The 144,179-nt window shown below is 37.1% G+C and overlaps 6 protein-coding genes and 1 long non-coding RNA gene across 20 annotated transcripts in view; 4 read left to right on the top strand and 3 right to left on the bottom strand.

Moving 5' to 3' along the window:
* MMUT (methylmalonyl-CoA mutase) overlaps positions 1-22,892 on the bottom strand; it is a 32,237-nt gene extending 9,345 nt beyond the window's left edge. Inside the window, exons 1-11 of one of the 5 annotated variants that reach the window (XR_013383411.1) lie at positions 22,652-22,770; positions 20,053-20,478; positions 18,412-18,779; positions 14,771-14,928; positions 13,256-13,427; positions 12,016-12,264; positions 9,376-9,487; positions 8,227-8,342; positions 5,605-5,720; positions 2,481-2,612; positions 915-1,062 (exon numbers count right to left, since the gene is read on the bottom strand). Coding sequence is in view for 4 of the 5 variants with exons in the window: in XM_077903717.1 (XP_077759843.1) it covers positions 915-1,062; positions 2,481-2,612; positions 5,605-5,720; positions 8,227-8,342; positions 9,376-9,487; positions 12,016-12,264; positions 13,256-13,427; positions 14,771-14,928; positions 18,412-18,779; positions 20,053-20,437 (1,956 nt within the window). In the remaining variant the exon portion in view is untranslated. Of the gene's footprint in view, positions 1-914; positions 1,063-2,480; positions 2,613-5,604; positions 5,721-8,226; positions 8,343-9,375; positions 9,488-12,015; positions 12,265-13,255; positions 13,428-14,770; positions 14,929-18,411; positions 18,780-20,052; positions 20,479-22,450; positions 22,606-22,651 lie in introns of those variants that run through there. The other 4 variants (XM_077903717.1, XM_077903716.1, XM_077903715.1 and 1 more) reach the window with 4 other exon arrangements.
* On the top strand, positions 22,407-41,929 carry CENPQ (centromere protein Q). Of its 6 annotated transcripts, none has more exons than XM_077903720.1 (9): positions 22,407-22,999; positions 26,289-26,396; positions 27,368-27,416; positions 28,933-29,053; positions 30,088-30,156; positions 33,900-34,029; positions 36,310-36,429; positions 36,565-36,642; positions 37,728-39,126. In XM_077903720.1, exons 1-9 carry the CDS (start codon positions 22,940-22,942, stop codon positions 37,857-37,859), a joined length of 867 nt encoding a protein of 288 aa, XP_077759846.1. In that variant the 5' UTR covers positions 22,407-22,939; the 3' UTR covers positions 37,860-39,126. The 6 variants fall into 6 exon arrangements, with proteins under 6 accessions (XP_077759846.1, XP_077759851.1, XP_077759845.1 ...); XM_077903725.1 differs by lacking the exon at positions 37,728-39,126 and adding an exon at positions 41,865-41,929 and having other exon boundaries at positions 22,412-22,999; positions 28,927-29,053; XM_077903719.1 differs by having other exon boundaries at positions 22,416-22,999; positions 28,927-29,053.
* Positions 41,863-58,201, top strand: GLYATL3 (glycine-N-acyltransferase like 3). 4 transcript variants are annotated; one of them, XM_077903726.1, is made up of 6 exons: positions 41,863-41,954; positions 45,267-45,384; positions 49,492-49,599; positions 50,519-50,645; positions 54,748-54,874; positions 56,621-58,201. In XM_077903726.1, exons 2-6 carry the CDS (start codon positions 45,307-45,309, stop codon positions 57,033-57,035), a joined length of 855 nt encoding a protein of 284 aa, XP_077759852.1. In that variant the 5' UTR covers positions 41,863-41,954; positions 45,267-45,306; the 3' UTR covers positions 57,036-58,201. The 4 variants fall into 4 exon arrangements, with proteins under 4 accessions (XP_077759852.1, XP_077759855.1, XP_077759853.1 ...); XM_077903729.1 differs by lacking the exon at positions 45,267-45,384 and having other exon boundaries at positions 56,621-58,200; XM_077903727.1 differs by lacking the exon at positions 41,863-41,954 and having other exon boundaries at positions 44,491-45,384.
* A 14,319-nt stretch (positions 58,202-72,520) lies between these two features.
* C7H6orf141 (chromosome 7 C6orf141 homolog) lies at positions 72,521-74,162 on the top strand. Its single transcript, XM_077903713.1, has one exon. The coding sequence runs from the start codon at positions 72,564-72,566 to the stop codon at positions 73,104-73,106; it is 543 nt and encodes a 180-aa protein (XP_077759839.1). The 5' UTR covers positions 72,521-72,563; the 3' UTR covers positions 73,107-74,162.
* Positions 74,163-74,304: 142 nt separating this feature from the next.
* LOC144317407 (uncharacterized) lies at positions 74,305-125,666 on the top strand. Of its 2 annotated transcripts, none has more exons than XR_013383410.1 (7): positions 74,305-75,080; positions 110,752-110,827; positions 116,942-116,988; positions 119,245-119,316; positions 121,147-121,191; positions 121,468-121,592; positions 122,676-125,666. It is a non-coding gene; the product is annotated as an uncharacterized LOC144317407 (long non-coding RNA). The 2 variants fall into 2 exon arrangements; XR_013383409.1 differs by having other exon boundaries at positions 121,147-121,209.
* On the bottom strand, positions 83,107-93,777 carry LOC144317405 (cytochrome P450 2K6-like). The gene is made up of 7 exons (XM_077903712.1): positions 93,501-93,777; positions 91,838-91,998; positions 90,113-90,286; positions 89,321-89,462; positions 88,762-88,946; positions 86,789-86,930; positions 83,107-83,501 (listed from the first exon to the last, which is right to left on the bottom strand). The coding sequence occupies exons 1-7, from the start codon at positions 93,613-93,615 to the stop codon at positions 83,314-83,316; spliced, it is 1,107 nt and encodes a 368-aa protein (XP_077759838.1). The 5' UTR covers positions 93,616-93,777; the 3' UTR covers positions 83,107-83,313.
* RHAG (Rh associated glycoprotein) lies at positions 115,426-136,313 on the bottom strand. The gene is made up of 10 exons (XM_077903711.1): positions 136,095-136,313; positions 127,057-127,240; positions 126,288-126,438; positions 124,089-124,236; positions 123,818-123,984; positions 122,208-122,345; positions 121,535-121,656; positions 117,460-117,533; positions 117,052-117,125; positions 115,426-116,336 (listed from the first exon to the last, which is right to left on the bottom strand). Exons 1-10 carry the CDS (start codon positions 136,249-136,251, stop codon positions 116,304-116,306), a joined length of 1,248 nt encoding a protein of 415 aa, XP_077759837.1. The 5' UTR covers positions 136,252-136,313; the 3' UTR covers positions 115,426-116,303.
* Between the last annotated feature and the right edge of the window lie 7,866 nt (positions 136,314-144,179).

Here is a 144,179-nt window from a genome sequence, read left to right as displayed (position 1 = left end):
AACTGTACTAAACTTCTTACAGTTTCCTGAAGACATCATGCCTTCATGGTTCTGTACCTCTGCTCAAGCCAACTCTTCTTCTTAGCATGCCCTTCCCTGCCTTGCTCTCCAGGCTTCTGAAGGGCACAGCTCACCTATAAGTTCCAGGACACTTGGACAAGTTCCTTGTTCAAACTTCAATTACAGTGATTATTATTCTGCTATGATTACTGATAAGTAAATCTCTTTCTGTTCAGAGTCTGTAACCTCCCTGAAGACAAAAATCATATCTTACTCAACTCTGAACCTAGCATTTGATAGATGATCAATAGGTATATAGTGGATAAAGCTTTTTAATATAAAAGTTATTACAATGTACTCAACCAAAGATATTTTGTAAAGAATGACTGTTGTATCACTCTATAGAGGATTTCAGCTTCATTTACTTCCAACAAATTAACTTGCTGAATCAAATATTTTGTGATTAAATAAACTACTACTAGAGAATAACAAGAATAGAAATCTAATTATGAATTCCGCTCTCACTGTGATGTTTGATTTCCCTTTCAAAACACTTTCCACCAATCCATTATGGGCTATCTTTCCCATAAATTATTAGTCAAATCTCAATAAATGATACAATAAGACCTCTGAAAATAACCTACAGTTTCAGAAGCCTAGTAACAATTTTAGTTACTGATACTGATTTTACAAAGTTTTAGAAACACGTACATTAACATAAATTACATTACTTTCCTATTTCTGCCATAATTAACTGGATTATATGCATTTAAAAATAGATTGGGGAATTTTGCTGAACTCATCTTCTTTTATAACTTGAAAAATATTGTCACGGTTTATCATCTTAATATTATTTTTTTCTGAATTTAAGTGATTTATGACCCTCTTTTTGAAACTCCAACAATTTTCAGTACCTGAAAAAGAGGACCTATGTCCACATCAAAACCAAGATCAGCAAATCCTGTAGCAATAACTTTTGCTCCTCTGTCATGTCCATCTTGTCCCATTTTTGCCACAAGAAGACGAGGTCTGCGGCCTTCGCGTTCCATAAATTTATTAACCCTAAGAACATTTTAAAATAGAACAGCTACTAAAAAGTAGTAATACTAAAATACAATGGTTATATAGCAATTGTCCAAAGGTAAGACATAAAAACTATAATTTATTAACAGCAAATCTTTCAAGTTTATTTAAAAACACCTTTTTACATCTGTTTACTCATATTTTGTGAATATCTCTATTTCAAATTGAGAATTCCATTAAGGCCTGGATATGCTTACCACCTTTCCCTTAAAGGAAAGTCTGAAAGATGGCACAGCCAATAAGCTCGTAACAATTGAGAAAATCACGGTGAAACACGATGAGGAAATGACAACTTTTCACCTTCTTAAGCCAGTCTCCAGAGTATAAGATACATAAATATTTAAATATAAACTAAAAGGTGCCTTTCAGAGTTATTTATAAAAATGTGACTCACTAGTTGTTTTGAACTGTCCGTATCTCACTTACCCATCACAAGTGTGAACTCCTCCAAGCTGAAAGCAATGTGGTGCCTTCTAATGACAGTTAATCAGAGTATCTGCTAGCTTAAATCAATAAATTTACACCCCATGTGAAAAAGTACTACATTTGTTTTTTTTTAAGAGAAAAAAATTTCCATTTTGATGACTTTCACCTTGGATGTTTTGATATTTATAACTAGTGACATAAAAAGAGGGAAATTTATTACAAAGGTTGAGAAGAACAATCATCAGAAAGCTACATACCTGGGAAGTATGAAAAATTTATATTAATTTTAATGTCCTAATCATGTTTGACAGTGTTACCTACTGTCAGTCAAGAGAGTTTGATTTTAATTTATGTATAGATGGCACAAAATACTTATTTTCAAACAGGAAAATTATTTTATAATTATAATTATTTCAGCAATTAAACAATTTGAATAAACTTAGGAAATGTATACTGTAGTAAGGAAACTAAAATATAAGTACCCAGGGGATATGAAGCAGTATCAATGTTAATTAGACAAACATTTGTTTTATTTATATTTATATATATATATATATATATATATATATATATATATATATATATTTTTTTTTTTTTTTTTTTATTACATTTTATTTATTTATTTGCAAAAGAGAGAGCTCACAGAGGGAAAGGAAGAAACAGACTCTTGGCTGACCAGAGGGCTCCACATGAGGCTTGATCCCAGGACCTTGTGATCATGATCTGAGCAGAAGGCAGATGTTTAACCAACTGAGCCACCCAGGTGCCCACAAACATTTGTTTTAAATGAGAAATACCTAAAGGGAACTATGGTGAAAATTCAAAATATTACATTAGTAAAACTACAGACTAACAGGACAGTCGATTCAAATGTTTTCCAAATGGTGTGTGAGAAAATTAAGCCTGTAGCTGACTCATGGGTATTAAGTTAATAAAAAAGACATTCTGGTTAAAGAAATCTCACATATTACCTCTTGATAGCAAATGTTATTTCTTTACTTTCTCCAAATTCCTGGCGATAGGCTCCACTCACCATACGATCATTAGCTTTATGTTCACCAAACACCTTTTTCATAGCATCTGTGATTTCTCCAACTGTACATCTAAAATATTAAAATAATAAAGGCGCTATTAACATCATCATTGAGACAAAAGTACTTACTTTAATACTTAATATAATTAGACATATTTTATTACCTAAGTAAAAAATAGGCTATCAAAAATCTTATGCTATTTGTCTTTCTCTGATTGACTTATTTTGCTTAAATAAGAATGCTTTTTTACTGCATTGATAAAAGTCTCTCTCCTCAGAATACTTATGAAAAATAATTCTGGAAGCCTCTATACATAGCAATATCTTTTTAACAACTGTTAACTAAAAAATGACTAAATGATTTAAAAACTGTAAGTAGATAAGCATGTAAAGGTTACATGAATAATTCACCAAATACAATTTGGCAATACAAATAGGCAAAGAAAGCAAGATTCCCACTGATACTTTTTTTTTTTTTTTTTGAGAGAGAGAGAGAGAGAGCATGAGCAAGGGGAGGGGCAGAGGGGGAGAGAGGATCCTAAACAGACTCCAGGCCCAGTGCGGAGCCAAACTTGGGGCTTGATCTCACAACCCTAAGATCATGATAGGTCAGCTGAAATCAAGAGTTGGACACTTAACTATCTGAGCCACCCAGACACCCCTCCTGCTGATACATTTTGATAGGAAGTAGGTCTTTTAGCATATTCCATCCATTTGTTTATTCATTCAACATTGATTGAATGCCGAATATGGGCCAACCAAGGTAAGTGCTAGACATATGGTGATAAATGAGACTGGGGTTGATCTTATAGAACTTATCTTTTAATCAGGGGACACAGATAATACACAGGCACACAAATGAATTAATAAGAATTTCATATGATAATAAGCACTTTGAACACACTGAAACAGGTGAAAGAGGGTCTCTGGGGAAGCTATTCTAAAGATAATGAAGATATTAAGATACAACTTTTCAACTAAGACCTAAATGATTTGAGAAGGAGAAACTCAAGGGAACATAAGGGGGAAAACTATTTGAAAAAGAAAGTACTAAATGCAAAAATTCTGAGAGGTAGAAAAACATGTTCTTTGCTCTAAAACTAGAAAGAAGGACACTGGGAACACAGCATCATGAAGGAAATAGAATAAGATGAAATCACAGATACAGGTCAGAATCATATCTCACACAATCTTGCAGGCCGTGGTAAGATTAGATTTTAATTTTATTTATTTATTTATTTATTTTAGATTTTAATTCAAAAGCCATGGGAGACCATTGCAGGACTTTAGCAGAGAAGTCTTATTTCTTTTAAGAAATTAAAACTGGAAAAAAAAATACACACACACAAACCCAACCCATATACTATGTATTTACTCTATCCCTTAAGCACTTAAAACAACATGTTAAAAAAAAAAGTTCATTATATTAGGCAATACGTAACAAAAGCAAAAATAATTCATTTAGTGACATCATATACTGGAAGAAATTTTTCTGTGGTTTACTTGCTTTTCTGCATGTCCTATTAGGCAAAGCATTGACTGCCCTTTATTTTCGACTATCTATTCAAAGATAACTACACAGTGAAAAGCTTTGGAAGACAGAGAAACCTTGTCTACCTCTGAAAAGAGAGTAGGTTTACTGTTAAAAATAAAAATGTCTCCCTATACTTGAAAGTACATCAAACTTCTCAATCTACAAATGAGTGACATGAATTCATTACAATAGTTTCAAATATCCTGGGCCATGGGGAAATACACAGTATTAATATACTTCACCCACTCTGGTGAGTAGATGGTAAAGGAGGCTTAGCTGCCTCCGAAGGGCTTCAGTGAGTTTTTTTGTTTTCACTTGCTGCAACTCTTAAAAGGCTGGTTCATCTTTTCTCATCTTTGAATACTTTTGACCCTTTCCCAAACCTTGTTAGAAAGCTTTAGTAACTAGTGGCTAAACAAAATTTAGCTGGTTGCACAGATCTGTTAATGAACTCAAATACAGAATCTGTTCACGGATTTTAAATACACCTTCAATAGCTCCACATGCATACAGAATAGCTCCACATGCTTACAGAAGAGTGGACCCTAGAGTATCATGAATAATGCTTTATCTGCTCAAACCCTGGTAATGACCAAGTATTGTAAATGCATAAAATGTCTTCAGGAACCCCACTGTTTGGCTAGCTGGCCACCTGGCTGCACTGTCCTGCAGCACACTGTGGCACATGGATTCCTGGGGTGCTCAGCATGCTACCTTTCATCCAATGAAGGAAATGGGAGAGCTTAAGCATCTTTCTTGCTCAGAAAGGTTTCATGATACCCCTGGAACCTACATGAATTCACTTATAATTCATTACCATCAAGCTGCTAAAATGACCAACCTTCAGCTTTTTCCTAGAGATGGGAAATGAGCACATGCACCTGAACAGTTCTCACTACCTTATTTTGCCAGTAACTGAATATGACAAAATCAATCACTTTTGCCCTGTTTTGTTCATTCATTTGTAGAAATGTTTAGAACTAAATTAGCTAGTTAATAATGATCTGAAGGTATTTTCCTTTGTAAGATGGGCTTTCTCAAAACCTGAGGACTGCATGCTTGTATATTTTAAATGTTAATGTTTCATTTTTAAATTTTATTTAAGAGGATTAAATCCTCTTAATGTTTACATGTTTAAAAAAATATGAATGCTGTAAGCGCACAGATATTTAAAGAAAATAAGAACTAACTTCATTTGAGTTTCCAATACTTTCTTTTAGGCTCACATGGTTTTTATAATCAACTTTTTTAAGTAACTACACTTTAAAAAGCTAAACTGGTCCACTTCTATTATTTGGAAATCTCCAAATTTCTTTTTTTTTTTTTTTTAAGACTTTATCTATTTGTTCATGAGAGACATAAAGAGAGAGAGGCAGAGACACAGGCAGAGGGAGAAGTAGGCTCCATGCAGGGAGCCTGACGTGGGACTGGATTCCGAGTCTCCAGGATCATGCCCTGGGCTGAAGGCAACGCTAAACCACTGAGCCACCCAGGCTGCCTGGAAATCTCCAAATTTCAATATCCTCACCTTGCACGAGCTGCATCCACTGCAAGAGCCAGAATATTCCCATCTCCACTAGCAGCACATTCAGTCAGTGCAGAAAGACATCGTTCAGCCAAATCTTGATCTCTGATGGCTTTGACCTTATGAAAAAGTCAAGAAAAGGGACAATTTATGTGAATACCTAATAAAACAGAGATCAGGAAATTAGACATTGATATATATCACATAGAAATTGTTCCATAATCCTAAAACTCAAAAACAAAAGGAAAGACAAGGAGAGAATAAATGTATCCTAGGTCGGATACTCATTCAATTCATTCATTCATTCATTAAATAAACATTAAAGGGCTTCCTAAAATAATACTGAATTCTGGATAATTCTGATAAGTCAGAAACAAGCAGGGCAATAATAAAAAATAGATGGTGACTCTCCCATATAGTACATGCTACTTAGGCTTTACTAAGGTAACAGGACATTGAAAACAAGTAGATCTTTTATATGCATAATTTCAAAGGCACACTAAAGAATAAGAGTGACAAGGAAGAAAAAATAATAACAGGTTATAATTTAGAAAACATTTCAGTTACATGTTGTTTTCCTTAACTAATTAACAATATATTGGTAATAATATATCCGTGTATTGTTTTTCTTTATTCAAAAATAACCCAAAGAGGGGCACCTGGGGTTGGCTAAGTCAGTTATGTATCAGTCCTGTGATCTCAACTCAGGTCTTCATCTCTGAGTTTTGAGTTTAAGCCCTGTATTGGGTCTAAAAAATAATAAAGAAAGAAATCCAGAAGAGACAAGAGACAATGAAAAATAGCAAGAGAGTCAAAAAGACAATGAAAAGCATGGTCAAAAACTTTTCCTGTCAGGTCCTAGCTCTACTCTGCTTTACCAATAACCTGCCTAAACAAAGTTACATAAAATCCAATTTCTTACAAGTTTGCATCACCTATAAAAGACTAAAATATGATACTACTCAAGATGCTACTAAAATCTTGTATCTATACGCAGAAGTGGACCAGAAATCTTATATTAAGGGCAAGGAAAAACCCAACTCCATTATCATTATTGAATTTTTCTCTTGCTTGAAATAAAGTTTAACATCATTTATGGCAAATGAAACCCCTCAAATTATGAGGGTGCAGAGTTAACAAAAGCCTAAAGTATAAGAGAAGAGAAAAGGAGTTTTCCTAACATAATAAATATTCAGACTTTTGTGATGACTGAAAATAAAATGCTACATCCTAAATAGGACCTTTTAAAAAATGACAAAAATGTGAGAGAGGGGTCATTGTCTCCTGATTGAGGGTGAAAATGGAAATAATGTCATTAAACATCTGCCATTACTGGGCGCTATATTTTATGTTGGCAAATTGAATTTAAATTTTAAAAAATTAAATAAAAAAATAAATAACTGCCATTAACTATAATAGAAAAAAATAGAAGATGATAGTTGTGCATTCAGTTTCACTGAACAAACCCTATTAGATTCCTAAAGAATATCTAAACTGAGGAGGGGAAAAAGAAGTCAGATCTTAAATTTTCACAGGGAAATTAAACTGAGGAAAACCATTAAAGATCACTAAAGAATGTCAAGTCTCTTGCCTTAGAAATAAAAGTAAGTATAAAAGATAAAGAGCCCACCATAGCTTCATACAATAGAAATATATAGGTTGTTAACTGTAAGACCATGTTTTATCTTAGTATTTCATATACTTTGATTCATCTTGGCAAGAAATTGGAACTAAAGTAAGACAGAACTCTAGTTTCAATCAAAATAAATATATTTCATTTATAAACTGTATCTTACTTACAGCACCATCAAATATATTTGAATTAAAAAGAAACAGAAAGCAAATGATTCTTTCAGAGTAGTATCAGAAACCAGGGTCTGATCAGAAACAAATTATAGTGAGAAGTCCTGGGTTCAGATACTCTGAACTTAATTTGGTTTTGATTTTGAGTGAGTTACATAATCATTTAAGCCTTTGTTTTAATCTATAAATTATGGGAAGTATTATTATTATAGCAGTTTTTAATAGCAATATGTAAGTTTCACAGAGACAGCTGTCAAGATTTAAAACATGAGTGTTACAAATAAACCATGAAGTTCCAACAAATAAACCATGAAGGTCCAATTTTTCTAAAATAAATAAATAAATAAATAAATAAATAAATAAATAAATAAAACATGAGTGTTTAGTGTCAACAGACTTACATTTGAGTCTTGGTTGTTCAATTATTTATTCTGGTCAAGTTTCTCAAACTCAAACTTATCTTTAGTTTCCTTAACATTTTTTTTTTTAAGATTTCATTTATTTATTTGACAGAGAGAGAGAAAGCACAAGCAAGGGGTAGCACCAAGAAGAGGGAGAGAGAGAAGCAGACATCCCACCAAGCAGGGAGCCCAACAGGGGGCTCAATTCCAGGACACTGGGATCATGATCTGAGCCAAAGGCAGATGCTTAACCCATTGAGCCACCCAGGTGCCTTTAACTTTAAATTTCTTTAACTTTAAAATGTTGGGAAATAATGCCCACCTCATGTAGTTGTTATGAGGCTTAATAAGCACAACAATGTAGGGGCTTATACAGTGCCGAGAATATAGAAAGCACTCAAAAAACGATAGCTGTTATTACCTTCTTGAGTTTTTCAATTTGCTTGTTACGCACTGAAGTATTATCAATCGCCAGAACTTCCACAGATTCTTCTTTTTCCAATTGGTACTTATTTACTCCAACAATTATTTCAGAACCTATTAATTTCCCAGAGGAAAACAATATGTAGATAGTAATGCTCTGATCATCACTTACTTTCCCTATAAGCTTAATATTTTTACATAGTATTCTTAAATCCTAATAAAACTTCAATATAGATCAACAAATTATATCCCAATAAAATGAGAAGAGAGGGGAAAGAAAAGTTATGTATCAGAATCTCTGTAAGGGATTTTTGTTTTATTATTGTTATTTTATTATTCTCCCAAAGTTATTATTCTTCCCAGAGTTTCCTGATAAACACTTCTAACACTACAAAATTAAAATAATAATACCAGCAACATCAAGATTTAAAAGGGAGAAGATTAACATCCAATAGCATTTCTAATATATTCTTGAATTCTCTTATAACCCAATCACTTTTAACAAAAAATACTCTTAAAATTTAAAAGTAATAAAACAGAATTATAAAGATGTTTAGATGTTTCCTGAACATAGTAAGAATATATTTTGCCTCAAACTACCAGATTATTACTGTATCTAAAGACATCCTGCCACCCACCACTTCTCCTTATTTCCCTTATAGAACTCATCACAATCTATAATTATTTTGTTTACTTGGTCATTTTCTCTTACTAAAATGCAAGCTCTAAGGGTGCAGAGAGCATGTCTAACCTGTTCACAGGTGTATGCCCAGATATGGCATAGTGCCTCAAATACTAAATACTAAAAAAGTGTTGGCTGACTGAATAAATTAATACTCCAATGCAAGCATAATGACAATATCTTTAAAACGCTGAAGATATCCACCTACACACTATACACACACACACACACACACACACACACACAATGGCATACCTCCACTCATACTCTACATACGCTTACCCATGTGCATCCATGCAAAAATACAAAGAGACAGATAGAGAGATAACAGAGATGAAACATTTTATCCAAGTTTCATTTTTCCATTATTTTTGTCTTATTAACTACATATATTATCTTCAAACAGAAATTAATATCTCTTTTTAAATACTAGATTCACATATAAATGTTTTCATTTTATCTTACCAGAGTCTATCCTTGCCTGCCTTCGGGCAGCACATTCTTCAATTCGAAGTTTAGGTATTCCTTCTGCTACAGCTTTGGCCATTCCACCCATCTCTTCAATTTCATCAATGAGCTAATATGAAAAACAGATTAGTAAAACTGGAAAAGAATATAAAGATATTTCTATAAACTATACAATAGTTACACTATATAATTACTGATATTAATAAAGTCATAAACTATTTTAGTGGCAAGTTTAATGTTTCATAAGAAAAGAATTAAGTTAATATCAAGAGCACTGATTAGAAGTTCTACAGAGTTAGGGGCATCTGGCTGCCTTATTTGGAGGGAGCATCCAACTCCTGATCTTGGGTTGGTGAGTCTGAGGCCCAAGCTGGGTGTAGAGATTACTTAAATGAATAAATAGAAACTATAAAAAACAGAAAGAAAGAAAAAGAAATTCCATACAGTTAACAATACACTATTGTGTATTTGAAAGTTGCTAAGATAGTAGATCTTAAAAGTTCTTATCACAGGAAAAAATTTTATAACTGTGAAGTATGGATATTAATGAAACTTGTTCTGGTATTCACTTCACAATTCATAGATATATATACATATATGTATATCAAATCCTCATGTTGCATATCTTAACCTAACACAACATATGTCAATTACATCTCAACTAAAAGAAGAAATTATGTACTTAAAGTTACTGAAAAACAGAAAAACTAGGACGTAGAATATAGAAAACAGTCTTGTTAGTCTTGAGAGAAAACTAACATCAATTCTGTAATCTTATTTTTAGTTACACAAGTAAAATATTCATGATCACATGAATAAATACTCTTTAAAAATATATTCCAAAATGCAATTTTATTTTTGATTTGAGCAGCAGAGTAATGATATTACTCCATCTTTACCAATACTAGAAAATACCTAAACCTTTAATCACCGCCTCATACATACACAAGACAGTGGGAAAATAAATGCTGGAAGGGTATATGAGTTAGCAGAAAGGAACAAAGTTAAATTTGTTTTTTTTCCTGAAGAATTCAAGAAATAAGAATTTGTGTTGGATTCAAAAGAAGCCAAAGCTAAGATAGGAAGCTAAAAAGAGGGGAATACTTTAGAATTTGCAACTACCTCTTTCCCATTCTGTCAAGAGAAAATGCCTTGAGGAAGTTTACTACCCGCAGAAAATGGACCAAAATTTACTTCTGCAGAAAAGCAATGGGCTATTAAACACCAAGTACAGAAAGAGGCAAGGATAAGATGTCTTGGTGAAATAAAAAGCTGCATTCTGAATAATAAGACTAAAGACAAAAGGCACATAGAGGAAACAGACAATACGGGATACAGAAGAAAACTTTAAAAAATATAATTACTATCCTCAGAAAAGAAGATTAGGTTCTGTATTAATGAAGCAAGTAGGATTAATATACAAAGGAGAAATTCAGAAAACAAAAATGAGCTTTTGAAAATTAAAAAAATGATATATGAATTTTAATATATAAGTAGAAATTTAAAGTTGATGACTCTTCAAGAACAGAAAACAGAATCTCATGGATGAGTTATATAACAGATAAGAACATCAGAGTATCTTTTAAGAAGGTCCTTATCCAATAACTAGGAGTTCCAGAAAGAGAAACCACAGAAAAATGGCAGGGAGGAAATTATCAAAAAAAGTAATACAAGACAATTTCCCAGAGCTATGAGAACACGAAAGTGGGCGAGATTAAAAAATGCCCACTGAAGGTCCAGTGCAATGTAGGAAAAAAATACATACACCAAAGTCCAGCAACTCAAAAAATAAAGAGATCCTAAAACTGTTAGAAATTTCCTGAGAGTGAAAATAGCATGAGATTTCAAACAGAAATAGTTGGAAGTTAGAATAAAAAGCTAGGATAAAAAGTAGATCAATGCTTATACACTCCCAAATGAAAATAATTTCAAACACAGACTATCTATCAAATCCTGAGTAGAGTGAAGACATTTTCAAACATCCAAAGTTTCATATATGTCATCTCCCAGTTACCACTTTTAAAGGAGGTTCCTATGAAGTGTGCTTCAAAATAACAAGGGATAAATCAACAGAGGTGGACACAGGATTCTAGATACAAATTCAACATAGCGGACGTAAAAATAATTCCCAAGATAATGTCAAAGGGAAGTCAAAGGACTATAATGGTCAGCAGGTCTAGAGAGAAACTAGAGAGAAAAATCAAAGGAGAGCATTGGAGGACTTCAGAAGGATATATACATACTATTGAGATATAATTGTATTGGTAGTATTATAAGACAAGAGAAAGCAGAGGTAAGAATCAGCTAAAATACTACACTACCATACTACAAAGCAATAGATAATGAAGGACTTAGACCTAATAGATACGTGTAATTTTAAAATATGGAGATAAAAACAAACAAAAATGATGTATTTGATTCAAGGAAGCAGGAAAAAAGTAAGTAGAAGACAAAGGACTACTTTTTTACGTTCCACCCTTTTAACACTAGTAGGCTTTTCAATTCTTTGAACAAAATACTTTAATATGAATACACATGTATTTTTAAATTATGTTTCCACTTGTATACTATTAAAGTTGAATCTGAAATTCTTTTTCTCTCATTTTATAAATCTTGATATAAATAAGAGAAACTGACCTTCAAGGCAGCATCATAAACATCATTTGTGAGAGATTCCATCATATAGGAACCTCCCCACGGATCAGCCACTTTGGGAATCCCAGATTCTTCTTGAATAATGATTTGTGTATTCCTGGCAATTCGAGCACTTTTCACAGTTGGCAAACCCAAGGCTTCATCAAAAGAATTTGTGTGCAAAGACTGAGTGCCTCCAAACACTGCTGCCATTGCTTCTATTGTAGTACGAATAATGTTATTATAAGGATCCTAAAACATTTAGTGAAAAGCAAAAAGGCAAAACAAAACAACAGTTGATAAACGATGCTATGATTAAGCAGTGGCTGCTGTATACTTTCTTGCCAATGTCTATACTAGGCTTCAGAATATCCAATAAATTAGTAGACGCCAGACTTAACAGGCACTCAGCAAATGATTTATTAATAAATGATAAATGAAGCAGATAAACAATGTACTATGAGATAAAAAATCTGGATTTATTCTGTTCCTGACTGTGATCGGCAAATCACTGGACCTTTCTGAACTTTAGTTTCCTTAACCATAAAAATGAGGAGGTTAAGACAAATGATTATTAAGGTTTCTTCTAACCCTGAAACTGTATATCTTCATTTATAAGTACCTGAAGTCATATTTAATATGGATATATTAGTTTTTATGCACTTTTAAATGTGTAAGAACAATGTAACTTTAAAGTTATGAATTATTTTTAATGTATCAAAATAATTTAATATATAAAGAAAATGCATGAAAAAAGATCACCACACGATTTTCTAATAGAACGAAATTAAAACACTCACATGACAATAGCCTTTAAATGAGTCTGTGTGCATGCATACTTACTTAAACATAACTAAAATATTTTATGTGCACAAAATTTTAATTAGGCAATTTTATGTTATGAATTTGAGTTAAAATTACTTAGGACAATATTAACTAAGTCATGATTTTTACTTCCTCCTTATCATCACATTTTTTTTTTTTTTATTTTTAAAAAGGTAAAACAGCACTACAGTTAAGTGGATTTATATGATTTTATATTGTTAACCACTAGAGGGAGCCAGCCTTATTTATTATAATATGTGTAAAAATCTAAATGTGCATTATATTTCAGAATGATAATTTTCAAATATTAACAGCTGGTTTCTTAAATCTACTTCCTGATTGTGCTATGTTGCTTATAAGACAATATATGACTAAAACTTTACACTTTATATATATATATATATATATATATACATACCTGCTCAGTAAGTGACCATCCTGATGTCTGACAATGTGCTCTTAGAAGAAGAGATTTAGAGTTTTTAGGCTGAAACATTTTCTCTATTAAGTGAGCCCAGAGTCTTCTCCCAGCTCTCATTTTTGCTATTTCCATATAAAAGTTCATCCCAATTCCCCAGAAGAAAGACAACCTAAAATAGTAATGTTAAGTCCATTATTTGTTTATACATATTTGATTATACAACATAAAATGGAAAATAAAACTAATTGTATCACACACTAAAGAAAATAGTGTCCAGATTTTAATTTCAAACAATTTAATTTGAATTAGAATCAAAGAATATATATTAAAGTAGCTTTAAACCTAACAAAGTACAGTTTTAGGCACACAGAAGAAAGGGCTGTGATTATTTGCCTCACTAAGAAATTATTCACTTTACAATTGGTTTTCTTTATAAAAGAAGTTCCTCTTGCACCCTTAAATAAAGAATGAATAGTTATCCAAAAATAAAATACTTCAAGAATACCCAATATGTAATTCAGGGGTCACCTACACAGGGAATCAAACAACAAACTTGTTTTCTTCGGATAGCAAGAAGTTTTCCTGTTTTGGTTTTTTTTTTTTTTTTTTTTTAAGACTTTATTTATTTATTTGAGAGAGAGTGAGAGAGATCGTAAGAGAGAGCATGAGCAGGGAGGAGAGCACTACTGGGGAGAAGAGGGAGAAGCAGACTACTCCTGAGCAGGGAGCCCGAGGCCAGGATTCCCAGGACCCCTAGATCATGATCTCAGCCAAAGGCTGACGCTTAACCAATGGAGTTACCCAAGAGCCCTTGTTTTGTTTTGTTTTTAAAGAATAATGATATATTTGGTCTAAGCATACATTTCTCCAATTGCCCCCAAGCCCACTACTCCTTTTTATTTTATATTCTGCACCTAGTTACACATTTGGTTTACTTGCCTGTGCCTAAAGGCACAAAGGCTGTGTTTCTTTCTATAAAACTAGGTGAGTCTGAAATAAAGAAATTAAAAACTAATAAAAATTCTTGATACGCCTTTTGCTGTTCTCAGATATTTGTCTCAGGATACCTTTTCATTCTTAAAAATTACTGAAGATCCCCAAGGAATCTTTATTAGGATAATATCTATCAATGTTTTATATATTAATTCATTTAGAAACAAGAAACATAGGACACAAGTAACATAAATAATATTTTTATGAAAAATAATTATACTTTGTCAAAAATTGTAATAAAACAGTCACTGTTTTACATTTTTGCAAATCTAATGTGTGGCTTCAGGGAAGACAGCTAGAATCAATATCGTTACCAGAAAGAAGTCAAATTTAATTCTGAAATTTAATTATACACAGTATTGGCTTATTCTCTAATTAGTACTCCAATAAAACATAAGAGAATCTAGTGTGACATTTATATATACAAGTTAATTTTATCAATAGGTCTACTGTACACTCATAAATTGGTCCTAAAAACTTTCCTAATATTGAGACAATCTCTGTGGTCAATTTACTCACCTTGGTGCAAATTCATCAATTGTCAGACCAGCTTGGAGTCCAGTTCTACAGTATTCCAACCCATCAGCTATAGTATAGGCCAGTTCCAGGATGGCATCAGCCCCTGCTTCCTGCATATGGTATCCACTGATTGAAATTGAATTAAATTTTGGCATGTGCTATAAAAATAATAAAAAATATAGCAGTGAATAAAAATTTTTAAAGTTTCTATTAAACCCATTTTCTAAAAGACTATTATTTTTAAATGATGTTCAACTCAGTATACTCTTTAATATTAACTGAAAATATTTAGTGCTTACTTTGTTACATTTAATTCACTCAATTTAAGTGGTGATTCAATGAACCATCATAAAAACTGCACCTGTTTTATTTTCCTAGTGAAAAAGAATTTTCACTAACCATTCTTTTGAGTCAAAGTTTAAAATAAATTAGTTGAGATTAGAAATGCAACCAACCCTCAGTCTGAGAATTAAATAAGACATCTTTAATTCCAAAGCAACGACTATGACCTCTTACGAGGTTCTAAGATCTTGTAACTTTGGGTTAATTTGCTGAAGATATATAAATTTAAGTTTTACTAATTATCAATTTTATTATTTGAATGAAGTCATTAAACATGAACAAGTACATGGTAGGGGAGGAAAGAGAAAATGACTCAATCCTTAGTACTATATATTAAAACACAACAGGATAAATACATGGTTTAAAAATCTAAGATTTCAATTTGACTTAGTGTGACATTTAATGCTAAGCATACCCAACACAATTTCTAGCAAAATCACTACGAGAATGGCATTCCTTTCAGAGGGCACCTAGCTGGCTCAGTGGGTGGAACATGTGACTCTTGTGGGGTCGTGAGTTTGAGCCCCACATTGGGTGCAGGGATTACTTTTAAAAATAAATAAATAAAAAGATTAAAAAAAGAAAAGGTCATTTCTACCATTCCCCTAAATCTTTATATTAGGGAGGGTACATATCATACATATTCTGTAAAGCCTCCAAATTATTATCCTTCCCAAGAATTGGCCAAACATAAAATAATAAAAACTTAATCACTGAAATTCACTATGATAATTAAGAACATGGGCTCTTGAGTCAGAATGCTCAAAGTCTAGCTATGTTACTTAACTAGCCGTAAGACTTTAGGCAAGTTTCTCACCCTTGTTATTCCCTAGTTTCCTAAAGCATAAAATAGAGGTAATAATTATGCCTCCCTCGTGTAATTGTTATAGGATTAAATGAAATGATTCATCTAAACCATTTAGCATTATGCCAGTATGCAATAAGCATGCAAAAGGTGCTACTTGTTGCTGCTGTATGCTATTGATCTGCAACTTACCTTTTTTTGTTTTTAAAGATTTTGTTTATTTATTCATGAGACACAGAGAAAGAGGCAGAGACACAGGCAGAGGGAGAAGCAGGCTCCATGCAGGAAGCCTGATGTGGGACTCGATCCCGGGACTCCAGGATCACGCCCTGGGCTGAAGGCAGGCACTAAACCACTGAGCCACCCAGGGATCCCCTGCAACTTACATTTCTTAATATTTTATTTATAATTAACCAAAAGCAATTGAAAAATGTTCCATTGCAAAAACAGTAAGAGGACTGAATTACATGGAATTGAGAGATTGCCCAAATATATAGTTTATAAATAAGAAGCAATAAAACAAATAGGTTCTTCTCTACAAAGAGGAGTTTAGTAGTAGAATTTCTTTAAAAATAATAGAAATACTGGGATATTAGAATATTATTCAGCCTTAAAAAAGGTGGTTAATTCTCATACATGCTACAACAGAGATGAACCTTGAGGACACTGTGCTAAGTGAAATAAGGCAGTCACAAAAAGACAAATAGTATACGATTACATTTCTAGGAGGTAGCTAGAGTAGTCAAATTCACAGAGATAGGAAATGGAAAGATAGTTTCCAAGAGCTAGAGAGAAAAGAGGATAGGGAATTACTATTTAATAGGTACAGAGTTTTAGTTCTCCAAGATGCAAAAAGTTCTGGAGATGGATGGTGGTGATGGTTGCACAACAGTGTGAATGTACTTAATGCCACTTAACTGTACACTTCAAAACAGTGAAGATGGTAAATTCTATGTCATGTGAATTTTGCTACAATTAAACATTTTTTTTAATCAAGAAGTTGACAGTTTTCAACGTACTTCAATACAGCATTATTATGTCAGTATATGCAACCAGCACTTTCATCACTTATGTGAAGGATTATATAAAGCAATTTTGAACTTGAAGAGGATACTAGGAGCTTTACAAAGGTAAAATGCCCAACAACATAACAGCATAAACTGTACAAACTGCTACTAACTATTCATTTCTCCACTCTTCTCCTATAATACCTGAACCATAAATGCAGAATGCCAATTTACAAGAACTGTACTTCCAATCTTCTCTCATTACTGTGGGCATCCACTGGGATAAACGTGGTTGCACTGGCCAGGAAGTGAGTCCACTGGGATAAAAGTGGAACTGGGGATTCTTCCTTCTGGAAATTTACCTTAAATCAGAGGAGCTGAGTCCATCCCTCCCTTCAACAAACACATCCAGTGCACCCACCTCTTCAACCATGAGTGGCATAGTAACAAAAGAGGACAAGCAAGATTAAAGGAGACTGGAACCCTGGTGACTGTGGAGCTCCCATACAACCAAGCTCTTGACAGCCTACTTTCCAATTTCTTTCAGACAGAGGGTCCACTTCTATTTAGTTTAAGCTACTACTATTTGGGTGTGTGCGTCTGTCATATGCTGCTAAATGTATTCCTGTGCATATGTTCTTGAAATTGAAAAGGGGGATAGAAATATACAGTTCTATACAACACAGTTCACATGGGCAGAGATCTATGAAAAGAAATAAAATTGCCAAGCGTAAAGGCTAAATATTGATGAGACGAGGCAATGCTTGCAGGAGTTCTTAGACAACAGCAATTATAAGAAATAAAAAAGATTAAAAAAAAGTTTCATGGTGGAGGGGAGATGGGCCCTTTGCCATGAAATAACATAGTCTAACCTTAAGGTAGATTAAGAGAGCATTGCAAGCAAGAAGCAAAGTGTGAGTGATGGCAAAACTACTTATTAATTACTCAGAGGAAGATGAAAAAGCGTTATGTTTCCCTTACAGAGATTGCTACAAACACAGAACACTGTAAAACCCTTCTTTTCCCACCATTCTGATGGTGAAGACAACCTTATTCAGAGGTGAAATACCAGGAAACTCATTCTAGATGCAGATATAAGCAATATCTTATAAAGCTGTTGTTTTGATAGCCAAATGTCTGACCCCAGTGTATACTTCGAAACTAAATATGAACTCTGGAAAGAAATAAAGAAGTGTAAATTATGAGCCCTCCTTAATTCTAAAAATTATCAGATAATAAAAATTTTAATAAAGAAAATACGGTATGCATCTAATGCTCAGATTCCTATAGATAATAACAGACTATAAGATGAGTACATTAAAAGCAAAACATACAAATTAACAACACACATATACATAAAACTCATACTCTGACTTTACACTAAAACTATTATTTTGACTCATTTATTAAATTCAAATTAGGTGATATTTCATAAAAAGTCTTACATCTAAAGAAGTAAAGCAAATCTCATAAGTAGCAGGAAATACCTGTGCTGTATATTGGAAGATGTCAGCAATAATTCTCATGGATGGTTCTGGAGGAAAAATGTAAGTATTTCTGACCATAAACTCCTTTAGTATATCATTCTGGATTGTACCAGTAAGTTTCTCTTTAGGTACGCCTTGCTCTTCTCCAGTTACTATAAAAGTTGCAAGAACTGGAATAACTGCTCCATTCATGGTCATGGAAACTGACATTTTTTCTAAAGGAATTCCATCAAAAAGAATTTTGGTATCTTCCACGGTGTCAATAGCAACTCCAGCCATTCCAACATCACCACGAACTCGAGGGTTGTCTGAATCATATCCGCGATGTGTTGCCAGATCAAAGGCAACTGATAATCCCTGCTGACCAGCTGAGCACATAAAGAAAAACAATGTAGGATTTAAGGAGTCTGGCACCAAAGTAAACTCATTTACATTAACACTACTAAAGGAGTTGATTCACCTCATCATAATATATATTTTTTAACATTTTTATGCTCATACATGTCAAAACAAATTTAAATAAAGATAGTACATTTCCTAAGTTGTTTCCCATGTGGTAAAATGCACAACTTGAATTGCAGAACGGCAAGAATAAAACATCTCACCTCATGTCTGAGGATCTTTTTTATCTTAGCACTTTTTAAAAAATAACTGAAAGTATGTACCTCTTAATCTCCTTCACCTATTTTGTCTTTATCTTAACAATTTCAGATAGAAATATTTTTTAAGGTACACAAGAAGACCTATTTATAAATAGTTAACATAATTTAGTATCTGTATGCTTATATAATTAGTTCTTGTATTTAATAGGGTAGTAAACAAGATGTCCTGGCTATTCAAATATTCTGGAAAACAGAATTATGAACACTATGCAAAAAACAAAAAGTGTACACTGAATATAAGATCAGTCCTCTATGTGTAATATAAATTTACAAATCCTCAAATTTAGCAAATATGATTTTAATACAGATCAGATAGAAAAAATAGTAGTTAATATAATTTTCAGAGACATGAATGCCAGACTGCACTAAATATATTTGTACATTATCGTTGGCTTATTACTTTACCTGGGCATCTTTTAAATTGTTTTCCCCTTCAATTCCCATCTTGACAATGTTAATTAAAAGCTTTTCAAAGAGAAAGCCCATGTCTCCTTTCATCATACAATTTCACCTAATCTGTTTTACATAAAGTGCATGGTTTGTTTTTGTTTTGTTTTGTTTTTTAAGATTTATTTATTTATCTGAGGGGCAGGAGCCACAGAAGAACAAGGGGAGTCTTCTTTAAGTAGACTCTGTGCTGAGTGCAGAGCCTGACCCAGGGCTCGATCTCAAGACCCTGAGATCATGACCTGAGATGAAACCAAGAGTCAGATGCTCAACTAACAGCACCACCCAGGTGTCCCCATAATATGCAGGTTAACTGTTGTTAGCATTCAAGAATTTAGCAATTTAATTTGGTTCACCTATCCTTTGACTATGGAAGTTGAAAACATTCATCTTTTTCAGAGTATAGTCTTAACTACAAAATTACAAAGTGACTATCATCTTTACCAAGATTAACCAGTGTCCCTTCAAAAGAAGCCAAGAACAGGAAACCTATGTTTGATTATGAATATGATGTGCTGCATTAAAATCTCACCCTTAATATTGTCTTTATAGAACTTATTGCTTTCTTCCACAGTACTAAAACCAGCATACTGGCGGATGGTCCAGGGTCTAAAGGTGTACATGGTGGGATATGGTCCACGTGTGAATGGCTTCACTCCTGGAAGTTCTTCAGCTAAGTCCTTGGTATCCCTGCTGGAATACAAAGGCTTTATGGAGATCCCTTCTGGAGTGTGCCATATTAAGTCTTCTGGGTTTTTGCCTTTCAACTGCTTTTTAGCCAGGGCAGCCCATTCTGGGTGAAGGGGTTGTTGCTGATGCAGAAGTCGACGCCATATAAGCCTGGATCCTGGTGACTCTTTGAGCTGCTTCAGATGGTGCGGTGAAAGCAAAAGAAGCCGAGTCTTAGCCCTCAACATGATGGAGCATGAAAAACACTCAAAAAAACCCAAGAACTGGCCTAGAAAAAGAAGCAGAGTATACATGTATTCACAAAAGGCAAAATGGGAACTATTGGTGAAAAGATAACGAAGGCAGCATTTTAGTATTATTTCAGCTCTTCTCCTTTTCTGGTTCCAATAGTTTACATTTTGTTAACTTTGGCCCCTCTCCACAACTACTATCATTGTTCTAGTCTTCTTCTCAATACTTTCTTAGCTGGTTTTACTGGCCCGTCTTAGCCCCTCTAATCCATTCTACAAACTGACACCAATGCAACTATGATTATGTCACACTTCACTTAAGATTTCTCAAAGGTTCGGCATCATGTAGAGGATAAAATACAGCTCCTAATTTTTTCACTGAAAATATTTTTACAGCTACTTTATGACAGGCATTGTGTTGGGAGCTGGAAAAAAAAAAAAAGTGGTGAATAAGACAAGTAAGACAAATTCAAGGCCTCTATGACCTGATCTCTGCACACCTCTCAGACTCATCACTGCTTTTGTCCTCTACACCTTTTGTTCTAGAAATATTGGATAACCTAGAGCTCACTGCATATATCAAGTTCTGTGACTTTCTCTTGCTCTTTCATCTACCTAGAATGTTCTTTGGCTAATGTGGCTAAGGTATCCCAATACATAGGGCTTTCTATGTGCCAGGCACTGCTGTAAGAACTTTATAAGAAGTAGCAATTTTAATCCTTTATAAAGAGTAGCAACACCGAGACAGGTACTAATAATATCCCCATTTTACAGATGAGGAAACTAAGGCACAGAAGAGCCAACATTTAAACCGTAGGCAGCACTAGGTTTAAAAGTCCTTGTATTTATTTATTTATTTATTTATTTATTTATTTTTAATTTACGACAGTCACACAGAGAGAGAGAGAGAGAGAGAGAGGCAGAGACACAGGCAGAGGGAGAAGCAGGCTCCATGCACCGGGAGCCCGATGTGGGATTCGATCCCAGGTCTCCAGGATCGCGCCCTGGGCCAAAGGCAGGCGCCAAACCGCTGCGCCACCCAGGGATCCCAAGTCCTTGTATTTAAATAATACTCACAGCCTCTCCCTGAACTCAAAAGCTGGACTAAATGAGCTCTTAGGTAACTGTTTCTGTTACACATCAATCATCTTCCATAGCATATTAGAACACTTTTTTGTGTGTTTATATAAAATGTATTTAAGATGTATTTCATATTTATACAAATACATATATAAAATAAATACGTATTGCGTCAACATACAGAACCTAATATTCTAAAAGGCTTTGAGATGCAAAGTTTATTAATATATTCATCATGCCATATGATATATAAGGCAACAAGTAAAGTGAGCTTAAAATTATATTTTCCATACCGTCTCCTGTCAATTTAATGAGGCTTACAGAAAAGTAAGAATACCCAACATTTGTCAGGGGGCTGTGAAGCAAAGGGCAGTTCTGAATGAAACATCTTTCCAAATAATGTGCTTTCACATTAATATGGCAGGAAAGGCTAGCTACCCCCAATGTTCAGCTAATTTGGGTTGGAGATGACAACATACAGCATGCAAATTACACTTAATATTAGTGTAATATTAGTATAAACCTATCCTTAAATATAAGAAATTGTTGGGAGAAAAATCACCAAGTGATTTCAAGCTTTACACAAAAACACGTTTATCCAAGGTCGCGAGCTCTGAAAAACCGCTCTCTTTCAGGGTAAAAGAGAACAAGTGAGTAATTTACGGTTTTCTGTCTTTCCTAGTTCACCTCTTACCCTTCCCTCCACCTGTATACACAAAGTCACTTTCAGTCCTATCACCTCGTATCCGAAAAACCTCAGAGGAACAAGAGCCGCAGCCTGGAGGGGAGGCAGCTGTGGAGGCAGATCACCCTCCCCCCCCCATAATCCTGCAAGCGCCCCCTGCCTAGCGGAGTCTCGGGGTGCTGGCGCGGCCGGGGAGGATGACGCCGCGCCTCGGGGGCGAACAAGCACCTTCTCTGCAGCATTACCTCCTCATTCCCACGTGCGACGCTGGCAGTGAGAGGTCGGTCGGGAAACTAGAGCCAAGGAGAAGGTAGAGGAGAGCGGGGTGCCGTCACCGTGGGAAGAGGAAAAGGACAGGCTCAGGGGACAGAGGGAAGTGGGGAGAGAGGAGCCAGAGGAAAGGAGGGAGCTGAGAGGCTGACGCATCTCGAGGCGCACAGTCTTACTCACTGGCTGGCCTGTCTCGGACCTCGGCTGTGACAAAGGGCGGCTGGACTTCGGAACCCCAAGCCCCGCGACCCAGAAACACACAGCCGAGCTCCTCACTGACCTTGCGCAAAAGCCAGCTGGAGGGGTCAGGGGGCGTAGGCCGACACCGCCCTCCCCGCCGCCAATCTCCTCGCGCTTCCGTGGGCGCGCTTCTGATGACGTTAGAGCTGTGACCCGAGGCCCGCCTCTCCCGACAGGCGTTTCCGGTTTCTGCCCGCCCACTTCCGGGCTTCGTCGGTTTTTCAATGGTTTGGGCGCGAATTGCTGTGACGTTGACTCGCTGGAGGGCTGAAGAGGCTTCTTTGGTGAGTCGTGGAAGCTCTTAACCTGCCGGTGAGTCCAGCTCGCGGCTAGCGCGATTGTGACCGACTCCGCGGTTTGTTTCTCAGGAGCGTGGGGGTGAGACTCCAGTGGATATTCCATATCTGCCTTTGCTTGGGGCCAAGGATTGAAGTGTTTTTATTCGCAAGGATGGAGTGAAGGGACGCCTGGTTCCTCGGTTCTTCCCTCCATCCCCCAGTTCATCCTCGTCCTCGTTCTTTTTTTTCTTTTTTTTATCTCCCGCGGCCCAAGTGGGGCGAAGTGCAGCCTTGGAGATTAGCGTCTTTAGGCATTGAGGACACTAGCGTCGCATCCCGAGGCTTTTGTCAGGAGGTAAACATAGCCTGGTTGTGTTTTGCCAGACTTGGCGCTAGACCTGGGTTGAGAGACTTGGTTTCCACGAATTTCACTAAGGACAACAAGAGGATTTGGGATGCCTCCCTGTTTCCTACAGAGTAAGGAGTGAACTCTACCGCAGCATGTAGTCTGGCCGCGGACTACCGTTCCAGCCTCCTTCCTATTCCATCCAGACCCCGGCAAGTCTGGCTGAATTTTCCGTGTCCCCCAGCAGACCAGTTTCTTTTAACCTGTTCTGCTCTCAGACTTTTGCTGCTTTCTCTCAAATACTTTATTCCCCGTCTTTCTGGCTAAATATTTCGAAATGTAATTCACATATTACTTTTTTTTTTTTTTTCTGGCCGCCCCCAGCACACGCACACACATCAATTTGAGATAGCCGTTCACTCATTTGTCTTTTATAACTTTTGTCACATGGTGTATACTTTTATATAGTAGGGTTTTTTTTAATTTTTATTTATTTATGATAGGCACACAGTGAGAGAGAGAGAGAGAGGCAGAGACACAGGCAGAGGGAGAAGCAGGCTCCATGCACCGGGAGCCCGACGTGGGATTCGATCCCGGGTCTCCAGGATCGCGCCCTGGGCCGAAGGCAGGCGCCAAACCGCTGCGCCACCCAGGGTTCCCTATATAGTAGTTGTTTTTATATATCGGCGTCTACCCACTGTCACTGAGCTGTGGTTTCCTGTGGATCTAAAACAGGGCAAAGTTTCTGTTCCTTTTACATTTATATTAAAATGTCTATTCTCGTTCCTGGACAACCAGCCCAATAGAAAACTATGACTTTTATGTATCGAATTGTTACCGTGTCCCATACGTCATTCTAGGCACTTTACATATTCTGTACGAAGTTTTAGCTTCACAAAAGCCTTTAATGTTGGTGCTTTTAAACTTTAACCCATTTTGTCAGGGGGGAAATTGAACAAATTTACGTGCCTAAGCTTGTACCGCTAGTTAAATGCCAGAACCAGGATTTGGAACCAAGCTTTTTATCTATTTATCCTTATCCCTGACTTGCTCTTGGCAGTGTTTCTCAGGCTGAGGTGTCTTCATACCAGGGGACATTTGATAATGTCAGGGGACAGTTTTGGTTGTCACACCTTGGGGGTGGTTAGGAGGAATGGAGAGCAGGTGGCTCTTGCACTGGGGAGGTGGGCAGAGACAGGAGAGCAGCTCAGGTGGAGGGCATAGTGCATGCCTCACTCAGTGTGTACTCAAAATCATCAAATCTAGCTAGAGAGAGAGTCTTATAAGGCATAGTGGGAGAGAAGTACAGAAAACTAGACCAGGCTAACGGTTAAGAACTGTAAGTGGCATGGTAAAGCGTTGGATATTGTGTAGTAGGTATTGGGGAAGGATTTTTTATTTTATTTTATTTTTAATTTAAGAAAGTCATTTATTTTGTTCCAGAATTTGTGATCAGGAACAACGTGGTAGAACTGACTCCTGTCTTTTCCATTCAGGGTCAGCTGCAGCATATTAGCTTAAGTACGTGTGCCAGGCTGGTAAGATGGCACTGGGTATTCTGGGAGTTCAGCTGGGCTTTTGCTTGGGCCTTTCACTTCCTCTCCATGTTGGCCTTCCTCAGAGCATGGTCGCTGGGTTCCAAGAGCAAATATTCCAAACATGAGGACGTTGCAGCTATGAGTCTCTTCATGTTTAGGCCAGTAAACTGGTACAGAATCATTTCCACCATATTCTGCTGCTCAAACAGCTACAGAGTCTGCCAAGATTTAAGATAAAGGGACATAGACTCCATCTTTAAATAATAGGAGTAAGAAGGAATTTGCACCATTTTTTAATCTACCAAATGGGGTAAGGACTAAGTCTCAGCCCTCACTTGCTCCCTCACCTTCTTCCTTGAACAACTTGTACTCTATGTACGGTAGCCCTTCCAGGGGAGGTCCTCAAGTGAAACTGTCATGTGGATTGGTTTTGAAGTAGGGGAAATATAAAGGCATGGATGTCACATTGAGGGAATTAGGCATCTCAGGAATGTAACATAGACTAGGTATGAAGTAAGGTAAAGTATAATTTAGCTTCCACTGTTTTTTGTAACTGATCTTACGTGTACTCCCTAAGTGTAGTTTGTCATCTTTCAATTAATTATTTCTCACTATTTCTGTTAATCTTACTGAAAAAAAGTTTCTTACTGAAACTTTACCTTTTAAATTTCAAAGAAATAGATTTATCCAAAGTACCTCCTTTATTATCTATCTCAATCCACCTATATAAACTATTAATATAATTAACTCTGAATTTTTAGAAAAGGAATGGTGACTGATTTGTATTGTTATGAAAGGACAGAATAATCAGTATTCTTCTGTGCTTTTTAAAAATGCAAATAGCCCACACGGAGTAGTAGCTTAAATCCTTATGAGTGACCTTTCTGCTTGAATTTCCACAACATAGTTTCATAGTATGGTCTTAAAAATTAATTCCTTTCATCTCTGGCATAAATTCTGAGAATACATTAGGCTTAAAATAAAAAGACCTGAATATTACTATATTACTATTCCAATTAATATTGTCTGTGACAGGGTAATACAATTTAATACATTATTATTTCCATTTTCTTGGCTCTAAACATGGAAGTAATGTTATTGTATAGGGGAGTATAAAGGAAAGATGCAAGAGCATTTTCACATGATTTTTTAAAGCCATAAAAATGGAAGAAATTTCCAGGAATGAAATTGAATCAAATACACTTACTTTAATAGTAATCAGTGTTACTTGTTTTAAAGTATGTTCAAATGTTCTAAAAACACTATCCCAAACCTTTCATTATTTTTTAAGGCAAACTTGGAACATTTATAGGTAGTACTTTTTAACAAAATGTATGTAGGATTAAGCTTATTTTTGTGTCCTTTTTATTTTACAGATTTTTTGACGTACTATTATAATTGTTCTGTTTAGATCAAGATGTCTAGCAAAGCAAGTGCTTCCAAGAAAAGATCTCAACAATTAAAAAGAAACCCTAAAAGAAAAATTGATGATGAAGATGTGGAGTTGCCAAAGAAAAAGGTAATAAAAGTAATTGAGTTTATCATTCTGAACTTTTTGAGTAAAAATGTAATTTGTTCCATATAAAGGAATATATAAAGACTAAAGGTCAATTTTACTACAAATTAAAGTAATTCATATCGTTATGTGGGAGCTGTTGCAACATAATTGGTAAAGGTTCTCAGATAAAAATTGTTTCAGTTTCTAAAGATACTGACCAGAAAATTCTTTGTTGAGGAGGGGGTCATAGGGAGTTTTTAAGGTGTTTGAATGTAAAGACTAGGAATAAAGTATATACAGATTCTGTGGTTAAAGATAGGAAAATCTGTCAGTTAGTGGGAAGAGATTTTTATTAACATAGAGAAAAATTACTTTGGGAGGAATTATCTTCTTTCTACCATAATTTTGCCCATTTCTTAAAAAAGAATATGTATAAAATTTTTTAAGAATTTGCGTGTTTTATCCTATAAGAGGCAATGCCTATGTTTTTTGCAGGTAAAGTATGTACCACTATTTCACAGTCAAAATGACTAATGATTTCTTTAACATATTCTTTGAAACGGGGTGCCTGGGTGGCTCAGTTGGTTAAGCATTCTATTCTTATTTTTGGCTCAAGTCATGATCTTTTGAGTCATGGGATCAAGTCCCAAGCTGGGCTCTGCACTCAACGGGGAGTCTGCTTGAAAAATTCTCTCTTCCCTCTGCCCCTCCCCCACTGGCAAGTTATCTCTCTAAAATAAAAATAAGTCTTAAAAAAATTATTTGACCCTCTATGGAATTCTATTATACATTATCACTATTGTCCAGGAATTGCTGTAGTATATCCCGTGCCTGGGATAAATACACACCCTTTCTCTGCACAAGCGGCAGTATGTTTTTTCTGTCTAGCCAGAAGATACATAAATACTCTTCAACATACATGACAAATATATTGCAAAAGTGGTATCTTTTATCTGATGCTTAATTACATGTGTATGTGTTTTTCTCTCTAGGTTAGAAACACTGCAAAAAATAAAAATCCAAAGCATCTGCCTTCCAAAGGTATTTATTTTCTGTATCTTGTTTAACTTGTCCGTCTCAAGCTGTGTGTATTCATGAAAAACTTCTCAGCATCTTGTTTATGAGTTGTACAAAAGCAAAAGATAGTAGGGGCTCCTGGCTGGCATAGTCCTTTGAGCAACTGACTCTAGGTTTCTTCGGCTTAGGTCATGTGATCTCAGATTCATGAGATCAAGCCCCATGTCAGGCTCTGTGCTCAGTGAGGAATGTGCTTAGAATTATCCCTCTCCCTCTTCCCCTCCTTCCTCACCCACACATGTTCTCTCTCTCTCTCTCTCTCTCTCTCTCTCTCAAATAAGTAAATCTTTTTTATAGAAACAAAAGACAGTAATAAACAGCTGCATTCTCATTTTTGCAAGAATAAATTGTACTGGTTAGTCTGTTATTTTGGTCAACTGAAATTTTACTTGCTGCCTCTAGCACATATTGTGGAAGGTTCTAAATTGATAGGAACTAGAGAAAATCAAAGTTTCCCACAATCTGAATTATTACTGGTCTGTGATCTATAGACACACCTACTGATTTTTCTTTAAAACAGATATATTTCTGTCCTACCACCATTGCATAGATTAGTTTGGGACTACTGTCTAACTTTGTTTGGAGTAAACTAATTTGGAGTAGTCATCTTTACTTAGGCATCACTTCATCTAAAAATTCCTACTTTCAGGGGGATCCCTGGGTGGCTCAGAGGTTTAGCACCTGCCTTCAGCTCAGGGCGTGATCTTGGAGTCCTGGGATCAAGTCCCACATCGGGCTTCCTGCATGAAGTCTGCTTCTCCCCTGCCTGTGTCTCTGCCTCTCTCTCTCTCTCTCTCTCTCTCTCTCTCTCTCTTTCTCTGTGTGTGTGTGTCTCTCATGAATAAATAAATAAAATCTTTAAGAAAAATAAAAATAAAAATTCCTACTTACTCCTCACCAAGACCAAGCAAAGTCCATGGTTTTGTACTTCCATAATGCACAATACTTTTGTAAAGCTTTGCATACTTGTATTTATACTAAATAATTATAATTAGTCTCCCTTCTCTCTAAAACTAATCATCATATGAGCCAATAGTATTATCTTCTTTGTTTATCCTTTATAAATAGAATACCAGCAACAAGACCCTGAATATTTTGTTTCAGTTGCCATTCAATATTTGGGAGAAATAGCTTTCTAGTCTTCTCAGTGAAACTCTTTAATTTAGGTCATTTCTGAGAACCAGACTTTTATACTGAATCCTAATAAAGTGTAGCCTGCTTTTGCATTTAGAATTGTCTTGGGTTTTTATCTGCAGTTTCAGCTAATAGTATTTTAATTAACATAATAGCATAATCATATTCAACACCTGGCATATTATGGCTATGCAATAAAAAGGGAATTAAACAGTTTATGCAGCTTTATCATATTTTGGTTCTCATGATTCTGTTAGCTTTTTAAAATAAATGTATACTTAAATCAGTTTTTAAGTAAAAATGTAAAACTTTGAGATTGACCAGTCTCGTCTTTCACCAGTAACAGGACAAACAGAACATACTAATCTAAAACAGATTAAGATAGCATCCAACAAGAGGAAAACCTGGCAACCTCTTTCAGAGAGTATCAGAGAGCATTTGCAAATTATGATGGACTCAGTTATAATGTAAGTATGAAATCGTTCCATTTCATTCTTGATCTCTGCTTACATGTTCCCCATAGAAACATATTTCCTGAGACACCTGGGTGGCTTCTGCATCTGCCTTTAGCTCAGGATGTGATCCTGGATTCCCAGGATCGAGTCCCACATCGGGCTACCTACATGGAGCCTGCTTCTCCCTCTGCCTGTGTCTCTGCCTCTCTCTCTCTCTCTCTCTCTGTGTGTTCTCATGAATAAATAAATAAAATCTTAAAAAAAAAAAAAGAAACATATTTCCTTAGAAACATTTCCTTTTATATGTCATTTTTAAAAAATTTTATAGTGATAGGATGTTTTTCAGAACAAGACATATGTAATGTCTTTTGATGCTGTTAGCTTTAAGCAAGAAGTCTGTTAATTTCAGAAGCTTAAAATTCCCTGGTGAAAGAAAAGAAGTCTATGTGGCATGACCTGCTATTTGTGAACTTTAAACTTGTTCTAGGGATCCCTGGGTGGCGCAGCGGTTCAGCGCCTGCCTTTGGCCCAGGGCGCGATCCTGGAGACCCGGGATCGAATCCCATGTCAGGCTCCCGGTGCATGGAGCCTGCTTCTCCCTCTGCCTTTGTCTCTGCCTCTCTCTCTCTCTCTTTCTCTGTCTCTGTCTCTCTGTGTGACTATCATAAATAAATAAAAATAAATAAATAAAAATAAAAATAAAAAATAAATAAAAAACTTGTTCTATCACTAGGGATACTTTAAGAAGATGTTGAGTTCAAATTGACACTTTATATGTAAGCTAACATGTTAGAGGGGATACAAAGAAAATAAGATAGTATTCTGCATCAAGAAGCTGAACTCATCGAAATTAATGACAATAATAGAATGTAGTAAGAATTTTGATTATATCTATGCTTAAAATGTATTTGGTATAAAATAAAAAGTGGTTGATTCTGCCTGGCTAGTGAGGAGGGGCACTTGAAAGAAAGCAGGGAAAACAAGTAAGTGCATTATATTAGTTGTGTTTCAAATTGTTACCTATTTAATCTCTTTTTCTTTTCTAGAGCAATTTTGAGTAACAGGATTAGAAAAAATGATCAAGTTCAGTATCATCTTAACTACCTGAAGAAAAGGTAATATAGTTATGTAATAGAACATTTTTTTAAATATAATTAGTAAAAATCTAACTTCTTCCTGTGTTACCAGAACAGACATTTGTGTGTATAAAAGTTTTCCTTTCATTTTGTTTTTTTTGTTACTGTTTTTATTGTTTTAAGATGAACAACTTGGAAATGTATATTCTAAAGTGCTGCTGCACAGTTATGAAGTAAGTTAAGAGAATCTATTTAAAAAGAGAGTCTGAAAATCATAAAATGCCAACTTCTACAATTTATTTTTTGTATTAAGATTTGAAAAAATATTTTGTCAACTTTAACTCCATCTTCATTTTGAGCAACTTGAAGTTAATGGTTTACCATTCTTATATTTATTCCATTGCTATTTTCTCTTCACTTCAGATATTGTACTACATTATTTTCATAAGCAGCAAGTGTGATTTTCCTGGGTATTACTGCTCTTCATCTTCTGGCAAATCCCAAATGGAAATTTCTTTTCAAATGCTCTTAAAAGTCACACCACTGCCAATGATATTCTAACTACTATTTGCACAACTTTATCTTTTTCTTTAAAGATTTTATTTATTTATTTATTAGAGAGAGAGAGAGAGAGAGAGAGAGAGAGCATGAGCAGGGGGAGGAGCAGAGGTAGAGGGAGAAGCAGACTCCTCACTGAGCAGGCAGCCTGATGCAGGGCTCGATCTCAGGACCCTGGGATCATGACCTGAGCCAACAGCAGCTACCTAACCAACTCAGCCGTCCAGGTACCCAACTTTTTCTTTTCAAGAAAAATGTTCTGCATCTTAGTTTCGGGTTTGCTTGGAAATGTTTGTGAGCTAGTACTTTATTCTTGGAAAGGCTGAGCAGAAATTCTGCTTACTTCAAGTATAATTTCAACAATAGTAGCAAAACGGAAAGGGTGGATGGGGCTAGTTTATAAAAAGGTTGAAGAGATTGAAGAAGGTTTACTAGAAGCAGGCCTGCAACCTGCTTACAAGAATGAATTAAAGGAGGAGGAGTATACAAGAATCTAGTATATAAGCCAACGCATAAAAAGTGTAGCAATTTATTCCCTTTTAATGTAGAACAAATAAGTCCTTTGTGCTGTATAAAGAATATTGTAGTACATAGTAACTGCTCTTCACAGTGATCACTGTAGGTCATTAGATCTGTTCAACATTTAGGCTTTCTTTATCCTGTAGCAGCCTTGGAGATACTTCAAAGACTGCCTATTGTCTCAATTTTGCTTTCACAACTCAGTCTTTTGGCTTCCAAGTAACAATATTCAAGATAGTTTTCCTTCTGCTGATATAGCAGAGTACTGCCATAGCAAATTGATTCTTTGGATCTCTGAATAAACTTTCCTGTAGCAGCATTTGGAGTGCCTGTTCTTAAAGATACTCTGTGAATAAAAGTGATATATAGTGAATTATGTTTGGGTATATTAACATAAAAGTCCTACAGTGAACAAATATTTTTCATTTTGTTTAACCTAACATCTTCAAAATTGGTATATTTACCACAAGAATTCTTTATTTCATATATTAGTCTCAACTCTGCCTCTGGCTTGTTTGTGGGCTTCATTCTTTTAGACAAGTTGTCCTCACTACCTTAGAATTGTAGATATAAATAGTTCCCTGTTTATCTCTTCAGCCTTGTGAAGAGGAGAAATAGAATTCATGTCCTCTTAGCTTCGGTTAGAAAGTTCTGGGAAATGGGCTCTGATTGGCCCAGATTAGGTGCTACATGTATCTTTAGACTGATTTTGTGGCAAGAGCTGTTAGGATTCATACAGACCGGGTCGTGTGCCTATCTCTGTGATCAGACAAACAAAACAGGGTTGCTAGTCAAACAAAATGGGTTAGCCACTGCAGTTTCTAGAGGAACATACTTAGGGAAAGTTTGCCCTATAGAAAAATAGTATAAATGATGATTAGGTGTTGTTGACATAGTAGGGTGTATTCATGTTATGCTTTCGGTTATTTTAGTTAAGAAATCAAGAACTATATATATATATATATATATATATATATATATATATATATATATATATTTTTTTTTTTTTTAAGATTTATTTATTTTAGAGAGCAAGAGATCAAGCACTAGCGAGTGGGGGGAGGAGCAAAGGGAGAGACACCCATGCAGACTCCAGGCTGAGTGCAAAGCCAGATGCGTGGCTTGATTCTACAACCCAGGGATCATGAGCAGAACCAAAATCCAGAGTCAGACACCTATCCAACTGAGCCACCTAGGTACTCCACAGGTTTTTATTCTTAAACGTGATGTCTTAATGATTATTAACTTAATGATAGTCAAGTTAATCCCAACAGTTTAACAAAAATTATGACTGGTGTATTTTTATATTGCCTACGTTTTTCTTTACAAAAATTAGTATTTTGGGACACCTGGGTGGCTCAGCGGTTGAGCGTCTGCCTTTAGCTCAGGGTATGATCCTGGAGTCCCACATCAGGTTCCTCAAAGGGAGCCTGCATTTCCCTCTGCCTGTGTCTCTGCCTCTCTCTCTATCTCTCTCATGAATAAATAAAATCTTAGAAAAAAAAGTAATGTTTTGAGTAAGATCCTAGGAAGATGAATTTTAGTTTCCACTATTTAAATTGCCTGCAAATCTTAAGTAGTATGGTTTTTGAATACCTCAAAATGCTGCTATTAGGTAGAAGCAACCAAATTTAGATTTTCCTCCTGAATTTCTTCCTCTTAGAATCCAATAATCCAACCTTTTAGAAAAGCTGTATTACTCCCTGCTACCAGTGAGGGTAATAATAGGTTAGTTTCCATTGGTGATCTAATAAACTTGGTTTGAAGGAGGTTTTCTTAATCTTGTTAGGTTTTGTTAACTTTTCTGCTTTTAATTTTTTTCTTCTTTCCTTTTTTTACATATTTAGAGAGGATTTTTTTTTTTAAGATTTTATTTATTTATCCATGAGAGACATAGAGAGAGAAAGGCAGAGACACAGGCAGAGGGAGAAGCAGGCTCCATGCAGGGAGCCTGATGTGGGACTCGATCCTGGGACTCCAGGGTCACGCCTTAGGCCAAAGGCAGGCACTAAACCACTGAGCCACCCAGGGATCCCCTAGAGAGAATTTCTTAACTTTAATACTGCACAGTATTCATGATGATTGTACTTTTAAACAAAGTAATTTAATCTTAATGTTTTATTTGCCTTAAACTCTATGAGACCTCCCTGTCTTTAAAACCACTGTTAGAGTAACTGATACAGAGAATCTTTTTCACTGGTCACATTGTCCAGGACAACTGAACTATAGAATCTAGGGCCATAATTATGTCTTCCAGAGAAGTATTTCATCTCTTACCCAGCTGTTCACAATAAATGATGTAATTATGTGCTATAATAGTCTAGGAAACACATTCAGAAGATATAAGGAAAGTTTTATTTTAAAATGTGCATAAATGAAATTGTGCAAATAAATATATATAATAAAATTGATTGTTAATAGTGTAAAGTAGAAATTTTTCCTTTCATTAAACAATTTAAGTGCCCCATGATTTGAGGTAAATCTTAATAAATCAAAAGGCTAAAAGATGACGTGTCACAGCTTTTTATGGGTGAGTCATTGCTAATGTTAGCTACTGTTAATAAAAGAATAGTAGAGCCCTTGGGAATATGAGGGCAGAAAAAAGATGACAGCAGTATTTCTAACACAACAAAACAAAACAAAAAAACATAAAAATAATGGTAGTACAAAGGTAAACATAATTACATTTTTATTTTATCCCTAAGATTGCTACAACTGTGTGAAACCCTTAAAGTCCCTCCCAAAAAGCTGAAAAATTTAACTAACGTGTCAAGTCTACTGAAAATGGAAAGGGCACAGCACAGAGCTAACGAAGAAGGTCTGGCATTATTACAGGTATGAAATTTGTAAAGGGACTCCATAATTAGGAGAAAGGAGAAGAGAATAAGAAATTTTTTTAATTATCATGATAGTCTCTGATATTCTCTGAAAAATAAATACTAGATCTTAGAACAGTTTTCATTAAATTCTTCTCTTTTTTTTCTTTTTTTTAGTCAGCAAAAACTTTGCCTAAACTTTGAGCCTCTAAAGTTGAAAGTATTTCTAATATATTAGTGATTAAGTACTACTATTTTTTTTTCATCTGACTTTAACTGAACTATTTTTGGTTATCAAACTACAGGAACTCATCACTAAATGTAGAGTTATTCTTGGTGGTGACTTTCCAAAACCTGTGTCAGCTAATAAGTAACAGAAGTTATATTCATTCAACAACAGTGTATTCATTGAGCTCTCTCACTCAGTGATAGTGCTGTAGAAGAGGTGGTAGTGAGCAAAGTCTCTGTGACTGAGAAGATGGGATAGGAACTGCTGGGGCTTAATCTCTATGGACCTCTGCATAAGAACAGAGCCATAGAATTTCACAATCAGAGTTAGCGTAAGAAAATATAAAAATAAGGACAAACAATAGCAATCCACAGATAATGAAAGCACGCCGAAAACAAGAGTTCACAAAACAGATGAACACTATCTAATTCTTAAGCAAACAAGTGATTCAGAAAAACAGGAGTTATAGAAAAAAATTATAAATCAGTATTAGAAATACTAAAAACTGAAGCTACAGAATTCAGGAAAAAATTAGAAGTAAAAAAAAACCTTTTCAGATGCAGATTAAATTAGAAGGAGAATTAAAGAAAATGCAAGGATAAATGCTTTCAATAAGTAGTAAAATAAGGAGAAAAGGTTAATAAAAAAGAAACATGTTTTTAAAGGTATTGAGAACAAATGACAAATGTAAAAGCTCAGCAAAGAAGATATGGCATGGTAGGAATGGTAGGAATACCCAAAGAAGATAACCAAAGCAATGGAACAAAATAATTTTTTTTTAACTACAATGGAATTTTTTAGTCCTTATTATAATAACTGTTTCCTTTTTTCATGCTGTTACTCATTCCCTCTCTAGTGGGTTGAATAGTGGCCCCAAAAATAATATGCACAAGTCCTAACCCTAAGAGCTGTGAATGTGACCTTATTTGGAAAGAGAGTCTTCCCAGGTATAATTAAAGATCTCAAGACGAGATCATCCTGGATTATCTTGATAGGTCCTAAGTCCAAAGACTAGTGTCCTTAAAGAACCAAAAAAAATGTCCTTATAAGAGTTGGAGACATGGAGGAAAGGGCTATGTGAAAAATGCAGAAATTGGAGGGATGCAGCCACAGGAATGCTGATACCATCAGAAGCTGGAAGAGATGAGAGGGGATAATTGGAGTGGAAAACTATAGATGAAAGGAGACTTAATATGCACCTACTAGAATGGCCAAAATCTAGAACATGGACACCAACAAATGCAGATGAGGATGTGGAGCAACAAGAATTCTCATGGCTGATGGGAATGCTAAATGGTACAAACACTTTAGAATACAGTTTGGCAGTAACTTACAAATTGAAACATACTCTTACTACATGATGCACAAATCATGCTCCTTAGTTTATTGTAGATGGATATTTGAATACTGCACGTGGATATTTGTGGCAGCTATCTTCATAATTGCCAAAAGTTGGAAACCCAAGATGTCCTTCTTAGGTGAATGGATAAATAAATATGGTACATCAAACAATGGAATATATTCACCACTAAAAAGAAATGAGCTATTAGACCCTAAAGAGATATGGAGGAACCATAAATGCACATTATGAATCCTAAGTGAAAGAAGCCAAACTAAAAAGGCTCCATTACTATAGGATATGCAACTATATGATATGCTAGAAAAGGCAAAACGAGAATGAAAAGACCAGTGGTTGCCAGGGTTATGTGGTAGGGATAGAGATGGATAGGCAAAGGACAGGAGATTTTTAGGCCATCAATCCTTTGGCTCTGCTAGGTTCACATAGGTCTTCCAGGATCTCTGATTGTAGCAGTTTCAATGAGTTTTTGAGGAAATATTCTTGTACATGGGTTATATCTCCTTGTTCCATGGAAATTAAATTTCCTTATAAGGAATTATTCTGGTAAATTAATTTCTTGGAAGTCTGTTTTCTGAAAGAAGAAATTTACCAGTTTCTTGCAAAAATGTTTCAGTATATGAGGTATTTTTAAAAATGTATATTAATACCTATTTGGGTTTCATTTAATAATATATTTAATTTAAAACATCAACTTTCTCTTTCTGACTCAGGAAGAAATAGATAAAATAGTCCAGACCATATTGTCAATGACTGGGAATATTGAGAGCTTAAAGAACAGAATTCAAGTTCTGAAAAGTGAGGTGGAAGAAGAGGAGGAGAAAGTAAAAAAGGTAATTGTTTAATAATGTGTTCCTAGAGCCTGGATCAATTTTTTAATGCTTACCTCCCACCAAGACAACTTTTGAATATAAGAAGAGAAAAATTGGCCTTTTGAAATAATCTATATCTTTCTTTTTCTACTTTAGATGTTTCAAATAGGTAGTAGTGGGGTACTCTCTCTTCCAGAACTTTCTCAGAAGAGTCTCAAAGCTCCCATACTTCAGGTAAATGTCAATTTACCATATCAACTATATCATCAGTTATGAATTGCATATATAAAATCATAATATCCTTCTCCTTTGTTAAAACAAATGAAATCCATGATAAAAGTTCTTAGGCAACATTTTTCTCACTTGACAGAATAGTTTGAACATCTTTCCTTGTGAGCATCTTGCATGAGAAATCTTCTCATTCTTATCAATAGCTGTATAACATTCCATTGTATGAATGTACCATACTATAACTTGTGAATTACTGATAGAAATAAATAATTTTTGCAATTACAGATAATGCTCAGTATACCCTTTTATATATAGCTTTACATATTTGTGTGGTCATAACTGTGGGATAGATTTGTGGAGGTAAATTCCAATAGTTGAGTTTGGTTATGCTTCTAACAATGACATATCTCTTCACGAAATAATGTTGTGTTACTTGTACCAGACTATATACTTGGATCTGTTTTCACAGGTTCTAATATAGTGTAAATACTTATAGTGTTAGAAAGTCTTCAAGGTTTCTCAAAAATAAAGTAGTCCGTCTGTAATCCATTTAGGTCGAAAGGAAAGGGACTGGGCAAAAAATAAAACAGTAATACAAATTTGAAAAAACAGGACTGAGTTGATTACTGAAGTTGGTTGATGAGTATATGAGGTTTGAACCATCCTCTCTAAATAACATACATTTGGTATTTCTCATGATAAGTTAAAAACTATTTATGTGGGTAAATGTGGTCAAAAGATACAAACTTCCATTTATAAAATCAAACAGTCATGGAGATGTAATGTAGAACAGAGTGACGGTAGTCAATAGCACTGTCATATATTTCCCAGTTGTCAAGAAAGTAGATTTTAAAAGTTTACATCACAAGAAGAATTTGTAACTATGTATGTAAATTTGTATGCTACATATTTTTTTTGAGGTGGGGCGGGGTTGGTGCTACATATTAACTAGACTTGTCCTGGTGGTCATTTTGCAATGTACACAAATATCACATCATTGTGTTATGTACCTGAAGCTAATATGATGTTATATGTCAATCATATCCGTTTTGAAAATTTTTAAACTAATTGTACCATCATACCTACAGAGAGAAATTTTGACATTAATTCCAAACCATAACGCTCTTCTGAGGGACTTGGATGTTCTCCATAATTCATCCCAGATGAAGAATATGTTAACTTTCATTGAAGAAGCATATAAGAGACTGGATGCCTCTTAAAGAGTTTTTTTTAGATTGTTCTATATTAATTTAATGTTTATGAGTTTGTAAAAACTGTTGGCCTATGATGATGCTGCAGAGGCTGAGACTTCTTTGGGATTTATTTTCAATATGCACTTAAAATTAGCCTCTGTAGATCTATTAGCATCTAATGTAGCCCTGAAAACTGTTTTTAGTAGTTGCCAAATTGAGCTCACATTTCTGTTGCTATGTCTTGTTGTTTGCCTAAGCTGCAATCTAATTATTTATAATGGCTGAATAGAGCTCATTTATTGGTTAGTGCAGAGGAACTATGATATTATGATATAATGTATGTAAAGTGTGTGGAATGCCCGGTACAAAAGAACATGATCGTTTGCAATTATTGTTCTTTAGTTCATGACTTGGATTTTCTGTCTGGTCATCTGGAACTTGAAAAATCCCCAAATGCTTTTATTCTTTTACATAACCCTCTAGACCTTTTGTGACATAATTAAGATTTGCCAAGTGTCTTTACCTTTGGGAGTAGCATGAACATTTTATTTCTTTGGTTGGTTTATTGACTAGGTGTTGAATATTTTCCACTATCATTAAAGCATACTTTTATTTAAAGGAACATGAGCACATCTGTTCCCTTAAAAGAAAAATCAAACAAACAAACAAAAAAAACCCTTTCTATAAACTTTTTCGCGTCGTCTGAATGTTAGGAGTTTGTTGGACAGTTAGGTAGTCAGGGCTGGAGTCCTCAATAAGAGAACATAGAGTCAGGACAGCTAGGACAAAACAGTACTGATGTCCTGTTTTGCAGCTTAAGCAAGACTGCACTAGCATTTTGTTCTGCAGCCTTTGTAGAAATGACTTCTGCAAAATGTTGTAAAATAAAACAAAACATTTGTCATTATCATGAGCTGAGGCAGTTAAGACCTAAGTCCCCAGATGTCCGCCCCAAAAGACCATCAGCACGTAGCTATTAACCTAATAGGTAGACAAATGTGTGATCAAAGCCCTGATTTACATGCCTTAGTACACCCCAGTTGTTTAAGATAGTACTCCAAAAGAGTTCATAAAAACCTCTAGACTTAGAAACTCCAGTGGCAATCCTCTTGGGTCCCCTCCCTCTTCAGGAACTTTGGACTATTGCTCATTCTTTATCCAGTCTATCTATTCCTTCTTCCAAGCAGCATGACCAAGACCTGCAGCACTAAAGGAAAAGAAATCCTGAAACAAATATATACATGTGAATAAATTATCACTTAAATATATTAAAAATCTTCTCTAGTCACTACAATATATTGTCTGGTTTGCTTTTATTTCTAAAATAAAATAACTGCAATTTCTAATTATTTTTCCTCTAGCCTAGAATATCTGATCAGTTAGGTAGAAGGTGCCATAATTCTGTTGGTACCCTCCAGGCAGAAACCACCAAGAACACAGCTTTAGTTAAATACAGTGTAATGCTCATTGCAGTGAGGGAGACATTGTCATGTGGAATCCGAGAGAGCTTAGTAAAAGGGTCAAAAGCAATATCCTCTTAGGAAATAATGGTTATGGAGAACATTAATGGATTCTAGAGGAAAAGTCTTCAAGAAAGGAAACCTATAGTGCAGCACTTAAAACATTTTTGTGTACTTTGGACTGCCTGCTATATGCCAGGCAAAGCAACTAAAAGTAAAAGAATAATACAAAATCTCTATAAAACCCCTCACTTGGAAACTTAGAACTTCTTGCTTTTAGAGTGATGAATAGAGCCCCAGCTCACTGATTTTTATTGTTAATCATGATGTTTATAATAGCTTTTGATGTAGGGGGGATTAATAGAAAGTCTGCTATTTCTCTTAGAATATCCACTCAGTGGGTTATTGATACAGCTGGAATTTTTAAGTTTTGCAGAGTGATAGTGCTTTACCATGCATGACTGGTCATATTGCTTTCTTGCAGTTTTGAAAAGTACATGACCTGATTTTGAAAGATCTACCATATCTTCTGGCAGATAGTGGGCAATCCAAAACATACACAATATTTTCTTCAAAGGCTAAGTTTGTTATACTCTTTGTGAAGAATTTAAGAGTTAATTACAGACCCAAATAAAATTAAAATTCAACTGCACATGATCCCAACAATTCAGATGGCTATCCTCCTATGTAGTAGCTTCACTCACCTATGTTCTCATACAAGTCATGCCAACTATAGTATAACTTCTCACCACAACAAGTGGAGAGTGCCACTTGCCACAAACTTTCAAGTCTAAAACAAATTTTGGAAGATATATAGTATAAATACATAGTGTAAAAGAAAGAAGGTAAGTTATGACTTGGGAGGCAAATAGGTGTCTTGTACAGACAAATGGAAGAACTTAGTGTGCTGTCAGTATTTGAAATTCTTATTTTATAGGAACCCTTCCATTTTCCCCAATTTTAATTTGGGCATGTGTTTAACAAAACAGGTTTTGCTTAAATATTAGACACCTAAACTGGAACCTAAAATTAAGGAATTTACTTTCCTTTATTTGTTTGGATAGAATTTCCTGGCATTCTCCACCAAAACTAAATGCAGGTGCGCCTGTCAAACTTATTATGTAAATCAGGTTGGTTTAGTTTACAAACATAAGTCTTCTAAATCCTCTCATGTTTCCTTCATTGTCAAGAAGTACTTCGCTTTGAGGAAGGGAGAAGAAAGAAGCAAAGGCAGAGAGAAATTTAGAATAAATAAATAAAATAAAATAAAAAAAAGATTTGCTGCACAGAATGTATTTCTTTGCTACTAAACCCCACCTTGAAGTTGGCTTCGAGATTCTCTCTGCCCCTCCCCCACTCACTCTCAAATAAATAAATAAATTTTTTGAAGATTTTATTTATTCCTGAGAAACAGGCAAAGACATAGAGGGAGAAGCAGGCTCCCCAAAGGGAGCCTAATGCGGGACTCCATATCAGGACTCTGGGATCACGACTTGAACCGAAGGCAGACACTCAACCACTGAGCCACCCAGGTGCCCCTAAATAAATATATATATTTTTTTAATTATCAATATACTAGGATCAAAAAAACCAGTCTGCTTTTGACATTCAGTAATTGGCATCTAATACCTTTTCTCCAGTCACTTTCAGCTATCAGCTACCCATTGTGTTACTTAAACAAGCACCTTCAAGTAAAGAATGCCCCAGGGACACCTGGGTGGCTCAGTTGATTAAGGATCAGACTACTGATTTCAACTCAGGTCATAATCTCAGGGTCATGAGTTCAAGCCCAGCCTGGGCTCTGCCTTCAGCGGGGATTCTACTTGAGGTTCTCTCCTGTCCCTCCCCTACTGCCCCCCCCCTCAAATAAATAAATCTTTTAAAAAGGGGGGGAATGCATCGAGTTTCCCCATCATTCGATCTTGACTTTAAGAGGCATAAAGATGACAAACAGTATCCTCCCATGTGACCATATTCAAATTGAAGCACTCTTCATATGCCATTGAGACATTCATACTGTTTATTATCCCAAAGTTCAGGTATTGTGTTGGGGACCAAGATGCCTATGTAAGTGTTGGCTTATCGTTTAAAATTGCAGCCATTTGAGGGAAGCAAATAAACTGATGTTACATTTAAAAGAATAGAGTAAGAGAATTAAAATGATCAAAAATACTCTCAATTCCACAAGTATACTTTACTCTTTAGACATTACCCCTTTGTCAGCTTTGGAAATTTAGGATAGCAAAATCATTTCCTTCAAAATAGATAAAAAAGATCTAAGAAGTCAGTACCTCTTTGTCATTTCCTTATTGTACCCCATCCACCTGTGTCCCATTCCTTTCTGTTCTCTTTCATAAGATCTTAAGAGATAGTTGGTTTGGGGTCCAGAAAATGTCCATCTTTAAATCAAGGTTAGTATTCACTGCTTTTTACACCATAAGTCTAAATGTGATGGAAGAGGTGGAGTGAAAATACTAGTGCTGTATGCATGATGATTTTCACCTGACACCATAAACTCCTCCCTAACTACAGGTGTGGACACTTTTTTTTCCCCTTTCCTCTTTCCACTAAGGACTAATTAGGGACGTAGGCTTGAAGAATAAAGTCACCATTTATGAAGAAGGAACCACTACCCTGATACAAACTGAAATTTCAACAGCAGGTAAGCATTTATTCATTAAAATAACATTTCAAATCATTGATTATAATTGCAAGAAGAAATGAGAGAAATAGGGGAGATGAATTTCAGTATTATGCAGGAAGAATATATCATCAGGTTTACAGGAAAAGATGTTTGCTTTTTGTTTTACTGTTTTAAATTTTAATATGAGGAAAAGAAGCATTACAGAATATAAAATTATTTGCACTGATAGGGGCACAACTAGAGAAACAGATAAAAGAGGCATCTCTAAAGAGAAAGCCTATCAGCTGAAAAATAATTACTAGCATTGGATCAGAGGTGCTTCAAAAAACTCGATTTCCTCATTAACAAATGTTCACCATTGTACTGTAAGTGCTATATTATCTTTATAAAAACAGAGATTTTATACTTTATTTATTTATAAGAAAGGCCTCCCAGGAGAGTGTTGTTTTCACTGCCCAATTAATGTTAAAATATTTTAGGTGCCTGTTGTGTGCTGAGGGACATTTCAGTGCCCCAAATAAACTTAATCCCTAAAACTTAAATGAGTATAATTACATTCTTTGACAAAGATTTCAGTTAGTCTGTTGTTGATAACAGTTGAGTCAGAGGAATTACAAGTCTTCACCTTCCAATTCTAGAACAGATACGAATTATGGGGAATTTATAATTGATTGGTGGTATTATGACCCTCTGATCTTATAGCTTTCAGAAGTAATGGTTGTCATTAAGACTTTTTAATGTAATTCAAAAATCTGTAAAATATCTGTAAAAAAATATTTTTTGTCTCTATGAGAATTCCTGCATTCTGTTTTGTGGCCTTCAAAAAATATTTATTTCATAAAAGGTCCTTATGAAATTCATCATTGTTTACTGAAAGATTGTCCAGTGGTGTTCATTAATTATAATGCCCTCTCTGTTTGAACCCATGGGAGAAATGATTCTCTGATTTTAATGTCATCAATGTTTGTCTCCTTGCATAATTTGTGAATTGAAAGAGCTTCGTAATCTAGAAAGGAATATTGAAGCCAGATCAAGGAGGGTTTTGATTATTTAGAAGTTAGATAATTTCATTTAGCAATAGTACAAGTGAAAAGTCAAGCAAATGCTATGGTAAAGAGCATAAGAATAATGTTTTAAAGATTTATTTATTGTACTTAAAAAAATTTTTTAAAGATTTTATTTATTTATGACCGAGCGAGAGAGAGCACGAGCAGAGAGGGCATGAGATGAGGGTGGTGGAGTAGGAGAAGCAGACTCCCAGCTGAGTTGGGAGCTGGACATGGGGGTCCATCCCAGGACACTGAGATCATGACCTGAGCCGAAATCAAGAGCCGTGCCCCAAGAGCATAAGACTAATTGTATGGACAAGCTGAACCATGTAACTAATCATGTTTGTTTCTCTTGTTGTTGGCTGCTAGAAAGCTTATAGTACAAAACGTGCTCTACCTACTGCAAATACACTTGATTCTCATTGTGGTAGTTATGTTGCATAATGCCACAGGGATCACTGTAGGTAGGGAAAACATAAGATTAGGTTTCTGCAAGTCTTTAATCACAACATTTTCATCAGAAGATCAACACATAACCTTGTTTATGTGTATTTCTGTTTAAAGACACATTATTTAATACATACTGTTGATTTTTTATCATTGAATTCAGAGGCAAGGGCATTATAATTCACATTTGAAGGAAGTTTATGTAACACATGTATCTTCTTGGTAAGACACATCACAGTCTGCACATAACACTATAGACAGCTGTTGAGTACTATGCTTGGGGCCATTTTAAAATAGTGAAATCACCAACAGAAAGCAAATAAATATTTAGAGTACAAGAGCTGGAACAGGAAGTCAGCTTCTGCAACTTCAACTGATAATGTTGGCACTGGAGATTCACATACATCCATAAATAACTGTGAAAGCACTGTGAGTATTGATTTAAAGGGCTCCAGGTAAATTTTAGCAAGTAGGTGAATTCACAAATATGGAATCCACAAAGAAAGAGTATTAACTTGGGCAGCCCAGGTGGCTCAGCGATATAGCACCGCCGTCAGCCCAGGGCGTGATCCCGGAGACCCGGCATGGAGTCGCACATCAGGCTCCCTGCATGGAGCCTGCTTCTCCCTCTGCCTGTGTCTCTGCTTCTCTCTCTCTCTCTGTCTCTCATGAATAAATAAATAAATCTTTAAAAAAATAAAATAAAGAGTATTAACTTTATATGTAAGACTATAGTCCATTTGCTTTACCTGCTGGCATGTACGTTTATTTCTACCTTGCCTGAATTTTAATTTAAACTTAATTTTTCTTAATATATTTTACCCTGTTGCAAATATAGAGGAAAAAAATACGTTTTAAATCAGTCAAGACTTGGGGTCCCTGGGTGGCGCAGCGGTTTGGCGCCTGCCTTTGGCCCAGGGCGCGATCCTGGAGACCGGGGATCGAATCCCATGTTGGGCTCCAGGTGCATGGAGCCTGCTTCTCCCTCTGCCTGTGTCTCTGCCTCTGTCTCTCTCTCTCTCTGTGTGACTATCATAAATAAATAAAAATTAAATAAATAAATAAATCAGTCAAGACTTGATTGGAACTTTGGGGGAAAAATGTTTTCTTAGGGACAAAAAGCAGGAGATACGTAGCCCCCAAATCTAGAAAATATAATTATATATCAACGGTTGAATTATATACATTGTATTAAGTCCCTTTTTTATTCCTTGGTTTTATCTAACTAAAATGAGCCTCAGCCTTTGCTCACATCTGATTTTTCATCTTCAATCTAGGTGTTTCTCTGCAAGTTGTTCACCTGACCCACTCACGTCGTTTTCTGGTTCTTTGCCCCACATTGTGAAAAGGAGTATCTCTACTTAACCCTAAGACTCTTACTCTGAGTTTCCTATCATCCACTCAGCAACTACTTAGAATGCCTTTTACTATGTGCCAGACCCTGTAGATGCTGGGGATACAGTGGAGCACAAAGCAGATGTATCCTTCCTTCTTTTACCTCCCAGTCTGAGACATACTTAATGAAAACACAAATAAATGAGTCATTACAACTGCTACTATGTCCTAAAGGAAGAGTTTAGCGTACAGTGAATGTGTATCATAGGAAGACTTAACCCAGTATGGATACTCACTTCTATCCAGGATTCGGTCATTAACATTCCCTATTTCCACATGTTCTCTGCTTTACCCACTTCAGTGCCTCTCTTCTTCCTTCTTCTCCCCTCTTCAGAGGGAGCAGCTGCATTTCAAATTACATCCAGTGAAAACAGGACTTCAAGGATATTCCTCAGGAGATTCAAATGTTAACAAGCAAAAACTAAACATATACCTTCAGGTTTTTAATTAGGTGTGGAATTGCTAGAGCTCTGGAGAAGATGCAAGTGCTAAACTGTTCTACCAAATTACTAATACTGGAAAAAATGTTGAAGAGTCACTTTCCTGAATCACTCAAGGTATTCTACATTTAAGAGCTTTCTTTAATTTCTTTCTTTTATTAATCTATGAAGTAATATTAGACTTGTGGCTGTTTCCCAATTTTTTTCGATGTCAGGACTTTCTTGGAGCACTTATTAAACAGTTTCCCAGTCCCCTCCTGCTAGACTGATTCCATCCATGCATTGTAGATACAGCCCTGATGATTGTTTTTTGTCACTTTAAATTACTTTTAGGAAAACTTGGGTGGTGATGGACTAGATTATTTCTAAGGTAAACTCGAGTTTTAAACTTTTTTTAATGGCAGAAGGGTATGGATTAAGTGTCATTGCTCATAAGAACATAACCTAGGTTTATGATGGAGCTGAGGTTCAGGGGTCATTATAAAATTTTTCTGACTATTTTCAACATCTTAATTATTGAAGTTTTTTTCAATGGTTTTGTTGGTCATTAAGCCTCTATCTGTCGAAGTTGGCTCAATGTCCATGAGGGCCTGCTGACAACTCAGAGCTACTGTGGAAAAGGACATTGATCAGAGATTACAAATTAATGTGAGATTAAAAAGATTTTAAGCACTTGGAGAAAAAATGCAGAATGCAAAGAAATTGTCTTTGAAGGCTGAGATTCTTGATCAAAGAGATAGCCATACAACAGTGATTTTTAAATATGAGTGGCAGGGCGAAAATAGCTCAGTATTAAGAGTATTTGACTGCAAATATGAGTGGCCTGCTATTAATCCAGAAGAGATATAATGAATCATAATTGCTAAAGACAGAGACCAGAGACCTGTGTTTTTGGCACACACCCTGCATAATCCTTGTTTACACTAAACGTTAACAAGTGATCTAGAATACTGTACTAGGTTGATTAAATCTAATCATCTTGCCTTATGGATCATGTTTAACCTATATGTGCTAGAGAAAAACTGATTGATAATCTGGAATTGTATGGCTAAAAGAATACCAAATGGACAATCTGACTGGAAATTTCCCATTTTGAATGCATACACTGTGGCAAATCAATGTTTGGCCCACTCTTTTGCCAGAAAGAACTAAAAAGGTTTTGGTGACCTTCACAGGTAACCTTCTAAGATATAATCATCAAGACAAATGATGGGCACCTACATTATAAATATTATATTTGGATAGTAATTTAGCAGACAGATAATTTTAATTTGTTTTATCCTTCCAACAACTTTGTAAGATGTCCATTAACCCATTTTAGAAATGAATAAGTTGGAATCCAAAAAAGATAAAAGCAAGTAAAGAATTGGTTAAATCTCAGTTTCTTTGTTTTCATATTTACTACTTTTCACATAACAGCTTAGCTACCAGATGCCCAGGTGTAGATATTGACTTTTTTTTTTTGACACCTCCCATACTGTTTGCCGTGGAGCTTTGCTCATAATAATTCTCAATAAACTGTTGTTGGTCACTGGCAATGTTATAAAATAATTACTTATTAACCCTCACCTGTTCCAGTCTTATTTTTTAAGGATCTCTGAATTCAAATTAGTTGAGTTGATCCAAATAGTATGTATCATTTTTTTAAAAATATCTTTCACATTATCTCAGTTGAGCTTTATAAAACCTATTAATCCCTGTGTAATATTAATACCTCTAAATAGGCAGGTATTAACATAATTTTACGGGTGATATTACTAAATCTCTTCCCGTATGTAAGTGCAAGAGTTCAGATTTAAATGCAAGTTATCAGATTCCAAACCGCGTGGTTGTTTGTTTGTTTGTTTTTTTTGTTTTTAAAGGTTTGCTTCTCATAACACCATTTGAAATAAGAGATAAATAAGCTGTGTAGGCTAGGCACAAATCAATGGCTTACTTGTATAATCTTCTCTTTAATAGCTGCTTAGCTTATCTTTGAGTCTCTTTGTCTTACTTCAGTTATTGCATTGTTGTATAATGCATAGCTTGGGTTCTCTGACCATACTTTCAAAATCCTCTTCTATTTACACTATGCCCTTTAGAGAATAAAAACGATAAAGAATAAAATGTTTTGTTGGTCACACTGCCTCCATTTTTTGAGGCTATGGGTATGTATTTTATAATCTTTTTTTTTCTTTTTTAAATTTTTTAAATTCCAGTTAACTTACAATGTAATATTAGTTTCAGATATACAATTTAGTGATTCAAAACTTCCATACACACCCGGTGCTCATTACAAGTGCACTCCTTAATCCCCCATCACATTTCACCATCCCCCCACCTACCTCATGTTAGTATTTCAGTAATTAAATATCTCTCCAAATTTCTTTCACAAACTCCAACTGCTCATTCCTCCAGCAAGCATCCTTACTTCCCCTAGCTACTTCCCATCTCCTCACAGCACTCACCTTTTGAATAAATAGCTGTCAAAAGCATTTGTTTTGTTATTCTCAACTAATGCCAAATCTTTCAGTCAGCTGAAAATCTCTTACAAACAGGTCATGTTTTTTTTTTCTTTCAAAATCTGAATGTTGGAAAGAACATTTTTAAACCTTCTAAACATTCCACTCATATACTAAGCTCCATCTTTGAAAAGAGATATATGGTTTCTTCATGGGAATAAACATTTTAATAAACTTATGATTATGTATAATTAAGATTGGCAGCCCCAGAATTTAAAGAGAAAAAGCATGACCCTTCCATGTTAATTTGATTCTCAGATTTTCACTCAGTATTAGCCCAACTAAATTTGAAAAGATACATTCTATGAAAGATTTGAGTGAGGTCCCAGACTGGGCCAGACAGAAGAGAGTTGAATAATGTTCTAGGTATTGAGGTAAGTGATTTGAATCAAGATGTGATAAAAGAGGTAAGATGTAGGTTCCAATGCCCTTATAATTTAGTTTTCACTGAAGTATAACACATTCTAAAGGTGCACACAACGTAATTATGTAACTCTGAATTTTCATAGAGTAAATATCTGTACAACCTGCAATCCAATAAAGAAAGCATTACTTCAGACGTGGTTTCTCCCTATCCCATCCCCCAGTGCTCTTTTCCAAACATTATCTTTCCTTGCTCCCCAAAAGTAACCACCATCCTGACTTCTAAAGCCATAATTTGGTTTTATCTATTTCTTAATATAATATAAATTGGAGCACATAGGATATCTTTTTGTATCTACATTCTTTTGCTCAACATTAAGTTTCTGTTTTATAATCCATAGTATGAATATACTGCAATGTATTCATTTTGTCCACTGCTTATGGAGACTTACACTGTTTTCACTTTCTATTTATTATGAAAATACTGCTAGGAACACTAGCCTGGAGCTCATCTCTCCTTGTTACAACCACAATTATCTCTTTTCTGTAAGCACCCATAGCATATGAAAGTGGTTTTGTAGGGCAAGCATCTATGATTCTTAGTGGAGAAAAAAAATATGAAAGGCCACAGAACAGAATTCTATTTTTTTAAAGATTTTTCTTCATTTATTCATGAGAGACACACAGAGAGAGGCAGAGACAGGCAGAGGGAGAAATAGGCTCCCTGCAGGGGAGTCCCATGCGGGATTCAACTCAAGGACCCTGGGATCACACCCTGAGCTGAAGGCAGATGCTTAACCACTGAGCCACCCAGGTGTTCCCAGAATCCTAACATTCAGAATTGTTTAGTCAACAACCAGTTGATCCACTGTGTCAGACTCCATGTATGTAATAATGAATAAGACATAATTACAACCCTCAGGGAATGCTTATAGAGCCTCGCTCCATGAAATCTGAAAAGCAGGGGGCTTTTTTGGGAAGGGGGATTACCCTCAATGATTATTAGCCCTAAATCCATATATCAGATTCTGATTCATTCTGTAAGTATGTATTATTGATCTGTGTGCCATTTACTCAGCATATTGTTTCGGTACCTCTCACTGCTGTACAGTAAAAACCTAAGTTTGGGGAGAGTTTTCTTAGGCTTTCCTAGACTTTTACAGTTTTCATGTATAGTAATGAAAAAGCAAGAGAAAGGTTTGTATGTGTGCATGTTGTATATATAGGTGTATATATAGGTGTATATAATTTCCCCTCTCATGGCCACAATTATACCATAGAAGAAGAAGTGGAAACGGTAATATGAAACTGAAAGAATTAGTAATGTGATTGGCTTGTCTCTCTGGGTTCTCTGGCTCAGGTTTATGGAGCAGTGATGAACATAAATCGTGGGAATCCCTTTCAAAAAGAAGTGGTAGTGGATTCATGGCCAGACTTCAAAGCTGTTATCACCCGGCGACAGAAAGAGGTACAGGTTTAAAAGGCTAAAACAAAAACAAACCCCCAAAACCGGAGTTGGCATCAACTAAAAAGAAAAGATTAGGTAAAGGCAATATTACAATCATCACAGCCATATATATTAGCATAAGAAGCTACATATTTCACCATTAGTTCTTTTTTAAGACTTTATTTGAGAAAGAGAACGTGTTCACAAGCAGTGGGAAGGGGCAGACGGAGAAGCAGACTCCTCGTTGAGTAGGGAGCCTGATGTGGGGCTTGATTTCAGGACCCTGAGATCATGATCTGAGACAAAAACATGCTTAACCACTAAGCCACCCAGGTGCCCTTCACCATTAGTTTCTAATTTGATTGTCTTTGGAGTATCAGGCATATGAAAAACGTGTTCAATAGTGTTTCTTCAATGTTTCACAATTTCTAGAAGAATGAAGCATATATACTTCTGCATACTCATTTTTCCTCTGGTTTGATGATGGCTGAGGACCAATGACTTTGGTCATGTGGGTAAATACATAAGAAGATTGAAAAGGATGACATCTACCCCATTCTTTGAGGACAAGGGGAAGCTCACATGATCAAATGTGCTACACTGACCACATAGGAAAGTTCTGAGAGTTATATTTAAGGTGTCTCCATTAAGTCATATACTTTTCATTTTTATAAATAAATAAAATACCAGAAAAATATGAAATAGATATCTTAAAATTTCCCAAATACCAGAAATATAATCAAGCAAAAGTTCCAAAATTTCTGTTCTTTCCCTCACTATAGTATATTAGTCACATCCCCATCTAGCCATTGTTAATAGATGGCTAATTTTGGTAACAGGAATTATCTAGACATATGTAGTCAATGGTATCTAATCTATCTGGGATTTGAGTTACATGGAGAATATATGTATGTTTTTATGATTATGTCTTCTGTCCCAGGCTGAGACAGACAACCTGGACCATTATACTAATGCCTATGCTGTGTTCTACAAGGATGTCAGGGCTTACCAACAGCTATTGGAAGAACGTGATGTTATCAACTGGGATCAAGTTTTTCAAATACAAGGTGACATCAAGTGCAAGATATTAGGCAGTCTTTGTTTTTTTCTCATTTTTGTCATACATGCCAGATAGATATATTTCACATATATGATAATATATATGATAATGTCCACATAAGTGGACAAATTCATATATATACATTTTATGTACTTAAAATTTACATATTATGTTTTGTAAGAACACTTGTTTTACTCCTAATGAGGCTTGGCCTTTCGGGTAAGTAGAAGACGTTTAAATGGGGCTGCTTTCAAGTGATATTTCCCCCCACTGTTACTGTAATATGGATATCACTAAGTATCACAGCATGTGTTTCTTTATTACTCTTAATCATTTCCTGTCACAATCTTTTAAAGTGACTCTAACTTAACTATAAGCCAATAGGTAGGTCTTTTCTTCTTTCTGAAGCAGGTGATTCTGGAAAGAGATAATTAACTGATTTGCATATGATATCTGACATGATTTAGTAAGATAAGAGTATATTTGAGATCCAAGGAGATAATTGCATGGTTGTCAATGCTAGTGGAAGAATTTTGCCCAAGTCCGAATTAGATTTAGAGTTTCTGATAGTGTGCATGGACAATTTCAGCTTCAGTGTATCACTTTTTCAACTTTTCATAACAATTGGGAGGTGATACAGTCAATGAAGTTACTGTTTTTAACTTTTCCATTGAAAGTGAATTCCTTGATCATTTGATAGCAAGGGAGGATTTCTCGTGCTAGAAATACAAAGTCTGATAATTTTTTTCAGCAGCAAACAACTGAGGCCCTCTCACAAGGAGAAAGTTCCTACCTACCTGCAAATAATGACCAATGCATATTCATAACCTAAAGATTTGGGGTGTTTTATCACATCCATTTGGAAATGCTCAAAAAGGTGTTATAATAGAAGTTCTAAACTATCTCTCACTCTTACATATTTACCTCAGTTACACTGGTTAGACATGAGACATGGTTCTACCACTCATTTAGCCAAACTAGGAAAATGTTTTCACCATTATTACTTTAGTGTGGAAATGAGTATATCTTTTACTTGGTGTGAAAAATCATGGCAGTAATCGGATAGATGGTGGTGCTATAGGCCCACTCTCCTCAAATCACCTGCAGCCATCATTAGGAAGAGAACATCTCTATAATTGCCAATATTTTTTCCCCCAGCAGGCTGAGCTGCTAGTCATGAGTCAGGTATCATCATTTAAATTGACACAGTCATCCTTCCTGAAGTTTAGTGGGGACAGATGTAAGTTAATAGCACCTAAAATAGCTGGAGTGTTAAAGGCCTCTCATTTAGCATGTAATCAGTGTAGGGCATTACCTTTGGCCGCTGATGTGGCCTCTTGGCTATGGGCTTCTATGGTAAGAACTACAGTTTCCTTGAAATACTGAGTAGCTTCAAAGAAATCATCAGTATCTTCACTATTTTTAACCAGACACCTAAAGAGTGCTGTTTCCAAAACATACCCAAATCATGAACAACTCCAAAGACCTACTACCGCCATAGAAATGGCCAATCTTTTATCTTGCTGCCACAGAGCTATTGGTTGGGCTGATTAAAAATTAGGCAATGGAGGGGCATGTGGGTGGCTCAGTGGTTGAGCATCTGCCTTTGGCTCAGGTCATGATCCTGGAGCCCTGGGATCGAGTCCCGCATCAAGCTCCAGGGAGCCTGCTTCTCCCTCTGTCTATGTCTCTGCTTTTCTCTGTGTGACTCTCATGAAAAAGTAAGTAAAATCTTAAAAAAAAAAAAAAATAGGCAATGGAGCAACTTCAGTGCCCGGTGTTCAGAGTAACAGCACCCTCTGCACAGGAATGCCTTTGTCATTTTTAATCCAAGAGCCACCCATAAACAATATTAAATCAGGGTTAATCCACTGACTACTAGGAGTCAAACTCTTTGTGTTGGCCATGGGAGAATAGGTAATGAAAAAGTATACAGTTACCCAGATAGGCCAGGCTCTTTTGTTCACTAGTAGTTGCATGGACATAAGAGAGCTCATTTACATGAGCACTAAACTAAAAGTTTCAGAAGCCTGCTTGCTGGTACTATGGTCCAATAAACTATGATTCAATAAATGGCCTGAGTTCTGTCTTTTCCAATTAGTAAGTCTTTCCTGTCTGAGGAGGTAGGGTAGACAAAGACAGGACAGTCAGTGCAAGTTCCTTCTGTGAGCAAGGAGAAAATAATTTGTTAAAATGGTAATCTACACAAAGGACAGAAGGACATGGTCAGCAACACCATGGAGAGATAATCAACAAAATCCAAACTATGGAAATTCTACCCAACAAACTGGATTCTTCAACAAATAAATTGAAAGGATTTTTAAAGAGAGGTTGGGAGAAGATACAGATATTGAAAGAAAACCTGTAGATGAAAAGATTTACCAGACAAAAAGTGGACAAAATCTAATAATAGTGCTTATGGACTCACACTTGCAAAATAAAACTTAAAACAAGGACATTATTTAGAGGACAGTGAGAGAATTGTGATTGGGAGAATGATAAGTAGAACATGGTTAGTACATTAATAAGAGCACGTAATGTCATGAGCACGTGTGTTATATAAGACTGTTGAATCACTGAACTCTACCTCTGAAGCTAATAATACACTTTATGTTAAGTAATTTAATTTAAATAAAAGTTTAAAAAAAGATGATTAATGAACTTTTATTTTGTGGCCTTAGTAGTAGTTAAAATATATAATAATTAAGTTATGCATTTGTCTTATGCAGTTTTCTCTGCTACATCTTATAATTTTAAAAAGTTTTATTAAAGAAATGTTAGTCTGGGCAGCCCGGGTGGCTCAGCGGTTTAGCGCCTGCCTTCATCCCAGGGCGTGACCCTGGAGTCCCGGGATCGAGTCCCACGTCGGGCTCCCTGCATGGAGCCTGCTTCTCCCTCTGCCTGTGCCTCTACCTCTCTCTTTGTCTCCTCTCTGTGTATTCTCATGAATAAATAATAAAATCTTTAAAAAAAAAAAAGAAATGTTAGTCTGACTTTGAGAAAAAATTATTTCAGTCTAATTTAGAAAAAAGAAATTTTATTTGAACTACTATCCATACCCTTGGTTAGGATGAACTATGTTTTCTCATAGTCTCTTGAATTACTTCAATGTAATTCCAGGTTATAATATGGAATTCTAGCCACAGCATCTATAATTTTTAATAGCAATAACTTGAATACCTACTTATCTCTTTGTAGATTTAACTCCCTGAGGGAGGAACCAAAGTTTAAATATCAGATTGTGTTCAACATGTCTTCCTATTCATGTAGTCCTGTATTCTTCAAGAGGAAGTGACTTACTGGAAGGAGGAAAAAAGCCTTTAGATATGGATGGAAGTTGGAAAGTCAATTTCCAGAGGATAAAATTAATCAGGACCCAGAATGGAAAAGATAGAGCTGATAAGATTTTGGAGAAGCAGAGCAAGGCAGTTCTAAGTAAACAGAAGATAACATGCCAAGCAGTGAGTTCTATCAGAACAGAGACTATAATTCTTGTGTTTCACTGTGATGCCCAGCATAGTGCTTTACATGCAAGTACTGAATGAAAATTTATACATAACATAGTATAGCTATGATAAACGAGTAGGATCCAAGTGAGTTAAGTTTAGGATAAATCTCACCAACTAAATTTATACCTTGATATTTCTGTAATGGACATCTAGGCAAGAGGCTGGAAGACTCTAAGTCAGAATGCCATGCCAAATAAATCTGAGTTATTTTATGCTTCTAGCTATACAGTAGATTATAGACTTTTAGAGTTATAAAAGTTCTCTTACCTTTAGGAGTTTAAGATCAGTCTGAGAAGTCAGAAAAATCAAGAAAATCCCACAAGCAATTCCAAATTCCTAAGGGATATTCCCATCAGAAAGGTTCATGGAAGATCACGATTATGTGAAACAACATGATGGGGATTTGAAAACCCCACACACTGTTTGAAAATCAGGCAGAGAGTAGCTGTAATAATTTATATATAAATATGTAATGGTTAGGATAATACAAGGTGGCAAACTGGTGGTATTGATGATACTTAGCATAAAAATACTGCAATGAACTTCCTTTTTTGTGTTTTCAAATAAAGTATATTTTTCATTATATCTTTCCATGTACAGGGCTGCAGAGTGAATTATGTGATGTTTCCAAAGCTGTTGCCAACTCAAAGCAGTTAGGTGTAAAGCTTACTTCCTTCAAAGCTGTTCATTTTTCTCCTCATTCAACTCTGCCGGACACCAGTTCTCTGTATGTAGATCAAGTTTCTACGTGTGGGATGGGACTTAACTATATAGAAGTACAAATAGCAGTACCTGAAATACTTAGCATTATTAAGGAATATTTGGGTACCCTGGAGTAGGGACACACAGTCTAGATATGTCTGTGTGTCTATATGTCTCTGGGTCTGTGTGTCTGTTTTTTTCTGCTGTGCTTAGCTGCTCATAAGTTCTTGAAATAATCAAATCAGCATCTTTGTGCGTAATGAATGAATCCAGGAGTCCTATATTTTCACTATATACACAGAAAAATTATTGCTTGGTATGCTCCTCCTCCAAATAATTCCAAATAACCTCTGTTGTCTGAGCCCAAAGTGTGTATTGTTTTTTTCATGGTTCAGGGATAAGGATAAGTAACTGACTTATATGGGTCTATTCTATGCCAAGCACTGAATGCTTTAAATATATTACCTCTCGAACTCTTTTCATAACCCCATAAACTATGGTATAATTCCCTTTTTGAACAGTCATTTCCCAAATTTGTATACTCTTTATTTTGGATACCCTGTCCTTCAGGTACAAGGTCATAGTCACTGATATAACTACTCCTTAGCAATATTCTTATTTGCAGTGACATTTCTACCTGAGGCTTCTTTGCCTCAGGCTTCTCAGCCTTTGTTTTAAGTTCATTTTCAAAAATTAAATTAAAACTTCTTCTAAGCCAGTAATTGCTTATATTTATTTATTGTTTACCCCTGCTTAGTGATTAGATTATTGGTCCAATGCCAGAGCCCATAGTATGCCTAGAATGTGAGCTAACACTGCTGAACCACTTACAAAAAGAAAACACAGGGGGACCTGGGTGGCTCAGTGGTTGAGCATCAGCCTTCGGTTCAGGGTGTGTCCCAGAGTCCTGGAATCAAGTCCCACATTGGGCTTCCTGCAGGGAGCCTGTGTCTCCCTTCTGCCTATGTCTCTGCCTCTGTGTGTGTGTCTCTCATGAATAAATAAATAAAATCTTAAGAAAAGAAAACACAAACTGTTACTATATAAAGACCGTAGCACAAATGGCATTAGAAGTCATGGGAGATGGTCTTATGACATGGATCATTTCAAGAATAAAAGCAAATTCTGAAGCAAAACCAGTACCATAGGTTTTTAAGTAATCCATCTCAGGTCTTAGAAATTGCAGCAATTCCTATCTTTGTCTTTATCTCAATACTATGAGCTTTTAGACCTGTTTCCAGACCTTTAGGGGAAGGCCTAGAAAGATTAGTATTACTTGAGCATCTCTATATGCCTAGAAATGTTAAGCAATTTGTATTTCTTTTCTGACCATGGATGCATACAAATAGAAGTTCTATTCTAATACTTTTTTTTTTTTTTTTAAACCAAGGAGAAGATTAGTGACCGAAGAATCTGGACTTACCCAAGGCTTTAGAGAGGGTGTCAACAGACTTAGACTTAACAAGTCTGAGAACTGTTTTACAGAAAAATGAAATACCCTAATCTATATGAAGGCAATAAGAAATGGGGGTAAAATTAGAAGGAAAGATTTAAATCCCATATAATGAGTATTTTGTCCTATCAGAAATGAAACCCTGAGAGATGTTCATAAGTGGGAAGTGATAGATTCTAATCCATTGAAAAAATTTTGGTATTTGCTAAGTACATCTCTGGGATTGTTTCTCAGTTTGAATCAGTATAAAAAGACAAGCAGCTGTTTGTAGTCAGATGATCCCAAGTTTACATTTCTTCTCATGTTGTTTTCTTCTAGAATGAGTTCTCCCCCACGGCTAACATACCTGAGCGTTACTGATGCTGATCTACTCAACAGGACTTGGTCACGAGGAGGCAATGAACAGTGTCTCCAGTACATCAAAAACCTCATCTCTTGCTTCCCCAGTGTATGTGTCCGTGATGTCAAGGGAAACCCAGTCTCTTGGTCTCTCACAGACCAGTTTGCCACTATGTGCCATAGCTATACCCTGCCAGAGTATCGCAGGAAAGGTTATAGCCGGCTGGTGGCCCTCACGCTGGCCAGGAAGTTGCAAAGCCGGGGATTCCCCTCTCAGGGCAATGTCCTGGATGACAACATGGCATCCATAAGCCTCCTGAAGAGTGTCCATGCTGAGTTCTTGCCCTGTCGTTTTCACAGGCTTATTCTTACCCCTGCAGCTTTCTCTGGCTAAGTTTAGCTCTAGCCTATTGAAACTTCAGGCATTTTCTTCCTTTCCCTGATGATACATATACTCCTTAACTGGCAACGAGGAGAATATTCAAACTGGAGTCAGAAGAATCTCAGGTTGTTGAAAGCAGCCTGGAAAAGACATGCAGGATCAGCCTGAGAAGCCTTCACTCTCTCTGTGTCAGGTTTCTATGGTAAATAACTAGAGGTCAGAGATATCAGTGGCTGAGAAGAAGATAATTATCTTCCTTTGGGATCCACTGCAAGAAAAAGGTTCTAAATCCAGCAGTTCTCAGCAAAGTTATAGAAATGAAAGCCTGAAAACAGTGATTTAAAAGAAGCATGTGGCTACTGCTTTATTATTGCTGCTTGGGCTTAGCTCTGAATTTTCACAACCACAGCTGCTCCCCACTACCATACATACACTCCCCTGTACCTCCTGTTGCTATGTCTCTCTAAACTCTTCCTACCACTTTTGATCCAGGTGCTCTGTAGAATAATCCTCCTTTTTTCCCCTTTAATTATTGGTTTTCCATTTCTGCTTACAACTCTAGCCTATAGTTCTTTTCTGGGAATGTTCAAATGCAGTGGTTCTCACATTTTAGGGTACTTCTAAACCACCTGAAGGGCAGATCTGCAACACAGTGGTGGAGCCTCTTCCCCACAATCCCTGATTCAGTAAGTCTTAGGGTCTGAGAATTTGCATTTTTATATAATTCCCACTGCTCGGTGGTCTTGAATGGAGGAATGAAGATATGGGCATTTTAAATGCTAGAAACAGATGATATCAGCATAGGACTGGACCTTACCTATCACCTATTCCAGTTCCTTGTTTATAATCTGCTTTTTCATAAGAAATTATATACGTGTGAATGTGTGGTATGCAGATGCACATATAAATGTGCTTTCATAGATACACAAATATAAATACATTCCTTTTGTATTTTATATATGCATATTATAAACATAGAATTTTGATAACATAATAAACTAATTCTTTGTATATGAAAAATTTAAGGATCAGGGAAAATAAATGATTTTTTAAGACAATATAGATAATTGCTGTTAGATGTCAAGCCAGAATGCTGTCATTTTTATTTCAATCTATTTTTTTTCGCTAAATCATCTATCATTTTTGTAAATTTAAATGCTTAAATAATTAAATAAATACTTTCATCAGTCTTATATCCTGAGGGTTTTTTTTTTTTTTTTTTTTTTTTTTAGTTTAGGTTTCAATTGCTTTTGTGTGAATATTTATCTTTCAAGGACTGCAAAGGAAGAGGAGATAAGCATCACGAGCTGTGTTCCTCCATTTGCAATAAAAGCAGGCACAAACACAATGGTCAGATTTGTCTAGTTTGTATAAAGTTGACTTCGCCATAGAAAAAGTATTTTCTTATCTCAATAGAAGTCATAAAATCCCAGCTACAAAGATAAGGGAAGATCCAACTTTAGATGTTTATTCTGACAGAAGTAAACAAACTGAGAGAATCCTTTTAATTAAAAAAAAAAAAAAAAACAAGACTCCTTGAGAATGATATATGCTTAGGTCATCCTGAGCTACTGGTTACCTGGAAACTTATCCTTGTGCCAGAGGGAAGAACACCAAGTAATCCAAGTCCATAAAGCTCTTGGGAGAATATGGCCTAGTTTCTGCCCCAGGGATGCTCATTATCTTTAGCATTGATTAAACATGGTTATTCCTGCCTGGTAGGTGGCAATAATATTATAGCCTTACTTTTTTCTTAATAATAATATGCTAACCACTTATTTAAAATTTAACTATGTGCTGGTAATTGTGCCAAAGAGTAGATATATATAACTTAATTGTTGTGAAGGATAGGAATTATCTTATCTCGAGAATTCTGGCTCAGAGGTGTTATGACTCACCAAAAGTTATGCAGGTTTTAAGTGGCCACATCATGGTCAGAACCAGGTTTTTCAGATTCTGAAGCCAGTGCTGTTACTCATTACACTAATTAGTCTCTTAAGCAGCTTGAAACTCTTTGGGGGCAGTTATTCCTTTATCTCATTGCTTTCTGAATGTTTCACCGCCACCACTACCCCAAAGTGGGCTGGATATTTTGAAAGAGACTTTTTTTCTATCCAATTTCACTGTAACTTTACATATATATATATATATATATATATATATATATAATTTTTTACTTTTATCTTCCAGATAACCATGTTGGATATAATTGTTCAAATTTCAACCGTTTCTGACCCTTTTAAGGAAAGTGTGGAGCAATTTCTGGAGAAAGGAAAGAACTGCAAGAAGAGAGGGGGAGGGATTGGGTCCTTAATGCTGCCTTAAGGAACTTATTCAGTATAATATACAAACTGTTGAAGAGTTTGAAGCAGAATATTCACTTGTTTGGAAATTAGTTTGGAGACTATGACAATAGTCTAAGCAAGAGATGATCCTGTTTAGCCTGGATTTGAATGCTGATAATGATATTGGTGAGAAGTGAACCATTACTAGAGGTATTTAGGAGGAAAAGCTGTCAGGATTTCATGGCTGAATGGTATACTGAAAGAGAAATCTCAAGAATGACTTCTAGGTTTCTATATTATGAACCCCATGGCTGGTGGTATTTTTTCACTGAGATGAACACTGAAACAGCACCAGGTATGGAGCAACTGGAAGTAGAAGGGATTGTTTGTTCTGTTTGGGGATGTGGCATTTTGAGACCTATTAAGTGATGGAGTCAAGTTGGATATCTGAGTCTCAGGGAAATTGCCTGTGATAGAAGTTTAAATTCAGAAGTCATAGAAATATAGATGGTAACAGAAGCCATGTATTAGGCTGAGGTTGCCTAAGATTTCCTTGAGGACATCAATGATTTAAGGTCGAGTGAAGGGGAAGACTCTGGAACAGGAAGAGTAGCAGAAGATCAGGAGGAAAGGGAAGAGATAATGTCATGGAACAGAAAGGAGAAAAATATGAAAATGAGGATGGTCAATGGCGACAAATTACAGTAAGAGGCCAAGAATATATAAGGAATAGAAACTTTATATTGTACTATCAAATATTTTAAATACATATCCAAAAAGAAGCCAGAAGGAAGAATACATGTTGTACAATTCTGCTTATATAAAGTTCAAAAGAGGCAAAACAAATTTAGAGCCTTAGAAATCAGGAAGCAGTTACCCTTCGGGATAGTAGCCAGAGGAGGATGGAAGTGCTTCTAGTTTTTGGTAATATTCTGATTCTTGACCTGGGTAGATTATATAAGTATGTTCACTTTGGGAAATCCTAGTAAGTTATAGAATTATGATTTATGCACTCTTCTGTAAGTACCTTACACTGCAATATGAAATATCTATCAATGGAAAAAAGGCCTGGAATCTGGGGGAAGCATAGTCCCTTGACCCAAGAACTCCACTTCTAAAAATGTATCTTACTAGTATAATAGCAAGTATACAGAGATTTCTATAAAAGGATTTCATTACACATTGTTCATAAAGATTAAAAAATAAACTAAATATTTAAGTAACTCACTGATTAAATGCAGGGCAACCATTCAATGAATCTCTAAAGAACACCAGAACACTGCCTGCTGATATGGAAAAGATACACATGCTAATACTAAATGCAAAGCAATGCAAAGCAACTACAGTGAAGTCTGTATCATCTATTTAAAATTCAACTGCAAAGAGTAAGCATATAGGTAAATAGTTCTGAACGCAGTATAAAGGCTTTCATTGGGAAGAGAGGAGTCTTTGGTAAATGGCAGCAAGGATTTCATTTTCTGTCTATAGCAAATCATAATAATAAAGGAGTCAGCATAAGTAATATGCTCAGCTCACCTGAGACAGGTACTTGTCTTGCTTTGCAAGTGTCTGTGTATTTCTGCATGAGTGAATATTCACTCTGCCTAAGCCCAATGAGGGGGAAATATAGAAGGACAACTGAAATTCAATGTGCTCAAATTTGGGGAGCAAGATAAGGCAATGCAATTTGGGGGGACATTTACACATCCACTATAACAATCTCATTTAATATGATGAGTTTCGATTCTATTCAATTTGCATTTTTAATCACTAATTTTTGTTGGGTGCTTTGAATTTTGAGAAAGTACATGAAGTAACTGAATTAAATGTCCTTAGGTTGTCTATGAAAAAACTTTGATATCAAAAGTTTGATATCCACTATCACTACCCTCAGTAAACACTAGGGACAGAGAAAAAAATAAAACTGAATGTATGATGGGATAGCACAGCATCAACTACAAAAATGACTCCTTTCTTTCAGGCTGGCATGTTTGCATTAAAATTATTTCAGTGTGGAAAATGAAAATAGTAGAAGTATCAAATATAGATGGAAGGGTTTTGCTATCTCAGTACAGCTAGAATTAACAGCATTATTCTCTTTTCCTGAGTCTCTCATAGCCCACATTTCTCAACCTCTCATAGAAACCTTAGCTCTAACTGTAAAACCCAATTGCTGATATCCCTCTGCTTTTTCTCATCGAGGCCCTTACTACACCTGAAGAATGAGAGAAAAGAGGGAAAGTTATCGCTCTAGGCTTCTGTTCTTTTTTTCAACCCCTCCTACATCTGCAGCGCTGCTATCACGGATGTCTTCAGACCTGTTCCAATTTTGTTCACTTCTTAAGTGAACTTTTTGTTTCTCTTAAATGAATCTTTTTTTCACTTCCTCTTATTCCTGCCCTTGTGTGGGAAAAGTTTACAGAAAAAGAACAGCTAACATCTGGGTATTCTTCTTACTGATTTATGTTCAGCTTTCTCTTTTGCTTACAGATTGACATTTTTCCAAGGCAAAATATGCTCTAGGTTTTAAACACAAGTTAAAAAGCATTGCTTGTAATGTAATAGGAATATCAGACATTGGGTTAGTACCATGCAGTGATTTCAGTGAACACTAGATGTCAGAGTTTAGTTCTAGATGATTTCCCAGAGAGCAAGCCCTTGAATTGTGTCTAGTTGTTTCATTAGAATTTTTGCTGCATTTGCTCTGTTTCGTCTCAGTAGGTTCCCTGCGACAATTTTTTTCTAGGGCTTATGTGGAAAACAAATACATAAGAAGAGCAATACAAATCCTGAAAAGACAGAGTTAAAGGGTAGATTAACCCCACCAATATTACAACACTATAAAGATTATATAATATAGTAATGGTATGTGATTACGCAGAACAGTAAGGCAGAAAAAAAATAAAGGTCCAGAAATAACCACACATACCTAGGAAAGTTTAAAACAAGACCAAAAATAACATTTCAAATCACTGAGGTAAAGATGGAATTTTAAATAAATGACAATTTATTTAAAGGAACAACTGGATAGCAATTTGAAAAAAATCTAAAATAAAACTGGATTCATACCTCACACCTTATACCAGAATAAATTCCAAACCAATCTGAAATAAATAAATAAATGGACTTTTAAAAAGAAAAGTCATACAAATACTAGAAGAAAATATGGTTTAGCTTTTTTATGACCTGGATGTGAGAAAAACCTTGTGAAATTCAGGAACTCCAATTCAGAAGTAATAAAAGAAAAATTTTTAAATCTGAAAAATAGTCAAAATACAAATGACAAACTAGGGAGACTATTTACAACTTATATCACACAAGCAGGAAAGAATAAGAAAAGTAGTATATATCAACAAAGACCTCTGCTTATTTTGCCAACAGAAACATAAGAAAATTAAACCAGAAACTTTTTTTTTAAGTGACCTATAACTTATGGGATGGAGACAAGGCTTCTCTGAATATAGCCCATGTATATACTTTTGCCTTTTTAAACAATGTATAAACCTGAGATGTGTAAAAAAAAAATCTAGCTCAGAGAGAGATCAAATATGATAAAAGATTATTAGTAAATCGAGATGAAGGGTAAAGCTGCTGTTTATTAAACTGTTCTTTCAACTATTTTTGTGTTAGAATCAAAACTACTGGTAAAAAGTGGCAGATTTATGGGAGCTCAAACTGTACAAATAACAAACACAAGTCACCACAAATTTAAATATAATATTTTAATGTAAAATATTACACTGAAGATGTTATATTATTCTCATTTTTTTCTTGATGAAGGATTTCTTCTTTACCTTCTCATTGGTAAATCCATGACTAGTAATTATTAAGAAATATTGAATTTGCAATGTTTTAGTCTACTCAAAAACCTTGAAACCAGACATAGTTGACAATTTAGGTCAGCAGTAGATGATAGAAACCTGAGAGGCGAAGAATGTGGAAGTAGAAACAGAGTCCTCAATGAGGAAAGAAAGAGGAAGCAGGGCTCCAAGGAGGGGGAGGGAGAGAAGGATAAATATGATAAAAATAGAAAACTAGTTAATTCAACAATGGTATCAGGCACCATTCTTGTAGTGGGGATATAGCAGTGATAGTTAAATTTCAGTGAACAAAATAAGGAAAATCCCTACCTGCATTCATTCTTGAGGAAATAGTGGTAGGCTCTGTTCCAGGGACTTTACATAGGCTAATCAAATCCCAACAACAACCCCAGGAGGTTGGTGCTATTCCTATCTCACTTTTCAGGTGAGTAAGAAAGGCAAAAGAAGGGTAAGTATGCTGCCTAAAGCCCTGCAGCTAATATGTGATAGGGGTAGGAACTAATCCAAGGAGGTAACTCCACCACTCACACTCTTCAATTCTGCTCTATATCACATTAGAAAGTCAAGAAGGAGCTGCATAAAAGACAAAAACAAGCAAACAAAAAAAAGAACAAAAAAAAAAAAAAAAGGAAGAGAAAGTGCAGAGAAAAGGTAGAAAAGACACAAAGCATGGTCAGAGGAAAGGATAGCTGTCAGGAGTATTAAACTGAAAAAGGGTCAGGGCACCTGGGTGGCACAGCTGGTTGAGGTTGAGCAGCTGACTCTTGGTTTCAGCTCAGGTCACGATCTCAGGGTCATGACCTCAGGGTCCCGAGACGGAGCCCCACATCAGGCTCCATGGTCAGCATGGAATATGCTTGGGGATCTCTCTATTTCTCCCTCTGCATCCCATGAGTGCTCTTTCTCTCAAATAAATAAATCTTTATAAATAAATCAATTACTTTAATTTAATGTAAAAAAAACTGAAGATGGGCTAAAATTCATGTCTTCTTAATGAATTTATGACACTGAAAATAAAACATGAGATTATCCTTAATGGAAGAGCTGAAGAAGAGCTACTTCACCATTTTATGCAAGCCTTACCCTTGAGAGGTGAACTATGAAGTATGTATAACAGAAAAAGAGAGATTATTACTAACAGTATTTTTGAGTTCATGAACATTCCAGATCAATTTGTTTGCAGACCTGCTAAGCAAGAGACTCAATATTTTCTACCCACTCATTGCTTTGTTGATATAACGTAGCACATTATGACAGCTAGATATTTGGAGAATGAAGTCTTTCTGGATGTAAAATACTGAGGATTTCCACAGCTGTCATACCCTTACCCAGATCACATGTACATTAGTTAATATAATAATGTAATGGGAAGAAAAACTCCCTTCCCCTTAAGTTTTGATTTTTACCTAATCAAGATTGGGTGTTAAGATCATGGCCTTTAATCTACTAACCCAAGTGATAATTTTATTTGAAATAATTCATAAATATTTAATTCACACATATTGAGTCAAAGATTAAATTATCTCTGGGGATCCCTGGGTGGCGCAGCAGTTTAGCGCCTGCCTTTGGCCCAGGGCGTGATCCTGGAGACCTGGGATCGAATCCCACGTCGGGCTCCCGGTGCATGGAGCCTGCTTCTCCCTCTGCCTGTGTCTCTGCCTCTCTCTCTCTCTCTCTGTGACTATCATAAATAAATAAAAATTAAAAAAAAAAAATAAATTATCTCTGGAAGAAACTACATGTTACTATCTAACAGGTCAACTTTTGTTTATGCTCAAGATGGATATATGCCAAAGAACATGAGTTCTTCATTATCATCATTAAATGCTGACTCATTCACTAATGATTCAGTTTCCTGTTTAATAAGTTACTTACTCATACTCAATGAAAGGGCTAACTAAGTCTTATATCTTGATCTCTGACAGGAGAGAATGATGATGAATATACTTTAAAACTGTGGTTGATGCAGGCATATGACACCGAATTGCAATTTCAAAATCTCTTTTAAATAGCTACTGCTCAGAGCTACATGAGTCAGCTTGCAGTTAACTGACAAACCTGCTATGCTCCATCTTTTAACTCCAAATTTCAAAATACCTGGCCAACATCATTTAGGGGTCAACACCTCTCTACAGAGTGAAAAGATGATATGCATAAATGTTTTATTTAAGTATATACATAATATAAAATTTTAAAATATATATAGCAAATTAGTCTGGGCTACATATTAAGCAAATTTAAGTCTCTTTCTTCTTCTTCCAGGAACACAAATATTGATAACTCAAAATTTAAAACAAATATCTCATTTCTAAAACTTTGCCTCAGTTTCCATTTTATCTCAGCCCCCTGGGCTAAGCTGCTTGATATTCACACAATTGCCACATTCTCATTCTGTCTCTTTCTCATCCCCACGACCCCCCATTTATAACTACCAACATTTGCTCCTCTATTCCAGGATAACAAATCTGGTTCTCATTCCCTAGCTCCAGTCCTTGACTTTTGCATCTTTTCCTGCAGACCTCATTAAAAACTTTGCTGTAGGTTCCCAGTTCTAAAAAACAAAAATGAACTTTAAAAACTTAAATTAAAAATATTTTTCAGACCCAAATCCAATATCTGAAACCATACAAATCCTGGAAGAGAGCATAGGCAATAATTTCTCTGAAATTGGCCATAGTAACATTTTTCTAGATATGTCTTCTGAGGCAAGGGAAACAAAAGCAAAAATAAACTATTGGGACCATATCAAAATAAAAAGCTTTTGCACAACGAAGGAAAGAATCAACAAAACTAAAGGACAATCTACTGAATGGGAGATTATTTGCACACGATATATCAGATAAAAAGGTTAGTATCCAAAATATATACAGAAATTATACAACTTAATGTAAAAAAAATCCAATTAAAAATAGGCAGAAAACATGAACAGTCATTTCTCCAAAGAAGACTTACAGATGGTCAACAGACACATGAAAAGATATTCAACATCACTCTTCATCAGGGAAATGCAAAGCAACCAGAATGAGATACCACTTCACACTGTCAAAATGGTTAAAATCAACAACACAAGAAACAAGTGTTTGGTGAGGATGTGGAGAAAAGGTAACTCTCATCTACTGTCAGTGGGAATGCAACCTGGTACAGCAACTGCAAAAGACAGTATGGATGATCCTCAAAAATTTAAAAATAGAATTACCATATGATTCAGTAATTCCATTAATGGGTATTTACACAAAGAATACAAAAAAACTAATTGGAAAACATATATGCTCCCCTATGTTTATTGCAGCATTATTTACAATAGCCAAGATCTGGATACAGCCCAATTGTTCATCCATAGATGAATGGATGAACTTGTGGTATATATAGATGATAGATTATTACTCAGCCATAAAAAAAATAAAAAATAAAAATAAATGAGATCTTGCCATTTGCAGCAACATGGATGGATCTAAAGAGTATAATGCTAAGCAAAATATGTCAGTCAGAGAAAGACAAATGCCATATTTCATTCATATGTAGAATTTAAGAAACAAATGACCAAAAAAAAAAAAAAAAGAGAGAAACCAAGAAATAGACTCTTAACTATAGAGAACAAACTGATGGTTATCAGAGGAAGGGTGGGTAGGGGATGGGTGAAATAAGCGTTGGGGATTAAAGAACACATTTATCTTAATGAGCACTGAAGAATGTACAGAATTATTGGATCACTATATTGTACACCGAAAGTAATACATTATGTTTACTATACCGGAATTAATTTTTTAGAATATATTTCTCAGGCTTCATAATTTTCAGAATGTTACCAGAAGAATCCTTTGATTTGACCTCCACAGCAGCCTTGAGAAGGTGGGATGGACCTTATTTATACCTTCAGGTATAAATTTATACCTATAGGATTGGAGACATTGGGAGACTCACCAAAGTCTCCTGACTCAGTCCAGTGTGATCTTCTTTGCATTGTCTAAGTTCTCCAGGTCATGAGAATTTAAGCTTTCAAAGGAAGTAGCATTGAAGTCTCTTTTTAAAAAAAGGCTGATAGTTTTCAGGGTCCAGGCTGGATTTTATTTATATAGAATAACCTCACATTATTCTCAAACCTATGCTTTGTGTTCATTTGAGCAGCTTGCTTGTTCGTTCTTTTTTTTATTCACTCAACTGTATACAGTGATAGGCCAGGTAGGATTATGAAGATCTTTTATGCCACGCCTAAGAGTCTGACTTCATTTTTGTAGCTTCAGGGATTGGAGAGGAAGAAACAGAAAGAAAAAAGGTGGCATCTGCAACACTAGGTTAAATATTAGGTATGTGGGGCCAGGGGGTAGCTTCTGAGGGAAAATAAAGATAATAGAATCACCAGTCTTACTAATCTTTGAAATAAGGAACAGAGAGGGACGCCTGGGTGGCTCAGCAGTTGGGCCTCTGCCTCCAGCTCAGGGTGGGATCCTGGAGTCCTGGGATCGAGGCCCACATCGGGCTCCCTGCATGGAGACTGCCTTTCTCTGTGTCTCTCATAAATAAATAAATAAAAATAAATAAATAAATAAATAAATAAATAAATAAATAAATAAGGAACAGAGAAAAGGAGCTGATTTAAGAGAATAAATGAGGGGTTCAATTTTAGATATTTTGGAACCATGGAACATTCAGAAGGTACATCCAATAGAAAACTGAAGAGAAACATATTTCACTCGGTTAGACTGTGTTAAGAAACAAACCCCCATTTTTTTCTTATATATAACAAAAGTTTGTTTCTTGCTTAGAATACATATCAGCTGAATCTCTGTCATGTTGGTTGTCTTCATTCTTTGATCATACCTGAGACAGCAGCCCTCATCAGGGGCGTGCCCAGAGCCAGCCTTGCAGTGACTCCAAGTTTTTGCTCAGATGCATCTGACACCACATCAGTTTATATTCCATACAAGTCACATGGCCTAAGTCAGCATCAGTGGGGTAGGAAAGAGTACTCCCACAGAGGGAGCATTGCAAGTCCTATGGTAAATAAGCCAGGAAATAAGATCCTCTTTCAGGAAAAAGAAGTAAATAATTTGAGGCAATAATACAATCTACCACAAGTTTGGAAGTGTCATGGCGTATAAAAGAGATATAAATTTGAGAATCGTTAGTGTACAAGTTGCAGTTGAAGCCATGGGAATAAAGTCACAGAGTATTTTAGACTTCTGAGAAATATCAAGAAGAAAACTACTCTCTACATACACTGCCATATATACCATTGCACCATTGCTCATAATGTTGTCTTATCCAGAGTGCCCTATTGGTCACTCTTACATCCAAATTCTGTTTATAATAGTGTGGTAGATTTTTTTTTTTTACCTCTTCTTAATTACACCCTGTCTTCTTTATAGGAGTATTAGCTCTCCCTACTGTACAGTTTTGTTAGGTGGTAAGACTAGCTGTTTGCTTTTCCACTGTAGGAGCTGAAAGGGCCCCCAAATCTTCTTTGACTGTATCTTTCCTTTTACTGTCCTACATTGTCAAGGGGTAAGTTGCATAAACTCAGTCAGTTGGATGCTTGTGAGAATCTGACTCCTGAATAAATGCCACAAGGACAAGTGAGAGAGTTGTTCATTCAATCCAGCAATGGAATCTGCTCTTACAGTGTCAACTTCCTATCCCTCTGCAACAGCTTGGATCCTTATCCATTTCAAAGTGGGTTCTCCTGCTTTCCCAGCAAATCTGTGAGCTCTTCGCAATAACAGTATCCTTGTGATAAAGCTTATTACCTTTAAATCATTTAAAGTTGGTATATTAGTCAGTTCAGATTACCGTAACAAAATACCATAGACTGAGTGGCTTAACTACAGAAATTTAATTTCTCAGTCCTGGAGGCTGAAAGTCCAAGATTGGGGTGCCAGCATGGTCAGGTTCTGAGTCAGAGCTCTCTTCCTGACTTGCAGATGGCCACGTCTTGCTGTGTCCTCACATGTGAAGTGGGGAGGGTGGCAGTCCTATCAGACCCCACCCTTATGACTTTATTTAACCTACTTACTTCCTAAAGACCCTATCTCCTGACACAGACACATTAGGGGTTAGGCCTGAGAATGAGGGCATACTTTCTAAAGGCAGAGGTACTAGAATATTGACAGTAATACTAAATTATTAGTATTTAAAATAACTTCTGAATCCAATCAGCCAAATGAGAGCAGCTGGTCCCTGGGAGACTGGCCTATTAGTGACAAGCTTTTGACCTTACTAGGATATAGAATCTGAATCACTTTTCAGACCCCAGGTATATAAATTGTTTCACTACCCCTTAATGGCTGCATATTTGCAAGTGTTGTAGGCAATTCAGAGAGGAAGTAAATGGGTTCACTTTAGTCTTTTAGGCACTTTGAGATATTAAAGCAGACCAAGCACCACTATCCTGGAGGCACAATGGCTGTTTCTCTGTTTTATAAACTTCTTAGATTTGATCTCTTTGAAGTTTAATTTATTCTGCACTTCCGGTGCATTTCTTTTATGCATTAATATACAACTTTTTGACATCTAGAAATTCAGGTGCTACATGATGGGTGAGCAGTTTCATTTCTCAGCACATAGGTTTTCCTCATTCCACAGTCGCACTCGAGCCCTTCACCCAATCTCCAGAGGCAAAATAATCATAATCATAATAAAATAAAAATTTAAAGTAATAAATTTTATGGTTTATATTACACTTCCCTCAGAATACAGACACCTTTTTTGAAATTCCCTCTATTCCTGCAAGGAAGGAAAATGCAGTGTTACTGCCACTTTGAAAACAGTAAAAAAAAAAAAAAAAAAAAAAAAGGCTAGGGTTTATCTATGTAGATTTTTGGTAATATTTCTCCTAATACTGTCCATGGACCACTAGCATCAGAATTACTGGGGGGGGGGGGGGGGCTTGCTCAAAATCCATATTCTGAGTGCAACCCCAATTCTATAAGAACAGACTCTTTTAGCAGTTTAAGGCATCGATCCTCAGGTGATTTTAGTGTACATTAAAGGTATTTTATCCTACTTTTGGACATAGGGTTTGAAAAATGAAAACCTCAAGAGGACGAGCAATTTGGCTCATTCCCCCAGATGTCCCCATCACCTAGAACATTGGCTGACATTTACCACATACTCAGATATTACTGGTTAAGTAAATGAACAGAAAAGAACATGAAGTCATAAGCTTAAAATAGGAATAACTAGAAATAGGAGGAAGCATTGAAACATGTTAGAATTCTGGCTCCATTGTTTATCAGTGCTTGACCTTGGACAAAAACTTAACCTCTCTGTTCCTCAAGGTTCTCAAGGAGACCACTGGCTTAGCTTGTTGTGAAGAAAAAATGAATTTAAATATACAGAGTGCTTAGAACAATTCTCGTCTAAAACACTCAAAAATTGTGTTATTTAGCAGTAATCAGCCCGAGGTCAGGCATCTCATCTCAGCCAGATCTGACCTGGATTTTCTCACTCCTTCAACACTAATATATATTTGTGTGTGGTTTTTTTTTAAATTTTATTTATTTATTCATGAGACACAGAGAGAGAGACAGAGACATAGGCAAAGGGAGAAGCAGGCTCCATGCAGGGAGCCTGATGTGGGACTCAATCCCGGGACTCCAGGATCATGCCCTGAGCTGAAGGCAGACACTCAACCACCGAGCCACCTTAATATATATTTGAATGACTTGGCATACATCAGAAGGACTCCTCTTTCCAAAATAACACTTTCACCACGCTATTTGGTCTTTCATATATGGGTAGAAATTTCCACCATTGCAGTCATTTTTCTAAAGTAGATAGGGAAACAGCGACTGTTTTCTAGTAAAACAAGCACCTGTTACTAAGGATGGGGTGGCAAACACAAACGAAGCTCTCCTTTTTTTCCCATTAGCTACTTTTCTCCTTTCACCCTGGCCAAAGATTAGTTGTGTCAGTGTGCCCACCAAGGAGTAGACTCTGGAGGTCCACACAGAGATGCATGCTCCTCCAGCCTCAAATTTGGAATACATACTTTTTTTTTTTTTAATTGCTCGGGTTAAAGAGAAAGGGGGTGAAGGAGTGAAGGGGTAAATTTTTTTTTAAGATTTTATTTACGTATTCATGAGACACACACACACACACACACACACAGACATAGGCAGAGGGAGAAGCAGGCTTCATGCCTGGAGCCCAATGGGTGACTTGATCCAGGACCCCAGGATCAGGACCTGAGCCCAAGACAGAGGCTCAACCACTGAGCCACCAAGTGGCCCCGAGGGGGTACATTAAAAAAAAAAAAAAAAAAAAAAAAAAACTAGGTGAATACGGAATTTTAAATCCTGAAGACATTCATTTAACAACCTCTTTTTGTTTTGTTTCTGTTCAATCCAAAGCACTAAACCCCTTCCTGGGGTCAGCATTGATTTTAAACCATTATGAAGACAGGAACGACCACCGTCCCACAGATCGTGGCATCTCAAAGGAAGAACAAACAAACTAAAAGCTGTTTTCTCAAGGTCTGCTCCCTAGATCTACATTCGATAATTCTGGCAGCACGGTGGGGATAGATTTGGACCGGACACGAAACCCTTTTCACAAGAATTGATTAAATCTGATAATTAAAACAAAACCAGAAAACTTCCTTGTTCCTTCACCGGGGAGGCGCACCCCAGGAAAGGAGAGGGCACTTCAGGGGGGACGCATGTGTGAGGACGGCTTTTGCCTTTTGCTGGGGGATGGGGGGGAGTGGGGGGACAGAAGGTGGTAACCGGAGCTGAGATGTAAGAGGGCACATAGCATGAGAAACAGGACAAAAGCAGCAAGCCCAGGGGCGAGAGTGAGAAGGAGAAACAGGAGAGATGGGGGGTGGGGACACTTTAAAAGGTTAGAAACGGGCAGCACGGGGGGGCCCAGCGGTTTAGCGCCTGCCTTTGGCCCAGGGCATGATCCTGGAGACCCCAGATCGAGTCCCTCATGGGGCTCCCTGCATGGAGCCTGCTTCTCGCTCTGCCTGTGTCTCTGCCTCTCTCTCTGTCTCTCTGTCTCTCATGAATAAATAAATCTTTTAAACAAAATAAAAATAAGCAAGTCAAAGGCTAGGAAGAGGGACACCTGGCTCAGCAGTTGAGGACCCGCTTTAGGCTCAGGTCCCGATTCTCCGTCTGCGGATCGAGTCCCCCATAGGGGTCCCCGCAGGGGGCCTGCTTCGCCCTCTGCCTGTCTCCCTGCCTCTCTGTGTGTCTCTCATGAATAAATAAACAAATAAAATCTTAAAAAAGAAAAATAAATAAAAAGGCCAAAAAAAAAAAAAAAGAAGAAGAAGAAGGCGGAGGCGGAGGCGGAGGTGGAGGGCCCCGGGGCGCCCAGGGCAGGGGGCGGGGCCGGCAGGGCGCCCGGGAGCCACACCCCCCGCCGCGGGGTCGGGCGCCCTCCCGAGCTCAGCGGGAGTTTGCTGCGGGAACGGCCGGCAGGAGCCCGGGATGGGCGAGCCGCCTGCCGGGCAGGGGCCCTCGTGGCCCCGCCGCGCTGCGAATGCCGCCGCCGCTCCGTGCATCCCGGGGCGCGACAGGTCGTCTCCGGGCGCGGGGAGTCCGGCGGCGGCGGGGGGGGCGGGCGCGGGCGCGGGCAGAGGCCTGGGCGGCTCCCCCGGCGGCTCCCCCGAGACCCTCCCGGCCGCAGACGGGCTGGACTGTGAGCCCTGGATCCGAGAGAAGGTGCTGTTCCTTCTGCACCCAGAGAGGTGGCTGGGGACCCCAGGGGACTCTGCAAGGGCAGGAGAGGCCGGCGGGGAGGACCTTTGCCCGGCGGCCGGAGCCGCCCGGGACCCCGACTGCGAGCGGGTTCCCCGCGGCGGCGGAGGCGCGCCCGGCTCCGGAGCGCCCCCCAGGTCGGTGCTGGTGAGGATCGTGGACTACCAGGCGACCGAGGAAGTGCTGTGGACCGCGTGGACCAAGGGCCTCGCGGCCGCCCGGACCCAGGAGCGCTCCGTGACCGCGATCACTTTCCGCACCGGCAGGGAGTGAGGCGGGCTGTGGGGCGCAGGGCTGCGGGGACCCCCGGGCTCTCCCAGCTTCGGGGGAGGCGCCCCCGGCCGCGCGCGCAGAGGCCACCTCGCAGCCCCCTGGGACTGGACCGCCCAAGGATAGGACACAGGGAAGAGGAACCGGAGGAGTGTTGCGGGCTAGTGGACGAGCGAGGCTCCTTAGGAAAATGCTGCTCCTGGAGCACCGACCTGTAATTAAAGAACAGCGAGGACCTTTCAAGAGGCCGGGGCAGCGCTGCAGGGAGGCGGATGACACCCCACGGCCCACAGCCCACAGCCCACACCGAAGGCGGAACTGTGAGCCACACCATACCTCCCTCCTTTGTGTCTTGAATATATTGTGACGGCCTGGGGCCCTAAGTCGTGGGAAGAGGGGAAGGAAAGGGGTTTTCACGTTGGTAAAATGTGGGCCTTTTGAAATACGAAAGTCGATTGTTGATTCTCACTTGGAAGTACCTCTCAGTGCACCTCTTGCCTGCCTCCCCCGCGCTCTTTAAGACCTAAAATCAGAAGTCAAGTTTGAGGGCTGCTCTCTGCAAAGGGGGTGGGAGTAGATGGAGAGAGGGGCTTGTTTTAAAGCTGAAAAAGAAAGTAAAAAGAAATGAGAAAATTAAGGCATCAAGTAAAGAAAACCTTTCCTTTTTACTTTCCCCTGATGTGCACATTTTCCTTTTTTTTTTTTATTAAGTTTTAGAAAAAAAAAAAAAAGTGGAAAAAGAAGAGGGAGAGAACAGAAGACCCAGCTTTGAAGGTTAAATGCCTTAATTTAAAGGGGTTTTACTACCCCCAAAGTATATAGTTTAGTAAAAATGCTTTTTACCTGGTTTTTATTTATTTTAATGTTTTAAATATGGCAGATAAATCTGATCTAAAGGTAGATAATGTAGAGTTTGCCATAAAATATTTTGTATATGTTACTGCTGTTTCTTATTAATAACATTTGTATTCAAAACTGGATTGAAAATACAAGTCTCTTCTGGTGCTATTGAAATAAATCTATTTGTTCCTCTTTTTTATTAAACATCACTTTTATTGATTCTTGAGTAGTGTGGTCTGATTTGGAGATCTGTGAGGAGCAAAGCATTCCCTATAGAGACAAACTGCTTGACCTATGCACTGTTGAAGAAGTATTTGGTTACTTCGAGAATTAACAAAACAAATGGATGCTGGCTTTTGAAGAATAGACTGTTGAACAGTGCCCCCTACCTCACTCCTCCCTCTTGGATCTTTATTTTCAGTTGAGAGCTTGAAATGCCCTCAAATATCATCTGATCCATCTCTTACCTCCTGGCAGACAGATAGGTAAGATACCTATTTTACAGATGAGCCAACCTAGGTATAGAGGTCATGTGGCTTGGGTAAGTCACATAGGTAGTAATTGCAGAGGCTTACTGAGTAGAAAAGAATACTATATTCTCCATCCTAAAAGTTTGAGAATGGCCTTTAGTGGGACTTGCTTGTAAGTCAAAAGATGGCAGAGTGTCCTGGGTTGTCTGACTCATGTTTATGGGAAGTGCTAGAATTATCTCGATGCTCCCTTAGTCCTGCAGGGCCTGTTGGCTAGAGGATCACCACCAGCAGTTCTTAGGACTAAGAGATCCACACCTGAGGGAGGAATGCAGCACCTGACCTCATCTGTGTTCAAAGCTACTTGGGAGTAGAAAAAGTAATACAGGTCCCATAAAGTGAATTATCTTTTCTTCCAACAACCCTGTCTGGCCCCTATGTGAGGTTAAACTTCTTGGCAGACAGTTTTCAGGCCTGACTTAATTAATTGGTTGTGAGTCATAGTATATGCCCCAGGTGATTGAGCATTGAATATATAGTCAGCAAGAAAAGCTGCCCTAACATCAACCAAAACATCATTTGGTTGCCTTCTTTATGGAGGCCAACTCTAAGTTCAGCTTCTTGGGTTCAGAACTGCCCCACTTCTTACTTCTAACGGTGACTCTGGGTAAGTGATTAATCTGTGTGTTTCTGTGTCCTTATTTGTTAAGTAGGGTTAATATATAGTATTAACCTCATAAGGTTTTTTTCCTAGGATTAAGTTAAATGAAAAATACTTAATGCTTTGCATATCATAAATGTTCAAAAGTTAGCTGTTACTATGAGTGTTGTGATTGTTCACTTTCATCTGAAGCAGGCTTTTAGTCTTTTATTTAATAAAAAAAAAAAAAAAAAAAAAAGCTGAAGGCATACAGCACAAGGAATCCATACAACTCAAACTGGTGATTTTTATTGACTCTCTTCTGCATTCCTGAAAGAAAAAACTTCTCTCTAGCTTTTCCCAGAATGTATTTAATGGATCAATAAATACATCCTTAAATTTGTTAGAAATGACCTCCACAGCTTGTGATAAATATATATCCTAAGATTCAAAGGCCAAAGGTGTACATTGCTTGACAGGGTCTTTGAGGAGGTTCACTCTGCTTAGTTCCCCTTGGACGGTAGGAGTTTTGAATACTTTCTTTAGGTATCAGGTTAGTTTTCCCTCTGGCATTTATTTGTAAATCTGATGCCCTACTGTCTCAGAAAAACAGAGTAGACACAGTTTTTATTTTATCACCTTTCTGTCAAAAATGTATTTACTCAAATCAGCTTCATAACTCTTTTAGTCCAAATATGTTTAGGTTAATTTTATCTCAAAAATTGTTTTTAAAGCACTCACCTACCTCCTCGTTAACTGCCTGCAAATGCCCTTACAGATTTCCTTCAAACCAATGTCTCCCAGATCTGAAGTAACATGTTGAAGTACTATTGAATTTGCTTCACAGTTTTTCCTGATCCCTATTGTGTGAGGAGCCTGAGGGGTCCTTTCCCATTCACAGTGTCCTGGGAGTGAATCCAAAGTGAAACCCGAGTGTCCTGTGTTAAGAAATCTCCAAGAATGTCTGGGTCTTTGCTCTTTGGTCTTACTGCTGCTTTGTGGGGGAAAATAGGATCATCTCCAATTGTCCTAGGTGGATTATTTCATAGCAAGGACTCCTGGAAGCCATCTGGCCACTCAAGTGACCATAATGCAAATATCACAACCACCATTAGACAAGTGTTGGCTTCTCTGAAAACTTTTTTCCACACCTTTGAGATTTATTACATTTGACTTGCTGCTCTTATTCTTGTTGGTTATCACCAATATGTAATGCATGCCTTTTTGCTTATAGAGAAAGACAAATCTTCCTGTTAAAAGAAAAAGCTGGCTGTATCTGGGTGGTTCTGCGGTTGAGCATTTGCCTTTGGCGGAGGTTGGGGTCCTGGTATTGAGTCCCACATCAGGCTCCCTGCATGGAGCCTGCTTCTCCCCTTTGCCTGTGCCTCTGCCTCTCTCTCTCTCTCTCTGCTCTCATGAATAAATAAAATCTTTTAAAAAATAATAATAAACATAAAGAAAGAAAAGAAAAAGTTATATTCCTTATAGGAAAGTTTGAGGAATATTTCGTGAGAAAAAAGAAAATTAGGTGTAAAAGAAGAATTCACCCACGATTTCTTAATATTTGGTACGTTTCCAGTCTTGTTTTATGTATTTCATTCCATTTTTATGTGTATATACATACCTATACATATACACACACTTTTCTTGGCATAAGCTATATATAAAACCTGAATATTGTCAGTTACATAAAGTAAGGTACACTGATGCTATTCAAGGTGAACCAGGAGCAAGGGCATCTGTAAGAATTTTTTTTTTTTTAATGCAGACTCTCAGGCCGCAGTCCAAATCTATTGAATCATAATTTGCATTCCGACAAGATCCCTGGGTGGTTCACATTACAGTCTGAGCAGCATTGATACATGTATGCCATATTCAGTTCTATATCCTACTTGGTCACTTACAAAAACTAGAAAGTTTTCATTTTCTCTCTGTTCTCCAGTAATAAATCATTAACAACGTCCTGGAAAGAATACGTTGTTGAACAGCAAAAGCATTTAGAGATTACAAAAGACTGAAATATAGATTGATTTGTGAATTGGCAAGGAGATCTCTAAAAATCTTTGTGATTTTTCTTGGAATCTTCACTGTTCTAAAGTTTTTCCGTAATGAAACATTGATTGTTGGAGCTCAAATTATTTCTGAAATGTTCTATTATTATGTCAGATTGTGAGACAATGCTTACCTAAAAACCCCTTAAGGGAAGAAGGGCAGGAAGTCATTAAAGAAAGCACTTGCTTCATTTCTGCCGGCTGAGTCAGCCTCCAGCACTCCCCTAATGAATTGTGAGGGGGTGAGGAGAAAGGTGGAGCCTGACTATGAATAAACTGCCTCGGATGAGAAAACAAAACAAAGGCCGTGTGACTCTGGAACACCCTGATATGTTTATAACTCTAGTCAGTACTTTGCTCTTTAATTAGGGAGAGCAAATCTTTATAACTTGCTGGAATGGAGAGGAGAATAGACACAGTGCAGTTTACTTTGGAAAGAGTAAGAAATGACAATCAGTTCTTGGCACTGTGCTGCCAATATTTACTGACAAACGGTAGACTTGGTCAGCTTCCCAGGCGTGGAATGAACTTTAAATTCAAAATCAGATTCTAAGTGTTTAAGATCGAATGAATACTTTTGGGGAGACAGCAGCCTTCACAAAATTGGACAGGCATAGGAAGGGAGTCAGTCAGCATCACATGGCACTTGGCGGGGAAACCAAGGCAGACAGGGCAGTGGGAAAGCTTGATAGCGACCAGGATGACCTTAACATTATCCTCAGTTTGACAAGTCCCCCCCCCCCCCCCCAGGTAGCTTCTGACCTCTTTTCTTGGAGTATTTACTTTAGAAACTTAGCTTGTAAAGTCATTCTTTGCCTCTTTGACATAGAATTCTTTCAACTTCTTGTCTGTTTCCCATCAGAGGAATGTCTTTCTTAAGGATCTGGGAGCCATCTCTTGGAAATGGAGTCAATAGAGTTGGCTCCTGACTTCCAGTCTACGGGAGAAGGTGAGATCCTACCTTAATATCAATTAGCAAACAAGATGGTTGAAGAATTGAATAGGCCAGCCTTCCCACCGTGTCCTCCTGTGTTTTTCCACTAACCTACCCCAGTGCTTAAAAACTCTCCCACCTTCTATTTCAGAGGAGTTGAGTTCAGTCTCTATTGCAGTAAATTCTTTTTTTTTTTTTTTTAAAGATTGTATTTATTCATGAGAGACACACAGAGAGAGGCAGAGACACAAGCAGAGGGAGAAGCAGGACTCTGGGATCATGCCCTGAGCCAAAGGCAGACACTCAACTACTGAGCCACCCATTGCAATAAATTCTTAAATTTATTTATAAAGTCTTTAATAAATTCTTCCTTGCCTATTCAATTCTGTCTGGTACAGTTTTCCTTTGACAGTAGTGAAAAAAGGATGGGTTCATATATGCTCTGATTGGAAGCTATTATCATGGAGAAGCTAGAGACGGCTATCTAGAGAAGCTTCTTCTATGATCGGCTTAGGGCTTTCTCTAGTGTTTGGGGAAGCTGGCAGTCACTGACCAAGTTCTGATCTTTCTGGGCTGATTGCAGCGGAGGCTGTGGGTTCCAAGCTACTTGCTCCACAAATTGTAGGACAGAGTTCTACAACCAGATAATATCAGCCCCAGAGGATTTTTTTCTAAGAGTAAGTTAAAAATACTTGGAAAAGCAATAATACTCAAAATTAGCTATTATTATATTATTATCTGTGCTATTGTTGTTTAGTTCACTTTTTTTTTTTTAAAGATTTTATTTATTTATTCATGATAGACCTAGAGAGAGTGAGAGGCAGAGACACAGGCAGAGGGAGGAACAGGCTCCATGCCGGGAGCCCGACGCGGGACTCGATCCCGGGACTCCAGGATCACGCCCTGGGCCAAAGGCAGGCGCTAAACCTCTGAGCCACCCAGGGGACCCCCAGCTTCAGTCTTTAATAGCAAAGCACAGAACATGTACAACAGAAGAAATTCTATCAAAAGCAAACCAGTGGCTTTTATAAAGATGCTTTTCTGTCTTTTTCCATATGTATCATACATGGCCTGGCCATTGTCCATTTTTATGTTGTCTTTCATTAATTTTAGGAGCATCTTGAAGACAGAATTAGAAACCAGAAGTCCTAGTCACAGAATTCTAGAAGATCCAGTCACAGAATTCTTTTTTGGAGATTAATCACATTATATTTATTTCTTAGAAACCTTCAGAGTGCAACACTGCAAGTAGTTTCCTTATGGAGGTGAAATATGCCCTAATTGTTGGGACCCCAAATACTTTATAATGGATTAATGCCACTTTACTAAAGTAAGGGCTGTGTAGGATCTACCTAGGCATGGATATTACCCACTGGTCACTGAGGTTGTTGGGTGCATAAGCCTAATCTTAAAGCTGGTTTGTTATATAGCATGCCCCAGGTCCAAAACCCTGAGTACTAAAGTTGGTTCTGACCCCACTGGATTTTCCTTAAGCATGTGTCCATCTTCCAAAAAAAAAAAAAAAAATCTGCGACTTTGAGGCTATTTGGGGATTTTTTTTTTCTTAAGGATTTTTATTTTGTTTAGTATTTTAGAGAGAGAGAGAATGAATGGAGGGAGAGGCAGTGGGAAAGACTCTCCAGCAGACTCCCTGCAGAGCCCAGAGCCTAATGCTTGATCTTATGACCCTGACATCACGACCTGAGCCAAAATCAAGAGTCATATGCTCAACCAACGGAGCCACCCAGGCATCCCAACTTTGAGGTTATGTTGAAAACTGACTAGGTCTGTGGAAATATGGGTATAATTGAATTCCCAAATTCAACTTACTTAGGAGAAAGGTAGGGGGAGTATAATGGGTACCAGATAATTTTTACCAAACCAAGAGAACTTCCAGGATGGGCTTCTGTATATACTCAACTTCTGTAAAGATTGATTCTCTGACAGTTGGTCTCCATGTCCCGGAGCATGCCTGTGGACTTCCCAGGCTAGCCTCAATATTAATCCAGATCCCTGAGGTAATAAGTTTCAGGATACACAGTCCTTCTTTTCTTTTCTTTTTTGTTTTGTTTTGTTTCCTTTCTTTTCTTTCCTTACTTTTTTTTTAATTGAGGTATAATTAGCATACAGTATTACATCATGTTATGCAATCTGTCATCCCCAAATAACTGAGTGGGAAAATGTACAAATGTAGTAGTGAAATAATCTTATAATCAAAGTGTTGGAGTGGAAGAAAGGAAATTCCGTGACCTATATTGAATGGCATGCCGAGGACTAGGCAATGGTCAGAGTTTGTCGCAAGAGCAAAACATAAGCTGTGTGTCACCTTTAGAGATCTTAAAACAGTGATAAAGCTGGACTAGAAGTTTGCTTTTATCATCCCCAAGTGCTTAGTGATAGAATACTCCTTTCTGAAAAAAATCTATTGTTGATCTAAGTTCTAAAAACATCCTGTTACTGTTTGAATTTTAAGAATACAGATGTAAGCTTGAAATAAACAGGTTAAATTTTTTCTTTTCTATTTTTTTATAGGGAAGATTTTTATTATTATTATTATTATTATTATTATTATTTAATTTTAGAGAAGGGGGTGGGGTAGGGGCAGAGGGAGAAAGAGAGAGAGAATCCCAGGCAGGCTCCACACTCATTGCGGAGCCCAATGGGAGGCTCAAGCTCACTCCCATGAGATCATAACCTGAGCTCAAGAGTGGACAGTAAACCAGACTGAGCCACCCAGGTGCCCCTATGGGGAAGATAATTTAACGATCACTTCAGTGTTGTCTCCCTAATATCTCTCTCACACACATGCACAATCAACTACATGTGTTCATTTTGAGAATAGATGACTAAGAGTTTAGTATCATTTGAACTCACTCAGAGGATATGTTGTATCTCCAACCTCTATTCCTGCATTTCAGGAATCAATATAAGCATTAATACAGGTATTATAGTGATTAAGAAAAGAACTTGAGTTCCTTTAATTCTGACATTGTAGGTGACATTATGTGTAAAATTTAAAATTAGGAAACAGCAAAATATAATATTTTTTGTTTGATAAGTCAAATTTAGTTCACACATTAACTTTTACTGGATTCGGATAGTATATTTAACATTAAATTTATTTTTTATTCATCATCAAGAGTGAATCAAGAAAATAAAACATTACATGAGTAGTATAATTTAGTCGTTCTCTTTCTGTTGCAGACACTTCAATTTTATTAAAATTTGCTTACTAGTTACTGGACAATTATTTACCAAAATTATTATTATATCAGATGAACCAAAGAATTAAAGTTAGTTGTTTTACTTTATGATTATTACTGAATATTCTTTTCTCGTACTGTTTTTAAAAATCATCTTTTTGGTACCAGGTTCACTAAGTATGCCACTGCAAGCATGTAGTCATGAAGTCTCAAACATGGGGGATGAAGAGTGTTGGAATTAAAACTAGAGATTTCCTGCTCTCTAATGAAAACTGTTTCTGTTCCCCTAATGAGAAAAAGCAGCCCACAAATTCATTTTGGCTTTGGACTGACAATTAATTGATATATGATGCAATACCAATTAGGTTCTAAGTGCAGCTCAGAAAGTGCAGCTACCTGCATTTGAATGTGTTCAACAATAAATTAAAATTAGCAGGTCCTGTTTCTTTATCTTTGATGGTTTTGTTTAGTTCAACAAAGTCAGGGAACCTCAGTATCCCCCACCTGACTTCTTCTAAAAAGGCTCGGTGGAAAATGTTGCATTGGGGATGACCAGGAAGGACTTAACATTCCTTTCAGTTTGACTACACTTTAGACAGGCTGCTTTCTGCCTCTAAGCCCTGACTTCCATTTTTTTAGGGCATTTACTTGAGAAAGCTTTCACTTATACATTCTTTCTCTCCCCCTCTGACTTGTAAATCTTTTTTTTTTTTTTAATTTTTATTTATTTGTGATAGTCACAGAGAGAGAGAGAGAGGGGCAGAGACACAGGCAGAGGGAGAAGCAGGCTCCATGCACCAGGAGCCCGATGTGGGATTCGATCCTGGGTCTCCAGGATCACGCCCTGAGCCAAAGGCAGGCGCCAAACCGCTGCGCCACCCAGGGATCCCTGACTTGTAAATCTTTAAAAAAAATACATCTCTTGCCAGTTTTACAACCCAAGAATGTCTTTCTCAAGGACATGTGACCCATCCCTTTGAAAAGCAGTCATCAAGGAAGACAGCACCCTTATCTACTTGTCTCTGTGGAAGGGTAGGAGCCTAAGTTTAATGGATGCTAATTAGCAAACACAAACGGTCTAATCCTTAAGGAAAAAATGTGCAAATTGAGGTCTAATTCAGTGTAGAGGTTATATGCCATTGATCAGCCTCCCTATTAACATCGCTAGTGCTTTTCTATGAACTCAACATTCAAAACCCTTCCCCCTGTGTTTCAGCAGAGGTGAGTTCAGATTAAGTTCTGGCATCTTTCCTCTATTACAAGAGCCTTAAAGTCTTGCTTTGATAGATTCACTTTATCCAGTGCCAGTTTTGCTATGACAGGGATGAGATAAGATCAGGAGAGGAACATTTATGTTTATGATGGGAAGATACATTTGACTTCATAAAGGCTGAAGATGCTTTGCATCTCAGGGGAACTGACCGTGATTTTGTTATTCTACAGCTTGTGTGTCTTGCCTATGCCTTCCCTGGGGCTTCAGAGCACCGGGCACACGGTTGTGGTTGTGAGGTCCACAAGTTCCAGTTATTTGAGGAGCAGGAGCTTTCACTCTCTGACCTCAGCAAACTGGCAATACTTACATGCAATGATTCGTTGTTAACCACCCTTTTTTGATTATTCACAAAATGAAACTCATGTCTTACATGTCTTCTATATAGTGTGATCCTCACTTAAAAGTTGAATTTTCAAAAAAAAGATAAGTTGAATTTTTTTCATTGCAGTTTTGAAGATGTTCATGGGTGTGTTAGAACAAACCATTAAATAGTCATCCTGCCCAAACCAATTAAAACTACTGATTGGTGATACTCAGGTGCTTTGGAGGAAAAGGATAGTTTGGATTTGAAAGAAAGACCTTAGAGCAGGAGTGAAAGTTCTAGTTGTCACATGTTCTGTCTTAGAAAATGACAGTAGAGAGGCTTCCACTACACTGATTAGCCAAGTAACTCAGTCTGACCTGACTTGAGAACTCTCTGCAATGATGCGGCTGAAGTGCTTGAGCTGGCAAAATGCAGAAAAGGGGAGCTGGTGCTAAGGACCAAATCAAGAGCTGGGGCTGAGCTTGCAGTGCAGAGCTAGACCCGGAGCAGGGCACATATCTTGTGAGGCATTGGTCGAGTGGTGAAGCCAATGTCGGGAGTTAGGTCCAGGTCCAGATGGGAGACCCCAGGGGGTGGCTGGAAGGTGAACTTCTGCATGAGGCTGGTGAAGAACAAGAAAAGCTCCATCTTGGCCAGTGACTCACCAGCACACATCCGGCGACCTGGAGTGATGGATATGATGGACGGTTATAAGATGTGTGAACAGAAAAATCTAAAACGCAACCTGGACAAAGACGAAAGCTGTCCACATGGGATTTCTCCTATTTTAGAATGTGTGAATTGGTCACTTTAACCTCTTCTGAGTTCTGTGGGCTCTGCAGAAGCCCTAGAAATGCAAAAATTAAGTACATATGCTAACTATCCCTGTGAGCTCCCACAAGGGAAACAAGCAACAAACATTAGCATTTTAACCTGAAAAATGTTAGGACAGGTAAAACCAAGTGTGTCATGAGAACAGATAGTAAAGGTGCCCAATGTGATTTGAAGGGTCAGGGAGACCTCTTCCTTTGTATGAGAGCTTTCTATCTCAGCTCCTGTGTAAACGGTGAGAAGTCAGCCAGGCAAAATTGTGGCGAGATGTAGAAGGGGTCATGATGTATTTTGGGGCTAAAAAAACTTGATTCTGACCAGAACATGGATCATGAGTTAGGGAGTCCAAGACCTGAGGCCAGAGGATAAGTAGACACTAGGTTATGCTGAAGTATTTTAAGAACAGAGATTTGGTTAGTATTACTTTTAGAACATGACTTATTTGGGAAAATGTCAAGATTTTGAAAAATGGAGTCAGTTAAAATTGAGGAAATCTTCAGGACGCCTGGGTGGCTCAGTGGTTGAGCATCTGCCTTTGGCTCAGGGTGTGATCCTGGGTTCCCAGGATCTAGTCCCACATCAGACTCTCTGTGAGGAGCCTGCTCCTCCCTCTCCCTATGTCTCTGCCTCTCTCTAAAATCTTAAAGAAAATTGAGGAAGTCTTCTAGGTAAGTTTTTATTGACATAAGCGGGGACTTAATGTTTATATGTATTTCTTAAGATACACTGAATTGAGAATGGTGCATTTTTTTCTGGCTCAAATTTTTTTAAAGTTTTTTTTTTTTTAAGATTTTATTTGTTTATTCATGAGAGACCTAGAGAGAGAGGCAGAGACATAGGCAGAGGGAGAATCAGGTTCCATGCAGGGAGCCCGATGAGGAACCTGATCCCAGGACCTGAGCTAAAGGCAGATTCTCAACCACTGAGCCACCCAGGGGCCCCTCTGGCTCAAATTTAATGAGTTTTGTGGTTACACTGTAGAACAAAGATAATATATTTGATTGAGATATGGCATTATGAAAAGTTTCTGCTTCCAGTCCTGTAGAAGACCCAGACAGATCTTTTCATTCCTCTTTCCAGGGTCTGTAAATCCTAAGCCTGCTGCGTTGCTTTCCTGCCAATGAAATGTTGTAGACAGTCCAGTTAGATTTCTTTTGTTGTTGTTTGTTTATTTAATTTGGAAGATAACTCTCAAGTATACTGAGTCACAAAAGACTTCAAAGTTCAGAAAAGTATTTAAATGTGGTTATTTTTCAACTCATGGAAAGTAGCACTTTGGTTTATGTAGGACATCAGGGAAACAGATTAACTCCACAAATGGGGTGGTGGGGGACAGTTTTTCACTATGCCTAGTAGCAAGGCAGGATTTTTAGGAGTGAAAGGCAATGTCTACTACCTCTCTCTGTCTGAAAATATTTATTAAATAAAAGCTAACAATTCAATGTTTAATTTAGCTTGTCTTTGAGACTACTGCTCCCAAAGGGCTTACTGCCCAGTAGGTGAGCCCAACAAGGAAAGAGGTAAATATTATACAGATTCACAAGCTTCAATAGGGTGTTATGGGAGACCATGGAAGGAACACCTAATCTAGTTTTGGGGATTAGACCTTCCCACCTGCCCAGAATGTAATGTATGCTGGTAGTGTCATCTAAATGAACGATAAATAATGCAATTTAGGGTGAGAATTATCTAACCTATATTTAGGTTTATTTGGTTTAAGGTAAGAGTCTAGCTGCCTAGCAAGAGAAAGCACGAATCAGTTTAGTTTACTTTTATGGGTATCTTGATGAAAACATAGCAAATTATCTTATCTTTTAAAAAAATGCTCTATGCAGAATTAGGAGTGATCATGATCAAAGATCAAATAACCTCTCCAGAGAGCAAAATCTCTTTCTTAATGCAGCAAGTAAGAAGTGAGAAGAACTGGGGAAGAATGACTTCAACACAACTAAAGGAATGAAGACTTCACACTCAACACTGGTTTTATGATATTTTTTTTTCTTGTGATAGTTTTGTGGTGGTTATATTTTAAGAATATTTCCATTTGTTTATGATAAAAAAGAGTATCACTGCTTCTAGATTTCCTACAGCAGGAAACACACACACACACAGTATAGCTGGAGATTTTTAGAATTCCCGAGGTAAGCTTTGGTAAAATTGTTCGAAGATGGGCCACCGTACAAAAAATCTGGACTGTTTGCTGCTTGTCTCATTTCCTTTAACTCTGGTTCCAGATGCGATACTACATTTTTATTTCAAGTAGGAGTCATTAATACATGTACTGTTTTCTTGTATATCAACCTATGTGTGTGTTTGTGTGTAAAAATTAGGAGAATGCATTGTACTTTGTGTCTCTCTCTATCCCTTAGTTAGCGGTAGGTAAGGAAAGTCTATCCTTTGGGTGACTGCTGTTTACCTATCACTGAATGGGTACCTGGAGTGAATGCTAACCTACCGTTTGTGTAAGTAGAAAGGCACAACATAACAGACTGCTTATGGTACAGTTTTGCTAAGATGCTTTCCTAGGAATGGAGAATTCACTTTAGGTTCTCAGGAATCCATACAATTATAGAGTAAATCCATTTAGTTCCCTGGATTCCAAAATGTACTCTGGTGGAAAGCTCTTCTCTCTTCCCTATCTCTAAGCCCCCTCCCTCCCTACCCTACCCAAGAAATCCTAAGAAAAACACTGGCATTTGTATATATTAAAGCAAAGCTTTTTAGAGGTGCCTGGGTCACTTAGTTGGTTAGGGCACCAACTCTTGGTCCTCAGGGTCCTGAGTTAAAGCCTCGAGTTGGGTTTCACGCTGAGAGTGGAGCCTACTTAAAAAAATAAATAAGGCAAAGCTTTTCTGGTTACGGTGAAGGTGGCTGCTCATTGTCACCTGTTTAACTTTCTCCGCAAATTCCATAGCCTCAGCTGTAAGGAATCTTCAAGGTTTCCCTAAGAAAATGCCATTGCAGTGCCTAATGTCTTACAGCCAATTTACAGCCTGGGAGGAAAGGCCCCTTCCACTCTCACGTCTTTCTGACATTTAGTGCCACATGGAAACAATTACAAAACCCAAGCACAGTCCTCAGACAAGGCCCAATCTCTCTAGATTTTTCAAAGCACCTTTCTCAAAATAGGATATCTTACCCAGTGAAAAGGGCATAAACGCTTCTTTCTTGATAAACTTTCCAGTAGAACTGAGGAAATGGTTGGGATTAAATGTGTCTGGCTTTTCCCACTGTGTTTGGTCCCGAAGTACAGAGGTCAGCAAAGTGATGACCTCAGTGCCCTAGAAATAGAAGCGCTATTAATGACAGGCATTACATTCCTTCTGAAAAAAGTGGATCTTTAAAAATGTGTGAAGGTCTAGGTTGCTCATTTTCCAGAAACAGTATGTTCTTGAAGAATATGGAAGGAGAGGAAGTAGAGGGGCAGCAGGCAGGACTTGAGATTGAGTGTGGAACATGCACTTACTCAACCACATTTTTGTTCAGTACCTAAACTAAAAAAACACAAGCCTTGGACTCAGGACTGGAAATTGTTTCTTACTTAGTCATGTGTTTGCTATGTGATAATGGCATGTTTTTAGCTTTTGCTATATCCCAGTTTCTAAACTTATATGAAAGGAGTTAAATAATTCTTATGTGGTGACTTGTGAGCCTCAGAGGCAGTGATATGCAGGACAGAACCTGGTGCGGTTCCTGGCAGGTCTGAGGCTCAGGGAAGTTTTGCTCCTTTGCCTCCAGGGACTGTAAGAGTGGACAAGCTAGATCTCACAAGCCCATCAAATCCTCAAAAGTCAGCTACCCCCCTTCCACAGCTTGCTACATGCTCTGAGACAACTGAGGACATCAAGGAAAGGACCTCTAATTGTGATACAGGAAAGAGTATTCTGAAGACTAAAAATAAAATAAGAGTAGGAAGAAAAGACTGCCTCTCAGTTAAGGACAGTGTTTACTACTTCACCATAGTTAATCATAGCTTCCTGTCCAAGAAATCTTTGGAATACTATCATTGTGGTTAGCTGGCTTAGCACGTGAATCGGTATAGTTTTTGAATCATGAAAAGCAAACAACTGCTTTAAAGTGTTTTATTTTAAAATTACCTTTGTTGCTTTCTTTTTTATTTGTAAGTATATGTACCCGGACATTGTGGATTTTTCCTCCTCCTAAGAACTGTGCTAGATATTTCCATTGGAGCTCAGTGAAACCATGGGACCTAGCAGCCAGTAGCATGGTAGGCGTGTTAGACCCCTTGTACCTGTGAAGCTCTGATACAGTGCTCTACGTAGCTTGTAGCCAGATAGATAACTAGAACTAAAATCCTGCCATTATTACAGCTTCCTTGGTGGTTTCTTTTTCTTCTTTCTTTGGTTATATTTGTTTTCATGAGCTACTAATCTGATAAATTCAGTCCAACAGTGTGTTTCATGCATGCTGAGAAGAGAAACTCCAAACATGAATGTTGCCCCCTTGTTTGCAGGGTACGCACAGGGGGTAGCAAGTGATAGTGTGGGCAGGGGGTCCACATAACCAGTGGCCCCTGTGCATTCATGTAGAGATGGCTCAGAAGCAGTGACCAGACTAGACTTTAAGGAAAAGAATTAGTGCTGTGGGCAGACGCTGGTCCTCTGCCAATTCCCGCCTTCAGTATACTTTTAGCAAAGATCTATTCTTTCCACTGGCAAAGCAAAGAATGCATCTAGATGCTGTAAGGTTGAGAAGCAGAGGGCCTGAGCATGTTTCTGTGTGAGGAGGGAAGTGGGGCTGGAGGTGCTGCTGTCAGGGGCCCTGCGTGGAGTGAACCGCTTTCTAAATGGTGGCACCCCTTTCCGGGGATCTGGCGGTGATCTGGCCCCCCTACCTACCCATCTTGCTCTGTGAACCCCAATTTCCTCAACTACCACTTAAAAAATAATAATACCTTTTAAGGTTGCGCAGAGTAATTAGCACCTATTCTGTCTACACACAAACTGACACACTCAGTTCACCTTTATTGCCTGGTAGGAAGGGAGCAGGAGGCTGAGATCACCTTTGGCAGTTTATTGCAGTGCTTCTGTGATTTTTGAGCAGCTGACATTTTTTTCCCTCTTCCCTCACTTCCCCTTCTTAAACCCTTACCTTGGGGATATAGTAATTTTTAAACATAACGTTTGTGGTTGTTGCATGAGGTAAGCCCGTGGGCAGGATATTAGCAAATCTCTGTACTTCGTGAATGACAGCATCTGTGTATGGCATTTGAGTTCGATGTGTAATCCGAGGCTGAGCTGACCCCACAACTTTGGTGATCTCATCACAGACCTTTTCTGGATAAAATACAGAATGATTAGAGTGGGGGTAGGGTGGGGGATATTGGAACAATCTTCTCAATTTTCCTTCCATGTGAAAATGAAACCTAAGCGCTGAGTTCTGACTCATCTTTTCTCTGATCTGCTTCCACTCTTAGACCTCTATTCCTGAGGCTCCTCTGGGGACCTACATGGGGTGACACCTGCAGACCATCTCCAGAAGCTTGAAGAGCAAAATCTCCTTTCTTATGTCAAAAGGAAACTAAAGATGCACACTGTCCTTGAGGGTATAAATTAAAGGTATCCAGTGTGGCCATAGAATTCTGCTTTTTCCACCCAAGAGATTTCTGAGTCCTTCCTTCAGGCAATGCTCTGAATCTTAGGAGACCTACTCTGGACCTCAGGATATCGCATCATGAGCAGAAGTGCCCAGCACAGCGTGGTGGCTGTGGTCTCTGTACCAGCCGCAAAGAGGTTACTAACGAGTGCCACCAGATTTTCATCACTGAAATAGGTTGTAGATGTATCTTTCTCCTGAAAAGGAAAAAGGAATCATTAGTGATGAAATATTTTTATACTGGTCAGTCATGGCAAATAACCCAACATGAACTTAAAAAACTAAGCCTGGCATTCTTTCAACAGAGTGGATTTTTTTTTTTGTTATGAAGATGTGCAGAATTTTTGGGTAAAGTACATTCCAAGTGCTAATCATGATAAATAATTCTAACAATGGGAAAGGCTCTTTGACATTTGGAAATTAGTTGTTAACTGAGTGATTAGAATATGCCCAACATTGTTTCTTTTTTAAAAATTGCATTAAATCTTTGTGTTAGTTAATGAAACACATTTCCAATGGAATAAAAGGAATACTGTACTAATTCTAAAAGCTAACATTGGAGATCATCTATATGTCTGGTTTTTTTTTTTTTTTAAAGAGAGTGATGTGAAAAGCAGTAGAAAATACTCAAGAATGGAAAACGTAGTAAATACCATTCTTTGTACATATCTGCCATTATTAACTTAATTGAATCCAGTGATCTTTCTGCTTTGAAAGAAATATATTTCCTCAAGATGCTATTACTAAAAAAAAAAAAAAAAAAAAAAAAAAAAAAAAAAAAGATGCTATTACTTAAGCAAAATAATAAACAATAGGCTAAGGTAACCCCTGAGCAAAACACTATTACCTCCTGCTGTCTGACCAAAAAGGCATCAATGAAACTTCTTGGATCATTTTTGTCAAATTTATGCTGATGATCTAGGAAAGTCATCCTTATAAAAGCAAATAATTCATCTCTATTCCTGAGTACTGTCTTATGACTTTTTAGGAGGAACCCCAAAACTGGAAACATATTGAAAAGCTGAAAGAATAGAAAACAACATAGTTAAATATATATATGTAATGCCTGCAATCCTGGGAATGATACCATTATTTCTAGAAGCATTATAGAAATAATATCTCATTTAGACTTCCATTATTTTTAAAGATTTTATTTATCTATTCATGAAAGACACAGAGAGAGAAAGAGAGAGAGACAAAGGCAGAAGGAGAAGCAGGCTCCCTGCAGGGAGCCCGATGTGGGACTCAGTTGGTACTCCGGAACCACTCCCTGAGCAGAAGGCAGACACTCAACCACTGAGCCACCCAGGCATCCCTAACTAAAATCTTAAAAAAAAAAAAAAAACATTTAGTTAAAGATTGAACTATTTATTTACTTATTTTTAATTTATTTAAGTTCAAATAATTAACATAGTGTGCATTATTAGTTTCAGAGGTAGAGTTCAGCAATTCATTGGTCTTATATAATACCTAGTGCTCATTACATCATCTGCCCTCCTTAATGACCATCACACAGTTAATCCATCCTTCCACCCACTTCCCCTCCAGCCACCTTCAGTTTGTTTCCTGTTATTAAGAGTCTCTTATGGTTTGTCTCCTTCTCTGGTTTTGTCTTTAGTTTTCCCTCCCTTCCCCTATGCTCCTCTGTTTTGTTTCTTAAATTCCACATGAGTGAAATCATATGATAATTGTCATTCTCTGATTGAGTTAAAAATAAAATTAGACATAGTCACCTGTTCCAGTCTTCTCTCATACCTGTATTTAGAGTAAATCTGTACTTATTATCATAAGAGAACCCAAATTCGGGCAGCCCGGGTGGCTCAGGGGTTTAGCGCCGCCTTTGGCTCAGGGCGTGATCCTAGGGACCCGGGGTCGAGTCCCCACATCGGGCTCCCTGCATGGAGCCTGCTCCTCCCTCTGCCTGTGTCTCTACCTCTCTGTCTCTCTGTTTCTCATGAGTAAATAAATAAAATCTTAAAAAAAAAAAAAAAGAGAACCCAAATTAACAATAACTACCAATAACATTGTTAGTTGTCAGTTGTGCTATTGAAAATGGGAACTATTTGACAAGGCTCTTAGTCCCAACATTCTAGAAGATAGCAACTTTCTTGCTCATGAATATACAAAAACTGGATTGTAGCACTATTTTGAACTTCCATGAATCAGAATAAATGTTAGTTTTATTTAATACTTTTTCTAGTACTTGATAGTTCTTTAAATTCACTCTTCTAAGTGAATTCTACTGAGTATTTCTTATTCATTCATGGTTTACCCGATAGTCGATTCATAACTAGTGGTATAGGTAAAAAATGAATGGCCAAGATTGTAAAATTTACTGAACTCATATATTGCACTATTTATTGATATGATTCACAATCCATGCATCATAAGGTATTTGATGCAGTAATTTGTGATGGAAGAATTATCAGATGTGTTAGCCAACCAGGCTTGTAACATTTCTGTATTCAGAATATTCCAGAAAGCGTACATCTTTGAAATGGCAAATACTTTTTCATGGTCTCTTGAATAATACCCTAGAGGAAGTAAAATTGAATAGGGAAGATACAGTTACCGCAATCCTAGGACCTCCAATGAGCTTCACATTTTCACCAATCAAGGTTAAGAGTCTCAGGAATTGGGTGTCTTGGTAATCAAACCGTTTTCCGAGCAACACTGACACGATGACATTAGCAACAGAAGCATTCATTACTGTTTTGACCTCAAAGGGTTTTCCTACAAGAGAATTCATTAATCAGATTAGGAATGCTCACATAAACAGTATTAAACCAGTCCTGGAATGATTGGGACAGACTGTCAAGAAAAGACTTCATGGAGGATTATCGGTGACCATGCCTTTTAAGAAGAGGTGAGAGTAGATGGGCCTTGAAAAATATCCAGAATTTGATTAAAATACTGAAAGTATATGTTAGCAAAAATCTACATGTGTCTCATTTAGAGGAATTAAAATGTGCCAGGTGAGGGACATTTCCGTGTGTGTGTGTAGCAAATGTTAATGCATAACATCTGAGAAAATATCAACCCAGAAGGCTTCAATCAAATTCAAAAATTTAAAATAGGATATTTATATGATTAAGATGATTTTACTTGAAAGAACTTCATCCAGAGCCTCTTATTTTTAGCCTCTTCTGTTACTGGGACCTGTTTTCCTCAGCATCATTGAAAACTATTTAGATTATTAAATATGTATCAGTGGAAGTACACTTATTTTTGGTCACTGGAATGCTAAGACTTACTCTTAACATCAGCACCTATCTTAAATGTGGAGGCTGAAGACCTAGGGTAATTTCTATAGAGAATATATTTACTTCTTAATATATACATGTGAGGGTATGTGAGATGCTATGTTCACAAAGTCCTGAGAAATTGTTAGAAGCTTAACCATGGAGAAGGAATAGATGTTTTCCTATAGATACTCTCTCCAAAGTGCTGACAGGCTCTCTATGTATACAGGGACTGCTAATTTAGCACGTGGAGCCCTGACCCTTGTCTCTTTTCTGTATTCATCTCAGGCTTGTCTACCTTTGACCATTTTTCTTCATATTACTACCTGCATCAGTGAAGATAATATTCAAAGGAGCATATTTTTAGTAAGGAATGAACTCAGTTTATTAAAGAAATGAGAAAACTTTTATTTTTTTTATTTTTTTTTTGAGAAAACTTTTAACATGAAGATAATTAAATATTAAAATAACATGGAATTAACTCTCTATCATTTAAAGAGATCAGATACCATATCTATTATGGAAGAACTGTTCCAAATTAAAGGAGGCAAAAGAGATGTGACAACTGAATGTAATGCAAGCGCCAAGATTTTCTCCTGCTATTTAAGACATTAATGGCACAACAGCAAAATCTGGCAAACTAAGTTCTGTGGATTACTGAGTCAATACTAATTTCCTGAGTTTTGAAAAATGTACTTTGGGGATGGGAGAGAATGTTTTTGTTTATTTTTAAGAAATACATTGAGGTGTTTAGGAATAAAGGGAGAGCATGTCTCCAAAGTACTTTCAAACAGGTTAGAAAAAGAGAGAAAGAGAGATGGCAAATGTAAAATGTTGACATTTGGGGTATGTTACAGAAGAGTATGATTTGGGGAATTATTTGTAAATTCTTGGAATTTTCCTGTGAGACTGAAATTATGTGTAAATAATAAAATATAGCTTTTGGGTTCTTTCTCATGAAAAATAAGACATGGTTTAATTCATTCTACGCACCTCTGTGAGACTCAAAGCTCCATATGAGATGTTGGCATTCCTCTATAATGGTATCTTCTATGATCCGCTTGCCCATTCCAAAGTTCCGTAAGGTGGCCAAACTGAATCTTCTCATAGTTTTCCAGGTTTCACCATGAGAGAAAACAATTCCTTATAATGAGGAGAGTGTTTTACAATTATTTCCTCAAAGCTTTTATCATTTAATTTGCGAGGACAAATAAAAATTAAAAGAAGCTTTATCCTTCCTGTTGAAAATAAGAGACTCCCCTCTCAAAGCATTTACTTTAAAGACTTGTAAGTAATATATAATCATATCATATGTATGTATGACTTATACATAAGTCATTCTGACTTATTTCAGATAGGTCAGACTTATTTCAGGACTCATTTCAGTCCTTCTGAAAATTAGAATAGGTCTTTGGTCAGCTTTATGACCTAGCAATGTCTTTCTCAGGGACTTTGGGGCCACCTGTTTTTCAGAATACAGACATCAAGGAAGAAAGTGCCCCTTTCAGGGCAGCCCGGGGGGGGGGGTGGGGGGCAGCGGTTTAGCGCCTGCCTTTGGCCCAGGGCATGATCCTGGAGACCCCAGATCGAGTCCCTCATGGGGCTCCCTGCAGGGAGCCTGCTTCTCCCTCTGCCTGTGTCTCTGCCTCTCTCTCTCTGTGTATCTCATGAACAAATAAATAAAATTAAAAAAAAAAAAGATAATTTTAAAAAGAAAAAAGAAAAAAAGAAAGTGCCCATTTCTCCCAGATTCTGTGGGAGGGCCGAGCCTTACTTTGGTGAGTACCTTGCCCCAAGTTCAAAACTACCTCTTATCATAAAGATATAGGAATTCTATTATTCTTTTTTATCCAATTAACACAGATGGTCACTCCAATTACCGGGTGAATCAAGGATGCACTATGTATGACAAATGGTGCTGCCAAGCTCTCTTGGTTATTGAGGACTAGTTATTGTTTCTCTTAAGGACATTTTTGTAATGGGTTGTATCTGCTTGGTTATATAAAAGAGTGGCATTTCTTTATGTTTTTGCAATTTCTTAGTAGATTGTGATAGATATCACATTTTGGTTTGATGCTTATTCAATAACAAAATTATCTTCTTTTCTATTACCTTTGTGGAGAGGAGGATTTCTGGGCTGGGAGAAGATTTTGGTTTTAGTTCTATATCTCTGACAAATTTATTAAGCAATTCTTGAGTTTCTACTATATGCTTACATCATGTAGGTGTGGTTAATGGATAGATGAACGATAAAAACAAAGTCTCTTTTGCTAGGGAAGAATGTAGACTATAGACACAAGAGTACCCAAGAAAAAAGTTACAGTAAATAACTACCAAGAGGTGTAACCAAGCTTCCACATTAGTGCTATATGTACTAATTTCTAGGCACACATATTGTTGTAGCATATAGTAGGTGCTCCATAAATATTTATTGAATAAAGCAGCTAGATGAATTTGTGTGTGGCTACAGGAAATAATAATAATCAAACAAGGTTTAGAAGAGTTGGGACATATACTAACTTACAGAAAAATAAGGAGAGAGAAGGTTGCCAAAGTGGCCCACCTCTTTCCATGGTGGGATTTGTGGTAGTAGTGGCATTCTTCTTGTGTTTCAGTCCCTAGTCCCCGCCCTTCCTCCATTTGCATTTGAGGTACAAGAGACAGGGGAGGACTTTCTGAGTTTGACTGATAACCAGAAATAGGAAACTAGAATAAATAAGGCAACCAAGGTGTTGGAAACGGGGCAGCGCCATCCTTGTTAGTGTCAACATGAAATCCAGAACAAGATAGATGTCTCCTGCATGGTTGTGGCCACTTTGTGTGAGGTTAAGCCTTTCTTTCAAAGGAAGGTTTAGATTCTGCCCACATTCAGTTCTTATATTAATATAATATTATTTGTCTATGGATCCTGTGTGCATATAACTCTTTTACAACAAATATGTGACTCTTTGAACTATCTCATTTTTATATTTAAAAATTTATATTTGAGAACACAGTAGTAGAATATGAAGGGCCCACAGAAATCATTGTATCTTTCAGGGAATAGCAATAGCTCAGCCATGTAATTGTGGAGAACATTAATTTAGCATTATAAGGAATGGAACTTCTTTTAAATGCTGGGACTGAAGTTTGAAATATACTTAGGTTACATGGCAAAATAACTTATTAAGGTGAAATTATACTCCAAAATGGTTTAATGGTAACAAAAATATTAAATTGTTTTTCTGTTTATACAAAATTGGTTTAAAGAATGCCTGTACCAATTTGGGTGGATTACTAGACGGGTGTGGAGCAGAGAAGTAATCATTTTCTCTTTGAACAAAGAGTAGTTTTCCTCTGAGCAGTTAAGACACTTAAGAAAAAAGACTACTTGATTCCTAAAATGAATTGTTTGCTAAGGAAAAAAAATTGTTAGATTTAACATTGATACAAATTAAAACAATTTTGTGTATAATCATAAAATCAGTGAGTAATATATGAAGTATTGTGAAAAAGAACAGAGATGCCAGAGGCAATAGACAAAAAGTGTCCCAAATTTCTAGAAAGAATAAAAGTGTCCCAAATTTCTCCCAGGAGCTAAAGATAAGGGACTGAATGAACTGTTACTCCTCAATGCTAATTTTGTGAGATGTTAGTCGGAATTCTAAGAAAAAATATTCCAACACACACAAAATCACACATAATGGAATATTACTCAGCTATCAAAAAGAATGAAATCTTGCCATTTGCAACAACATCGATGGAGCTAGAGGATATTTTGCTAAGTGAAATAAGTCAGTCAAGGAAAGACGACTGCCATATGACTTCATTCATATGTGGAATTTAAGAACCAAAACAGATGAACATATGGAAAGGGAGGAAAAAGAAAAAAAAAAAAAAGAGAGAGAGAGGGGAAACAAACCACTAGAGGCTCCTAATAGTAGAAAACAAACTGAGGGTTGATGGAGGGAGGTGGGTGGGGGATGGGTTAAATGACTGATTGGAATTAAGGAGGACATTTGTTATGATGAGCACAGGGTGTTGTAGGTAAGTGATGAGTCACTAAATTCTACTCCTGGAACCAATATTGCACTATATGTTAACTAATAAATTTCATGTAAAAAATCTTCTAAGCACTAATAAGTGTGAAAACTGAATTAAATAAAATTAAACAGACTTTGATGTTTTCTCAGAGGTTTTAATATCCTAATAGGTATTCCCTGAGTCCAAGAGAGGCCTGTAATATGTAGTATTTCTCAAATTCACTTTACTGACACTGCTTTTTTTTTTGGATAGAACATTTACTAATATCTCAGAGAATAATGCTTTTGAGAAGGATAGTGTGAGAAATGCTTTTTTCAAAAAGTTGTTAAAGAATTAAAATGGCTTAGTAGTATTTATTAGACTGGTACTAAACTAGTTGTCTAGTAAATACTACTAGTTGACTAAAAATAATTAATATTAAGATGAAACTATTCCCATTTTTAGAGTAATTAACGTTAAAGGGTTGATGTAATAACTTAAAGAGTTATTATATTAGTAGAATGACATAAAAGTATAGCATTTGGATTTCCTCAGGGCATTTATCCAAGACACACATAAGCAAAATGCAACAATTTTATCTGATGAAAATATGGTTCAGTATTATTTATAACGCTATTGTTACTGTATTGTTTGATGGATCAAAGTCAATCATTAGACTGTGACCTCTTAAGCCGATGACCTCTGTTCTCTTTATATTCTCCTAGCACTGTACTTTTCACACAGTTGCTGGCTAATAATAATTTGTTTAACAGAATTAACATATACAATGAGAATAAAATCATAAATCATAAATTTTCTCCTAAGTAACTACTATTTGTGTAATGTATATTGATGAAGGAAAAATTAAATCATGAAAGGAATTATTAAAGATAATACAGTGCAATTGATTTAGCAATTTTGACCATAAGGATACATTTTAAGCTTAGAATTTATTACCTTTTCCTTCAAAAAGTCTTTCAAATATGGGCACTTGAGATCGTTCCCCAAATTGATCGCCATAATTGACAAGGGCATCTTTTACTGTCTCATATCCAGAGAGTACCACCACCTTCTTTGGACCCATTTGGATGCTGTAAATGGAGCCATATTTCTGGGAGAGCTTGGGTGTGTAATAAAAAGAGAAGCGATTAAAACATGGTAGTGTAATAAAAAACGAACTAGATCTTGATCTTAGATAATTTAATTCTGACAAACAAGTCAGTTTTGTATTCTTGTGAAATGACAATACTGGACTAAGGATGCTCCTTGGTTGCTACATTTGTTTAAGCCATAATTATTATGATCATCTACTGATTGTCCTCATGCTCCATTTTGATTTAAAAGTTGTAGTGCTCTGACATCATGGAATTGATTCATAGTATCTCTCTCTTATATCTTTGTTTGGTCTCAGAAAATGCCCATGTAGGACTCTAAGAAGACAAAAACACTTCTTGACTACCACCCTGAGTACCTAACCATCATATTCATGCTCTATCCTTTGTGGGATACTATGACCATAGTAGGTCCAAGTTAGTTCCCCACTACTGTGTGACACTTCTTACTACAAAATAACATTCAATTTTCTCTGATAATTAAAAATAAACAAGATGATCATTTATTGCCTCCTAAATATGTTGCCAGTATATCTTTTTAATGTACATTACAAGTCAGAAAAGTAGATATTATCATCATTTCCATCATATAGGCAAGACCAACTGTGGCTTCAAGAAGTCACAGAATAAATAGCAATACTCAAAAAAGAATATACATGTAGACTCGTTGGCTGCATAGCTTGTGGTCTTTATCCAACTAAGGTTTAGGTAAAGAATGAGAAAGAAACTTTTAATATTTCTTTCTTTAGGAAACTGAACTTTGGAAAATAACATTAGGATTGCAACCCTCATGAACTGTTGGTAGGAATGTAAATTGGTGCAGTCACTATAGAAACCAGTGGTTCGGGAATCCCTGGGTGGCTCAGCGGTTTAGCACCACCTTCGGCCCAGGGTGTGATCTTGGAGCCCTGGGATCGAGTCCCACGTCAGGCTCCCTGCATGGAGCCTGCTTCTCCCTCTGCCTGTGTCTCTGCCTCTCTCTCTCTCTCTCTCTCTGTCTTTCATGAATAAATAAATAAAATCTTAAAAAAAAAAAAAAAGAAACCAGTGGTTCCTCAAAAAATTAAAATTAGAAATACCATATGATCCAGTAATTCCATTACCTGGTATTTACCCAAAGGAATAAAACACTACTTTGAAGGTATATGCACCCCTATGTTTATTGCAGCATTATACAATAACCAAAATATAGAAGCAACCCAAGTGTCCACCAACAGACAAATGGATAAGGAAGATATTACACACACAAACACACACACACACACACACACAAGAATGAATTCTTGCCATTTGCAATGACATGGCTGGACCTAGAGGGTATTATGTTAGGTGAAAAAAATTAGACTGAGAAAGACAAAACCTTATGATTTCACTTGTATGTGAAATTTAAAAAACAAAACAAATGAGGAAAGGGGCAAAAAAAAAAAAAAAACAACAAAACTAAATTCTTATACAAATCCCATAGCTAATTAATAACAGGTAGTTCTAGGTCTCAATTTGCTAGGGCCATACTCTTGATTGTGCCTTTTGTACACATTGTTTTGAATAAAAATAAACATTTTCTAGAGTAAGACTATAATCATAATTCAGTTCCTTCATAGTGAAATATGTAAGATATGGAATACAGATACAGAGTATGGAATATGTAGACCGAAGTGGTTGAAATAAAGGATATAAATCATAAATATTTCTGGATAAAAATATCACTTAATAATAAATAGAAATATATTTACTAATATTTTTATATATCCAATTTGAAAAGATACAAAAAATTAAATTTACAACAGCTCAGTTAACTTTGAATTCTAGCTAGTTACTTCATTGCACATCTATGACCCAGTTGTAAATATGTGCATGCTAACACACCTATAAAGGGTAAGAATAATGTGAAAATTATAAATATGAAATGAACATTTATTTATTTTTTACCTCCAGCATAGTTTGATATGGCCTCTTCAGATTGAGAATATGCAGATTTCCAATAATTGGCAAAGGTCTGGGTCCTGGAGGAAAATGTTGCTTGGAAGCCTTAGTCATGAAGATTTTTATATTTAAAAGAAAAATAAGAAGCAGGCTCAGAATTGGAAGTATGATAGAAGAGTCAAACCCACTCATTATCTCTACGTAGACGTAATTATTAAGGTAATAGAAATCTCTGCAATTGCAACCAAGCAGAATCAGCAACTTCCAAAGCAAATCAAAAACATGGAGGCATTGCTCATAATATTTGCCCTATCTTATAGTCAACCATCTATTTTATAATTAAAGTGAGTTCAGCCCTACATGATATGCTTGCCTTATCTCAGCTCCTCCTCCCTTCTCTCTTTTCACTTCTCAGTTCAATCTGTTTTATCCAATAAAACCTGGGCAAAGGATTTCCTCTTCATGTAAAACAAGAATTTGTCTTTGAAATTTCAGAGAAACACAGTATGTTTAATCCTTGATGTGAAATCTACACTTTCACAGTAAAAAAAGCTGTATTGTTTGCTAAGATACCCCATGATCTGTGTGTGGCTGCTCAAATGACAGTGTCACACCAAGAATTTCAAGATTCCTATACAATGGTAAGTTCTTAAAAGAGTTTCATAGGAGTCCCAATGCCAATGGAAAGAGCATTGGTTTTTAACTTGAGGTCTGTGTGCATATCCTAGCAAGTTACTGATCCTCTTTGAGCCTTAGTTGCATTTTAAATTGAGAGAAATACATAAATTATTCATTTGTTACAATGAGTTAAAAATGGATACATATACAGCTCTTAACAAAGACTTAAAATTCTTCATTTTTTCCCTCTTTCACTCCTGAAAAGTTTTCTCATTTGTTTATGTCTATATTCTTTTCTGTATTTTTTTTATAGTGCTGTCATCAAATTTTCCATCTTTCTGTGCTACTGACTTTTGCATCTGATATATAGCCCATTCTAGTCAATTTGCTCAAGAAAGAAATACGTATCTTTCCTTTTTTGTGCTAGAATGACTGTGAATAAGGAACTAGTTTAATAGATTAAATTGAACAGTTTTTAAATATATTGCCTTCTTGATAACAGTATTTCCTCAAGTTTCCTACAAGTTGCCATCATGTTTCATATTTACTTTTTTAGTTTATCATTTGTTGTACTCAAGGAATATAAATTTCTTGAAATCAAGGACTCTATTTCCCCCCATTGTGGGATCTCCAATGTTTAGAACAGTGCCTGGCACTTAACAAGTTTAAATTAGTGAATAAATCAGGGTGCAAATAAGTGATTGAAGTCCTCCAAATATTTTATTTCTGGAGAGTCATTCCTAGTAACTTGGAATTTGGGGAACAGAGTGACTATATGTACCAAATCCTGTGATTTTGTAGATACGTAAACAAACCAAGAGAGTTCAGATTCAGCAGGGGTCATGAAGCTTCTTCCCAACAGAGCCACAAGTAGGACTTAAATCTGCTTCTTTGCAATGCTCTTTATACCACATGGCTTAATCCCATGATACTAAATGTTCTGTATACAACGACGTGACTTCTCTGCTTGGCATGGCTATGGGTTGCTGGAACACAATACCAATTAGCCCTGTCTGGCAGGCAGTAATGAAAACCTTCTTCAACTATGTCTTGAACTTGTGTATAATCTAAAAGGGGCAATTATAGGCACAAAATGAAGGGCAGTATTACTTTGCATGGAAAGTAACTGTTAGTATCAAAGCCACCTGTTCAATGGCATCCATGCTTAACAGTGTTACTGTCAAATAGGGTCTTTTTCTAAAACAAAGAGTAAAGGGAGAGACAAAAAGTCCAATCAGACCAAACAGGGTGTGTCAATAATTAAAACGTAGTGGATTGTTTTAAGTTGCTATACAATAATAGGCAATACAGTATATAATAATAGATCCCAGTGTTGTTATTATTATTCCAGTATTTCAAATTAGGAAATTGAAGCTTTAAGAAGTGATCTGGGGTGCCCGGGTGGCTCAGTTTGTTGAGCGTCCAACTCTTGGTTTTGGCTCAGGTCGTGATCTTGAGGTCATGAGATCCAGCCCTGCATCAGGCTCCACACTCAGTGGGGAATATGCCCGAGATTCTCTCTCTCCCTCTCCCTCTGCCACTTTTTCTAATTGTGCTCTCTCTCTCAGATAAATACATAAATCTTAAAAAACAAACAAAAAGTTAAGTGATCTGCCTGAGGTCCCATAGTTAATAAGTAAGAGAATTCGTTTTGCTGATTCCAAAGCTCTTATTTCAGGAGAAAGAGTGTATAGGTTATTACCATGCTTTTATAATGATGTGGAACTGAGGGTCATTCCTTAAGGAAGATAATTTTGATAACATGCAATATAAGTGTTTATTATTATTCCTATTATTGTTATTACTAAGAGTTTACATGTACCCCAATATTATATTATGGTATTTAATTTCTGGGTCTAAGGAGGGTCTGAAGCACATTATACAGCTCTTGATGCATAATGCATGGCATAATGAAAAAAAAAAGTGTGACCGTCAACACCAGCATATATAAATTTGGATTCAGATTCTGCTTTTTATTCTGTTGCTTGTGCCAAGCTACTTACACTCTATGATTCAATATGAAGTATTGTTAATATAAAGGATTTATCAAAATTAAAATAAATAGATGAAAATAAATAAATAAAATAAATGTATGAAAACAATCTGATTTATTGGCCAGTTATCTACCAAACATGATTGAGCATGTTTTCTACATTTATATAGGGCACTGGATTACCAAAATTCCTAATTAAAAGATGAGGGCCATTTCACACCCAAAATTTGTTTCATTCTAGTGAGTTGTAAATGAAAATTATACTGTAAATAGTTGATTCTTTATAAAATGTACATTATTATTAATCTGCACACTTGCCTCTCTCACTATATCCAAGATGATAAGCATGATCACCTTAATATTTCATTTAGGAAGTCACTTCTGTGGACCCTCCTATAGGACACCAAAATATCAAACATCTGCAGGATTGTTTCTTGGGAATCAAACAAAATTAGAATTTAGGCTATCTGGTAATCTGTAAATTTGGCGAAAATATAACAGTTTATTCATGAGGGTGGCCACCTGCTCAATGAATTAGGACCCTTGAATATATTTGATTAGTTTTGACAAAATCCCTAGATGAATAAAGTATAGTTTCATATCCTCCCCTGCCTCATGGGAGGCATCTCAAGATTTACAACAAATAGCTTAAAGATTATTGGTGGAAACAAATGCTGGTAAAGCCTGAAAACAGATAAATTTTCACCAACTGTCTATAATTACAGTCAATAATTATAAACTAATGTCTCAGTTTATTTTATTTACTTATTTATTTTATTTATTTAATTTTTAAATATTATTTATTTATTCATGAGAAACACAGAGAGAGAGGCAGAGACATAGGCAGAGGGAGAAGCAGGCTCCCTGCAGTGAACCTGGTGTGGGACCAGATCCCTGGACCTCGGGATCGTGACCTGAGCCAAAGGCAGATACTCAACCACTGAGCCACCCATTTGCTCCTAATCTCTCCATTTAAAATGTGAACCAAAAATACAAAAACTTCCAGAAATAGGCCATCTCAGTAAAACTTAAGGTTTTTAATCAAATCAATCTAAATAGCATTATTTACCACTTTAAGTGATTTTGGAATGAATAAGGTATAAACATACCCAAAATATTGTTTTCAGTGCCTCAGAGTTGGGCTAGGCTGACGGGGCTTTTCCTCAGGAAGAGAGTTTCCCTGAGACTTCCAGGTTGTGAAAGGGTGAGATGGAGTCAGGCAGGGGTACCATTTTGCTAACGACTGCATAGTGACTCAAAAAGGATTGCCTCCTAATGCAGTAAAAGAGAAAAAAGGAAGAAAAATAAGGTAAAAAATGAGGAAAGAAACAAAAGAAAGAAAAAAATTGAAGGGGGATGAGAGCAGGGCATGATGGCATAGTAGCTCAGAGAATATTCTTCTACCTGAGGCCAGCCTATTCTCAGGAGGGGTTGTATGCTGGCTCCAGCTGGAGCTAAGAGAGAAGCTTAACCAAGTTTGACTAACAAGCATTTTGTTCTGATTGATCAGTGGGATAAATAGCTGAGGTTATAATTTAATGAGGCAAATATAGGATTTTGGAGGGTCTGTATTTGGCTTTGTCATAGGTAAACAAGGAGATTTTGTAAGTCTTATCGAGTCTTATGGGGAAGGGTGGTTTTTTTTCCAGTAAGCTCTTTCATTTTCTGGAGCATAAAGGGTAAGGACCCTTTAACATTCACTATTCCTAGAGCATAGAGCTCAGATAAAATTCCACATTATCAATTCCCTGTTATCTAATGTTTGACATGTTATTGAAAAACTTTAAAACCAGAAAAAGGAATTAGTCAATAAAGATCCACATGTATGCACTTATTTACCAAACTTCTGTTGTAAGGCCAAGACCTTTTTTGGGGGCGGGCGGGGCAGTCTGCAGATTGAAATTTCTAATCTATTTTCTGGCATAAACTACACAAAACTTAGTTGTCTAGGATATTCAGCTTCAGGTTCTTTAAATAACATAAAGATGCTTGACAAGCAATCTAAATAATTGAGTCTTTCTAGATTTTTGTGTTGTTTATTTTCCAGTCTGTATTGTCTTATTTATACCTAATACAAAATCTGTTTTTGCTGTCATTGTTTTAGTAACTTGTCTTTATAGTCTTTCTAATATATCCAAGATAGAAGTTAACATTTTGACTATGAGCATTGAATTTGGGAAAGGTTCCATATAGACAAGTTACTAAAATTGCATCATTCAAAGAAGTATTAAGTAAACTGATAACATACAATTGTTTGAGATCTTTGCTGTAAGCTTCTGGGAGGTAATCTCTAAGCCCTTGGAATGTCCTTCCTGATAGGAGTGTATTCATTTACCTGGGGACCTTGGGCCACCCAAACAGTCTCTGCTAACTATGATTTACAGTGTGGTCTTGGGCCATATGGTAACAGCTCAATCTCTGGAAGGGTAGAGACTAAGATAAGCCATGTGGTGGTCAGTCATGTCTGTGTGACCAAGCACAAACAAAAACTCTAGAAATCAAGGTTTGGTGATCTTCCTGCTTGGCAGTACCAGGAATGTTCACTTAACTCCACTGAGAGAGGACAACTGGAACCTTATGTCTGGAACTTTCCTGGACTTGCCCTGTGTGATTCTTTTCTAGCCCTATGTTATAGTAAACAGCAACTGTAGGGATCCCTGGGTGGCGCAGCGGTTTGGCGCCTGCCTTTGGCCCAGGGCACGATCCTGGAGACCCAGGATCGAATCCCACGTCAGGCTCCCGGTGCATGGAGCCTGCTTCTCCCTCTGCCTGTGTCTCTGCCTCTCTCTCTCTGTGTCTATCATGAATAAATAAATAAAATATTAAAAAAAAAAAAAAAGAAAAAACAGCAACTGTGAGCATAAATGCTTTTTCTGGAATTCTGACTTTTTTTTTTTTTTTTTTAATTCTGACTCTTTTTAACAAATTATTGAACCTGAGGGTATTCTTGAGGACTCCCAAACTTTGTACTTTTTAGTAAATTCAATGTAGAAATTACCACTCACATTAAGTTCACTCAAACATGAGTGAATATTGAATTAGTTGTTTTAGAAAGGCTTCATATTGGCAAGTTGCTAAAACTGGATCAAACAATTATAAAGTAGGTTGGTAACATATAATCGTTTGAGAAATATGGTTATAGTAACAGACTAGACAGCTTGTTTAATTCCATGAGTTGAGTAACAGATACCAGTAAAAGAGAACTTCTATTGTATATTGATTAAGAAACTGAAGAGAAGGCCATTGTACCTGAGTCCACTCCCTTTATTTTTTTTATTTTATTTTTATTTTTTTTTTATTTATTTATGATAGTCACACAGAAAGAGAGACAGAGAGAGAGGCAGAGACACAGGCAGACGGAGAAGCAGGTTCCATGCACCGGGAGCCTGACGTGGGATTCGATCCTGGGTCTCCAGGATCATGCCCTGGGCCAAAGGCAGGCGCCAAACCACTGCGCCACCCAGGGATCCCTCCACTCCCTTTAGAGACATGAATTTTAAGCCAATCATTATATGTACTATGATAATATCTAAAAGGGATTTTGTACTGAGGAAATTTTGAAGGTATCAAAAGGGCTTGCTGAGGATGATTGAAATATTTACAATTTGCCTGACATACTTATGGCCAATAAACTCAAAAAAGGATATTGTGGAATCTGATATAAATTCTCATTTCTAGCTCAATAAAGAATTGGTGATAATTATTAGAAAGTGCCTCTAAGAGAATAGTTTTGAACTGAAGTAGATTCTTCTTAGATCAGATCCTAGAGATACTTCTGTGGCTCCTAATTGTTTGATCTTACCCATATTCATATTTTTCTTTAAGGTACTTTGCCTTAGATTTTTAATTTTCCCCCATGAATTTATTCAAAGAATAAGTGGAGAGGTTTTCATCAATTGGTTTATATATATTTTGGCTTCCTATGTTATTAACTGAGTGCTGGCTACTTGTTCTGTTGGTGAAGATTGGAAGTGATAGCATCATAGTGCAGCTCACTGCTTGTGTGATCTGGACTCTCTTCCCTTACATTCCCTTCCCAACAGCGTTTTCTCTGTAAGAGAAGTGTGTTCCATGTCATCATCGAAGGCTTGTAAAACTCATGTTGGACTAAAAAGTCACTTTATGTTTGAAATCAAGGATAAAATAAAATGTCTTTAATGCATAGCAAACTAAACATCCATCACATATTGAAGCAGCAGCTTATAAAGTGATATTTTTCAATCACTTCATGCTCCATTTTGCTTCATTTTAGAAATTTGGAAGAAGAATGACTGATAATTTAACCTCACTCAATGTAGATGTAATCCCTGGCTCCTTCTATACTTTTCTAAAATGGAATAGAGTTGGGGTGCCTGGATGGCTCAGTCAGTTAAGTGTCTGCCTTTGGCTTAGGTCATGATCTCAGGTTCCTGGGATCGTCCCACGTAGGGTTCTCTACTCAGTGGAGAGGATGCTTCTCTTTCTCCCTCTACCCCTTCCTGATGCTCGTGCTCTCTCTCTCTCTCTCAAATAAATAAAACCTTACAATCAATAAACAAACAAACAAATAAATAAATAAAATGAAATAGAGCCAATCCCATAATACAAGCCCAAAAGACAGTTATTGCAAGGTGATGTGTCACTATTTTTTATTCATCTGACAAAAATTCCAACTCTTTTTCTTCCTCTTTCCCTTTCTATTTCTTCTTTTAATGAACAATTCAGTTCTACAGGTATAAGTGGGACTGAACAAGGCAGTTGTTCAACCTTGTGGTAAGGGTGACTCAGTGGCTCAGACAGGTACACGTTGTTGGAGCCTGAACAATGTAAGAATGGTGTCCATGTAAGAAACTGCTCATGGCAGAGAATAAGAGTCAAGAAGAGTGAAGAGAGTGACCACATGGAAAAGTGGTTCAGTGGGTTGTCATAACCTAACAGAGGATAATAAGCTGATGTCTACACAGGAAGAACCCTGATGATGAAGTGTGGGTGGTGAGGAGACCATCTGCATGGAGGATGAGGTAGTGGTAGTGATGAGACATGTGTTACATACTGGGGCTTGATAAATTAAGCGCTCAAATTAAGGATAAAAAGAGTTAGGTATATCACTGGGCCTCCCAAAATAGAAGACAAGAAAATTATAATGAATCTTGGACTGTTGGGTTGGAATTAGAGATGTTTGTGTGGATTTACAGTTTTGAATAGAGTCAGTTCTGCTGTAAGGTGACATACATATTCCTAAAAACTATCATGTCATACAAAATCAGACAATAAAAAAAACAGGGCTGATGAAAGAAATAAGGTTGGAGCAAACACTTCATCAGTGACACATTTAAAAAAAAGTTTGGAACATAGTAAAAATGATAGCACAGTTAACATGTTAAATGAGTAAGAAATACATAAATACTATATACTAAATATAGCATTTTACGTTTAGAAGGACCAGAAATTTGCTTGTGGAAGTAAGTATCAGAAGGATTGCAGCTTTGGAGTCATTGTGAAGTGATGGAAAAGAGAATTATTTGAAATCAGACAGATGGCACATAAAGTGAGTTGGAGTAGATGGTAGATGTTGGGTGTGTATGTGTGAGTGTGTGCATGCGCATGTTTTACATAAGGCAAGGAAAGCTTGGTTCAACTGGGTGTAGTTTTCTGTGTTCATCTTGTGTTTCTTGCAGAGGAAATCATGCCTAAGTAAACATGAAAGTTGCACTATGTTCAAAGTGTTCCTTAATATTTCAGTTGTATTGGAACAAAATCACATTATGAAGCAAATGTTAAAGCAGAACTCATTGTATATATATTGAAATATTTATAGATGCAAATACACACACATAACTTATCTAGATATTCTCTATCTCCAACCACTCAGAGAACCATGGAGAGGCAACATCGCAATAGCAATGAGCACACCTAGATCTCAGAATCTAAATACAAGTTTTCCTCAACTTACACTGGGATCACATCCCAATAAACCCATTGCAAATTGAAAATGTTATAAGTAAAAAAATGAACATAATACACCTAATGTACTGAACATCACAGCTTAGCCTAGTCTACCTTACATGTGCTCGAAGCATAGTAGCCTATAGTTGGGCACGATCATCTAACACACAGCCTATTTATAGTAAAGTGTAGACCATCTCATGTAATTTATTGAATACTGTATCAAAAGTGGAAAACAGAATGATTGTATGGGGACATAGTGATTGTAAGTGCACTGGTGGTTCACCCTTACAGTCGCATGTCTGATTGGGAGCTGCACTGCCACAACCCAGCATCAGGAGAGGTGATCACACTAGATATCATTAGCTCCAGAAAGATCTTAGTTCCAAATTCAAAGTATGGTTTCTTATGAATGTATATTACTTTTGCACCATTGTAAGATTGAAAAGTTATAAGTCAAACTATCATAAGATCGTAAGTCGAGGACTGTCTGTACCACTAGAAGAAACCAGGACCTGGAAAAAAGACAGATTCCAGAGCTGGAACAAGGAAAGTATAAGATAAGCATGTGTCAGAAAGACATAGGAAACCAGCCTCAAGAGTTTCCCACTGGCCAAATCTGGGACAATTTTATTATTATAATAAATAATGACCATACTGTAAAGACTTGAATAAAATAAGAATTCATTAGTCTCTTTTGATATAAATCAGTAAATAAAAAATTAGAAGATTGAGGAAGAATGAAACATTTACATTGGGACATGGGATGTTTCCCATTGCTTTCCAACAAAACAAGATTAATTACAAAAGTAAAAACAAGAAACTTTAAAGTGGAGAAATAGGCACCATCTTCATCAATAATCACAATGATCTTAGTAATGGAGCAAGTTCAAAAACAAGTTCTAGGGGCAGCCTGGATGGCTCAGCGGTTTAGCGCTGCCTTCAGCCCAGGGCCTGATCCTGGAGACCTGTGATGGAGTCTGGCTTCGGGCTCCCTGCATGGAGCCTGCTTCTCCTGCTGCCTGCGTCTCTGCCTCTCTCTTCTCTGTGTGTCTCTCATGAATAAATAAATAAAATCTTTAAAAACAAAACAAAACAAAAAAACAAAAACAAATTCTACCTGGTAGGCTACAACGAGAAGCATGTAGTTTCACTTTTGCGATATTGCTGTACATTTTATAACTTGAGTCTAACCATTAGGAAACATCAGGCAAACCCAAATGGGGGACATTCTACAAAAAAACTGGCCTATCATTTTCAAAAGGGTCAAGGTCATGAAAGTCAAAGACAGACTGAGGAACCATTAAAGATGAAGGACTAGAGAGAAATTTACAACAGTAAATGCAAAATGTGATATTGAACTGGATCTTTTACTACAAACGACATCATTAAGACATTTCGTGAAGCTTGAATGAGGAGCTCAGGATTTGATAGTTGCTTTGGACTGCATTGTGCACCCTCTCCACACACACCAGATTTACATGTTGAAGCCCTAGCCCCCAGTGTGACTCTATTTGGAGATAGAGCTTCTAGAGATCATAAGGGCAGGATCCTAATCTGATAAGATTGGTGGTCCTATAAGAAGAGAAAGAGATCTTCCTCTCCCTCTACTTGTACCTTTCGTCTCCTCAAGCCCTTCCCCGCCATCCCAACTCACACCTAGAAAGGGCCATATGAGGACACAGAGAGAAGGCAGCTATCTACAAGCCAGGAGAGAGTGCTCACCAGGAACCAATATGCTGACATTTTGGTCTTGGACTTTCCTGCCTCTGGAACTGTCAGAATATAAACTTCTGCTGTTTTGTTTGCTTGTTTTTTTGTTTTTTTTTTTAAGATTATTTATTTATTTATTTGAGAGAGAGAGAGGCAGAGACACAGGCAGAGGGAGAAGCAGACTCCTTGCAGGGAGCCGGATCTGGGACTTGATCCTGGAACTCCAGGATTTTGCCTTGGGCCAAAGGCAGACACTCAACCATTAAGCCACCCAGGCATCCCTAAGCTTCTGCTGTTTAAGCTGCCTAGTGTATTTTGGTATAGCAACTCAAGCTAACCACTGTCAGCTTGAAAATAATAATGCTATTTTCATGATTTTGATGGTTGTGTTTTGGCTGACAGAATATTTGTTTATAGGAACTATATACTAAAGTATTCAGGGATAATGAAGCCAGAAACTTACATAGTTCAGCTTTTTCTGAAAGCTTGAGATTGTTTCAAAATAAAATTATTTCAAAGACTTACAGAAAATCTCATTATTTCAAAGAGATATTGAGCAAAATATCCCAGTATTTTCTGAGGAGTTTTGGCCTTACTTTAATAGGATAATAGACTAAAGTATATAGAAAGGTAACATTTAGATTTACGTTGATGAAAAAATTGACCAAAAAATCAGCCAGCCTTCTTAGAATACATTTTTTTAATAAACATATTGAACCTGCATATCCAACAAACTCTAGGCTATATTGGAGCTTTAATTACTGAAAGGCAGAAATAAGATGGTACTTGAGACTTCCCTCCAGAACTAACTACATGAGTGCTGGATTTTGTGCCAGGCACTCCCATATATTAAGCAAGATGCAACTTTCTGCCTAGTTCATTGCTTTGGAGTAGGGATGTGAAAATGTGACCACGGAAACAGATCAGGCATTTGTTTGGGTTTTATTTGTTTTTACAGAGCGATATTGTTCTGTTCATGGAAACTACACCATGTGTAGAAAAAGGAACTTTGCAAGAACGGATTTTTTTTCAAGGTAAGTACTGATATTCCTTGTGACCGGAAAAGTTACTTGTACTTCATTCATCATTTCATCTAATTCATATATGGAAATCAAGAAATGGATAAAATTTGAGGGACTATAAATTCTGGTGTTTTTTTTATTGATGGAAATGTTTTCTTTTTTGTTATTGTTGTTTTGTTTTTAATTAGGCTCCATGCTCAGCGTGCAGCCCCATGTAGGGCTTGCACTCACAGCCCTGAGGTTAAGAACTGAGCTGAGATCAAGAGTCAGACACTTAACTGACTGAGCCACCCAGGCACTCCTGATAGAAATGAGTTCTTAGGAGAAATATATACCAATTTTAAATGGTGGGGGTTAAAATATCCCCACAGTAATCATGATTCAAGCAGAAGTAGCAGAATGCTCACATCTAAGATCCTCTTCCCTAGGCCTGATGCAATCAGGGCTGAGGTAAACTGCTGGTTATGTGGCGCCGAAATCTCAATCTTTGCACTAATACTTGAAATTTCACCAAGAGACATTCATTTCTCTGTCCTTTTATAAGTTAATCTCTAGAAGAAGCATTTGAAGTTGGTTGTAAAAAAATCGGTATTTGAAGTTACAAGATATAAGTTTGAACCTCCTTTAGCCAGAATCTCAGCTTCTTTGATGATAATATCTGAATCAGAGGGCTATTGCAAGAGTAAATTTGGACAGTTTATGGAAAAGCACCTAGTTAGTATAAATACTTTAAAAAATTTAAACAATATTAAGATGATTTAAATTTCTTCTAATTTTTCTTAAGTGCTCCTAAGTGTCAAAATGTTACCTTTTGTCCTCAAAATAACTCAACAAAGTAGATATTATCTCTTTTTATAGGTGAATAAAGAGACTCAGAGAGATAAAATACTTTTTCTAAAAACACATAAATAGTAAAAGACTAAGCAGGAGTTAAATTCAAGACCTGGCATACTAATGGGCAACTCCCTTCCTTCCCCCCCCAAAAAAGAAGGAATTTGTCTAAAAGTGGACCTGGCAGATCTATACTTATTGTCAGAAGAGGTCTAGGAAGTTTCTTTGTCTGGTTTACAAGGACGAGATATGCTTATTGGAGCTGTTCTCATTTAGGTTGGCTAAAATTGGGGTAGATATTTTTCTAAGAGATTTTTGATGAATACCCAGTGAAATAAGGCCAAGAGAAAAGCTAAGATCATTACTTAGAAAAGACTGGATTTTCTGCCCCCCAAGTGGACAAAACATAGCTCTAGGGATAGATAGGATAGAAGTTTGTGATTTAGGAAATAAAGTACAGGTTAGAGAGATCTGACAGTTCATGAATTTGTTAATTCATCTTACTTGCTATTCTCCCCAACTGACCTATCCCACCAAACCACATCCACATAATTACACACACACCAACAGATTCTATCTTCAAAAAGAAGGAGTGGTTCTCTGGGTGGTTCAGTGGTTTAGCACCTGCCTTCGGCCCAGGGTATGATTCTGGAGTCCCGGGTCGAGTCCTGCATCGGGCTCCCTGTATGAGCCAGCTTCTCCCTCTGCCTGTGTCTCTGCCTCTCTATCTCTCTCTGTGTCTCTCATGAATAAATAAATAAAATCTTAAAAAAAAAAAAAAGAAGAAGGAAGAATGGATTGAGGAGACATCTAATCTTTCATTTCATGAGCAAGTGGTCTCCAGGGGAAAGAGTGTTGACTTTATTTTCGATAGAGTTGAGTTTTGTTTTTGTTTCTTTTTTTTTGAGATTTTAAAATATGTTTTTATTTTAAGATTTATTTATTTACTTGGGGGAGGATTAGAGGGAGAGAAACTCAAGCAGATTTCATGCTGAGTATGGAGCTCAACTCAGGGCCTTTTCCCTCCACTCTGAGATCATGACCTGAGCTGAAACCAAGAGTTAGAGGCTTGCCTGACTGAGCCACCCAGGCACCCATAGATTTTTAAAATTACTCTTTGCCTAATTGTATGCTTTTTTTTTTTTTTTTTCTGGCAAGTTTTCCTTGAATTTTATTTAGATTCCCCTCTCCTCTTATCTATGACATTCTGTGTATGCTACCTTTCTAGCTTTTTAAATTTTTTATTTATTTATTTAAAAGAGTATTTATTTATTTATTTATTTATTTATTTATTTATTTATTCATGAGAGACACAGAAAGAGAGAGAGAAGCAGAGACACAGGCAGAGGGAGAAGCAGGCTCCATGCGGGGAGCCCGATGTGGGACTCGATCCCGGGACTCCAGGATCCTGCCCTGGGCAGAAGGCAAGTGCTAAACTGCTGAGCCACCCAGGGATTCCTGTTCTAGCTTTTTTTTAAAAAAAGAAAATTTTTTAAGTAAGCTCCACATCTAATGTGGAGCTTGAACTCATGATCCTGAGACCAAGAGTCATGTGCTATCCTAACTGAGCCAGACAGTCCCTCTTCATCCTACATCTCTAATCAAACTACAGGACCTGTCCTGAGTTGAGCAGTAACCAGGCCTACTATTTAATTGGAGGATGTAAGACCTTGGATTCCAAGAGGGGAAAAGAAGTTGATAGAGAACATCCCTCTTTTGTTTTGGATAAGAATTTGGAGGCAGGTGGCAGAGACCCAAGGGGTAAAGATTTGAGAACTATTGGTTTGCAGAAGTTTGTGAATTCCCAGGAAATGGTAATTCATCTTCTCAACTGAGCATTCCTGGGATGACAGTGGGACTCCTTTGTCCTCCGTGAGCTGCAGGAATGCTTACCAGATGCAATGAGTCCTTTCTGGCCCTGGTTCTAGAAGAACACCAAGCATTGCATGACGAAAAGACTGAAGAACAAAAAGACTTTGTTCAAGCCTTAATTAGAGAAATTATAATTTCACAATCTGGCAAATCTCTGACATATTTTGCCCGATTGCTGTGCCTCCCTTCATTATCAAGATTGCTGCCACCCATGGTGCCTTAGCAACTGGAATTTAATTTCCCAGAGAACAAGCTAAATCAACAACCAATCGAAGGGGCGCCAGACTCCAAAATGAAGAGATTTAAGAGATACACAAAATAAGTGACTTCTAACAACAACAACAAAAAAGCTATTGCAGTAAAGCAATAGCTCAACAGATCAACAGAGCTCTCTTATATGATAGGCAGTAAAGACTGTAGAAGTAAGGGGTGGGAAGACTGAAAATATCTCAGCTTTCAACAAACTGTCTGAAATTGCAGTTAAAAATTATAGGCCAGTCTTTTAGATTTAGATAGGAACAAAGAATAGCAAAAACTTCCTGAAACTGATCATCCAAGTAGAGCTGAAAAATCAGCCAATTAATATAAATAGTATTATTTGATATCTGAAATGCTTTTTTTGGAACAGATAAAGAATAGAAAAAACGTTATTTAACTATTAACAGAGCCAGGTTAGACTTTGAAACTTGAACAAAATGCACCACATTCCTCAATAAACAAAGTTGTAAGAACAATTAAGGAGATTCAAGCATAACACATGCACACACATGCACACACACACAAGATATAGCTGCACCTATAAAGATGGACAATGATTTGCAAACAAATCAATAGATGGACAGAAGGAGCACAGAATCTCTGTTAAAACCAATGAAATAAAGATGGGCAATACAATAGATTTGGATAACAGTTCCAGTCAACTTTCCATGTGAATAGCAGGAGTACTAGACAAAGAAAAGTTAAGAGATGGAGAAGAAGCCATTAAGTAGTAGAAGGAAGTTTATCTGAGCTGAAGACTCAAATCATCAAATTAGGATGCTTCACCAAATTCTAGACAAGATAGATAAAAATAGCATATTCTATTATGAAAAAAAGACCATTAATTCAGAATTTTAAAATAAGAGTACCCCTAAAAAGAACAGCATTGTAGCAAGGCAGGAGAGAATGTTCATAAGCCAAAGGCTAATGGCCATCACAGCTGTGTTCCTAAGCACGTCACAATCATAGACTTAAAAAAAATACCTGTGTATACTCAAGATCCTCTAAGTTTTGCCTTATGATATGCAGGGAATAAGGGGGTCTCTGGACATCTGGGTAGTGAAGATGATTATGGTGATAAGCAAGACTGGGTATAGTGGATTTAATAAAATAAGTGCACTGCAAAATCCATGTGAAAGAGACTCTGATGTACATTAGAAAGAAAATACCTAATTGTCTAGTGAAATACTTAAGATCTATAAATAGATTATACTTTTTCTCCAGAGGAATAAAATATTAAATAATTTACTGTTGTAATTTTTAATATCTAGCATCTAGTAGTTAAAGGCTCTGTTAATTTTACCAGGGCTTATTTCCTCATAGATACAAAGATATATCCTGACAAGATCCCAGGACTCCAGAAATAGAAGGAAAATGTTAAAAGGTTCTAGAGAGAGAGAAAAAAAAATCATATTTCTTTAGAAATGGTTTTATATGATTATGTCAGTTACCTTTTCTAAAACTTAGTTTCTTAAAACTTACCCCATAATAGGAGACATTAACCTGATTATTTTGTAGTTAATACATAGTAACAATTTATTGGAATTGAATATGGACTAAATATGAGGAGTGTGTGTGTGTGAGCGTGCGTGTGCTTGTTAATAAAATGAATTCCAACCACCAAAGAAAGAAGAGCCAAAGACAAATGCTTTAATTTATAATAAAATAACATTTAATTTATTGGAATTTTATACAAAATAGACTTTGGTCAGATAGCACTTGAGCTCTTGTTGGAAATATTAAACATGCAAAAAGAATTAAGCATAAGAATATTCAAGCAAAGACATATTACTACCGACTTTTTAAATCAATAAAGCGCCACCAAAAAGAATTATATTCTTGCTCTACACAATATATTTCTTTCATATTTCTTTTTTTTTTTAAGATTTTATTTATTTATTCATGAGAGACACAGAGAGAGGGAGGCAGAGACACAGGCAGAGGGAGAAGCAGGCTCCTTGCAGGGAGCCCGACTTGGGACTCTATCCCGGGTCTTCAGGATCCTGCCCTGGGCAGAAGGTGGCGCCAAACCGCTGGGCCCCCGGGGCTGCCCTTCTTTCATATTTCTTATATTGATTTCTTAGGTATTGTTTTATTGGTTTTAGTTTTATAATCTTTGGGATTGAAGATATAGTATGTATATTAAGAAACTGAGATAATCAGATGTGTTGATTTCTTTGTAAATTTACCTCTATGGGGGAAAAAAAAACGAATATATATGGAATATTCACCCTGGACCTACCCACTGGAGAAAGTAGTCTGGGAGTCCTAAAAAGAATCCATTTGACTTTTATAAGCCATATTCCTACAACTAAACAATCATTGAGTGTAAAGAAATAGCACCATATTGTGGTAAGATTTTTCACATTGGACATTTGAGGCTCAGGACCCATCCGTTCTGTTCCATGTTCTAAGTTGGATGATGCTTTTTAAAAATTTTAAACATGATTCTAGATAATGGGAAAGGAAGCCGAGGCACAGGAATGATATTCAGTCTTCAGGTTCTGGCTGGTTGTAGCCATCACATTCATACATTGTCCAGTTCTTTCTCCTTTGGGACCTTTAAAGAAAACAAATTTAGGGCACTTTGTAGTTTCTTTCGCTTGGCCACGTCAGAGGTTAGGATAGAAGCAAAGATATTTTCTATAATTATTATCCATGTTCAGAAAAAACTAAAAATAAAAATTGTTTGTGTTGGGGAAGAATGAAAGAACAAAAACATTTACCCCACTCACCCTGACTACCTTCTCTTTCCTAAGTTGTTCTCTCTGAAAATCCCATTGAACACATCAAAATATCTATCACTCTTAAGCTCTGTAAGAAATAATCTGGGGAAAATGGCAAGGGAGTAAAGAGGTACACACTGGAGGTTAGAAAGAAGATGATGTTATTCATAAAACCTTTTGTGAGATTCTTCACTAAGTTCTTAAGCTTTCCATATTCTACTGTTTTTGACTACTCAGGTATATGGTATAAAACCTCATGCCACTGCCTGGGATTCCTATTATTTTTATGAGTAGCTTTTTATTGTTCTCAGAGGAGCAAAGGACATTTGCCTACTAAATTCTGTCTTTTCTTCATGTCCTTTCTGCTTTGGAAAAAACAGTAGCTTTTGATTTTATTTGTCTGGACACATTGTCTCAATTTCTCTCTATAAATATGCAGATTATCCAAGTTTATCACAAGGATGCTGAACAGACAATTGGGCTTGGGTGAGTAAAACTTTCCCTGGTTTAGTCATCATTTACATCCTTAGAAAACTGTACATACAGTACCTCCCAATAAACAGAATCATCAAAGAAGTTGTCCTTAGATGGCTGTCCACGGACAATGAACCTGAGAATTAAACCTGTGAGAGTAGGGAGAAAATAAGTCATGTTATGATGCTGAAGAGGAAAACTTACTTGCATAGTAGTAAAAATACTGCTATAAGGTGCACCTGGCTGGCTTCAGTCAGAAAGTAGGCAACTCCTGATCTTGGGGTTTTGAGTTCAAATTCCACATTGGGTGGAGATTAATTAAAAATAAAATATTTTAAAAGTATATATTGCTATAAAATCATCCCCTTGAGCTTACATGATAACTACTATCAGAAGTTTATAATATTTTCAAATTCACCAGGCGATATGTTTATCATCTATTATGCTGATAGCATGCATGGAACTGTTTACTTATCATCCTACCTGTGATCAGCCCTCCAGCAATTGCTGATCCAATGGAAGAACCTAGGGCAGCTGCCTGCATTGTCATGCTAGACCTAAGAAGCCAAAAGAAAAGACCAGTGTTGGTTTTCCAGGATTACCAGCAGACAAATCTCATGTCCTGGGGGAGTGGATGCTTGCCATCTTCAGGCCAGAGAGCAGCATTACATCAGCAAACAAACATTCGTTATGATTTTTCTTTTATTTTGTATTTTTATTTTCTTTGAAATTCTTGAGCAATATTTAAAGGTTCTTATAAGCACTCAAGCAAAATTGTCTTTTTCTTCAGAAATGAAGAAAAGGTCTTCCTTAGAAAGAGTTTTGTATTTTCAAAAAATATGGTACCAGATTCTGATCCCTGATCCATTCAACAAATATTTATTCAGGACTCACTCTGTGCCACTTTCCCTTTTAAGCACTACAGATGGAGTAATGTACAAAATAAACACTAGTGGCCATCTTTCCTTACCCCATACCAAAAGGAGCAATTGCACTTTAATTTAAAAAATCAGCAAGATCAGAAAAGCTAATTTTAGCATATATTGTAAAGACAACTCATTAAAATCTCTGTAAGTCATCTTAGACATAGTTACCTTAAAATAAAATTAGTGAAAAAAGTGCCTCATAATTTTGGGGAATGGAAGAATCATTAAAAGCTAATGAAATGCGGGATCCCTGGGTGGCGCAGCGGTTTGGCGCCTGCCTTTGGCCCAGGGCACGATCCTGGAGACCCAGGATCGAATCCCACATCGGGCTCCCGGTGCATGGAGCCTGCTTCTCCCTCTGCCTGTGTCTCTGCCTCTCTCTCTCTCTGTAACTATCATAAATAAATAAAAATTAAAAAAAAATTAAAAAAAAAAGCTAATGAAATGCATAAGGTTGTTATATGAGTCACAAAAGGACTAGGAATGTGAATACTTCTGTAGCATGGCAACTCTTAGCAGGCAATTCATAAATAGTTGTTGATGGACTGAATGAGTGATTATGAGAAAGCAAACAACTGGAAAATGAGAGTTTTTTGGTGTTTCATCTTCATCATCCGAGAGAGTATGTATTTAACTCAGATTTCTGTTTTTTCTTTTTATTTGAAGGTTTTTTTTTCTACTATGTGAAAAAAATTGTACTGATAATACATGATGATTGTAAAAATATGAGAAACAATTAATCCAGAAAAATAAGGGAAAAAGTTTAATTTCCCTCAAATCCTACTCAGCACAAGAATGTAAAAGAGAGACATATATTTTTATAAAAAGGCAATCACGTTATAATATTGATTTTCCCATTAATCCTTTTAATCAAAGTGTCCTTTGATGTCAGTAAATGTAGATCTGGATCATAATTTTAATTACTACTGAGTTAGGGACAAATAGGGCTAGGCAGGGCTAGGTTGGGGGTCACAGAATCAGGCTCACAGAAATCCCAAAAATGCTGAGGTGTAAGGAAACCAGAGATAAGAGAGCCAGCCAGACCACCCTGCCCTAGGTGTATGGGTGGGAGGATGTCTTTTTTATGACAATCATCTGCGACCAACAAAGAATAGTCAAGAATAGACTCCAAAGAAGTAAGCCATTAAAGATGTTATCACCAGCCCTAACTCAAACCAAGACAGCACAAGAATTGCAAGGTCACAAGTTTCCTAGTCAGTTCTCAATAAAAAATTGCTACTATAAGCCCTCAGTGGCAACCCTGTAGGGACCCCTCTCACTTCTGAGAGCTTTCTCTGTATCTTTGCAAACTTCTATTGCTTTACTTGTTCTCCTTTGCTAGGTTCATTCTTCGATTCTGTGAGACAAGAACCAAGCTGTCCCGTATCACTACCAAGTACTACACTGTAAAAAGGTACTGTAATTATAGTTCTACAGGTTGGATTCTTAGTTGTTTCCAATGTTTCATATTTTTAAAAAAAATGCTGAGAACACATCCTCTTATGAGCATGCTTATGAATTTGCCCAATAATTTCCCTAAAATAAAACCGATTTGGAATTGAAATTATTAATAAGAGTTCACACACTTTTTAAAGGGCTTTTTGAAATAGAAAAATATATATTCATATTCCCATTTCTCTATTTTAGCTACCATTCAGTAGTACTATTTACTTAATTTTTACTAACTTGATAACCGAAAAATTGGTAACTTGTGTTAATTTGCACTTCTTTGATTACCAGTGAGGTCAACTACTTAAAATATATTTATTCATTTGATATTTTTCTTTTTAAAACTGCCTGTTAATTTTATCAGAATTTGCCAAAATCTTTTCCACAGTATTAAAAGATATTTTGATAAAAAGAGTTCCATGATAAAACAGGCTTGGAAAATATGAGGTTTAACAAAATTAACAGCCTTATTAAAATTACGCTGCCATAATGTGCCCAGATGTCCTTTAAGAATATTTACTTTTCCTGTTCTATGCTTACCAAGAAGCCTGATTTGCATTTTAATATTCTGAATAGAAACACCTGGGTAAATAGTCTTGGCTGTTGGCCAAAATATTTTGTCTGGTGTGTGAAACATATGTGAATTTCATCCATGTGAATAGGTCTTCCAAAGCTCATCATCCACCCCCACCTCCAAGTCCCCCTGAGCGTGTTGAGGAGTGGCTGCTTAGCCTGAATACCCAAGGACTAGACTCTCAACCACAGAACCTACCCAAAATCTGGCCACCCAATGAGACCCAGACTCAGCCTATGAGAGCCTGATAATCTTGTTTTATTACATACATCCATGGAACTGTGCAGGCATGATGCTCAAGAATTCCTTTATTTCTAATCATGAGGCACATCTTAAAAGTGTTTTTGCAGAGTGTTTATACACTATAGCACTTAGGAGCTCATGGACTCCTGCATTTATCATGCTTGATTTGCATTCAAATATGCTAGTGTTCGGTCTCAACAGCATGTTAGGTCCTGGAGAGAATTACCAGAAAATGTGGGTATTTCTGGGGTTGTTCTCCAATTTTGTGAAGGAGGCAAAAAAAGAAAACAAACAGAAGATATGAGTGGTCTTTCCAGATGAAAGTGGAAGCAAGCTAGCTATTCAGTAGAAAATGTTTAAACTAAACAAATTTTTCAAATATTTATCATTACTGGTCTCAACAGAATTGAATTTTAATCTATTAGAACTAAAGAGATTTTTCTCTTCAGATTATTCAACTCCAGCCAGTAGTTGCTTTGAGACATTTTCAAACATATTCATCTTTACTTCATGCTTTCAATTGGCTTTAAAAATTGAGTGTTTTGGTTCCTCTTTACTTAATGTCTGAGTGATCTGGACTGGACTGAGTGATCTTCCTAGCTGTTTTGCATGGATGACATTTATATCAAATTGTTCTAATCTTGTTACCTAAAAATGACAACAGATGGCCTTTGACATTACTTTTGTTGTCCTGGATTTGACTGATAACTGTTTTTTTTTTCCTCTGGCCATTTAAACAGTTATGCCCCCTTTGGGAAGAATCTAGGTCTATTAGAGCTTGAAGGGATTTTAGAGAATAAATAATATAATTCTCTCATTTTATAGAAGAGGAACTGAGAACCACAGAAGCTAAGTGAATTTTCAAAGGCCTCATTATTAACCATTAGCAAAGCTGGAGCATATGCCAGTCTTCCTGATTCTCTAGATCCAGCTGCTTTTCACATTATGCTAACTCATTATTCTATGTGTTGATTATAGGAAATGACCACTCAGCTCATCACGGATGCCCCATCCTCCATTTTGGTGAGACCAACTAAAAGAGTAAGCCTACTATAATTTGGTTGTGATTATCAAGTTGCCCTATCTGCAAGGAGACACTTGCCTATGGTAGAAAAATTTAAAATTTAAATTAACACTGTTAATTAAAACAAATGAAAACCAATCACCATTAATAACATTAGTTCTGACACATCTTCCTATACAGTTCTATTATCTCAGTTGTGTCTCTTTGGCTCCAGTAAGGACAATACTTATGAACTGTGGCCTGGATTGCTAAAGAAAAGGCTCTCTCATCTCCAGGTTCCTCAGGAATGAGATAAAACATCATCAAACCTCAGGGTGCAGGAAAACCCATTCTTTAACTCACGCTGTAGATACTCCCAAGAGTATCGCCACAATGCTTGAGAGGCCTCCTACCACACCAGGTAAGCCATGCAGGTTATGAACACCACATGTATCATGGATCCTCAGTTTAGCAGTAAGACATGGCTAAAATTGTAAAAAGAAGAAGGTTTATTATTTTGACATATAGAGTTCTGTAACTGAAGTCAATGACTATGCCCCTTTTACCATCCAGATCTAAAACCCCTTAAGTCAGAGAATCTGAATATGTTAGTACAAAACTACTCTTGTTAGTTTTTAGTAGATGGTTTTGAAGTTTAAGTGATTTCAAATTATCCTCCTTCTTACCTACTGATGATAAGGAGTTTAAGGGGTTAAAAGGGCACAAAATCCTCAATTATACAAATAAACATCACCTTTAGTGGAACTGTCCAAAGGAAGTAACACCAGTACTTAACATTTAATTCACACTAATTATTAAATAATTTATCAGATTCTTTCCCGTTACACAAAAGAAGTCAAGGAAGAGTGGAAACCACTGCACAATGAAATGTGAGTGGTATTTCTGACAGGAAGGGAAATGATCCTCAAACAAGGAGGGGTGATGATAAAAGGAATTTTCATGGCTTTTCTCTGTTGGTGGCATGCCTGAAGATGATGGTACAGATTCAAAGTTTGAGGGCACTTGTCATACTTACGGTCAGGAACCGGAACCCCAACACGGAGACCATTCCCGCAATGCTCCCAATGATCAAAGAACCATAGGGGTGAATCTTCATGTCTGCACAAGTGCCCACAGCCACTCCTCCAGCCAAGGTTGCATTTTGAATGTGAACCTGTGTGGAGCACAGAAACACGAATGAAGTGAGCTGAATGAGGCAGCCTTCGGAAGCAGTGAAGCAATCTACATAGGGTTCCATGGACCCCATGGCACATTCTTCAGTTCAAAGAGCTATAGATTATTTTTTAAAAAGATGACAGAAGGCCTTTCTTCCAAGCAGGTGACATTTGATATCTTCCTTGCTGGAGTTCTTGGTAATGACTAAGTGATTGGGTTAGTGAGACCAGTTTGGGGAGGGATGTGAGGAAAACCAAAGAAGTGGTAGTGGAAGACCGGAGTATGTACAGTGTAGTTATCCTAACTGTGGTATGTCTATTTTTTTCAGTTGGAGAATGCATTTGTGGTATTCATGAACCAAAAGAGGTCTGTGGCTACTGTGTGCTTTGTGGAGTCCATGATATCCCAATATTTAAAGATGGAATGTAGAGACACCAAAATGTGCACATTATCCATGAGAGACAACAGCTTTCCCAAGTTTCATTATTGGGAACATTTGAAGATGGTGGAAAGAGTAACCAATTTCCATTTACCAGAATTCCTCATAGGAATCATGTTTTGGCTGTTCTGCCTGAGGGGGAAAGTTCATCCCTACTTTTAATTAGGACCGAGTTGTACATGTACAATTTTTTTCTTTTTGTGTTTCCAATTTTCTTTCATTAAGCAATTTGTACATTGAAATCCATGTCCTTAGCTATGCTTGAAGAAATTACAATATCCTTTTCCTCCCTCGGGCTGGAAAAGAAGAGCAGCTGATGTGTGGATTATTCCTTCACTGACATTTCTCTGCTTCATAGGCAAGAAACTCAAAAGACCAACTTGGGGAGGATTTTAAAAAATGTGTTTGAAATAACTTTAGACATGTAATAGTTGTAAAAATCCTGCAGAGTTTCCATATATCCCTGACCCAGTTTTTCCCAATGTTAACATCTTATGCAATCAAAGAACCAGGAAATTAGCACTGATAGAATGAATTCTAGTAAAAGTCTTATTTGACTTTTACCAGCATTCCCAGTAATGCCCTTTTTCTTTTCCAAGGTCCTATTCAGGATCTCATGTTGCTTTTAGTTGTCATTTCTTTGAGAGGAATATTTGCAGTCAGGAAAACAGAATTAACGTGCACCTTCCCCCCATTCTCTTTCTCTACACTTGGCAAGTTTTGTTTCTAAGGAGGATTTTCTAATACCTTGGAGACAGTCAGCTCTATCATTAAAGAAATAGGGCTCAAATCTTTGATTTTTGCATGACTATATCCCTTAATAGACTGTAAATTCCTTGGGACACTTTTTGATTTGCCACAATACAAATTTGATGAAGAAACAAATGAACATAATTTTCAAAATATTCTGCAAGGTTTGCGGTGTTGTGATTTGTTGTGGCAGCTCAGCAGTGGTGCAGAAATGACCCACTCATCTGAGCAACCACCAGTGTCACTTAGCGAAGCTTCCATGGTGGTTAATATGTACTTACCATATCGAGCTTGCCTCTGTGCCCAACAAGACTGGACATTGCAAAGGCTGTGAGCACGCAGGCAACAAGAGAGAGGTATGTATTTATGATGGCCAGGTACTGTTCCTCGGCAGTTTCAGCGATGGCTGAATTAAAGCTGGGCCAAAACATCCATAAGAAAAGAGTCCCTGCAGTAAAACACAGAAAAGGAAATTGGTTCTGGATGTGGAAGACAGTCCAGCAGAGGCAGTTTGCCTTAGGTACTGAATCAGGCAAGTTCATCTCTACTCACCGATCATTGCAAACAAATCTGAGTGGTACTCAGACTCTTCCTTCTCATGACCCTTTCTCAAGCCTGTCCGGTACAGGACACCTGCTACTGCCAAGCCAAAGTAGGCCCCAAAAGCATGGATGGTCATTGATGCTCCAATGTCAGAGGCCTGAGGGGCAAAGCATTCATGGTATTAGAGGTGAAACTTAGTCCCACTACGGAGCAAAAGTCAATGAAAGGACTGCTTCATTGGTTAAATGATTGCTCCATAGTGAGACTCAGTTTCACTTCTAATAAAATTAAAAAGAAAGGAAGGATGTGCCAGAAAGAATAAAACAGGATAGTGAAATTAAAAAACATACAGACTTTGGAGACATGCAGAACTGACTTCCAATGCTCTATCAGGTACTTCCTTGCAATGTGACTTTAGGTAAATTACTATACTTCTCTGGATGTCTGTTTCTGTAAAGTGGGAAATATTACCCAGCTAATATAGTTGTGAGGAGACTTAGTGGGGCCATGTTTGTAAAGTGCTAGGTATTCGTGACCTTCCATTCATTATAAGTTACTTTTCCAGGTTAGGGAAATTCTTACTGAAATATTATGTACTGTGCTTGTTTCAAAAGGAAGATGCTTTTTGCATTCATTTGACATTACAGTTAAAACTCACTTAATTGCAATTCAAAGACTTGAAGCTTTCAAAAGCCCCAGTCTTTCCTATATTTTATTTTTTTCATTGTGTTATGTGATGATGTGAAAACCAGTCGAGGTCCAAGATTCATTTGAAGCAATATATTTAGGTCCCTCCTTAGGACACTATGAATTTGATCCAGTTTTCTACATTTGTCTGCCACTAGAGGAAAAGGTAGGAGTACCAAATCTGAGGCATCGTTCCTATTGTACTTATTAAGGTAGGAAAATGATACAAACTTATTAATTTACTTAGGATTTTCATACTTGATACATTCTTTTGTACCATTCAGATCCAGCTAAACTGTCACTTCCTCAGAGAGGCCTTCCTTGATTCCACAATCTAAATTAGGTCTTCCAGTTATGCTCTCCCATAGTCCCCTCTACTTATTTTTCATAGCAGGTATTGCAATTTATAATAATATTTGTATGTGCATGTACATGCAGGTGGCTCTGGTGGGTGGGTGATATATGATTCCCTATTCGATGTCTATCTCTCTCACTGGACTGTAAATTCTATAGATACAGGGACATTAGCTATTTTGTCAGTCAAAATCACCATCACATGATACCTAGAAAATTTTCGAAAACATTTTATGTTGAGAGTAGAGGTGGGCGAGGGGATGGGAGAAATAGGGGATGGGAGAAATAGGTGATGGGGATTAAGGAGTGCACTTGCTGTGATGAATACCAGGTGTTGTATGGAAGTGTTGAACACTATATTGCTCTCCTGAAACTAATATTACACTGTATGCTAACTAACTGGAATTTAAATAAAAACTTAAGAAGAATTTGCTGTGACATTAAATGTTCAATAGAAATGAGCAAAATACTGGGGTATGTTTGGAAATATTCTATCGATTATCCTTAGGGAAAAAATTTGATCTAGACTTTAACAAAAGCCTTAGAAAGGGCTAGTCAGGGGCGCGTAGGTGATTCAGTTGGCTAAGAGTCCGCCTTTGGCTCAGGTCATGATCCTGGGGTCCTGGGATGGATGGAGTCCCTTGGCTACCTGCTCAGTGGGGCACCTGCTTCTCTCACTCCCCCTGCCCTTCCCTTCCCTGCCCTCCACCCCATGCTTGCCTTCTGTTTCTATCATGTTCTTAGTCTCTCTTTCTCTCAAATAAAATATTTTTTTTAAAAAAGTAAAGGCTAGTCATGTAGTAGTTGAAATATAATAGGAATTGATCATTAATAGGAAATATAATGTAATAAAATGAGTTATGGAGTTAGAAAAATCTAGGCTTGAATCCAGATTTGGACCAGTCATTCAGCATCTGTGATCATTAGTTGTAATTTGTATAACAGTAACAACATAATATCCAGGTTGTAGTGTGGCAGTGACAATGAAATGAGGCAATGTTGATAAGACTCCTGGTTTACCAAAGACACTCAAATAAGTGATGAGTGTAATTACACTTGCTATGCTATTATGCTCATCAATGTTTGTCCCTATGTAGAGTGGGCATCCTTTAGGTATAACCAGAACTGATGTCCAAAGCTAGTAAGTAAAAATCCTCTAATCTTTACCTGAAATATCTCACCAACCACATATTCATTGCCAGCAAAGACCGTGATTTCTATTATTGTCATGATCAGCATTTGGGTTGGACTTATTTTTCCCAGGACAGCTCCAAAAGAAATCAGGACTGTGGCTGTACTGAAGTCTGCATTTATCATGCTGAGGAAAAAAGAAAGAATACATAAAAGAATAATGCACACCCAACATAAAACTGTGAGCTGGGATGAATTACAGCATCACTTTATCCAGCGTGCAAGGTCCCCTCCCCACAGCTCCCCATCAGGTGTTCACCCCATGTACCCTTTCACACATTCTCACTTCTTTACCCTACCTCTTGTCCATCTGCCATAAGCTCTAGCTGCTCCAACATTTCCTTTTTTGATCAACCTGTTCTTGATCTCATTTAGGTTTTTCTTTATTTTTGTCAGTCTGATAAATGGATTATTTTCTGCAGTGTTTACATTTCAATATGTAAATATAGACATGTAGAAAAATAGCTAATGGAGGATTTTTGTTCCCTGTAGCTGAGATGGAAGGAATAATCTTTTTTATGAAAGGGGATTTTTTTGTGTCCTTAGAGTCAAACCAGAGAGATACAGACATGGATGTATGACCTAGCTCAGTAGAGCAAGGTGTTGATGCACATCCTGAGATCCCAACAATCTTCTGTGGTCTAAGGGAGACAGTGTGCCTCCAGTTCGGAGGCTGACTGACAAGACACCAAGCAGAGAAATAACTGCTCTGAAGACACAGTGGTTGAAAATAAGGGATGCTCACTTTTTGATTCCAATGTAAATTGTCTGTCCGTGGCGGTGCACCATCCCCTGAACAAAAGTTCCCCATTGGAGTCCCAAAGCAGCAATAAGTAGATTGATGCCCACACTACTGAAGCCATATTTTTTCAGGAAGGTCATGAGGAAGCCAAATCCGACAAATATCATTACATGCACATCTTGGAATACTGAAAAAAAAAAGAGGAAAAAAATTCTATGTTGGGGGAGAACTAAGCAAGTATTGCATCATAGTATATCCCATTTTTAAATGTCACATCTTTTATATAAAACACTGCAAAGGGAGAGCATTAACTGGGCAGCCAGCTGCCTACCAGCCATGAGACTTTGGGCAAATTATTCAGTATTTGACCCTTTTCTTAGAATACCCTAAGAGTTTTCCATTATTTTCTACCTGTGGAAGACATTGCAAAGCACAGTGCAAACATCATCCGCTCTTGCAGACTTTCCCAGTTCTCCCAGGGAAAATTAACATTTCCTTTGTCTTTCACACATCATTTTGCACATTACTTCAACTTTAGCATTTGCCACACTATATTAGCATTTATAATTTTTACATGGAAATTATCATAAAAATGGGTCAGTTATTGGCAACTTTTTGTGGTTCAACCTAATAGATACACAAAGCAAACTGAAATAGAATTGGGCATAAATATAAAACCAGAGAGGAAAAAGAAAATATTTAATGTCAAATTACTATGAACCACTGTGGCCAGGGGTTTAAGTGGAAATAATCATGAGGGAGGACATGCCTCAAAAATCTCAGAGGAAACTCAAAGAAATAGAATCCAACTGATTTCTAAAGGTGGGGTTAAGATTTGAATCCAGGCTTGACACCAATTCCTCCATGCATTGAGCATGGTAGGGATGGTTGTAAATATAACCAAGACAGAATGTTGGCCTCCCAGGCGCTCAAAGACATGTAATAGTAATACAGGTAATAGTAATAGTAATCTCTTGGTTCTTTTTATCTCTGTTCTACCTCGGGCTCAAGAGACAGTGTGTTCGAGGTTGGGAGATTATGCCACTTAGCTCTCTCTACTGTAGGAGATGCTGTGATACACTCTCCAGAAACCCCTTTTAGAAATTAAGAACTTATTCTTTCCATTCCCCTGGCTGTAGGGAGTGCTGCTAGATGATAACCCTGAGCTCTCAGTTCTTTCAGGGAAATGCTCTTACCTTTTCTGGGTCAGCCTGTACCCAATGACTGATTCACAGGAGCATCCCCTAGCCTCAGGGGAGGACCACCTGCAGCTAAATAATTCCAGTCTCAGGATACCCTGTGGGGTCTCTCCCTGCAAAACTTCCCACTACAGGTGTTGATCCTTAAGGAACTCTCTACTAAAACTCCTTTCAGGCTAATGTCTATCTTAAAGTCTGATTCCCAGGGAGCCCAACCTGTAGCACCTTCTCTATGGGCTACATTCCTCTCTGCGGAACTTTCTTGACCTTCTCTCCCTGACACAACTTGCATACCACATTAATTTTAAACTTTGCAAATTAAATTTAATGAAATAATCTGTGACAGTGATCCCACTCAGAAGTGGATGAAGATGTTGACTTTTCAAAGGCACCCAGCATTTCAAAAGCTCTTTGAAGGCATATGAAGGGCTTCTTGGGGGGCATGGGGATTTATCCTAAGGTATTACTCTACGAAGAATAACAAGACAGACAGATATGCTTAGTTTCATAGATTGAGTCAGTAGGATCCCTCGGTGGTCTAGAAGCCAATCTAACTTGTGGATGAAGGCAGCAAATATAAGAATAAAGGGAATGAGAACAGCCTACTGTGATTCAGGCACATACTAGGGTCATTTACTCTTCTGACTCTATCCATACAATGATGTTTTTGGTCATGTTATTGTTCATTGGAGCAGTATGAGGAGGACAAAAAAAGGAATAGTATATTTCTAAAAATTGTCTCTTCTCAGCAACTTTGAGGAAAGTCTCAGAGAGGAGAATGCTGTGCTTTCTTTCTTCCAGTTAGATAATGCGGACTGGCCAACAATCTCACTTAATGCCAGCATTCTGGGGGGCCACCCCCATCTCATATCTATTCAGGGAACTTCAGGATTGGGATTCTATGTGACCTGTTGATTGGCAACTGTCAATTAACGTGAACCTGTTTGTTTTTTGAAATATAAGTACCATACATATTATCTGTGTGCTGATGGTTTTCTCCTCCTCAGATTGTTACTGCTTTTCGCCACAAGGGGGCTTAAGAACCTCATCTACCATTTAAGTCTCTAAGGTGACTACAAAGTTGTGAATCATAATGATTTTGTATAAAAAGTGTGGATAAGAAAGATCTATAAACAATTAGGATTCTGTATTGCCTTTTATCCTGCTCTAAGAATTTGTGGGTGGGAACTAGACAGAGGATCGTGAGTTTAGTTTTATGGTGTGAAGGGAAGAGGATTGAACTTTTGTGAAGTCTTCTAAAAGGTTTCAAGAATTGCCAAGATTTGTCTATATCAGATATTTTCAATAGAGTGTGATTTTAGCCTCCAGAGCAAATGTGACAATAGCTGGTATTTTTGTTCTGTTTTACTTCCACCTTTATCTTGCGGTAGGGTATCTTGTAAGGCGTGGTAACTCAACATGTTTAAGATGCAACTGATGGCTCCAACTCACTTTCCATCACTACTACCATCAAAAGAATGAAACAGACCCACCAGTCCTTTCCCTCTCTCTCCTGTAATGCCAGCTACCTCTCCATCCCAAACCCAAAGGGTCTTTCCCTGGCAAACTTCTTTACCCCCTTCAAGAACCAGAATTTCTGCACACTGTTACGGGTCACAGTTGTAACATTGTGCATATCCCTCTTACTTTATTTCACTTGTTTATGTGCTTGTCTGTTTTGTTACTCTGTGTGCTTGCTTGTCTAAATGCTTGTCATTTATTCAAATAGCCTATGGAGTGAGCACTGCCAGTAAGGCACCCTTCCAGGAGAAAGTGAATCCAAGCGTAAAGGTGAGAACGAGAGGTGGCTTGTCGCTCATAGGCTCCATCAGAAAGTCTGGCATCTGTAGCTTTTCAGGAGATGCCTCAGTTATGCATAAATAAATGGATCACTGGTGAGGGCCACTGGGAATTCATCTAACTGGGACTATCAGTCTTTTATTTAGAAAAATTGTTTTTCTGGTGATGAAAATTTCAAGTCATGAAAATTGTTCAGCTGGTCAATTAGAAATTGGTTGGCTTTCTTCTTTTGTTTTGCTTTTTATTTATTTTTTATTTATTATTTTTTGCTGTGGGCAGATGGCCGGGACTTTATTACATAGAATGGGTTGCCAGCCACCTGCCCGTTTTTTTTTTTTGTTTTGGTTGTTGTTGCTTTGCTTTTTAATGGTTAAAGGCTGGCAAGGTGTTTGCCAAGCACATAGCTTTTTGCTCTTAGAGAGTTCTAGTCCTTTGAATAATTTGGGATTATATTCTGAACTCTTATGAGAGAAAAGTATTCTTAGGGTGGTATCTTTCCTCTCCCACCTCCCAAATATTTTAATTTCACATATTTCAAATATTTAGAAAAATAGTACAATGAATATATGTACTATTCACCAGATTTGTCAATTGTTGATATTTTCCATATTAACTCTCTCTCTCCAGATGTATATGTAAATACTCTTCTTTTTTTTTTAATTTTTATTTATTTATGATAGTCACAGAGAGAGAGAGAGGCAGAGACATAGGCAGAGGGAGAAGCAGGCTCCATGCACTGGGAGCGCAATGTGGGATTCGATCTCGGGTCTCCAGGATCGCGCCCTGGGCCAAAGGCAGGTGCCAAACCGCTGCGCCACCCAGGGACCCCTATATATACTCTTCTAAACCATTTGGAAGTAGGATGACATTTTGCTCCCAACCACTTTAGCGTGAGTTTCCTAATGAAAAAGATATTCTCCTAAATAATCATAACATCATCATCACATCCAAGAAATATGACATTGATACAATAATATTATATAATATAGAATCTATGTTGAAATTTTTCCAACTGTTCACAAATTATTCTTTTTTTAGGATTTTCAACCCATTATCCATTCAACTTTCATATATTTTTTTGTTTGCCATGTGTCTTTTATTTAGATGGGTTCTCCCACACGGTTTTGTCCTTAATGCGAAATGTCCCACAATTTGGATTTGTTTGACTGTTTCACCATAGTTAGAATGAGACTGAATATTCTGGGAAGAATATTATATGGGTGGTGCTATGCATTTCCCACTTCACCTCACGAGGTGGCATGTAATTTGTTTTTCCTATTATTGGTGATGGTAAATTTGATCATGTGGTTGAGACTGTTCTGTTAAGTCTCTTCACCATAAATGTAACTTTTGCCTGATAAACTATAAGCAGTTTGTTGGGGCAATTCTTTCAGAAATGTGTTCTCTAGTAACTTTACCTAATGGTTTTTGCTTTCATTAAAGAACCTTGCTGGAATCAGTTATTACATTTTTAAGTTCAAAATTAGAGTTTTCTGTATATATTATTTCTTTTATGTTAATTAGTTGGCATTCTTCTCAAAGGAAGAGCTTTTTCTCTCTCCTTTTGGGACCCCTCTTTGGGGAATATTTCTATGGTTTCACTGAATCCTTTATCTTTCTTTTTTTTGAGATTTTATTTATTTATTCATGAGAGATACACAGAGAGAAGTAGAGATACAGGCAGAGGGAGAAGCAGGCTGTCTATGGAGAGCTCAATGCAGGACTTGTTCCCAGATCCCGGGATCATGACCTGAGCCGAAGGTAGAAACTCAACCACTGAGCCACCCAGGCATCCTTGAATCCTTTATCTTTCTTTCCATGAATTACTATTAGCATGTCATTATTATTTTTAACTCTCCATTTATCCCCAATTTGTCTAGTTGGTGCTGCTTCAATCAGGATCCTGTGTTCTTTCAGCATATTCCCATTAGTCTTTACACCCTTGGCTTACCTAGTGCTTTCTTTACCCTGACCTGGAACCAACAATTTCTCCAATGAGCCTGTGAGTGGGGAATGGTATTCAGAAACTAGGATTTGGGTTCTATTTGTGCCTGTTACTTCCAGTCCTTTCCAGTACACAAAAACTATTCAGTCAAAGGCAACATGCAGTGTTCTACTGGAGGCTGATATCTTCTTGTTAGGTTATAAACTACAGACAGTATGTTATTTCAGGAATAGAAACAATTCCAGGTAACATTTAGAATAACAGCAAACAATTCCCTAGGATTCATTTACACTACACAAATTAGTTACTCTTTGCCTGTAACTTGTTTCTAGATCTGCTAAATCTTTGGGTAATAAATGAGCTGAACAACATCTGAATAAATATAGAAACACATTCTTAAATGTAGCTCTTTAAAAATAGATCATTGTACTTAATCCATTGCTGGTATTGAAATTCATAACATAATGTCTAAGGGCCATGTACAACCTTTGCCAGTTTACCTCCATCTTCAGTGGTCCCAAAGTTGATTGGAGACACTTTCAAGGAGTCTGAGAGGTGAAAACTATTTTCATGATAATTCTATGGTGTTTACTTGTTTTTTTTTTTTTTTTTTTTGCTGTGTTGGTATTTCCAGAGATGAGGAAACAAAGGTGTGAAAAACTATGGGCACTTTAGTAGGATGAAAGCAGTAGCACCAAACTGCGCTGATGGTTGTGGTATTCTTTTTATTTTTTATTAAAATTCAATTTAATTAACATATAGTGTATTATTAGTTTCAGGGTAGAGTTTAGTGATTCATTAGTTGCATGGAACACCCAGTGCTCCTTCCATCATGTGCCCTCCTTACTGCCCATCCTTCAGTTACTCCATTCCCTTACCCCTTCCCTCCAGCAACCCTTAGTTTGTTTCCTAGAGTTAAGAGGTTCTTATGTGGTATTCTTAACTGACTGAGCCACCCAGACACCTCTCTTATGTGGTATTCTTAATGACCACTCACTTGAAGGGGGGAAAAAAGCAGGCTTTAATTAAGAATTCTTTGATGAAGTAGGAAAAATTATTAATTTAACTACTGACTTTCTTATACTATACATGTCCTTTTAATATTCTGTTTGAATTAGTCTGTGGAAATGCATTTATACATAAAGCATTGCTAACACATGATGTGCATCTCAGAAACAAAGCACGTTTGTTATTGTTTGAGTACCAGCTGAATGAGTAGTTTTTTTCATTGAACTCTATTTTTATTTAAAATAAAGACTGACATAAGCTATAGTTTTTCAGACAGGTATTGACACAGTCTGAGAAATGAATGAAGTGAGGCTGTCATTTCAAGGAAAAGAATTGACAGTATTTGTTGCCAGTAATAGCATTTGACTTAAAAAAATTATAATTTTAGAAAGCTTGTGTCTGTCCCTATGAGCTTATTAGCTTCCTGATACTTCTCAAGGGCTTCCTGAAGTTATTGGTGGTATTAAGAAGTATCCTTTTTAATTATTATATTATGAATATTATGTCAACGTTTGGAATATTATATGTTTGATTATTATATTATGAATAACTTTCAATCAATATTTTTCAAATGACCAATGCATTGTATAACAAGATCACACATAGGTAAAAACTACTCAAAGTGCAAGACCCATGGATTTGCATGTAATAGAGTATAACAACATCATGGATGTGGCTTTCATATCCCATAGCTATTAAAGATGTGTGTCTGTAGAATATCTAATAAGATGTTGACAGGCCTCAACAAAGGGCCTTCTCTCTAAACTCTCTTTTTTTCTACTCTGTCTACAAGTTAGCAAGAATTGGCCAAGTGTCACAGTCATGCTTCACTCCTCGTCAAACTATTTTTCTCAGCAGGGTGACTGATACTTGGCTAGGTACCATGAGGGCCAAAACTCCACAGGGTGTAGCTTATTTCTCAAATGACTATCTATGGGGGATCCCTGGGTGGCTCAGTGGTTTGGCACCTGCCTTTGGCCCAGGGCGCAATCCTGGAGACCCAGGATCGAGTCCCACATCGGGCTCCTTGCATGCTTCTCCCTCTGCCTGTCTCTCTCTCTCTCTCTCTGTATCTCTCATGAATAAAATGAATAAAATCTTTTAAAAAATGACTATCTAAGGAGTCATTCATGACATGAAATATGATGTTCCAATGTGTCACATACTTCGAAGGTTGTGCCCTGGGATGGTCCATGTGACAGCATACATTACTCTGCTATTCAGAAAAGCATAGCAGAAGCAAGCAAGAGGGATGAATAAACCTATATCTCACTGGTTTTATTTGAAATATAAATTAATACTCTGCCTTGCTTATTTGTGGAAAACTCATAATTTTTAGCACACTGCAGTTGAGAACTGTTGTAACACACCATGAGCTTCTTAAGCAGGAGCAGAGCCCTCCCTGTACTAACTTGAATCCTGCTCTTGGTTCAACACATGGTGCTAGACAGGCACCCCCAAGTGTTTGACGTGAACATTTCTTCTTCTTTTTTTTTTAAGATTTTATTTATTTATTCATGAAAGACACAGAGAGAGAGGCAGAGACACAGGCAGAGGGAGAAGCAGGCTCCATGCAGGGAGCCTGATGCGGGAATCAATCCTGGGACTCCAGGATCACACCCTGGGCTGAAGGCAGGTGCTAAACCGCTGAGCCATCCCGGCTGCCCCGAACATTTCTTCTTAATAAGAGAATATTTAGTAATCTTTTCTAACGATTTAAGCTGTCACATAAGTTTTGTGTAAGTCAATTTGAAATGTAGGGAAAAATGTAGAAAATGTAGGAAAATATATTTGTATAATCATAATCCTGTAGCTTCTGGGCTATTCTACAAGATGTTTGAGCCAGGGATAATATGGCTGAGTCATTTGATAGCTCCAGGGTCAGATCATCTTTTTTTTTTTTTTTAATTTCTATTTATTTATGATAGTCACACAGAGAGAGAGAGAGAGAGAGGCAGAGACACAGGCAGAGGGAGAAGCAGGCTCCAAGCACCAGGAGCCCGACGTGGGATTCGATCCCGGGACTCCAGGATCGCGCCCTGGGCCAAAAGCAGGCGCCAAACCGCTGCGGCACCCAGGGATCCCAGGGTCAGATCATCTGCATGAAAATATTCCCCATTATATAACCCCATCAAAAAATGTAGGAATGAGAGAACAAATGTCATATGTTTTTTTAAAAGCTTAGACATACACCATAGAACTGTAATAAACATTGCTACTATTTTAAACGATTTAGTAAAGTTAATATTTAGTAAGTTAATTAATAATAAAATCATGTGTGCCTTATTTAAAAAAAAAATCTATATACTAAGGATATATTATCACCTCCCGCCCTGGTGTTAATGATGTAATGAATATGCCTGGCTCCAAATAGATACTCAGTTAATGGTAATTATTATTGTTTTATTAACTATTTCGTTGCCTTCCTTGTCAAACTCAAAACTAAATCCTTTCTTTTCTTCAGTTAACCATTCCCGGGGAAGGAATCTGCTTTAGGTGCTCACACTTTTCTTCCATTGCAGAGGAACAAATTGCGTTCTTTTTCAAATGCTATAAAATGCAGAGTACATTCATTTACTTCCAATATCATCCTTAATATCACTTCTTATGTCTTAGGGCCCCCACATGAAGTCCAGGCTCCCTTCTCAATATTTCACTTTGTTTCTACTCTTTCTTTGAAAGTTACCTTTGATTCTTTGTTATTGTTGTTGTTTGAGAGGTGATATTTTTTTACTTTGCAGAAAGAGGAGTCAATTTAAGGGAAAATTAATTAAATCATTTAGCAGAGGTAGGCAACGCAAAAGATTAATCAATTGTTTTAATTTTTGGCTTCTTATGCTGATATTTTAATAGACATAGATTCTATCCAAACACATTAACTACAGAGACCGGATGTCATAGACCAGATACCTCAGCATAAACATATAATACCCTCAGCACTCATAAGTATCTCAAATTCTATAAGGTGCTCCTCCAGTGTGGAGCTCAGATGGTTACAGAATTCAAAGATTTCATAGTCTCCGTCCCCCAAATGGTTTCACATTCTGAAAAACCCAAAATGTATAATAAGAAGTAGATGGCTTACTCACGAGGATATAACTCAAGAGATCTGTCCACTTTTGTTGAGTTGGTGCTGTTGGGCTGCTGGATAGCATTCTGCTCTGTTTCATACTTGACAAAGAATCCAAATAAAACAATCATGGAAGCCTCCAGCAAAACGGCTATGGTAGGGAATATGAACCTCATGTTTGTGGCAAAGTACAGAGGCACACTGAGGGCTTCACAGGCTGTGGAAGGTTGATAAGAACAGGGGGACTGCTCTGTGTGTGGAATTGGGTTGCATGTTCAACTCACTCCAATGACATTGCAAGAAAAAAATGGGTAAAATTGATGAAACACCCCACCTCTTGGGGAGAGTTATGTTCTATAGTCGAATCATTCTAACAGCTAGTTTGAAGAATATACAATGTAGATTTGAAGAAGCCAGGCTACAGAAATGATCTATTGCACAAAAGTGTCTAGAATTTTATTTAACATAGGTCAACAGACACTTCTTGAGTGCTTACTGTATGGCAGGCACTGAGCTAGGCTCTACGGGAGACTTGAAACTAAATAAAATATAGAATGAATCTATTAATTTCCTTAAGGAAGTTAAGAATCTAGCTAGGAAGAAAGAAACAAACATAAATGATTGTATAAAAGCAAATTGGTAATATAATAGTGGTTATAAAAGTATTAGAGAACATATATAAGTCAGCAATTTATTTTGTCTCAGGCTAAGAACACTAGCACATGAAACAATATTGATGGAGACATTAAAAAATAGATAGGCTTTATTAGTAAGACTGTGGGACTAGCATCAGGCTTAGAAGAACACAGCATATTTGAGGAATAGCAATTAGTTATGCAAAGCTAGAATATAGCACAGATGGGGAAGGAAGAAGAAAATGTCTGGAGATAAAGCTGTAATGGTAGCTGGGCTGGATTGTAAAATGCCTTGTATTCAAAATTAAAGATACTAGATGTTGAATATTAGGCAATGGGCAATGAGGAAAATCCAGCACTATAAGAAGTGGTTTTGCTTACTTAGGATAATGTTTTTCTTGAATTCATACTCTGCTTTACACAAATATAAGTATATGAGTGTACAAATACGTTGAGATATATATTTTAATGGTAAAATAGAAGAGAGTGCATGTAAACAGGGACATAGTTAATCCACACTCCTAACAAATAGTCACCTGTAAATAAGATGCCAAACAATTAAAAACTACCATGACAGCTCTTGCTTCCATCCTGTAATTATTCTCATAGCAGAATAAAGAGCTTTGAGAACATATAGCTAGCAATTAAATAAAATTATTTTAGTAAGACTCATTTTCAAAAGGTTTTATTCAGAATATAAGTACATATGACTGCTGGGCCATATTCTATATCACAACAAATGTTTATGAAAGAAAACAGCAAGTTTGTTTTGTTCTGTTTTGCTTTCCTCTTTCTGCTGTATTTGTCCACCACAGAACATATTAGGACTAAGTGACCTTTGACATTTTCTGAATCTACAATTCAAAGATTTTGGAAATGGCTATTTCCATTGTTCCTTACAGAATGGTACAGCAGGAGTGGGTTCATATGCTTAGCTAGGGGAATACATGTGTCCATTCCACACTTTGATTTCTGGTGTTGTAGTAGCCCAAAGATTGTTCTTGAGAATTCCAGCAAATCATAAATGCCAAGTGTTAATGTTGATAAACTTTATACCAGACTGTAAAAAACAAGCAACAAAGTATATATTGCAAGAAGATCTAAACAATATCATATATCAATGTAGCTTTAAGCTCTTTAAAAATGATAAAATATAGTATGTTGGCATATTGACCATTGAGGGGCTCGGATCTGCTGCTTGCCTTCCGAACCTTGGCATTGAAATAAGCTGAATCATGTACAATCCGGGAAAATAGTTATTTTTTTCTTATAGCTCTTCACTCAAACTGTTCTAAATGGAACACCCTTTTCACACATTCTCCCTCCCCACCCCCACCCCATACCCCATACCCTACACACATCAGCCTTCAGTTCTTAGATAAAAAGTGTCTTCCTTAGCAAAGCCTTCACTGACTTCCCATTTGAACCCAGGTTCTTGAAAATATCTCTCACTGAATTGTGATCTTCTCTTTCATAGCACTTCTTACAGTGGATTGTGTGTACTGTTTCTGTGGTGTTTATTATTTTTATGGCATTTAAAAATGGCTACTTTGGGGTACCAGGGTGGCTCCGTAGTTGAGCATCTGCCTTTGGCTCAGGTCCTGATCCCGGGGTCCTGGGATGGAGTCCTCCATCCGGCTCCCTGCAGGAGGCCTGCTTCTCCTTCTGCCTGTGTCTCTGCCTCTCTCTCTCTGTGTCTCTCATGAATAAATACATTAAAAAATCTTTAAAAAAAATGGCTATTTCCCTCACTGTCTTGTTGCTCCCTGAGGACAATCCTGAATCCATTAACAATCACTCCCTTATCCCCATGCTCCCTTTCCAGCCCCAAGCAACCACTAATCTTCTTCTTACCTTTATTTATTTCCCTATGCTGGGCTTTCACATGAGTGGAATCATACAACATGAAGTCTTTTGTGACTGGCTTCTTCTACTTAGCACTTTTTTTAAAGGTTCATTCATGCTATAGTATATTTCAGTATTTCATTCCTTCCTATGAACAATTAATATTCTACTGTATGGCTATACCATTTTTTGTTTATCTGTTTGTCCATTGACAGATATTTTGTTTCTAACTTTTGTCTATTATGAATAATGATGCTTTGAATAGTCACGTACAATTTTTGGTGTAGACATGTTTTCTTTTTCATTTTTTTTAAAAGATTTTATTTATTTATTCATGAGAGACACAGAGAGAGAGAGAGAGAGAGAGAGAGAGAGAGAGGCAGAGACACAGGCAGAGGGAGAAGCAGGCTCTATGCAGGGAGCTTGATGTGGGACTCCATTCTGGGTCTCCAGGATCAGGCCCTGGACTGAAGGCGGCGCTAAACTGCTGAGCCACCCGGGCTGCCCTGTTTTCTTTTTTATTTATTTGTTTTTATTTAACTTCAGTTTGCCAACATATAGTATACACCCAGTGCTCATCCTATCAAGTGCCCTCCTCAGTGTCTGTCACCCAGTCACTCCAACCTCCTGCCCACCTCCCCTTCTGCAACCCTTTGTATCCCAGAGTTAAGAGTCTCTCATGGTTTGTTTCCATCTCTAATTTTTCCCACTCTCTTCCCCTACTTTCCCTTATAATCCCTTTAACTATTTCTTATATTCCATGTATGAGTGAAACCATATGATGGTTGTCCTCTGACTGAGTTATTTCACTCAGCATAATACCCCTCAGTTCCATCCACGTCAAAGCAAATGGTGGGTATTCGTCCTTTCTGAAGGCTGAGTAATATTCCATTGTATACATAGACCACAGCTTCTTTATCCATTCATCTGTCAAAGTATATCATGGCTCGTTCCACAGTTTGGCTATTGTGGATATGCTGCTGTGAACATTGGGGTGCAGTTGTCCTGGCATTTCACTACATCAGTATCTTTGGGATAAATACCCAGTAGTGCAAATTCTGGGTGGTAGGGTAGCTCTATTTTTAACTTCTTGAGGAACTTCCACACTGTTTTCCAGAGTGGCTGTACCAGTTTGCATTCCTACCAACAGTGCAAGAGGGTTCCCCCCTTCTCCACATCCTCTCCAACATTTGTTGTTTCCTGTCTTGTTAATTTTCACCATTTTCACTGGTGTGAGGTGGTATCTCCTGTGGTTTTGATTTGTATTTCTTTGATAGCAGGTGGTGTAGAGCATTTTCTCATGTGCTTGTTGCCCATGTGTATGTTTTCTTTGGTGAAATTTCTGTTCATGTCTCCTACCCATTTCATGATTGGATTTTTCGTTTCTTCGGTGTTGAGTTTGATAAGCTCTTTATAGATCTTGGATACTAGTGCCTTATTTGATGTGTCATTTGCAAATATCTTTTCCCATTCTGTAGGTTGTCTTTTAGTTTTGTTGACTGTTTCTTTTGCTGTGCAAAAGCTTTTTATCCTGATTAAGTCCCAATAATTCATTTTTGCTTCTGTTTCCCTTGCCTACATAGATGTATCTTGCAAGAAGTTGCTGTGGTCAAGTACAAAAAGGGTGTTGCCTGTGTTCTCTTCTAGGATTTTGATGGATTCTTGTCTCACATTTAGATCTTTCATCCATTTTGAGTTATTCTTTGTGTCTGATGTAAGAGAATGGTCCAGGTTCATTCTTCTGCATGTGGCTGTCCAATTATCCCAGCAACATTTATTGAAGAGACTGTCCTTTTTCCAGTGGATAGTCTTTCCTGCTTTGTCGAATATTAGTTGACCATAAAGTTGAGGGTCCACTTCTGGGTTCTCTATTCTGTTCCATTGATCTATGTGTCTGTTTTTGTGCCAGTACTATACTGTCTTGTTGATCACAGCTTTGTAGTGCAACTTGAAATCCGACATTGTGATGCCCCTGGCTCTGGTTTTCTTTTTCAACATTCCTCTGGCTATTCAGAGTCTTTTCTGATTCCATCCAAATCTTTTGATTATCTATTCCAACTCTGTGAAGAAAATTCGTATTTTGATAGGGATTGCATTGAATGTGTAAATTTCCCTGGGTAGCATAGACATTTTCACAATATTCATTCTTTCAATCCATGAGCATGGAATATTTTTCCATCTCTTTGTGTCTTCCTCAATTTCTTTCAGAAGGGTTCTGTAGTTTTTAGGGTATAGATCCTTACCTCTTTGGTTAGGTTTATTCCTAAGAATCTTATGCTTTTGGGTGCAATTGTAAATGGGATTGATTCCTTAATTTCTCATTCTTCAGTTTCATTGTTAGTGTATAAGAATGTCACTGATTTCTGGGCATTGATTTTGTATCCTGCCACACTGCGGAATTGCTGTATGAGTTCTAGCAATCGTGGGGTGGAGTCTTTTGGGTTTTCTATGTACCGTATCATGTCATCTACGAAGAGGGAGAGTTTGACTTCTTTGCCAGTTTGAATGCCTTTTATTTCTTTTTGTTGTCTGATTGCTGAGGCTAGGACTTCTAATAGTATGTTGAATAGCAGTGGTGAGAGTGGACATCCCTGTCGTGTTCCTGATCTTAGAAGAAAGGCTCTCCGTTTTTCCTCATTGAGAATGATATTCGCTATGGGGTTTCAATAAGTGGCTTTTTAAAAATAAAGGTTTTATTTATTTATTCATGAGAGACACACACTCACACAGAGGCAGAGACACAGGCAGAGGGAGAAGCAGGCTCCATTCAGGGAGCCCGACGTGGGACTCCATCCCGGGTCTCCAGGATCACACCCTGGGCGGAAGGCGGCGCTAAACCGCTGAGCTCCCCGGGGCTGCCCAATAAGTGGGTTTTAATATATGAGCAATGTTCCCTCTATCCCTACACTTTGAAGAGTTTTGATCAGGAATGGATGCTGTATTTTGTCAAATGCTTTCTCTGCATCTACTGAGAGGATCATATTGTTCTTCATTTTTCTCTTATTGATGTGATCTATCACATTGATTGTTTGATGAGTGTTGAACCACCCTTGCATCCCAGGGATAAAACCCACTTTGTCATGGTGAATAATTCTCTTAATGTACTGTTGGATCCTATTGGCTAGTATCTTGTTGAAAATTTTTGCATCTATGTTCATCAGGGATATTGGTCTATAATTCTCTTTTTTGGTGAGGTCTTTGTCTGGTTTTGGGATCAAAGTAATGCTGGCCTCTTAAAATGAGTTTGGAAGTATTTCCTCTCTTTCCATTCTTCGAAACACCTTTAGTCGAATAGGTATTATTTTCTTTAAATGTTTGATAGAATTCCCCTGGAAAGCCATCTGGCCCTTTTGTGTCTTGGGAGGTTTTTGATGACTGCTTCAATTTCCTCCCTAGTTATTGGCCTGTTCAGGTTTTCTATTTCTTCCTGTCCCAGTTTTGGTAATGTGATTTTCCAGAAATGCATCCATTTCTTCTAGATTGCCTAATTTATTGCTGTATAGTTGCTCATAATACGTTTTTAAAATCGTTCCTATTTCCTTGATATTGGTTGTGATCTCTCTTCTTTCATTCATGATTTCATTAATTTGAGTCTTTTCTCTCTCTTTTTTAAAAATAAGACTGGCTAATGGTTTATCTAACTTATTAATTCTTTCAAAGAACCAACTCCTAGTTTTGTTGATGTGTTCTACAGTTCTTCTGGTCTCTATTTCTTTGAGTTCTGCTCAAATCTTTAATATCTGTTGTCTTCTCCTTTTGTAGGCTTTACTCTCCTTTTGTAGGCTTTACTCTCTGTTCTTTCTCCAATTCCTTTAGGTGCAAGGTTAGCTTGTGTATTTGAGTTTTTCCAAAAATTTAGGGATGCTTTTATTGCCATGTATTTCCCTCTTAGGACTGCTTTTGCTGTATACCAAAGATTTTGAACCATTGTATCTTCATTTTCATTAGTTTCCATGAATCTTTTTAATTCTTCTCTAATTTCCTGGTTGACCCATTCATCTTTTAGCAAGATGCTCTTTAACCTCCATGTGTTTGAGTTTCTTTCAAATTTCTTCTTGTGATTGAGTTTTAGTTTCAAAGCGTTGTGGTCTGAAAATATGCAGGGGACAATCCCAATCTTTTGATATCTGTTGAGACCTGACTTGTGACCCAATATGCAGTCTATTCTGGAGAAAGTTCCATGTGCACTTGAGAAGAACGTGTATTCAGTTGAGTTCAGATGGAAAGTTCTGTATATATCTCTGAAATCTATTTGGTCCAGTGTATCAATTAAGGCCCTTGTTTCTTTGGTGATGTTGTGCTTAGAAAATCTGTCATTTGCAGAAAGTGCCATGTTTAAGTCTCCTACTATTAGTATATTATTATCTAAGTATGTCTTTACTTTGGTTATTAATTTATTGATATACTTGACAGCTCCCACCTTAGGGGAATAAATATTCATGATTGTTAGGTCCTCTTGTTGGATAGATCCTTTGAATATAATATAGTGTCCCTCTTCATCTCGTACTACAGTATTGGCTATAAACCTTAACTTATCTGATATGAGGATTGATATCCTTGCTTTCTTTTGAGGACCATTTGAATGGTAAATGGTTCCCCACCTTTCATTTTCAGGCAGGACTTGTCCTTAGGTATCAAATGAGTCTCTTGTAAACAAAATATAGATGAGTTTTGCTTTTTTTATCCAATCCAATACCCTGCGTCTTTTGATGGAGTCATTTAGCCCTTTCATGTTCAGAGCAACTATTGAAAGATATGAATTTAGTGTCATTGTAATACCTATTCAGTCCCTGTTTTTGTGGATTGTTTCTTTGGGCTCCCTCTTTCTTTTACATAGTCCCCCCACCCTTAAGATTTCTTGCTGAGCCAGTTTGGTAGTCACATATTCTTTCAGTTTCTGCCTATTCTGGAAGATCTTTATCTTTCCTTCTATTCTGATTGACAGCTTTGCTGCATAAAGTATTCCTGGCTGTATGTTCTTCTCATTTAGTACCCTGAATATATCCTGCCAGCCGTTTCTGGCCTGCCAGTTCTTTGTGGAGAGGTCTGCTGTTAATCTGATATATCTCCCCATATAAATTAAGGATCTCTTGTCTCAAACTGCTTTAAGAATTTTCTCTTTATCTTTGAAATTTGCAAGTTTCACTATTAAATGTCGAGGTGTTGAATGGTTTTTATTAATATGGGGGGGGTCCTCTCTATCTCTTGGATGTGAATGCCTGTTTCCTTCCCCGGATTAGGGAAGTTCTCAGCTATGATTTGTTCAAATATACTCTGTGGTCCTCTCTCAGCCTCTTCTGGAATCCCAATTAGACATATATTCTTCCTTCTCAAGCTATCATTTATTTCCCTAAGCCTTCTATCATGGGCTTTTTTTTTTCTTTTTTCCTCAGCTTCCTTCCTTACCATCAATTTATCTTCTATGTCACTCTCTCTTCCACCTCATTTACCCTAGCATTGAGAACATCCTATTTGGATTGCATCTCATGTAATCTATTTTAGATTTTGGCCTGATTATATTTCAATTCTGCAGTAACTAAGTCTCTAGAGTCCTTTATGCTTTTTTCCCAGAGTTTCCAGTAGCTTTATAATTGTACTTCTGAATTGAATTTCTGACATCGTAT

Source organism: Canis aureus, chromosome 7 (genome assembly GCF_053574225.1).
Source record: "Canis aureus isolate CA01 chromosome 7, VMU_Caureus_v.1.0, whole genome shotgun sequence".
In the NCBI taxonomy this organism is placed as follows: Eukaryota; Metazoa; Chordata; class Mammalia; order Carnivora; family Canidae; genus Canis; species Canis aureus.
This window is presented reverse-complemented; position numbering and strand designations above follow the sequence as displayed.

What these genes read in the sequence shown, in the direction of transcription:
- CENPQ (XM_077903719.1), top strand. Translation starts at nt 22,940, where the DNA reads ATGGTTTGGGCGCGAATTGCTGTGACGTTGACTCGCTGGAGGGCTGAA. An exon ending in TGGAGTTGCCAAAGAAAAAG is followed by an intron (nt 26,397 to 27,367) that starts GTAATAAAAGTA and finishes TTTTCTCTCTAG; the next exon opens with GTTAGAAACACTGCAAAAAA. An exon ending in AAAGCATCTGCCTTCCAAAG is followed by an intron (nt 27,417 to 28,926) that starts GTATTTATTTTC and finishes GTCTTTCACCAG; the next exon opens with TAACAGGACAAACAGAACAT.
- GLYATL3 (XM_077903726.1), top strand. Translation starts at nt 45,307, where the DNA reads ATGCAAGTGCTAAACTGTTCTACCAAATTACTAATACTGGAAAAAATG. An exon ending in TCAAGTTTTTCAAATACAAG is followed by an intron (nt 50,646 to 54,747) that starts GTGACATCAAGT and finishes TTCCATGTACAG; the next exon opens with GGCTGCAGAGTGAATTATGT. An exon ending in CTGCCGGACACCAGTTCTCT is followed by an intron (nt 54,875 to 56,620) that starts GTATGTAGATCA and finishes GTTTTCTTCTAG; the next exon opens with AATGAGTTCTCCCCCACGGC.
- C7H6orf141 (XM_077903713.1), top strand. Translation starts at nt 72,564, where the DNA reads ATGGGCGAGCCGCCTGCCGGGCAGGGGCCCTCGTGGCCCCGCCGCGCT.
- LOC144317405 (XM_077903712.1), bottom strand. Translation starts at nt 93,615, where the DNA reads ATGAGAAGATTCAGTTTGGCCACCTTACGGAACTTTGGAATGGGCAAG. An exon ending in GAGCTTTGAGTCTCACAGAG is followed by an intron (nt 91,999 to 93,500) that starts GTGCGTAGAATG and finishes ATTCTCTTGTAG; the next exon opens with GAAAACCCTTTGAGGTCAAA. An exon ending in TTTTGGTCAGACAGCAGGAG is followed by an intron (nt 89,463 to 90,112) that starts GTAATAGTGTTT and finishes TTTCCTTTTCAG; the next exon opens with GAGAAAGATACATCTACAAC.
- RHAG (XM_077903711.1), bottom strand. Translation starts at nt 136,251, where the DNA reads ATGAGGTTCATATTCCCTACCATAGCCGTTTTGCTGGAGGCTTCCATG. An exon ending in ATCTCTTGAGTTATATCCTC is followed by an intron (nt 127,241 to 136,094) that starts GTGAGTAAGCCA and finishes TTTTTTTTTCAG; the next exon opens with TATTCCAAGATGTGCATGTA. An exon ending in ATGATTCTGTTTATTGGGAG is followed by an intron (nt 116,337 to 117,051) that starts GTACTGTATGTA and finishes TTTTCTTTAAAG; the next exon opens with GTCCCAAAGGAGAAAGAACT.